The sequence below is a fragment of the Melitaea cinxia genome, chromosome 18, assembly GCF_905220565.1.
Source record: "Melitaea cinxia chromosome 18, ilMelCinx1.1, whole genome shotgun sequence".
NCBI classification, from domain to species: domain Eukaryota; kingdom Metazoa; phylum Arthropoda; class Insecta; order Lepidoptera; family Nymphalidae; genus Melitaea; species Melitaea cinxia.
Window position 1 is genome coordinate 3,653,773 of NC_059411.1, and position 144,179 is coordinate 3,797,951.

General features: G+C 34.6%; 8 protein-coding genes and 3 long non-coding RNA genes across 12 annotated transcripts in view; 5 read left to right on the forward strand and 6 right to left on the reverse strand.

Moving 5' to 3' along the window:
• Positions 1-870: 870 nt before the first annotated feature.
• On the reverse strand, positions 871-5,191 carry LOC123662183. Its single transcript, XM_045597066.1, has 5 exons — positions 5,083-5,191; positions 3,624-3,762; positions 3,192-3,345; positions 1,884-2,070; positions 871-1,072 (listed from the first exon to the last, which is right to left on the reverse strand). Exons 1-5 carry the CDS (start codon positions 5,154-5,156, stop codon positions 916-918), a joined length of 711 nt encoding a protein of 236 aa, XP_045453022.1. The 5' UTR covers positions 5,157-5,191; the 3' UTR covers positions 871-915.
• An 11,764-nt stretch (positions 5,192-16,955) lies between these two features.
• Positions 16,956-19,105, reverse strand: LOC123662340. Its single transcript, XM_045597191.1, has one exon. It carries the CDS (start codon positions 19,103-19,105, stop codon positions 17,039-17,041), a length of 2,067 nt encoding a protein of 688 aa, XP_045453147.1. The 3' UTR covers positions 16,956-17,038.
• A 12,207-nt stretch (positions 19,106-31,312) lies between these two features.
• LOC123662341 lies at positions 31,313-34,532 on the forward strand. Its single transcript, XR_006744486.1, has 3 exons — positions 31,313-31,414; positions 31,572-31,716; positions 34,344-34,532. It is a non-coding gene; the product is annotated as an uncharacterized LOC123662341 (long non-coding RNA).
• Positions 34,533-44,279: 9,747 nt separating this feature from the next.
• Positions 44,280-65,978, reverse strand: LOC123662061 (L-asparaginase). The gene is made up of 13 exons (XM_045596949.1): positions 65,650-65,978; positions 56,162-56,287; positions 55,933-56,045; positions 55,639-55,764; positions 55,120-55,244; positions 49,742-49,971; positions 48,745-48,902; positions 48,150-48,263; positions 47,852-47,908; positions 47,016-47,160; positions 45,847-45,976; positions 45,329-45,554; positions 44,280-44,444 (listed from the first exon to the last, which is right to left on the reverse strand). The coding sequence occupies exons 1-13, from the start codon at positions 65,882-65,884 to the stop codon at positions 44,298-44,300; spliced, it is 1,932 nt and encodes a 643-aa protein (XP_045452905.1). The 5' UTR covers positions 65,885-65,978; the 3' UTR covers positions 44,280-44,297.
• A 942-nt stretch (positions 65,979-66,920) lies between these two features.
• Positions 66,921-73,974, reverse strand: LOC123662193 (N-acetylneuraminate lyase-like). The gene is made up of 7 exons (XM_045597072.1): positions 73,896-73,974; positions 73,500-73,629; positions 73,102-73,247; positions 71,464-71,632; positions 69,871-70,016; positions 69,248-69,419; positions 66,921-67,294 (listed from the first exon to the last, which is right to left on the reverse strand). Exons 1-7 carry the CDS (start codon positions 73,896-73,898, stop codon positions 67,149-67,151), a joined length of 912 nt encoding a protein of 303 aa, XP_045453028.1. The 5' UTR covers positions 73,899-73,974; the 3' UTR covers positions 66,921-67,148.
• Positions 73,975-77,176: 3,202 nt separating this feature from the next.
• Positions 77,177-82,953, forward strand: LOC123662234 (SAGA-associated factor 11 homolog). The gene is made up of 4 exons (XM_045597106.1): positions 77,177-77,752; positions 80,451-80,640; positions 81,559-81,702; positions 82,404-82,953. The coding sequence occupies exons 1-4, from the start codon at positions 77,386-77,388 to the stop codon at positions 82,639-82,641; spliced, it is 939 nt and encodes a 312-aa protein (XP_045453062.1). The 5' UTR covers positions 77,177-77,385; the 3' UTR covers positions 82,642-82,953.
• Positions 82,954-93,340: 10,387 nt separating this feature from the next.
• Positions 93,341-114,740, reverse strand: LOC123662028 (adenylosuccinate synthetase). The gene is made up of 10 exons (XM_045596919.1): positions 114,449-114,740; positions 106,180-106,282; positions 102,354-102,487; positions 99,951-100,096; positions 99,113-99,318; positions 97,765-97,919; positions 96,649-96,773; positions 95,879-96,005; positions 94,750-94,870; positions 93,341-94,182 (listed from the first exon to the last, which is right to left on the reverse strand). The coding sequence occupies exons 1-10, from the start codon at positions 114,632-114,634 to the stop codon at positions 94,130-94,132; spliced, it is 1,356 nt and encodes a 451-aa protein (XP_045452875.1). The 5' UTR covers positions 114,635-114,740; the 3' UTR covers positions 93,341-94,129.
• Positions 114,741-115,120: 380 nt separating this feature from the next.
• LOC123662030 lies at positions 115,121-115,659 on the forward strand. Its single transcript, XR_006744433.1, has 2 exons — positions 115,121-115,396; positions 115,560-115,659. It is a non-coding gene; the product is annotated as an uncharacterized LOC123662030 (long non-coding RNA).
• A 135-nt stretch (positions 115,660-115,794) lies between these two features.
• Positions 115,795-119,332, forward strand: LOC123662031. Of its 2 annotated transcripts, XR_006744435.1 has the most exons (4): positions 115,795-116,124; positions 116,609-116,667; positions 117,855-117,929; positions 118,908-119,332. It is a non-coding gene; the product is annotated as an uncharacterized LOC123662031 (long non-coding RNA). The 2 variants fall into 2 exon arrangements; XR_006744434.1 differs by lacking the exon at positions 115,795-116,124 and having other exon boundaries at positions 116,568-116,667.
• Positions 119,333-123,394: 4,062 nt separating this feature from the next.
• On the forward strand, positions 123,395-138,566 carry LOC123662027 (post-GPI attachment to proteins factor 6). Its single transcript, XM_045596918.1, has 4 exons — positions 123,395-124,079; positions 127,867-128,115; positions 136,511-137,653; positions 137,732-138,566. Exons 1-4 carry the CDS (start codon positions 123,797-123,799, stop codon positions 138,451-138,453), a joined length of 2,397 nt encoding a protein of 798 aa, XP_045452874.1. The 5' UTR covers positions 123,395-123,796; the 3' UTR covers positions 138,454-138,566.
• A 4,846-nt stretch (positions 138,567-143,412) lies between these two features.
• The window catches only part of LOC123662232, a 1,592-nt gene continuing 825 nt past the window's right edge, over positions 143,413-144,179 (reverse strand). Inside the window, exon 2 of the mRNA XM_045597104.1 lies at positions 143,413-144,179. This exon is cut by the window's right edge and continues 42 nt beyond it. Within this exon, the coding sequence (XP_045453060.1) occupies positions 143,832-144,179 (348 nt within the window). The 3' untranslated portion in view covers positions 143,413-143,831.

Consider the following 144,179-nt stretch of genomic DNA (forward strand, 5'->3'; position numbering starts at 1 on the left):
CTCGACTGATTTACCGGGCTTGATGCGTGGTAATATATACTATCTTTTTATTATTTAATATAAAATTTATTAAAAATAATTACATCTTTTAATTATTTTTTTTGTATTCCTTAATGATGTAAGTTTACTTTGATGAAGATAGTTCGTTAAAATTTCTTAGTTTTCTAAGAAAAATATCGCCTTTAAAATTGTACTTATTTGGAAAATATTCGCAACTTTAAATTTTTTTTATCGTTTAATAGAGATACAAATGGAATAAAAATCTATGATAGTGTGCAACAAAATTATATTCCACACATTATGATATTTTTTTAAAATGGTTTCAACGTAGAGGTTATTGAAAAGTAGGACTTCAAAGTATACATTGCGACCGTTTACCTAGGGAGGAGGCTGATGAAAAGGTTAATAATTTTATACACATAATATAAATCAAAATTCTGATCCGACTATGGACTACAACAAAGGTTGCTTTATTATATTTCAAGAATATAAATTACATTATTGCATCCAACACTGAGATTAACGACGTCTTAATATTACAATTTCGCGGATTGTTACCGATTTTTGTGAAATGGCTCTTAAGTAATATAACCTAAGCAGTCAAATTAATTAAATATGCATTATTAGAGATAATTCAAAAAGTACTCGTCAGATTTTGATCAGATTTAAATGGGGCCTCATGAAAACCACCAGCCTTCGATTTAAAAAAAAATCAGTAAAATCAGTTACACCAGTAAGAAGTGACGAAGTAAAAAACATAATATAGTCGAAATAATAACCTTGTCTTTTTGTAGTCGTTAAATAACTGTAAGTTGGGTAAACATAATCCTACCCAAGAGGAAAAATGGTTTTAAAGAGAAAGAAAAATACCACTTTACAAAGTATTTATAATGTTTAAAACATTTATAACATATTTTAAGACGGAAGTAGTTGTGTGACCATCTTCACTACTGTTTTCTTGTCTAACTTGCACTTGGGGTAGAGCTGCTGGCAGTCGGCTTCTAGTGACCGACCCGCTGATATAGCTTCATATATCGACGTGCCTTCGAGCATACGTCTCACGAGTGAATTGCTAATTAAAAAAAATAATATTTGCAGTATTATATCTGTTGTTCTGGAAATGTCTTGTGCAGTTGAATAACAAAAATACTTAAGACTGGAAAATGGGTTTCTTTCAGATTGTCAGGAAAAAAAACGAAAGCCTAAAACATTAATTTCCAATGATATAATCAGTATACTTTCTTTTTGACGACGCGTTGGCGCAGCGGTAATTGCACTGGCTGTTGCGCTGGCGGTCGCGGGTTCGATTCCCGCTCACGACAGACATTTATATCGACCATATAGATGTTAGTCGTGGTCTGGGCGTTATATTTGTTCATTGTGTGTATTTCCGGACCCGTTGTCCGTTGAGTGTGAAGCGTTTATTAATTATTATTATTATTATGAATTCTTATTTTAATATCTGATTATAATGCTTTCTTGTTTTCTAAAAGAGTTTTGCCACTGGACTCAAGTATATTAATTTCTCATCATTACAGCCTATACAGTCCACTGCTGGACATAGGCCTCCACAAGTTTACGCCAAAAATAACGTGAACTCATGTGTTTTGCCCATAGTCACCACGCTGGGCAGGCGGGTTGGTGACCGCAGTACTGGCTTTGTCGCACCGAAGACGCTGCTGCCCGTCTTCGGCCTGTGTATTTCAAAGCCATCATTTGGATGGTTATCCCGCCATCGGTCGGCTTCTTAAGTTCCAAGGTGGTTGTGGAACCTTGTTATCCCTTAGTCGCCTCTTACGACACCCACGGGAAGAGAGGGGGTGGCTAAATTCTTTAGTGCCGTAGCCACACAGCACATTAATTTCTAATAGGCAGAAACTTACCTAGATAAGTTGGTAAGCATCCCATCGAAGTCCGTAGCGTTACCAGTAACCATGTTTTCGTTGGCGATCTGTACGTACGAGCAAGCGAGGCGTTGCATGCACGATGTGGAATCAATATTGTATCTTGTCATCATGTCGTCGATTCGGCTTATTACGTCAGTTACTTGGCTAAAGTCCGAATCTATGCCTGCAGGGTCACGTATGAACAACATTTTTTTTAATATTATTACAGTAAAACTTCTTTACATACGCTTAACTTGAGGAGTAGGCTGGTGAATGCGTTACAAAAGCGTTACAGAAAGTGTGATCGAGCGAGGCGAACGGAAGTTGAGAGGGAGATGTAAGTTAGTGAAGATAGAAAGAGACAGAGTTACGTTTCATAAGTTTTACTCCAGTCGCGTGGTCTATAACACTCAATTTTTTTTGACGTATGACTTCTTTTTTTTTTTTTTTTTGATCGTACAAATTCCAGAATTAAGCAATCATGTTTGTAAGAAATCTTGGAAGATACACCTCGATTGTTAGGGAATGCATAAAAGCTGACGCTGTGACTATCACATCAAGCGGTTCTGCAGTTCTACTGACTGGTAACTTGATAGAAACGGCGCGAACACTAGATGTACGTAGAGCTGATCTGACATTAGTACAATAATTACATAGATATTAAATACCTATACTTTGGATTAAATATTTATAATATAATTAATTCTTTATGCTGCAAAAAACTAAACCTTCCGGTTTTGCGAGCGTTAATTTTATAATATTCGTTATACTTATTTGTTTGCTTCCATATAATGTAGGTAACAGAAATGTTAGGAGTCTTACGTTAATTACGTGAGTCTTAAATGAAGGGGGGTCTTATGATATTTCGTGATGTTTTTTTCCGAACAACGGTAGGGAGCTATATTGATATATCGCGTGTATTTATTTTTCGTTAATCGCGCAGTTTATTAATTTTAAAAAAGAACCAATAAACACCCAAACTTGATGCCTGCCTAGAAATTTCCGTTACGATGCTTAATTTTCCAAAATTTTATCAGGTTATACCTGTATTTAAATATAATATTCAGATATTTTTAATTTACTTTGCATGAAAAATACACGTGATTTTTGGCGAGGTGACTACAACAACATTAGTCACAACCACACCAAGAGGGATAGGGGCTAAAAATTTGCTGAAAAAGATTATAGATAAATAAAAAACTATTAAAATAATTTAGAAAATTACTATTAACTAATATAAAAGCAAATTCTTTCTGGATGTTAAAAAAAAACTATCAGAAATAGAACTCAAATAAATAAACTCACTTCGGCCATAGCCTCCAAGACTGTAAGAAAAGGCATGAATAATCTTCGGTAGGATGATAACTGCTCCGAAACCTAAGATAGAACCAATGAGAACTCCTCCCAAATCAATTTTGACAGGCCCGTAAAGACCTGGTGCTGATCCTCCGTACGGACCCTGGAAACAAAAATTATTATTGTTTATGAATTTTACAATTTATGTAGGTTTTTATGTAAATAAATAAAAGCCTCAGTCTCATCGCCTCCTACTTGCTTAAGTAGTCAGTATTTTTTTTTTTTTTTTTTTGAGGGAATGTAACAAGATTTGACTTATGTCATTTTTATTTTTCTAAAATTTTGTGCATTGTGTGTCAACTATAAGTTGACTTATCTTAGATAGTAGGCATAGCTCTGGGTGAAATACCAGCACAAAGCTCATCACAACCAAAAACTGACCGTTCCCCCGTAGCCAGATATCCCGAATCTTTGCGTTCTGTCCGCCTGATTGTCTCGCTCATCCCTATTCTTCTCTGCACGGGAAGAAGGTTCTGCTAATTGGTCTTCTGTGCGTTCATATCCACTGCTCGGTAAAAATCTTATTAAAATAAAAAGTACATTAGTAGTATTGTCAAAGCACAAATATTAAATCACTTGCAATAGTAAACAAAAATGCGTAATAAATAATGACACATATTTAATATTAAAATTGGATTAAGTCACTTTTAGTTAATTCTTTTTAAAGAAGTAATTAAAAATTTATAAATTATACGCGTAGAAACTATTTACTTTTTAACCGATTTCAAAAGAGTCTACCTCATAACTGGGTCATCCAATTTTGATATTTTTTTTATCGAAAATTGGTACTCCTCATGTCGACCCATTTAAATTTAATCGATATCTGGCAAGTAAATAAATATCTACACAATACACATACGGTCGTCTGTTCCTAAAGTAAGCAACTTAATGCTTGAGATAGGTAACAGCCGACTGATATAATATAGCTACATATATTTTTTTCGATAAACATACTTATAAATAATACATATATAAATACATAAATAAATATTTATATTACACGCAGACTCGGGGTGGGAATCGAACCCAAAACTCTCGGAGTAGAAAGCAGGGTCACTACAAACTGCGCTAACAGGCTAGTCTTAGTACTTTTTACTTTTTGATTTATCTCTAATAATGCGTATTTACTTGATTATTTTTTCGTCGATACAATTGAATTTGTTCTATTTTCGTTTGCAAGCAAACACAATTATACCGGTTGCGGGTTCGATCCCCACACGTGATAAACATTTGTATTGGCCATACAGGTTTGCCATGGTCTGGGTGTTTGTGCAGTCCTTGTGGGTCTCCCCACCGTGCCTCGGAGAGCACGTTAAGCCGTCGGTCCCGGTTGTTATCATGTACACCTGATAGCGATCATTACTCATCATCATTATCATTACAGCCTATACAGTCCACTGCTGGACATAGGCCTCCACAAGTTTACGCCAAAAATAACGTAAACTCACGTGTTTTGCCCATAGTCACCACGCTGGGCAGGCGGGTTGGTGACCGTCATTACTCATAGTAGGGAATATATCCGCCAACCCACATTGGAGCAGCGTGGTGGATTAAGCTCTGATCCTTCTCCTACATGGGGAAAGAGGCCTATGCCCAGTAGTGGGATATTACAGGCTGAAGCGAAAGTCATTTTTCTTAATGCTATGTTATTGTTCGAGTTTTAATAAAATAATGTAGGTATATTAGAAACTTATAATTAACCCAAAAGATTAATAGAGACAAATTGCTTGCGAACACTATATAGCTAATAATATACAAGAACTTTTATAGACATCAATTTTGATAAATCGTATTAATTCTCTTTTATACTTTACAATTTTAATAAAACAATCGATCTCACCCGTCGTTCATGTAATTACCCGTGACGCCCAGACACGCGAGCATCAGCGACAGCACAATTATCTTCAAACCCATCTCCTCAGATCCTCAGCTATCACTGTCGCATTCCGGCTCCACAAGAATACTTTATACAAATCGTTCCAAAGCTTGCCTCGGAACAATCGCATGGGGAAACACCATTGTCATATGTCGGTTACACAATAACTTTTACTATAACGTCACGGTTTAAGATGCTATCGAATAGGGAAGAATTTTTCAGACGACAGCGGAAATTTTAATAATTTCCATACAACATTACAAAGGAATTAGAATTATTAGTTTAAATCTGTAAGCGCTATATTATTGCGACATTTCTAATTATTTGCCCATTTTTCAAACCCCTCCATTATTCCACTTTTTCCCACATTTTTGAGTGTAAGGCCTATATTTATTTTGTAGACAGCTACGTTACGTCGGAGTAGCAGTGCTAAAAAAATTTAAATGAGATAACTCCTCGCCTTATTGTCTCCACTGGTAACAAGAGGGCTGGTGCATTTTTTTCCCAGAGAATCGGCATAGCGATTCAACGGGGAAATGCTGCCAGCATTCTTGGCACAATTTCAAGCGGACATGATTTATACCAAAACTGTCTGTAAATATTTAGTTCTTAGGTTGTGAATTGTAAATATGTATAATGTTTAATAAAATATTGTTATCCAAAAAAAAAAATATATGTTACTTCAATATTGTAAATTCTGTAGTAATGTGGTTTTGAATGTGACAACAATAATGCAAAGAAAACAAAAGAGCCTAATATAAAAATTATAATCTTGCACAACTGAAAAATATGTTAAAGAAACTGCAGAAACGTTGAGTAAGAGTGATGCGTCTAAAACAGTCCAAAATTACAAAATATAATTTTATACAGCTATATAAATATAACTCGACAACGGTTCTGCAGTGCGTGTCTAGTGTTACGAGCCTTAACAATTGCGATCGCGGGCTCTATTCCTGATGTGGATAGATTACTATAATAGTATAAACAATCATGTTTCTTTGTTTCCGATTTTGGTATATTTATTTATTTTATTTATTTATACTTTATTGCACACTTACAAGTACGTTAAAAAGAAACAAAAACAAATACTAAATAAAGTGCAAAGGTCTTATCACTCATAGTGATATCTTACAGACAACCCGTCTATAAAGGAAACTAACAAATAACAGGCACACGGTGCACTTTAATATAGGTATATATCTCTACGGGTCTCCGCACTGTATCTCGGAGAGCATCTAAAGCTGTCGGTTTTGTTATTATTATTTACTAGTAATAGGAAAATTATCCAGCTACTCGAAGTGGAGCAGTGAGAGCAGTGGCATATTTTAAGTTTCAGAGCCCCGGGCCAATAAAGTCTGCCGCCTCCGATTTTTCTCTCACGCGTTTAGGCCGCCCTATCCATAAATTCGATTTTTTTAAATTCCTAGTTTGGTTTGCGCTGCCCCTCGTAACTTATGCGCACCTCGCAGAATACCGCCCTGGGCCATGGCCCTTTTTACAGCAATGGGATGTTTACAGCTTAATTTAGTTCACTCCATTTATGTCATACGTACTAGCTGACCAATATACCAGACCAGGCGGTAGGTAGCACGTTTATACCGCCAGTTTCTTTTTTGTGAATTTATTATTTTTTACTATACAAATATCTTGGCAATAATGAACATGAAAAAAGAGTTATTCAATTTGATCGTGTTCGTATGTTATTACATGCCGATTAATTTTTTGTTTATATAGATAATTTTAAATCATATATGTCCACATTTTCGCTACGTCACATTCCGTGTAACAAATAACAAGTGTTACATTTCGGAAATGTAATCCCACCAAAAATATTTTGCATATATAATTGTGTTTGCTCGCAAACGAAAAAAAAACCGACTTCAATTACATCGACAAGTAATACAACGCAGATCGACGAAAAAATAGTCAAGCAACTACGCGTTATCAAAGATTACTCAAAAAGTAGTTATCAGATCTCGATAAAATTTATATGTGACCACACGATAAACATCAGCTTTCGACTAAATTAAAAATTATCAAAATCGGTACACCCAGTAAAAAGTTATTGCGGATTTTCGAGAGTTTCCCTCGATTTCTCTGGGATCCCATCATCAGATCCTGGTTTCCTTGTCACGGTACCAAACTAGGGATATCCCCTTTCTAACAAAAAAAGAATTATCAAAATCGGTACATCCAGTAGAAAGTTATGTGGTATAATACAACGTAGGTCGACGAAAAAAGCGTCAAGTAAAAACGCATTATTGGATATAGCTCGAAAAGTAGTTGTTAGATCTCAAATAAATTTAAATGGGACCAATTGGCACACACCACCTTTCGATTAAAACAAATTTTGTCGAAATCGGTCTACCCGGTCAAAAGTTCTGATGTAACATACATAAAAAAAAAAATAAAAAAAAAAAAGTACAGTCGAATTGAGAACCTCCTCCTTTTTTGGAAGTCGGTTAAAAATGTCACGAAGACGACGATCTATAGCTCACACAAGGCACTTTCAAAAAATTATCAGACCTCACGCAAAGCCAAGTTTCTAACTCTCCAAGCCCCAACTGCACGAACTCTACACCTTAGCCAAAATGCGTAGCTTAACCGTTTCGCTACCGTGTCATGGTTGCTAGGTTAAAAATTTACCTATTTTTCATTACTTTTGTGTTACACAATAGTTCTTGTAGTAACAAAATTTTTGCTATATTTCCAAGGAATATTACGTCAACTCAATTTTGAAAACATCTTTATAATTCAGAAGCTCCTCTGTCAGTATCTTCCTAAGTATACTGATAGAGAAGAATCGACTGGGCGTAGTACCTCAGTGTTGTATCGATCTAATTAAATTTTGATTGTTTGTTATGATTGCGATTATTATTGGATCTTAGAGGCAGGTGAAATTTTCTAGTCATAAGTCATTTAAAAAATGTACACAATTTACACAAATATAAGCTGTTGATATTAACAGATGATTTCAATAAATATCTAAAATATAGATATTGAGATGAGATAATTGTGTTTGCTCGCAAACTAAAAAAAAAACCGACTTCAATTACATCGACGAGTAATACAACGTAGATCGACGAAAAAATAGTCGCGCGTTATAAAAGATTACTCAAAAAGTAGTTATCAGATCTCAATAAAATTTATATGTGACCACATGACAAACATCAGCTTTCGATTAAATTAAAAATTATTAAAATCGGTACACCCAGTAAAAAGTTATTGCGGATTTTCAAAAGTTTCCCTCGATTTCTCTGGGATCCCATCATCAGATCCTGGTTTCCTTATCATGGTACTAAACTTGGGATATCTCCTTTCCAACAAAAAAAGAATTATCAAAATCGGTACATCCAGTAGAAAGTTATGCGGTATAATACAACGTAGGTCGTCGAAAAAAGCGTCAAGTAAAAACGCATTATTAGATATAACTCGAAAAGTAGTTGTTAGATCTCGAATAAAATTAAATGGGACCAATTGACACACACCACCTTTCGATTAAAAAAAATTGTCGAAATCGGTCCACACGGTCAAAAGTTCTGATGTAGCATACATAAAAAAAAAATACAGTCGAATTGAGAACCTACTAGCTCGAAAAGTAGTTGTTAGATCTCAAATAAATTTAAATGGGACCAATCGGCACAAACCACCTTTCGATTAAAAGAAAATTTGTTGAAATCGCTCCACCCAGTCAAAAGTTCTGATGTAACATACATAAAAAAAAAAATACAGTCGAATTGAGAACCTCCTCCTTTTTTGGAAGTCGCTTAAAAATTAAAGAGAGATTGACTTTTAAGATCCACGAAATAATCAAGTTAACTAAAAATCAAAGTACTAAATGTCACGTAACGTTACTTTGAGTCTGCAGTATGTTTACAATAATAGAATCTGATACGTAACAACTACAAAGTATAACGCTCTTTGCTCTAACATTAAAGCTATTAAAATAATGATTCGAACGTTATATAATGAACTAGCTATTGCCCGTGATTTTCTTTGCGTGGATATTTTCATGTGTAAGAAAGTCAATAATTTAAAAAATATCTTAAAAATCGCGACTAGTCAACTATTATACACTATAGTATAGTATATATATCTCATCATATAGCGTGGCGATGCGTCGCCATGGCCTATATCGCCACGCCAACAGTCAGGTTTACCCTCGTCTACAAATGTTTCACATCAAAAATCATATCATCCAAGCCTTCCATTCACACTCTTCTTATACACTTTTTTCGTCAATCGTTCTTCACTCTTTCTCTCGACATGGCCAAACGAGGCCATCTGAGCATACCTTTCTCAATTTTTGTCACTACATCTTCTTTCAGATCACGACGTTTCCTTATCTCACTATTTCTTATCCTGTCACTCAGTTTAACTCCTATCATACTTCTTAACACATCTCGCATCTCAACTGAATTTATTCTGCTTTCGTGTTTCTTCTGCCATACCCAACTTTCACTTCCGTACATGAGTGTCGGAACCATCACCCCCTCATGTACAGCCGAACGAGCATTGTTAGACATCTTCCGACTGCTCATAAAGGAGTGCAAAGCTCCATTCACCCTGTTTCCTGCATTCATTCTTCTTTCAATATCACTCTCACACTTTCCATCTCTTGTAAACTTTGAACCCAGATACACAAACTCATTCACCTGTTCAATTTGTTCATCTCCAATCACGATATTGCAGTCTGTCACTGCCTCATCTCTTTCAAACACCATCACTTTCGTCTTCTTTACATTCATCTTCATTCCCTTTCTTACAAAAGCTCCACTCACATCAGTTACCATTTCCTGCAACTCATCGGGCGAAGACTCAAGTAATACTTGGTCATCAACATAGAGAAGACATTTGACGAGTAACTCATTCATTCTCAACCCATGTTCATTCTCTTTTAAATCTGTCAAACAATTGTCCATGAACAGATTAAACAGCCACGGTGATGCTACACATCCCTGTCTAACACCTTTTTCGATATTAAACCATTCAGTGTATGCCCCGTTTATCCTCACACAAGCACTAGAATCCCTATAAAGAGATTGCAATGCTCGTATGAGGACACTGCTCACACCATTCACGGACAATGCCGACCACAATTCATTCCTCATTACTATCAAGTATTGTAAGGCCTCTGTAAAAAACAAAAACCAATCGCCATTATGTTATTCCAGTTTTAAGCCTATATCTGTTCTTAACTATACCTATTTTCAACATTTTTAGTGTGAGTGACAAACATCCATCCAATTTATTTGTATTAATAATCGTAGACAGATGTTGTGACTAAAATAAGACATCGTGCGGTTCACCATCCATGAAAACGGTACAAATTATTTACTTAGGACTTTATTTTATGTAGAGTTTATACGTTTTTAGACATGTGCATAAAATATATATTTGATAAATTATTTAGCTTTGATAATTATTACACAATAAATAAATAAATACACAAAAGGAATCGGTGATAGTGTTTTACATATGTATATAATTTTGTACGAATGTTTATTTGTTTGAATTTTAGTGAAGGGGTAAAACAAAAGGGGTAAAACTTGACAAATATCTTTATACAAAATTATTTTCACTAACTATAGAAGATAGAAGAACGTGAGGTAGACAAAAAAAATAGTAATTTTTTCTGATAATGCCCATGATCACATCACAAAATGGGTACTCGACATATGTATGTCACTTATTACAGCAGGGACAGATATAATTTAATAATCAAAAAGCAAGGATTAATATAGTTATATCTAGAGTGTGGTATGCTTGATGGTAAGCGGGTACCGTAGCCAATGGAAGCTTGCAACACCAAAAACATTGCAAGCGCGTTGCCCACTCTAAACCCTTACTTTTTATAATGGTTTTCTGTCACGTTTAGGTACTGCCCCAGTCGGATTACACCAAATATTGAGCAAGATCCCTACAGAAAAAGTCTCATAAACTTAATAAAAAACATGGATAAAATGCAGACCAAATTGTCATACCGAATTAGGAGAGGTTATGACCTATGAGATCTATGATATATACTGATACTTTCTCAATAATATCACATTTATGTAGGTATATAAATATCTCTGCCCATTTTTCACTGCTACCATGTCATGTGTACATGATTTATGCTTAAGTTCTGAAGTATATTTATTTTTTTGTAATAATAACAATGGGCGGAATTCATTACTTTTGTGACTATTGCATAAAATGGCGCCAACTTGTGAACATTAATGCAGTATAGTCAGTCGCTTATTGGCTTTTATAAGTGTTGTCAGTTTGTTAGAAAATTTTTAATTTATGTTTTTATTGAAAATTTTTAATTAATTTTTTTAAATTAATGTTATTTAATTAATATTTATAAACTTATATTAAAATGTTTAAATATAGTTTAATTATAGTAATGATTTGCCTTTTGGTATTTGTATTAAGTAACGATACAGGAAGTCGCAAACGTAAAGCAAAAACAATTTCTTTCAATTCAGATAATGATGATTTCGAAGTAAGTATTAAAAAAATATAATACATAAAATATTATTTTAAAATAGTTTTTAATACAAAAAAAATGATTTAAGGTTGGGTTGGATTTTTCTCTACCACTCATAAAAATACCGCTGAAGAAGACTTTCGATTCTGTAATCGCAAATGGATTTCCTGGCATAGTAAGTATTAGTTTGTGTTTATTTGCTATGGTAGTAAAAATATTATAGCAAAAGAAAAGTGATATTATTTTAATTCGCTTGGTAACGATTTTAGTTGTGATTATTAATGCAGAAGATATAGTCAGTTGTTTATTGGCTTTCATAAATGTCGTCAGATCGTTTGATTTTTTTTGTTGTTTTTGCACAAACTTATAAAATTGTAAAACGTTTCACTTCACTTCAACCTAATACAGTCCACTGCTGGACATAGGTCTCCACAAGTTCGCGCTAAAAATGGAGTGAACTCATGTGTTTTGCCCATAGTCACCACACTGGGCAGGCGGGTTGGTGACCGCAGGGCTGGCTTTGTCGCACCGAAGATGCTGGTGGCCGTCTTCGGCCTGTGCATTTCAACCCCAGCAGTTGGATGGTTATCCCGCCATCGATCGGCTTTTAAGTTCCAAGGTGGTAGTGGAACTGTGCTATCCCTTAGCCGACTCTTACGACACCCACGAGAAGAGAGGGGGGTGGCTATATTCTTTACTACCGTAGCCACACAGATGTATCGATTTCACGCATTTCAGAACTTTGTATTGCCTTCACGAGCTCGCAATACTGCTGTTATGCAATTTGGCATATTATCTACTAGGTTTTTGAGGCGATGCTGCGAATATTCAGCCATTCCTCTATTAGAGGATCTTTCATTTCACATAGCGTGATTGCCGGCCAATCCCGCTGACGTACACGGTGTCCCAGTTCGTCTTTCGTCAGTTTAAGACGGTGCTGCGTTCTAGCCACTCACATGTGTGTGATACCGACTTCTTGAAAATAGGCAAACACTATCTGAGCTGTATGCGGGCGGGCATTGTCTTGCATAAAAACGATAACGATGTTTTCGGGATTCAGGATTTCAAACACAAACACACATATCAGTATATTCCTAAATTAACGTATTAGACGTAACGTATTAACGTATATTAGAGTAAACCTAATATATAAAATTCTCGTTTCACGGTGTTTGTAGTTAAACCCCTCCGAAACGGCTTGACCGATTCTCATGAAATTTTGTGTGCATATTGGGTAGGTCTGAGAATCGAACAAAATCTATTTTTCATCCCCCTTAATGTTAAGGGTAGTCCACCCCTATATATTTTTTTATTTTCAGATTAATTATTTTATTTTTATTTTATTATGATTTGGCGTTGAAAAATAAATCCCTAAATTTTCACCCTTCTACAACCAACCCCTATTTTCAAATAGGGTTTTGCGGCAAGACAACGTTTGTCGAATTAGCTAGTCTCACAATACTCCTCTGAAACGGCTGGACCGATTTTTATGAAATTTTGTGTGCATATCGGGTAGGTGTGAGTATCGACCAACATAATATATTTTTCATGACCCTAAATTATAAGGGAGGGGGGGGGGATCAAGGGCCTTAATAACGTATATGGCAAAACAACGTTTGCGGGGTCAGCTAGTATTTTATAAATTTAACCAACCATTTTAACCGATACGATAACTTACAATATTTGATAAACATCTTATTTTATTACAGAGTTCACCTCATATTAACATAAATCCGACTACGGTTTTTCTTGGAGGGCTGATAATTGGTTTTACAAGTATCTTCGGTCCCTTGGTGTCTCAAGCATTCGACTGGAAACACGACCGTACATCACGAAGTAAATCTTATTTATTTTATTTTATATTTTAATTTTAAAACGTGTACGTTTAAGGACTAGACGACAAATCCGTTAAAACGGTGTTTACTTTTTTGACTGCTGCTCCATCCCTATAATTCTTCACCTATTCAATAAAATAACGCCTTTTTTTTATAAGTCAGTCCTACACATTATTTCGTATTTGAACAAACTAGCTAATCGAACATACACGCTAATATTTTAGATGCGTTTTTTATGCATTTACTCGTAAATACCCCTCTTCTCTTTACTTTAATCTTGGAAATGGTTTAATAATTACCACAAATACGACTTTTATATTAGTTACGCTTCTAAATTCGTAACATTCGTTACCCTAAATACTAGTGAGAAAATGAAAATATAAGATACACGGATTTTGGACATTATAAAGGACTATAACTGTACAGAAGAAAAACTGTAATCATGTTTATCAATTTTATTGACATTTACTTAGTTACAACAGATATTGATTGGTTAACAACATTTACACTCGATGACAATATTTTTTTCAATTTAGCTTAAATAAATATAACATTCATTTGTAATTTAAAAATACCAAAAATTAAGAACAGGGTGGACCACAACAAACTTTGTTCGATATCTTCTTTTTCGGCTTCAAAGATGCACAAGACCTTTTACATTTCATTTTCGGCTGTTCAACAATTCCTGCATCAGCTGGTATATATTGCGTTTCAACGTGGATAAAATTCTTGCGTTTTCTAGGAGCTAAATCAAAGCAACCAAACGGTGGTGTATACTCTATATCCCAAGTTGCATTACTTGATAAGGAACTTAAAGACTCTTCCTGGCACACGCATTCCGGTTCTTTGAACGCTGGACAGCTATCTATAACTCTGTCAATTGCTGTGAGGTCATTGCAATAAACATCCATGTAGGCACACTTACATATATCCTCTACAGCTTCGGCCAAAGCCTTTCGAATTTCAGCGTCACGCTGCTTCTTCAATTTAACCATTTTTCTTGCTTCAACTTTTGCTTGTTCTTCGGGGCTTCTCTTTTTGATAATTTTAAATATAAGTGGATCACAATCGACGTACGGATCTTCATTAGGAGCGATTTCTGTCAAGTCTTTTAATGGATTTACCTGAAAGAATAGAATAATTTCATTGCCTTAGAACTTCTAAGCCTTATTGGATTTAAAATGATCATAGCTCAAGCTAAATAACTCAATAACTGATAAATGTAAATAAAATCTACAACAAATATCAAAAAAGCTCTTGTTGTAAGATTTAAAACCAAAAAAAAGTAAAGAATTTTACAAGCTTAGTATTTGAGTTTGTTACGGTAAAATAAAAGTGATCTAACTTTATTTTATCGCAAGGACCGAGGAGGACAGAAACGTCGGACATCTAAAAAACTAAATAAGCCGTGATAATATCCGAAAAAGTTGTTTCATTATAATGAGTGAAATTCTCGTAAATTAATAATTAGAAAACAAAAAGTGATATAAATAAAAGAAAGTAACAGTTATAAAAACTTTTTAAGAGAATCTAACTTGTATAGTGAACACATCCCCCTTCCTCTGAACTTTAAGTGTTGGTTTTGGTTCCAGAGGTTCATCAGGTTCCGAATCTCCTCCACCTATAGCAGCACCAGCTGTGCGACCTTTCTTCTTCTTCTTCTTATTTTTATCTTTATCTTGACCACCGCGGGGACATTTAAACGTCATCATTTTTGCGACACTTTTTCCAATCACGCCTGGCTGCCAACCTCGTCTTGGCTTGAAAAAAACAACATATATATATATATAAATTAAAACGAACAGATGAACAGGAGAACCTATTGATTAAGTCAGCTAATTATTAAAACATTTTAAAAAAAGATTACGGTAACAAAAACAATTATAATAAAAATACCTTTAGACCTGGTACGTCTGAAGCAGTCCATAACCAACCCATTTCCGCTGGAACTGGATAACCCGGCTTTAAGAATGGGTTGCATGTCTTGTGGCCAATCGAGACACCTAAAATAAAATAAAACTTTATAAAGTAATACAATTTAAAAATATACCTTAAACCAGAGCTCATCAAATACCTGGATGGATATCGCCAAAAGTGTAATTATATTTAGAAGCGCTCTTCTTTTTTCTTTCATTCTTCTTATCATTTTCCTCATCTTCAGCCATTTTTAAATTTTAATCCTTTAACTAAAAGTAAATCACTTTAAGAGATTTGCATTATTAGACAAGAAGAGAAACGTGATTAATTTTAATCTGTCATCTCACGGACACTAAAATTAATCTTCTGACTTTTGAGTTATGTACGATATATGTATATTACTTGCAATGATGTGTAGAAGAGAGACACTCATTTTTCAAATTAAAGGCAATGTTTGGTACAAATTTCCAAGATAATAATGTAACGTAGTGGCACCAATCGTCGACACTTTAAGGAGATAGTGGACTTCTTTATAAAATTAAAGGTCATTTAGTCATCTTTAAACCAAAAGTAACAATTGAGTATGGTAAGGTATATTCTTGATATAAGAATAGGATGTAATATTTTTATTAACTATATCCGGATTAGAAAAAAATCCTAAAAATGGAAAAAGTGTATAAATCTCCAATCATCGACACCGAATCTCCAGTAATCGACAGTTACCAATTACCGACTCCCAGTTATCGACTATTACCTATAATGTGTATCTGCCAAATCGCGGCCTCCTTAGTGGGTCGTTAAAATAAAATTAACAGTTTAATAAGTATTCATCACCAATTTTTTCGGAACCATCTGTAAGAACCAATCATCGACACATTATTTCCCAATAGTCGACACTTGTCGATTACTGGTCTCTCGACTTTGTTTAGTTTACTTCAAATATCTACCAAATACGCAAAGTAAGAAGAACTACATTCGCTTGTCAAACGAAAAATGTTTTCAAAAATTATTATCGACCCGTGTCGATTATTGGTCAAAGTCAGTTTATGAAAACCAGTGATCGACACCAACATTATACTAATATCAAAATAACCTTAAACTTTCGTTAGAACAAAAATCGATCGTATAGTTCTTATAATAACCCGTGAAAAACATAAAATCCAAATATGTTAGACTACATTAGTATAATTAATAAAAAAAATGTACCCACTTCCTTAAGGATTTCACTAAGAAATGTTGTAATTTTCACCGGTACTCCAGGCGCAATCAGTTGTCACACCGTCATTTTCAAAAAAAAAAGACGGATATCGCTCAAAAGTCACTGGGAGCCAATCAAAAGTGTGCTATCTATGGTACAGTTTTGCTATATTAAGAAATCGTTTTCCTACTCTTATTTTATTGAATCAAAATATAAAGTGTCGGTTATTGGGTCTTGTCGGTCATTGGTGCCACTACGGTATAATTTATCACTCTAAAGTGTAAACATTTTCAAATATTTCAAAAATCAGAACATTAATATACTACATACGTTTAGGAATATCCAAAATTTATGTCGCTATATATTTTTTTATTAGTCTATGCACCGTTAAATTACAAATAAAAATACTAAACCAGTTGTATAAGTGTAATTAGATCTTAATATAGTACACTAGTGGGTTACAAAATAAAATATTTATAAAAGTTCTTATGTTTACTACTTTTCCTCTTTAAATTTTTCTTGGATCGCTAATTTGTGTGAGCCACAACATCCCTTACCCATAAGGGATAGTAGTCTCTGTTCTTTGTCGCAGCATCGTCTTTCAGTGTCCACGTTAAATTTATTTACACATCTAAAGTCGTGATCTTTTTCGTAATTCATGTAATCTTTTATAGCCTTCTTTATTCTTTCGTACTCTTTGGAACAACAAACTTTTCCTGCATCGCTGTAACTTGGTGGCTGAGCAGGTAAAGCAGCTGTTTTATACATTCTTGCAAAGCCATCAGGAACACAACAGGGTCTGCCTAATATCGGACAGGGTCCGAGTTTGATCGGAGGTAATCCATACGGCAAGGGTTCAGTTTCATCTTCATCATCTTCAGCTTTCTTCTTGTCTTCGTCTTCTTGCATCATCGTCACTGGACAATTATCTCTGTGTTTGTATAACGGACAGTATGCTCGATGGGCTTTTCTCGCAGCAACGTTCGCAGTTTCAGTGATACACTCGCAATCAAATGTCTTGCATGGTGGGGTTGGTTTGGGTGGATTACATTTACAATCTTTATCTTCAGCAATTTCAACACAATCAAAAACTGCAATTTTTCTTTTTGATTCTTTCGTATCAACGTTATAAACAAAAGGTTGGTGAGAGGATACGTTACTTTCTGGAATAGTCTTCTTCGGTGGACGGTTCGATACTTCGGCTGTATCGAAATTTTCTTCTTGAGTCCATGTACATCCACGTCGACCACAACTACACCCAGCTCTTGTGCTCGAAGGTTCATTTGCAATTGTTTTATAATAGCAACTTTGTTCAAGATTTTCCACGATAAACTGTTTCCCATATACGGATTCATTAAAGTTTGGAATGTTAGTTACGCTATAGACACATGCAACTACGGTTTTACTAGATTTAGGTGTCGCACCAGTACCAAATAATTTCTTTTTTCGATCTTCGCAAGTTTCTCCCACTTGTGTTATACCACCACACCCAGAACATTCAGCTTTACTTTGTTTACCTTCCCTCTCTAGCTTTTCAGGACATTCTTCCCGATGCCAACGATCATCTTTACAGTCACATGTACCACAAATCTTTCTTGTGACATCACCTTTTGTTTCTGTTACTTTACCTTCTGCTTCTCGTTTATACGTTTCTAAGTTTCTGATATATGTCTTTACTTTATGTGCTAATGGACAGTTTGTATTCCCACATGGTCCTGTAATATCACCCATTCTGATCTTATCAATAGGGTATGATTTTTTAGATTCCGCCTCTTCAAAATCATGCTTACAACTAAAGTCAGCGTCTTTCTGGCCAACACCACAACTTTGCAATTCTGTACATATTTCAATTTTTTGTTGAGCATTGCTTGTTAAAGTAGGGTCTTCCAATGTCGTCGTTTCATATAGACTACCCACCATGCAGAAATTAGGATCATCACCTTCTATCCTCTTACACTGAAACATGCTAGGAGCTTTATTTGTTCTAAAAACAAAACTGTCCGGATCTTTCATTAATTGTTGAAATTCTGTAATAATACTTTCACCCAAGGCACTTAATCTGAGTATGAAAGAAATTTCGCCCACTTGCTTACAGCAACATTCGGCAAATAATGGTGTATTTTGTTTTATAGTGAGTGGCTCATGGATCTTACAAGCTTCGGCAGTTTCTTTTAACATATGGAAAAATTCAGTCTCCCAATGCATAGTGCCGATCCCTACAAATATTTCGACTTCATTTTCATCATCGTTCCATATCTCTATTTCCAATGGAAACTTACTGAGTATCATGAGCACTGTGTCTGGGTAAGAAGGGAATAAATACGACTTCCCCACTCTGATTGTTCGAGACCATTTACGTCTCCCATTTTCATCGCATTCAACAATATCGTCTTTAGTATCTTCGTTTAAGGCCAACTGGCCTTCTTTTATTATAAACTCCACTTTGGGACCGAATCTTATTTTGACAATAAGTTTTTTATTTGCTCCGCTCTTTTCATCCTCTTCGGATGTGAAGATCGTTACTTTGTCTATGAATATTTCTACAAGGTACATTTGCTCCATGACCTGTTGAGTTCAATAATTTTTATAAGAACACTGAGTTTTCTTCAGCTGCTGCTACTAATCCAATCAATTTCATTTGTTTTAGAAAAATACGATGTCATTTAATAAAACGGAAACTTCCAAGCAATCGATCGGAACTTATTAATTCAATGGTAAAAACCTTTTAAACTTTCGTTATAACTACAGATTAAGAAGAAAACGGGATATGTGTCAAATTTGTCGGTAATCCTTCGCTCCTACGGTAATTCAACAGTGTGTGTTGCAGTCTTGCAACGACATGAGTACACTGAATTATCGGGAACTCAGAAGAACTATCGACAAACATAGTTAATAAGTTCATTTAAATTCTGTCATTGTTTGTATAAAATAATAAAATAAACTTACGGAAATATTCTCTCTGGCCCTGTTCCTATAAAGTCATTACGATGGACACTAAAAATTTTATTTTGTAACCCGAAAGTTAAATGTATTGCCTGACCTTTATACAACTGACATGTTATTGTTATACAACTACATTTGAAATAAGAATGTCATTAACAATCAATATTTTTATACATTTTAATTTTTAATTTACCAAAAAGGTTTTTTACTATTTATTTATTTTTAAAATATTTTAACTTGTATTATATTTTATTTATGTTTTGTATTTATTAAAACTTATTAAATTTATTACTTATAAAACGTTGAAAAATGGAAATACTATACTGTGACTTCAATCCAGAAAAAAAACTGACACAAGCCAAAAGAATGAACCGCTCACTCTTAAATCGCTCGGGGCGGATATTTGTATTCGTATATTTCTTTCCAGTTTGGATGTCTGTACTTATGGGTCTCCCCACTGTGCCTCAGAGAGCACGTTAAACCATCGGTCCCGGTTGTTATCAGAAATACCTGATTGCGATCGCTATCATAGTAGAGAACGTATCCGCCAATCCACAGTGGATCAGAGTGGTGGATTAAACTCCGATCGTTTTCCTGCAGGAGAAAGAGGCCTATGCCCAGCCTTGGGATGTTACAGGCTGAATGTTTGTTATGTTTTTTCCCTCATACTTTTACGAAATTTAGAACGAGAGCTCTTTTCAACGCCCACCATTAATTACTAAGAAAATCTGTAGCCGAAATCCAAAAACACACTCAGCACAAACAATGACCAATGTCTCAATGATCTATACAAACATTTGTCTTGTGCGGATTTCAAACCCGACTGCTAGCGCAACGACCAATAGTTGACAGTTAGGCGAACACGTATTTTTAACAGACTTCAAAAAAAGGAAAAGGTTTTTAATTCGACTGTATTTTTGACGTGAAACTTCTCTAGGTGCATGAGTGTAAAATTTTTACGGATGAAAAAACGTCAACGTTTTTCGATGGCGCTGGAACGGAAACTTAAAGTTTTAGATTTGTAAAATATAAACGAGACTTAAAAATTAGTTTGCCAAAGAAGTTTTACTTCTGACATGTTTACTTTGTAAGCACGCACTTTTTTAAGCGACTTCAAATAATTGTGTTTGCTCACAAACGAAAAAAAAAACCAACTTCAATTACATCGACGAGTAATACAACGTAGAACGACGAAAAAATAGTCAAGTAACTACGCGTTATCAAAGATTACTCAAAAAATAGTTATCAGATCTCGATAAAATTTATATGTGACCACATGATAAACATCAGCTTTCGATTAAATTAAAAATTATTAAAATCGGTACACCCAGTAAAAAGTTATTGCGGATTTTCGAGAGTTTCCCTCGATTTCTCTGGGATCCCATCATCAGATCCTGGTTTCCTTATCATGGTACCAAACTAGGGATATCCCCTTTCCAGCAAAAAAGAATTATCAAAATCGGTACATCCAGTAGAAAGTTATGCGGTATAATACAACGTAGGTCGACGAAAAAAGCGTCAAGTAAAAACGCCTTATTAGATATAACTCGAAAAGTAGTTGTTAGATCTCAAATAAATTTAAATGGGACTAAATGACACACACCACCTTTCGATTAAAAAAAAATTGTAGAAATCGGTCCACCCGGTCAAAAGTTCTGATGTAACATACATTAAAAAAAAATAAAAAAAATACAGTCGAATTGAGAACCTCCTCCTTTTTTGGAAGTCGGTTAAAAAGGAAGAGGTTACTCAATTCGTTATATATTATGTATGTTCGAACCTAACTTCGCCATTTATTAACCGATTTTGATAATTCTTTTCTTTTTTTTTTTGAAAGGAGATATCTCAAGTGTGGTACCATGATAAGGAAACCGGTATCTGATGATGGGATCCCAGAGAAATCGAGGGAAACCCTCGAAAATCGTAGTAACGACTAGTCCGTGTGTTACTTTTTTTTTTCGTCGTTTTTTTTTTGTCGTCGTCGTTCGTTACGTTGTATTACTTGTCGATGTAATTGAAGTCGGTTTTTTTTCGTTTGCGAGCACACACAATTATTCAAATTATGATGATTTACGAGTATATTCCATTTTTACATCACAAAATAACAGTAAAATGTGTAGCATATATTTTTAATAGCGCCTGGTTTCGTTCCTGCTGATGTATAATAGCACAGTTATGCATTAGCGTTGCTATTTACTTTTTCTAGGCGACTGATTTAATTTTGGAATACCCTCGTATTGTATTACGTCGCGGTTCACCTTAGGGGGTAGTTGTGTCGCGACGCGCGGGGTATGCTAGGGTATATAAGCCTCAGGGCGAGTGTTTGCGGCTCTCTTTACTCTTTGCTCTTTTTCTTTTTTGGGTTGGATTCTCTCGCCGTCTTAAGGTCTGTGTGCAATTTATTGTGGGTGAGTCATTGTAGTTTCTTATGGTTTAAGCTTTGCTTTAGTGTAAGGTGATTTTGTGTTTTGAAAAAAAAAATTAAGATTCTGTAGGATTTTTTTTTACTCTCTCTCTTGTGTCTCGTGTTAGGAGTTGTGGGTGACTCTCTAACCCAGCAAGCAATTTTTTAACACGTAGCACTGGCGCCCAGCGTAAATTCTATAATATTTAAAATTATTTGTTTGTCGGTGAATTATTTTAATTATTTTATTTTGTAGGGTATCGCATTGGCACTCAATTTTTTTTTTCTTTTTCTTATTCCTAGCAAGTGTTTTCTCTGGGTATGGAAAGGGTCTTCTTGTCCTTGTGTCTTTGTGTGTTTTGTGTTTTGTGAATTGTGTTAAATTATTACTTTTCATTTTTATTAATTAAATTTGATTTCTGTTTCGTTTAGGTTGTGTATTTATATTATTAGTATGTTTAAAATTTTAAAGTTAATATTTAAAAGTTTTTATTTGAATTTAAAAGATTTGTACGAACGTAGTCACGGTTTTTGCATTGTTAATCGTTCCTTGCTAAAAATTTTCAGTTACCTACTTTTTGTATTAATTATTTCTTGCTCAATAATTTTTGCCGTAACTAAATTTTTTTTGACTACCCTCTATTCACGAATATTTTTGCTTACTTTGTACTTTTTTATTACATTTTAACATTAATTTAAATCGAACTTTTTTTGTGCTTTTTGTTTCGTTTAAATTTTATTATTGTGCTACGATGACTCACTTAATAAAATTCGTATCCCTGCCTAAGGCTGAGTTAGAATATGAGGTGGTTGTTCGGAATGAGGAGCCAGTTGCCACGGTTTTAGCTTTACGTAAACAAATATTACAATTATCGGAATTGTTACCGTCAGAGGAGATTTTGGTCAGTCCGTTGGATATTATAACCGATTTGGGCGGTATTAGTGACACTTTGATAAAAGTGAAATCAATTATGAATTCTAATCCGAATTTTAATAGTTTATTGAGGGCAGAGAATTTGTTGGCTCATTTGTATCATAGGATTGGCAGATTGGATGAGAATGAGGTTAAGAAGAATAGGGACACTTACGATTTGTGTGTTGATCAATTTAATAATTATTGTGGGGTAGTTGATAAATTAAAATTGTCTAATAAATCTCCATTTCTTACAGTTTCTTCGTTATCATCTAGTAATCCCTTGAATGTAACGGTTCATTGTGATCATAACAGTTTAGGAGATTTAAGTAAAATTAAATTCGACGGTAAATCTTGCGTACGCTCTTTTATACGCCGGGTTACGGAACATTGTACTATTCATCGCATTGCGGATGACAAAGTTTTATCTTTTGCGTTACAGCTGTTTGTTGGCGATGCTTTAAAATGGTATAGGAGTGTGTGTGCTGGGGTTTCAGATTGGAAAGTAGTTTTAGAGTATTTGCGTAGGGACTTCGATAAACCAGATTTTGATTACAAATTATTAAGGGAAATTCAAAATAGAACTCAGGGGGTGAATGAGTCTATTGTAATTTATTTGGCTGTTATGGATGAAATGTTTAACAGATTGACTACTCCTCCTGAGGAAAAATTTAAATTAGAAATTTTATTACACAACGTTAGACCTTGTTACGCAGGGATGTTAGCGTCATCGGATATAACGTCAATTGATCAGCTTAGGAATGTGTGTCGTAATTATGAGAATGTTCAAAGTAGACTTTTAGATTTTCACGAACCACAGAATGTCTCGGATGATTTAGTTGCACCTGATTTAGCTTATAATACTGGAGTTAAAAACGTTTTTAAAAGTTCATTTAAAAAAATTAATTATTCGAATAATTTTAATAATCAGGGGTATTTTAATAAAAATAATCGTTTTAATTCTAATCGTTTTGTTCCTTCAACGCATAAATTCTCTCGTCAATTTTCGTCTCCTACTAACTCGTCTTACAATAATTCTCATACATCATTGCCGTCTCAGCGTAAACATTCTGTGCCGAGTAATAATAGCAATAGTAAAATTCAGCCGAGCATTAATTCCATCGGTGATCGCGCGTCGAATCGTACTGTTTATTGTCAACGTTGTAAATCGTTTTCTCACTCTTATGCCGATTGTTTTAAGGATCGGAATGTTGTGTTTTGTTTTGGTTGCGGTGAGCCTAATGTTAAGCGTCCCGATTGTGTTAAATGTAAATCGAAATATAATAATGGGGTTAAAGATTTAAAAAAACGAGTAAGTTGGAACCGAGTTAAAACTAGTAATAATATTAATTTTTCTAAATCTGATTGGAATTCTTGGCTTAAAACAATTTCAATTTATTTTTTATCGTATAAATTAAACTCGGTTCTGTGTAATGATAAATGTATTGAAAATAGGCCTTATCCTGTTATACATATAGATGACATTAAGTTGTCGGGTCTCTTAGACACTGGTGCGTCTATATCAATTTTGGGGGGTAATTTTTATAAGGATTTCTTACAACGAGGTTATACTCTTTTTAAAGATAATATTATTTCTGCGGTTGTGGCTAACGGGAACAAGTTGTTTTCTCGTGGTTACTTGTGTTTACCGGTTGCGTTCGAAGATCAACTTCATTTTATAAAATTTTTTGTTTTTCCGGAAATTAATTCAGATATCATTTTAGGCATTGACTTTTGGAAAATATTCAAAATTTGTCCGAAATATATTAATTCAGTTAGTTTTAAACAAGAATCTATTTTGTGTAATAATTCGGATGACGTCATTACGGGTTATGAACATTTAAATAGCGATCAGCGTTCAATTGTTGATAGCATTATTAATCAGTTTCGTTCTGTTTCTTTTGAGCGGAAAGGTTTAGGGTTGACTACCGTGGTTACTCATAGAATTGATACTGGGGATGCTGTTCCCATTAAGCAACGATATTATCGGATGTCTCCTGAGAAACAACGAATTCTTTCGGAGGAGGTTGATAAGATGCTTGAGTTGGATGTCATCGAACCCTGTCAGAGTGAGTGGAGTTCTCCGGTACTTTTGGTTCCTAAGGGAAAGGATACGGGTAGCTATCGGTTATGTTTGGATAGTCGGAAACTGAATGCGGTAACCAAAAAGGATGCATATAGTTTGCCTTATATATCAGAAATTTTAGATAATCTTAGGGATGCTCATTATTTGTCAACAATCGATTTTTGTAGTGCCTTTTTTCAAACTCAGATTCAGGAATCGGATAGGGATAAAACGGCTTTTTATATTCCGTCACGTGGTACATTCAGGTTTAAACGTATGGCGTTTGGTTTAACTAACGCACCTGCCACTCAACAGAGATTAGTAGATAAGTTGTTTGGAAACCGTTTCGGGGTTAAAGTTTGTTGTTATGTTGATGATTTAATAATTGCAACCGCGGATTTTAATGAACATGTTTCTATTTTATTACAAATATTGGAAATTTTAAAAGAATGTAATCTTACTATTAATTTTGATAAATGTCGTTTTTTAACCGACTTCCAAAAAAGGAGGAGGTTCTCAATTCGACTGTATTTTTTTTTTTTTTTTTTTTTTATGTATGTTACATCAGAACTTTTGCCCGTGTGGACCGATTTCGACAAATTTTGTTTTAATCGAAAGGTGGTGTGTGCCAATTGGTCCCATTTAAATTTATTTGAGATCTAACAACTACTTTTCGAGTTATATCTAATAATGTGTTTTTACTTGACGCTTTTTTCGTCGACCTACGTTGTATTATACCGCATAACTTTCTACTGGATGTACCGATTTTGATAATTCTTTTTTGTTGGAAAGGGGATATCCCTAGTTTAGTACTGTGATAAGGAAACTAGGATCTGATGATGGGATCCCAGAGGAATCGAGGGAAACTCTCGAAAATCCGTAATAACTTTTTACTGGGTGTACCGATTTTGATAATTTTTAATTTAATCGAAAGCTGATATTTATCATGTGGTCACATAATATAAATTTCATCGAGATCTGATAAGAACTTTTTGAGTAATCTTTAATAACGCGTAGTTGCTTGACTATTTTTTCGTCGATCTACGTTGTATTACTTGTCGATGTAATTGAAGTCGGTTTTTTTTTTCGTTTGCGAGCAAACACAATTATTTAGGAGTCAGTTGAAATATTTGGGGTATGTAATCGATAAACACGGGTTGCGTACGGACCCGGATAAGGTTTCTGCAATAGTTAATTTTCCCACTCCAACCAATGTTAAGGGTTTAAAACGTTTTTTAGGGACAGCGTCGTGGTATCGTCGTTTCATTAAGAATTTCAGTACTTTGGCGGCACCGTTAAATAAATTAACTTCTACTCGTAAGGGTGCACCTCCATTTAAATGGACGGAGGAGGCGGATTGTTCTTTTAGAAAGCTTAAGGAGTGTTTGGTCTCTGCTCCTGTTCTCAGGTGTCCTAATTATAACGAACCTTTTGAAGTTCACACGGATGCGAGTAGTTATGGGATTGGTGCGATGCTCTCTCAGACCTTTGAAGGGAAAGAACATCCTGTCGCATATATGAGTAGGTCATTTACCAAGCCGGAACAAAATTATGGTATTACGGAACGGGAAACATTGGCGGTTTTGGCAGCGGTCGAACATTGGCGTTGTTATCTCGATAATGGTAAAAAGTTTACAGTTTACACGGATCATAGTGCCCTTAAGTGGTTTTTATCATTGTCAAACCCGTCGGGTCGTTTGGCTCGGTGGAGTACTAGGTTATCAGAGTTTAACTTTGAGATTAAACATCGTAAAGGTTGTGATAATGTCATTCCTGACGCGTTGAGTCGTTCGGTTCCCGTGAGTAGTATATTTTCAATTTCAAATTATAAGGGTAATGATAAATGGTTTCTTAATATTTTCAATGCCTGCGCTAATAAGCCAGCATCGTTTCAAAATTATTGTATTAAAAATGATAAATTATTTAGATTGTCTAAAAATAAAAATTATTTAACATCGGAGTTTGATTGGAAGGAGGTGATTCCTATGGAACACCGTTCGGAAATAATTTCAATTAATCATGATGTACCCACTGCAGGTCATTTGGGTATGTTTAAAACTCTTAAAAGATTAAATTTAAAATACTTTTGGCCGAAAATGTACAAAGATGTTTTAAATTATGTCAATAATTGTTCTAAGTGTCTAGAATATAAAGCTCAAAATCATTTGACATTAGGTGTCATGGGTCGTCCTAAGAATTGTGTCCGTCCTTGGCAGGTTATTTCAATTGACATTATGGGTCCATTGCCTATTAGTAGAAAACAAAATAATTATATATTGGTTGTAACTTGTTGTTTTTCAAAATTTTGTTTAATTTTCCCTATGAAGCGCGCAACTTCCAAAGTAATAATTAAGTTAATTGAGGATAATGTTTTCTTAGTTCATGGTATTCCACAGTCGGTAATATTGGATAATGGTACGCAATTCATTAGTAATGAGTGTATCAAATTTTTTAAAAGTTATAATGTTCCTAATGTTCATTTTACTCCACGTTATACTCCACAGGTTAATCCGGTTGAGAGATATAATCGTACTATTTTAACTTGTATTGCATCCTTTGTCGATGAGGATCATAGATCGTGGGATTGGTACTTACCTCAAATTCAATTTGCAATTAACAGCGCGGTGAATGAAACTACGGGTTTCACTCCGTCCTTTTTAGTTTTCGGTAGGGAGATTGTGTCGTGTGGTTCGCATTATTTGGACTCTGATAGTATAGAAAATATGATTTTTACTCCTCGTGACTGTTATGCGGAGAACTTAGGTCAGTTGGCGAGTATTTTCGATAAAGTTCAATTTCGGTTGTATGCCGCTCATTTAAAAAATACTTCAAGTTATAATTTGCGTCGTAGGACTGCGGAATTTAATGTTGGTGATCTTGTTTATAAGAAAACTTACTTCTTGAGTGATAAAGATAAATACTTTTCTAAGAAATTAGCGCCTAAATTTATCAAATGTCGAATTGTTGGTAAAAGATCTCCTCTTGTATACGTATTACAGGATATGAATGGTAAAGATCTTGGGGTTTGGCATATTAAAGATTTGAAGTTAACAGGAAATTCTGGTAGTAAGGGTAATTGATATTGTGTTTTCTTTTTGTTTTAAATCTATATTACGTATTCCATTTTTGAGACGGGTGATGATCTCATTTTTTTTTTTTATTTTGTGCTTATACAAGTACATGACTTATGATAGTTGTGTGTTGGGTACATCTCTAATGTACTTTTGGTGTTTATTTTTGTTGAGTTATTCCACTGAGCAATAACTTAATTTGTGTGTGTTGGGTGCATCTTTAACGTATCTGCTCACTCATATTATTTTGTTTAAAGCCTTCGCCATAAGTTGTTGTTGTTGTTGTGTTACAACTTAACGCTGGAACGGGTGGCGATTCCACATATTATTTTATTCTATCGAATATATATTCGATACTAATTGTGTTATGCACATTCTAAAGCCTACATCGGGAATACGGTATTAAATATGGATTAAAAAGAAAAAAAATTGGTAAATTAAAAATTTTAAGTAGCTGCTGAGTGGTGCTCATTTATAGACCGTCACTCTGAGTGTCAGGGCGTTAATTGTCTAGGTCGGTTAACGCACATTGATAGTTGAATTTCAGGATGTTGTATGTTAGTGACGTATGATTGGGTCGTAAGACAGTGTTGCAGTGAATTCAAAATTATATGTGGTGTTTTTGTAATTCGATTATCTCTCATGATTAATCTATCAAAAAAATTTTTTTTCTCTTAGTATGGAGTTAAATTTTATAATCCCTTCCTGAGCTTACCAGATTCTCTCCTTACATTAGTTTTTTTTTAGAATTTTGCCAGAGATGCAAAATTCTTCTCTGTCGGGGGGGGTATTGTAGCATATATTTTTAATAGCGCCTGGTTTCGTTCCTGCTGATGTATAATAGCACAGTTATGCATTAGCGTTGCTATTTACTTTTTCTAGGCGACTGATTTAATTTTGGAATACCCTCGTATTGTATTACGTCGCGGTTCACCTTAGGGGGTAGTTGTGTCGCGACGCGCGGGGTATGCTAGGGTATATAAGCCTCAGGGCGAGTGTTTGCGGCTCTCTTTACTCTTTGCTCTTTTTCTTTTTTGGGTTGGATTCTCTCGCCGTCTTAAGGTCTGTGTGCAATTTATTGTGGGTGAGTCATTGTAGTTTCTTATGGTTTAAGCTTTGCTTTAGTGTAAGGTGATTTTGTGTTTTGAAAAAAAAATTAAGATTCTGTAGGATTTTTTTTTACTCTCTCTCTTGTGTCTCGTGTTAGGAGTTGTGGGTGACTCTCTAACCCAGCAAGCAATTTTTTAACACGTAGCAAATGATGTAATGTGTTCTCTCAAATAGAACAAATTGCACCATTGCAATTACATTTGTAAAAAAATAATAATAATCGCATTTCGTCTTCTTTATCTGTCTGCGCTGACCGAAAGGTTACATATACGTAAAAAAAAAATTATATCGCAAAAGTATCGTAAGTAATAAAATTGTATCGCATAATTTTGTATGTGAATAAGTAAAGATATATCGCTGAAATGTGTCTAGGTACTCGTATAACATTTTTTATGTTATATGTTGATAGGTATTGCGTAAAAAAATCAGAAAACTCGGTATACTTTCAATAAAAAAAATCGCGGTACAAGTTTTGCAGTTTAGTACATATACTATAATATGAATGTATGAATAGCCTTTGGCGCAATTGAGTGACCCTACATTATGATTCGATTCCCGCTCCGAACCTGGGGTGTAGTAATATTTATTTATTTATATATGAGCTATTTTGACTTTTTACGGCAATAAAGAATATAGCCCTCTCTTCCTATGGGTGTCATAAGAAGCGACTAAGGCATAACACAGTTCCACTCCCACCTTAGAACTTATAAAGCCAAAAATATATTGAAATACACAGGCCGAAGACGAGCAGCAGCGTCTCCGGTGCGACAAAGCCAGCGCTGCGGTCACCAAGCCACCTGCCCTGCGTGGTGACTATGAGCAACACACATGAGTTCATGCTATTTTTGGCGCGAAATTTTGGACGCCTATGTTCAGCAATGGACTGCAATAGAATGAAATGATGACCTATTTTTATGTGCAGATATTTTTCCGATATGTAGAGATGATGTATGTTGTTAAATTCCTATAACGTATTTTATTCAGCCTGTGACTTCAAACTGCGCATGGGACTCTTTCTCTATCAAAGCTGGCCTGTTGGCGTAGGTATATGATATGAATGAGGAACGATATCAGGTATCTATGATGACTTGACGTGCTCTCTAAGGCACGATAGGCAGACATAGAATAGGTAGTTTTTAAAATTTCGCTGTCAAAAATATAGTTTACATATTTAATGATAAAACTCATTATCTCTATCTAATCTAAGATAAGAATTAATCTAAAAAAAAACCAGTCGAACCAACACGAGTACCTAATTGAATGAATATGCTAATGACCATCGGTCACTGCGGTCAAAATATTTCTAAAAAACGTTTAATATTTTAACATGTTATGTTGAATATTGAAATAAAATTTAATACTAATTTACTCTATATAAAAAAGAATGTTTTTCTTTAATATAATATTTACGCTTAAAAATAGTATCATAATTAAAAAATACAATAAAATAATTTAATTCAAACTTTAAACAAATATAACAAAAAAAATACAGAATAAAAAACAAGAGATCAAGAGCTTTCTTTTTTTTCTCTATATCTCAGTTCATTGACTTTACGATAGCTGGCTATACTTTAAACAAATAGCTAAACATATGTTTTTTTTTAATTTAATTTATTCTGACCACGGTGACATCATTTTAAGCAGTGCTGTCAGTATAATTATAGCATTTTACCTTTATTCTTTTTTTATAGAATTGTTTGCAGCTATTATTTCTACTGAGTCATTTACTGGAAAACTCATATAAAAAAAAAACTGTAGGTAAACAAAAAAAAAACTGAACAATATTAAATTATTTGAAGTTTTCGTTTAATAACTTTTAATTACATACCATATTAACTCAGATTGATTTTATTTTAATTAGTAACCTTTTTTATTATTTAAAATTTCGGTAGCGTGCTGCTAATTTAATTATTTATAAAGCCTTAACTTTGGAAAACTGTTCCACTGTATCATTATCTGTCGGTCCATAACACATTTTTGACTGTAATTTAATTAAAACATGACACTCAATGATTATTCCACTTTTTTTTTAACTGGCATAGTCAAAAACATAAAATTTATTGAACTTGTTTCCGTTATCGTATTAATAATACGCTGTCTCGTGTAGGTTTTTTTTTTAATTTTAATTTTTTTTATTAAAACATCACAAGAAATTTAAAACAAGCACAATCAAATAAGGAACGAGAAAAGTTCCCCCCGTTTTAATAGGAAAATTATTTAATATGACATTCCTAAACACGCACACAACATCACGAGTTACAACACTATTATACACATACCTACAGGCTTACAATATGTGTAACTTGCGAGTTACGGGACCATTAAAATAAGAGGCGTTTAAGCAGCAACTCGTTTACCGGCTTATGTTAGTATGTTAATAATAAAAATCGAAATACTTATTACGTTATACTCAAGACATATTAAAACCTTTTTATGTATAACCAATTAACAAATATCATATAAATAGTTTTAAAAATATTATACGGTGATAATAGTGTAAGATAACCTTGTATTCCCGGCAGATAATGACGGTTCGAACCATCAAACGCTCTTTCCGACCGAGCAACTGCTAGTACAGAGTCGAGCGTGTCCTCAAAAATTCGCTTGCTGGACGGGTAGAGGTAATAAGAACACAGAAACTATGCAGACTTGGGAAAAAATCATGAGGTTTGTGTAAATTATTATTATTATTTTTTTTTAATTATGTTATGGGCTTACTCTTGACCTCAGTCTAGCTCTAGAGCACAGACGAGGTCGAAGATGGAGCGAGTTCGCCCAGAAGAAGCCTGTTCACTCGCGCTTTAAACATGTTCGGGTTGTATGAACTCGGAAATACAGACGCCGGCAGGGAAGCGCTTTTTTTTATATAACTAGGTTGGCAAACACGGTACGGCTCACCTGATGGTAAGCGATTACCGTAGCTTATAGACGTCTGCAACACCAAAAGTATCGCAAGCGCGTTGCCGACCCCAATTCTTCCCAAGAGCTCTGGTCACTCACCAACAGGAACACAACACTGCTTGAAAGCAGTATTATTTAGCTATGATCTTCTGTAAGGTCGAGGTACTAATTCAGTCGGGCTACTCCATATATTGAGCCGGAGATTTTTAGCTGTGACCTACCTCAGTTAATTTGTAAATTCTTGTAGCTTATTACGAATATCATATTGATTGGGCCCTGTTTTACCGATCCTTGATAACGTTATTAGACGAATGGTTATGGAAATTCAGACGAAGGTGTCCAACAGATGAAAAGATTTGTTCTTTTTTACTATCGTATTTCACTTTATTTATGAGATATTTCTATTCACTAATATTAATTTTATTGGATGTTCGTTCGTATAGTTTCCGTTTTTTTTTTTTAATGTGGACAAGCTTAAAATATTTTTAGGAATTCGCAATGACTTGCTTTTAATTTAAGGAATTAAATTGATTAGGGTTCGTCCATTAATCATTTGAGGTTCGAAAGGAGGGAGGTGTTCGGGAAAAATCACGAAATAACAAGGAGGGAGAGGGGACGTTGTAACGCTCGAATGAATCCTAATGCACAAAAACAACTAACAAACACCCTGCAATCTAGATATCTGTCATGAAATTGGTGTCACGAAGCTTTTATTTCCAAAATTTAATCAAATTACCTGTATTTAAAGATAATATTTTAAAAAATTTTACTTCGCACGAAAAAATACACGTGATTTATGGGTATGGAGGGGTAGTCTAAAACCTAGAATATAGGGATACCTATATAATATATATTATATATAGGGATACCTATATAACCTAGGATATAGAATATAGGGTTTTAAAAAATTGCTAAAAAATTCATGTAATTAATGAGCGATCCCTTTACTATCCTAAGTGATCAAGCATCTGCTAAATTCAATTTGTTTATAAAGTTTATCTATCTTTACTAGTGTCTACTTTACCACCTGAAACACTAACTATTCATCATTATCATCATCGCATCCGCCTTTCGCAGTCCACTACAGGACATAGGCTTCAACAAGTTCACGCTAAAAATGGCGTGAACTCATGTGTTTTGCACAAAGTCACCACGCTGGACAGGCGGATTGATGACCGCAGTGCTGTGTGGTTACGGCATTAAAGAATATAGCCACCCCCTCTTCACGGGAAGACCCGTGGGTGACGTAAGAGGCGACTAAGGGATAAAACAGTTCCACTACCACCTTGGAACTTAAAAAGCCGACCGATGTCGGGATAACCATCTAACTGCTTGTTTTGAAATACACAGGCCAAAGACGGGTAGCAGCGTCTTCGGTGCGACAAAGCCACTAACTATTACGTCACAGTAATTATTTTAATCACCATAATGTTTAAAAAAGTTATAACTAAACAGCATTCCGCCCGCGGATTCTCCCGTGTGTAGGTACTACACGATTTTGTCTGTTCCGTTTTCTTCTCTTAAAATATAGCCTGTCACTCAGTGATAAAATAACATTCTGCTGTTGAAAGACTTTTCAAAATTTGTGCAGTACTTTTTGACTTTTTCCATTTCAAATGAACACAAAAGAAGTCTTTCTTTCTTTTAATATTAGAATAAATACCTGGTACTTACGACCTTTTAACATCAGTACCGGGGTAACGGAGCTTAGACATTATTCGATCGACTTTATTTATTACATCTTTTAAATATATTATCGTATTAAAATTTGAAATAGAGTCTTAAAAATAAATATAGAGATATATATTTTCCATTCACCAATTAGGGACGGTTAAAACTTAACTGCCTACTATACATGGAATGTCTGACGAAAATGATATGTTGACAATAATACGAGTATATGTATATATCGGTTTCCTTTCTCAGTCAATTATTCACTATTCTGTTTTGTAAAGAAACTTAATATATGCTCAGTTCATTAGCGTATTTGTATATATTTCTAAGAATAAACAAATTACCAACTAATGTTACCATATCTCAATAGAGATATTGCTTAATACCCGGAAAAATATGTTGCCTATTAACAAACTATAATAAAGCAGTTCATTTATTTTAATTTTACTGCCCTGGAGGTAAGCGGTTACCGTAACCTATAGTAATGGCAACATTTAACTCGAACCCTCCCCATGAGCTCTGACTACCTTACTCACCATAGGAACACTACGTTACATGAAGGCAGTATTGTTTGGCTGTGATTGTCTGCGGGGTTAAGATACTTCCCCAGAAGGGCTGCTCCAGATTTTGAGCTCGATATATCTTTCCGTGCCCTTCTTGAATAAAATGCATCATTGCCAAAAATATTAAGTTTAATTAAATTATATAATTTGTTTCAGCAATAAGTTATTTTCAAGAATGCTCAATACAACGGCCCTAAAAGAAGCCACGCTAAGAGGACTGAAAGGTCAAAGCTGTGAAACATACGCCCCATGCCCGATCGAGGAGAGATCATTACCCAGGATACTAAAGAACTTCGCAACTTTAACCAACTATAAATAATAGAAATATAAATTAATTTATAAAAATATCCTTTTATTTTCCTTAATTTTTTTTTTTTCATAATTGTCTCACAAGAGTATATTTTAAGTACAATATTAAGAAATTTACTTTAAACCAGATAAACATGGGAAATCTAACATTTTTTTAGTTATTAATACTTTATTATATACCATTACTAGCTGTGCCCGCGGCTTCGCCCGCGTTCAAATCAGTGAGTCACAAAGTTTTCCCGGCAAACTTGCCACGATGTCCTTAGATGGCGAAGTGGCTTCTTCCGGACCTGGACAGATATAATATCATAAATAACGGTTCGTTATTAAACAGGTTTGTTATTTTTGTTGGCGTCCTGTCGTGTGGCGCATTGGCGCGTTGGCACGTTGGCGCATTGGCGTGTTGGCGCATTGGCGTGTTGGCGTGTTGGCGTGTTGACGCATTGGCGTGTTGGCGTGTTGGCGTATTGGCACATTGGCGTGTTGGCGCATTGGCGTATTGGCGTGTTGACCTGTTGGCTTGTTGGCGTGTTGGCGTATTGGCACATTGGCGTGTTGGCGTGTTGGCGCATTGGTGTATTGGCATGTTGGGGTGTTGGCGTATTGGCGTGTTGGCGTATTGGCGTGTTGGAGTGTTGGCATGTTTGAGTGTTGACGTGTTGGCGTGTTGGCGCATTGGCGTGTTGGCGTGTTGGCGTTTTGACGTGTTGGCGTATTGGCGTGTTGGCGTATTGGCGTGTTGGCACATTGGCGTGTTGGCGTGTTGGCGCATTGGCGTGTTGGCGTATGAGCGTGTTGGCATGTATGCGTGTTAGACTGTTGGCGTGTTGGCGTGTTGGCGCATTGGCGTGTTGGCGTGTTGGCGTATTGGTGTGTTGTCATGTTGGCGTGTTAGACTGTTGGCGTGTTGGCGTATTGGCACATTGGCGTGTTGGCGCATTGACGTATTGGCGTGTTAACCTGTTGGCTTGTTGACGTGCTGGCCTATTGGCACATTGGCGTGTTGGTGTGTTGACGTGTTGGCGTATTGGCGTGTTGGAGTGTTGGCGTGTTGGCGTATTAGCGTGTTGGCATGTTGGCGTGTTGGACTGTTGGCGTGTTGGCGTGTTGGCGTGTTGGGGTTTTGGTATGTTGAGGTGTTGGGGTGTTGGCGTATTGACGTATTGGAGTGTTGGCGTATTGGCGTGTTGACATGTTGGCATGTTGGAGTGTTGGCGTGTTGGCGTGTTGGAGTTTTGGCATGTTGGCGTATTGGCGTGTTTAAGTTAAGCGGACAATAAAAAAAAATGTCGATGTTTCCAAATTTTAGTAATTTTCTAATATGCAATGAAACAAAACTAATGATGTAGCCCGGACGACGACCACTGACTACTGCGCTCAGTCAAGCGTTATACACATTATATAATTTATATGTAGAAAGCCGGTAGAGATAACTCTAAAAAAAGTCTCTTCCAGCTAACCTGCGGTGGTTGTTTTATTTATTTTTTGTTTTTTATTTTATTACTGGACTTTCATTTGGACAAAATATCTGTGTTGTTAAGCCGCCCCCTATCTTCCCGTGGGTGTCGTAAGAGGCGACTAAGAGATAACATAGTTCCACTACCACCTTGGAACTTAAAAAGCCGACCGGTGGCGGGATAAGCATCCAACTGCTGGATTTGAAATACACAGGCTGAAGACGGACAGCAGCGTCTTCGGTGCGACAAAGCCCGCCCTGCGGTCACCAATCCGCCTACCCACCGTGGTGACTATGGCAAACACATATGAGGAGCTTGAACTTGCGGAGGCCTATGTCCAGCAGTAGACTGTATCAAGCTAAAGTGAAGATGATGATGATGATGAACACGGAATCGACTATCTGTTTAAGCGTTATATCAAGTCAGTCAGTCAGCCCACTGCTGGACAAAGGCCTCACTGAGTTCGCGCAAGACATCCCGGTTTTCCGCAATATAACAATATATTTATATATAATTACTAGCTGTGCCCGCGGCTTCGCCCGCGTTTAAATCAGTGAGTCTCAAAGTTTTCCCGGCAAACTTCCAGTGAAACTCTAAATCTCATCAAAATCGGCTTAGTCGTTCCGTAAACCTTCCTCTTGAAGCCCTCTCTCCATTGGTAAAACCGCATGAAAAGCCGTTCAGTCAATTTTGAGGGAATCGATCACATACACTTTTGGAGACTTATTGTTATAATACACTAACTGTTGCCCGCGACTACGTTCGTGTGGTTATGAAGATATGCATTACTATCAAGATGTTTAAGCAAATTATCTTTTTATTTCAGTCACTTGAAATGGTTATCACGCTGAGTAATTTTTTAAAAGGCAAAATTTAGTATAATTTATTAGTTATTTTTATAAAACCTCTCTATACACCACATTTTTAGTTTTATTTTCAGGCTGCAGTATAAATAACCTAGTAGGCGAACTTATAGCTGCTGTATATGTTTCATACAAACTATCAACCCCAATCAAACGCCCTTAGCAGTGGAATATCAAAAAATCCGTTCTTAGCGGACGTTTACTAACTATAATCTACCTCCCTGCTAAATTTCATCTTTGTCCATCCTGGATGGATGGACCATCCAGCGGTTTTTGAGTTCTCGTGATGAGTGAATCAGTAACCTTTCTCTTTTATATATATAGATTACGATGCATTATTTGGACTCCTTTTCACCATCTATGGAGCATACATTTTAAATTTCGTCTCTTATTTTAAAAACATAGGCCTTTCTTACAAACTTCCGACCCCCGTTTTATCTTTTACGTCCTATACAAAACCTACTTGCCAAATTTCAAGTATGTAGGTGTTATAGTTTCGGAGATTTCGAGATAAGTGAGTCAACCTACCATCCCCCGTTTTAACTCAAAAGGGAGTTGGTTTCTAAAGATACATTATTTGGATATCTTCTCACCATCTATAGACCGTACATTTTAAATTTCAAGTATCTTACTTCAAAAACATAGGACTTTCATACAAACTTCCAACCCCTGTTTTATCCCTTTAGGGGTCGAGTTTCGTAAAATCCGTTCTCAGCGGATGTTTACGCCCTATAAGGAACCTACCTGCCAAATTTTAAGTTTGTAGGTGTTATAGTTTTGGAGTTTTCGTGATGAGTGACTTTTCGCTTTTATAATATATATATATAGATTATATTATTAAACACAGTCTTATGATACAAGCAGTTACTGACTGAATGTGTAGAACAATTCGTTACAAATAGTTTTTGCTATGTACCAAATCTATATAAACAACAATGAATGTTGCTAAGCGAATAACTCGAAAATGGCTCGACCAATTTGGCTAATTTATTTTTTTGTATGTTCCTTAAGGCCCACGAAGGTTTTAATACAAAAAATTAAAACGCTTTATTGGATATCCTTGATACGCGAGAAATGCGTTACATTCCAGTTTAGTGATAATATGTTTTATATTTTTATTTTTATATTTTATTTTTTGGTATATCTTGTATTTATTCAGGTGAATTGTAAGTTACTTTACACCATGCGTCATTGAGTCGCGATGAACGTAAACTCGATTGGATGTCATAATTTTTATTAAAAAATTAGTTGTCCGTAAAGTTGGTTTACGGACGATAGTTTAACGTGACAACGTCATAAAAAAACATCTCCTCGGACGCTCGCCAATTAAGTGGAAGAGTAACGGGACAATGAGTCAGCCTTTTTCGTCCATGCAGCCGGCGTTCATCGATTTATTAGACGTTGTCCAATGCAGTGTTGGGCAAATTTTAATTGCAACAACAATTAAAGATTAACAATTGATTAATTGGTAAATTTTACCACAACAATTAACAATTAATCAATTGTAATTGTGGAAAATTACAATTAACAATTATTTAATTGTTAACTGTAGTAGTAAGTATTAACAATTAATTAATTGTTAATTGTGCTTTACTACAATTAATAATTAATTAATTTTCAATTGTTTTGTGAATTTTAATTAAAACTAACAATTAAAAAATACTTTTTTTGGTATCGCAGGGGAACCCATTTACGGGTGATATCCAGGACGCCCGGGTAGGCAATCCTAGACCGTATGTCGGCTTTGGTACTTGGGGGTGCAGTACCGACCAAACCCCTGCGGGAGCCTTCAGCCGCTTTATTTGGAGGGTCCCGGATCTGCAGGCAACAGGATCCCTCCAGCGACCGGCACCGGCTCGCCTCGGCGAAAAGGCCAGACTTCTCCTCCATGGGGCCTATCCGGCTCACCTCTGAATAATCCCGACGACGCTATGTCTAGCAGGACCGGGTTCCCATCCCGGCCCGACACGAGCACAGGGGCGTTACTGGAGGTGCATTAAGTAGCGCCTCCTACGCACCTCCGTTCGTCGCCTGCGGACGGAGGCCTCGTCGGTGGCCTCCTCTCTTATCCACTCGTCGTTCTCCTTCTGGGACATTACTATCTCGCAGAAGGAGACCATCGCCGCCCAGAACTTGTCGTCGCCGAGCATCGCGGTGATGACGCTAGGCAGTGACAAGTCCCCTCCGAGAACTGTCGTCAGATCGCAACGCAGTGCCGCCCATCTCGGGCACACTTCGAGGGTGTGCTGGGCAGAGTCCACCGCCGCGCCACAATCGTGACATCCAGTCGTCGGCTCCTTTTGGGCCGTCCGACACAAGTATTCACCAAAGCAGCCGTGCCCGGTGAGAACTTGCGTCAGACGGAAGGTGAGGGGCTTGCGCTTGTGACGCATCCACCGCTCAAGGACCGGGCGCAAGGCAGTCGTTACGCGTGTGCCATACGGCTTTTCCGCCAGGTCCTCCCTCCACCTCCGCATTAATGCTTCTTGCCCATCCGGCGCACCCGTAGGATCCCGTTCAACGTGGGGTTCTCACCGAGAGCCCTCCTACCCGAGACGTATGAGTAGGTCTCGGCAAAGACCTCCGCCACGAGCTCCCACGGGGGGTCGCCGGCTAGAGCAGTAGCTGCAGCCCACAATACCGTACGGTACCCCCGGATCACCCTCACCGCGATGATCCTCTGCGCCGACCGCAGTGCGGCCTTAATCCTCGCAGTTAGGCGATCCGCCCAAACCGGGGCACCGTACGTCGCACGTACTCCACGTCCGGCGTCTGCCGAATCATCCTGGGGGGCAATTAAAAAAATAAAATACTGCTGTATGCTGCTGTGGCTTCGGGTATTAAAATAATGCCCCCCCCCCCCCAGTAAAATAAAAGACCTATTCAAATAATCATCAATAACTTTAATTAAACATGATTAGACGGACAATGACTATTTTAAATTTCTTGCAAATCTTGGCTTTCCTCGGCAAAAAAATGCAGCATCAAAAGTTCTGCTTTAGTCATTGGTGCATCGGAGGAGCACTCGTTGTTATCTGAGATTGAAATATCTGAGTCTGAGTCGGAGTCAAAATTGAAAAAAAAAATTTCTTGGGTACTTTTTTAGTTGCTACTGTTGCTACTAAATTTTCACTCATTTGTTTGGAAATGCAGGTCTTGAAAAGTTTTAAAAGTTTAGTACGATCCTTGGGCTCAAAACAAGTCAACCATTTATTTTTGAATCTTGGGTAAGATAATGCCGCAATAGCCGCATTTTCTGCTTCAGGAGTGGTGATGTCAAATATTTTTTTCAAATCTCTTCTCAACACTCACTTTGTATGCCTTGATCAACGGGTTGCAAAATGAAAAGTTGTTTTTCTTTTCAATTTTTTGCAATTTTTTCCTTAGCGCAAGTATGCACGGCAAAGCTATCCCATAATATGTGTTCGTCTCACTTTGCAATATATCGAGTGCTTCTGCTACTGGCGAAGTACACATCAAATATTCTTGTAGGTAATTAAATTCATTTTCTTTGATAGTATTTTTTATGTTCAATGATCTATGTAAAAGTAAGCTTTTTTCTTTAATGTTGAAAATTTGCTGGAGGGCATCAAACAAGCTATTCCACCTGGTCTCACTAGGTCGGCTTAACGTGTGTCCTAACACATCCTGTATTATTTCGGCACTCTTTGGCCGTCCTGCAGCCTTCCATAAAACATTACATTTCTTCATTATTGCAGCATGCATTTGCGACAGAGGGGTGTCTTGCTCGGTTAAAAGTTTATTCGCGTCCGTAGTTGCGCAAAGGCTTAAAGTATGCGCAGAGCATCGTAAATGAGCAGGAAGGATATAAATATGCTCAGGATCATCTAAATTCCGTGATTCGCCTTCTTCAACATCTGATTCGGAAGAAGCTTCTGTTGGCTGAGAGTCGGGCATAACTTCATGTTCAATATTTATATTGGTCAATTTAACACCGAACATTTTGAAAGCTTTTACGAAATTACTGCCATCATCCGTCACCGATGCAACAATTTTATTCGTATTGAGGTTGAATTCACGGTTAATTTCTTGAATCATATCGGATAGTCGATCATAGCTGTGGACGCCTCTGAATCGTTGACAAGCTAACGCCACTGAAACTCTGCGTAAATCATTTGTGATCCAGTGCGCTGTAATTCCAATGAAGCTTCTTTTTTTACTGGACCAGATATCTATCGTTGTGCACACATAGGGTACTTCTTCTAGTTCTGACTTAATCTTAGTTACTTGCGTTTCGTAGTGTTTTTCTATACGACGTCCTAGTGTACGTCGACTCATTAAAGTTAGCCCTATTTCAGATATTTTTAAGTCCGCGAATATTTTTGAAAAGTATGGATCTTCCACTGCACGCAATGGGATCATAGAATGTATAAAATATTTCAAAATATTTTCATCGAATTGTTCTTGTGTCATTTTGTTATCACTGGACTTCTTAGTTTTACTAGTTGTGATTTTGACAATAGTATCATCTTTTTTCTGTACCTCACTTTTCTTTTTTTTTACATAGCTTTTGTACTCTTCAATGCAATCTTGCCCATGTTTTCGCATCAGATGACTCAAAAAGTTCGACGTACAATAATGAAATCCTTTAACCTTTGTTAAAACATCTCTTGGACATTTCATACAAAGCGCTGTAATTTTACTACCCATACACTCTTCAGGCAAGTATTTGAAAAATGTTCCATCAAGTAAGAGAAGCCGCGCTTGTGACGACGATGAACTCTCGGCGGTGTCGGTTGGTGATAGAGGCGAAACCGTTTCTAACGAATCATTAATGTCAGAAACCGAAAGAGTCACTGAAATGTTACTGTCTTCGTCCACTTCGTTTATCGACGCCATTTTATATTAAAAATCTAGCCTAAAACAATGTATTTTTAAACTAAAACACAAACATTTACGTGTGCAAAAAGCTTAAACGACACGAGTAAAGAGACTAGTTCACGCGGCGACTGAGCAATGAGCACTGAACGAACGACACTCCGCGCCCGGCGCGCGCGTGAGTTGTGGAGACGAAGATATTGTTACGTGTTAGGGGTAGGATTTGGAAAGAAAGACCTGCTGACTCTTTTGGAGACTTTATTTACTAGCACTAGGTTTCGCTGGTAGCACTCTTGATCACTAGATTTTACTTTGAAGTCGCCTCGAAGATCGCTCAAACTCAACTGAACTCGCTCGCCTCCCTGCGGCTATTTATATCGGCCGAGACGAGGCCCAGACCATTCTGGAAAGTTCGCGCATGTACCCGGTTTTCGAGACTATACTTCTATATAGTTCCACAGTAGTTCCTCTAAGGCCATCTAGTATTGAGTAGAGGGTTTCATGTTGTCTTTTTCTTTGAGTGGTTTTAATGGTTGACGCTAGATGGCGCTAGTTTCTTTGTGTGTTCGTAACAATATATACGTGACGTGTGTGAGAGCGAGAGGCGAGAACAATGTACGTTCGGTCCTACAAAATGAACACGTTACGACATTAAAGATTTTTGTATACACGCTGTAGAAATATTTACTTTATTATTAATTTTATTTATATTTAACTATTACCATATTTTATATAGTATGTTATATATATATAAATTATTATATATATAATTTATATACTATATTTTATTTTTAACTTTATTTATTTATTATTAACTTTGACCACTTTTTTATTCGCCGCGACTTACCGCTTAATTTTCCTAAATCTTTTACTAATTTAGTTTTGATACATAAAGTTAATTGTTAGTTTAAATTGTTTCATAAAACAACTAAAAAAGTTAATTGCAATTATTTTAATTGTGAGTTACAATTGACATACGTTAATCAAATTAATTTAATTGTAAGGTGCAATTAAAAGTTTAATTGCGACTAATTTAATTGTAATTAATTTAATTGTAATTAATTTAATTGCAATTACTTTTTTAGTCAATTAACAAGATAATTGACCATTTAATTGATTAATGCCCAACACTGGTCCAATGTTAGGATTAGCACACTAAAGCATTGTGTAGGTAGACAGAGTGTAAAAAACACTAACAAAAGACGTCACTAGATAGCGACACATGAAATAGAAGTTATTTGTGTCTTTTTATTTTTAACTAAGTACACCAGCGACAGTAGTGCAAGAGAGGTAATTGGCGTCATACTTTATATACTCTTTGGTCACGGGTATAAATCCGGTTGGGCGTTTCAACTTGTCTTTTAAGTTTGTTTACGATTACAAAGAAATGAGATGAAATGAAGATGTTTTTTTTTTGCCATAAGATAAAACTATTCTTCATTTCAAAAATAAATAAATCATGAAGTTGAAAATTGGCATATTGTAGGAGGAAAGGTGCTGTGTGGCTACGGCACTAAAGAATTTAGCCACCCCCTCTCTTCCCGTGGGTGTCGTAAGAGGCGACTAAGGGATAACAAGGTTCCACAACCACCTTGGAACTTAAGAAGCCGACCGATGGCGGGATAACCATCCAACTGCTGGCTTTGAAATACACAGGCCGAAGACGGGCAGCAGCGTCTTAGGTGCGACAAAGCCAGTACTGCGGTCACCAACCCGCCTGCCCAGCGTGGTGACTATGGGCAAAACACATGAGTTCACGTTATTTTTGGCGTAAACTTGTGGAGGCCTATGTCCAGCAGTGGACTGTATAGGCTGTAATGATGATGAGGAGGAAAGGTATACCTATCGATACACAGGAAAACGGCGAGGCGGATAAGGAATAGTAAAATAATGTCCACGTGGTCCAAGAAACCAGGTTCGTTAACACACATGACCATAACACACAAGCACAAACGCCCAGACCACCGAAAATAGTTACATGACTGATAACTAGTCCTATAAAAACGTTTGATATGAGATAAGAGAGAGACGGAGATGCTGTAACCATTACGCCAACACGTCGCCAATAACTAAATATTTATTTCTCATAAAAGACGCAATGCTCACACTCACAATGCACAAATGAGATACATAACATAACTATAATATAAAAATCTAATCTCCGAAACGGCTTGACCGATTCTCATGGGATTTTGTGTTCATATCGGGTAAGTCTAAGAATCGAACAACATCTATTTTTCATCCCCCTAAATGTTAAGGGTAGTCCACCCCTAGTTTTTAATTTTTAGTAAAACTATTAATTTTTTAGTTTATTATGGTTTGTGGCGTTGAAAAATACATACAACCCTAAATTTTTATCCTTCTACCACCAACCCCTATTTTTATATAGCGTTCAGCGGCAAGACAACGTTTGCCGAGTCAGCTAGTAAGGCTATAAAGATTTTAGCTCTGAAACTAGGAATTTGGATCTAGTGAATAATTACAGTTTTATTGCATATATACATTATTTAAATTTCGTATTTTCATTTCAATCTATCATATAGTATTGGAGCTAAAGTGGTGGGGAAAGGGGGTAGAACCTATAAATAATGTTATACTATATTTTAGTCATCCATAAAAATCAATAACAAATAACTTCTCCTTTATTGGTTTAACATAGCAATAATATCTTTATGGTTCAGTTTTTCTGCGCAATCCAAGGGTGTGAAGCCCATCACGTCAGGCACGTCTCTCCTGACTCCATGTGCTAACAAGTAGCTCACGACATCTGGATTATTGCAAAGGACGGCCTGTAAAGTAAGAGCGTATGGTTTCTTGACTATTTTAGATATTATCTATACAAATAAATAAAATTGGAGTGTCTGTTTGTAATATTAAAATAACTGTTTTTTACTAAATGCATATGGATGTATACACAGTACACGGTAAAGCAAATAATACAGATTTGTTTTTCTTGTCGTTCGAAAGTGAATTGTTTGTTGTTAACCAATGTGACATCATTGACGAGTGATCTATCATATACAAACTATACATTGTTATAAATATCTTTAACATATGTAGGTAAACTTATACGTTGTGAGTGAAATGAATGGATGTCATTTTTTTTATGTCACTAGGTCGGCAAACAAGCGTACGGCTCACCTGATGGTAAGCGATTACCGCAGCTTATAGACACCCGCAACACCAGAAGCATCGCAAGCGCGTTGCCGACCCAATCCCCAATCCCCCCCAGGAGCTCTGGTCACCTTACTCACCAACAGGAACACAATACTGCTTGAAAACAGTATTATTTAGCTGTGGTCTTCTGTAAGGTCGAGGTACTACCCCAGTCGGGCTGCTCCATATTTTGAGCAGGAAATTCCTGCTGTGCCCTACCTTAGTTAAATAGTTAAAGTGAATAGATGTTATTTTTTAAATTCCGATATCAGAGAAGACTGTTTGATTTCGATAGTCAATGGGATAATTGATACTTATCAATTCTCGATTTCTATATTTAGTAAACGGATCGTTTTCTTGACGAATCGTTAAGTTTATACAATCAACAGTTTTTGAAAACGTTTTCCAAATGTATCCGGGCCATATAATTAAGTCAACTTTCCTAAATAAACATAATATATTTTACATCTTTGACTAATATATCTACTAAGTCGATGATTTGGGTTGTTCTATCTACCTTATGTAGCGGGGTTTGTTTGATTTCATCGCAAGCATTCAGGTCAGCTCCGGCTATTCTAAGAGACTCGAGTTTACCGACGAGTCCACTCCTCGCCGCGAGGGACAACATCTCCGCGACAGGCTTCGCGTCGACTGAGGACAGGTGGGCGCCGCACTGCTTCAGTAGATTTATTACTGTGTGGTTGTCGTTGTGTATCGCTGTTAGCAGTGGAGTTTCACCGCATCTAAAAAAAGTTTTTGCTTGGCGTTTTATATTCGTTACATTTGAATGAAAATATGATGCGTAGGTATATTTTTTTTATCTTATGCATTTTTCTAAGACAGACCTGTGTGTCTGTATTAGAGGTAACAGCCCACTTATATAGCTAAATATTTTATTTTTGATAAATATACATTTGTACTGTAAATAATACATATATATAAATAAATATATCACAATCAAACTTGTTGTGAACTGCGCCAAGGGGCTCGTCAATTTCTAACTTAATTTAATATATTTAATGTACATCTTATTACCTCGTCTTTAAGTGTACATTCGCTCCGTTTTCTAACAAATACTTTATGATCGGGACATTCCCTTTTAGTATAACTTCGTGAAGTACCGTCCTGCCTTCTGAGTTCTGTGCATTTACATCTGCACCCATGTCTAAAACAATTAAATTGTTTTAGTTATTTAGCATTACTCGACTCGACTAATAAATAAATAAATAAATAAATAAACGCTTCACGCTCAACGGCCCTCAGTAGGATTTTCACAAGAATAAACGCCCAGACCACAACAAACCTATATGGCCAATACAATTATCTGTCGTGAACGGAGATCGAACCCGCGACCGCCAGACTAAGAAGAATCATTAACTATTAAAGGCCATCTAGGAGACAATCTAGGAAATAAAGTTTACTTCATTAATTTCTGATTGAGCAATGGACTGAACACATTAATTAAGCCTAGATCAATAAATAAATAAATTTATCAATTTATTTCTGACCTGGTATAACCAAAGTATCAAGTACTAAATTTGTCATCAAAATTACTCTAATTGATTTCTGTCCTATCTCGTATATATTGGGTAAGAAAAACCTGTATATTTCGAAATAACTGAGATCTGAGGCATTATATACCTAAAAAAGGGTTCCATCTTTTATGGAATATGCGCATATGTATGTGTGTGCACACGGACATGCACACACAGTACACGTACCCAATGTGTGCCTGTGTGTATTTGCTTGCGTATGCACGAATACGCATACTTTTGACCGCGAGTTTATACATTCGAAAGCCAACAGTTAATATTTTTTCTTTTCAGGTAAAAATATAACTTACGCTTCAGCCTGTAACATCCCACTACTGGACATAGGCCTCTTTTCCCATGTTGGGGAAGGATCAGAACTTAATACACCACGCTGCTCCAATGCGGGTTGGCGGATATATTCAATACTATGAGTAACGATCGCTATCAGGTGTGCATGATAACAACCGGGACCGACGGCTATCGTGCTCTCCGAGGCACGGTAGGAAGACCCACAAGGACTGCACAAACACCCAGACCACGGCAAACACCTGTATGGCCAATACAAATGTTTGTCATGTGCGAGGATCGAACCCGCAACCGCCAGCGCAACAGGCCCAATCCATGGCTGTGACCGTTACGCTAACGCGGCGTCTACGCAAAAATATAACTTACCTAACATTTTTTTCACCGCTCTCGAGTCATCGTGCTCGATTGCGTACAGAAGTAGCGAGTTGAACACCTTCTCTGTGACATCTATCAACTTTTTTGGTGACTGAATATTTAGACTTGATGCTAGAGCGTCTATTAATGTGCTATCCTGGAAATATTTTAATATAGAGAGTCTAATGGAATTTATGTTTTAAGGTACTAACTTATATTTTATATCACGACGATAAAAGTTAGGTCATCACACCTTGTAAACTAATGTAATTGAACGAGCTGATGTGGCTTAGCGGAAAATATTTGAACTGTAGCTGGGAAATTTTCCAGTACTAAAGTCTGGGAAAAGTCAGAATATAATATAGCCGAATAAATCATTATAGACCATGGCGGTAAGGTTCAAATTTCTAGCCATACAAAGAAAACTTTTACCGAGCATAGAGTGAATTTTATTAGCGCATTGGTGCAGTTTGTAGTGACCCTGTTTTAATAAAGAAAGAAAATATTTAGCTAAATAAATCGGCCGTTACCTATAACACAAGCATTAATTTGCTTACTTTAGGAATAGACGGTCGTATGTGTGTGCGTGTGCGTGTGTGTGCGTGTGCGTGTGTGTGTGTGTGTGTGTGTGTGTGTGTGTGTGTGTGTGTGTGTGTGTGTGTGTGTATTAAAGATATTTATTTATTTTTTATATATTTATAATTGTTTAGTCAGCATTCACGAGTCTGTACAGTACAATCTAGTACAAATCAATTAGTACTATATATTCTGCATAAACACTACAAAAATTTTATTAGTAACTATATATATTTAAAAATATATATTGAATTTATTATTTACACACATACCTCGATAGCAATGGACGATGTATTTGTTAATTCGCCTCTAATATTAGTCACCATCATCTGAAAAAATTTGACACGAAAAACATATTATTATTATTAGATCAATTTAAAATAAAATGAGCTTAACTATGTTAACATATGTTTTGAAGCATTATAGCTAAAAATACAAAAGATCATAGCACAATTCTCAAAAATAGCGTTTTTATAACTAGGAGTTTCTCAGTGACCTATTTTAGACCATTTTTGCTTGTTACACGTATTGGTGAAACAATCTTTCCAATTAGATGTAAAAGTAGCATACCTCAATCTTTTGTTGATAAGTAAGTTCTGACTTCGATAGGACGTATGATAGTTTAGTTAGAGCTGCCTCAGGCGTCATGTCGTAGCCCGATATTACGCCACATTTTGCTATTAACTAAAAGTATACAAATACAATTATTGTTCCCCATAAAATAGATTGTTCGAAGAAAAAAAATATATATTATTATCACGAATTATCAAGCTCACTGTGGAGTTGGTAGACGGATTAGGCGTAACAGGAATTTAGTGATAACACGAGAATTTGTCTTTCTTAATTTCTTACTTGAGTTATATATTTTAATCTATATCATATTAATTACCCACGTTATATAAAAGGCGGATAATATTAGGCGTTGATTAGTATTAAAGAAAATTGATAATTTTATATGTGATAAGATTCTTAAAGCCTTATAATATGTGATAGATGATATTTTTATATATATTCGGGACATACGATTTACACTATAACATACCACTGCTAGACATAGGGAACTTTTTCCGTGTAGGAGAAGGAATGGAGCTTAATACTTGGGACTTAAAATATATATCTTCATTATGACTACATTAAAGGACTTTTTTATATTCTTAATTCTTACCCTCCCAGTCTCATAAAGCGGTGTTACTACACTGCCTCTAGTGCACTGAGTAATGTTAACAAATATGACACCTCTTTTCACAGCCGCTGCAATCTCATTGAACACATCATCTCTATTTGATGGTATATTACCAGCTCCGTAACTTTCTAATACCACACCTGAAATATTAATAATTTATATATTTATATCTTTAGTATCATTATAGTGCGCGTTTTTATATATTAAGAAATGCAACGTTTTTAGCAGAAAACTAAAAATTACTAATTTATTTTTTCATTGGCCTTAGTCCGTCTATTGCAGACGATTTCGACAGTGTCAGACAGACACTGTGTCGCCAAGGACACTCTTCAGGAAAGCGCAGAGTTGCCTAAGCTCTGCGCTACCCTCTCGACCTCACTGGCTAGGCCCACAGGAAGTTTGGCTGCAGGAGTCTTTCGCATTTTAGAGCTTTTACGACCCCCACAGGAAGAAAGGAGGTGGTGTTATTCTACTCGGCCGACACCATAGCGCACTTTGTTTATTATTATTTTTTTTTATACAACTAGATCACCAAATAAGCGTACGAGCTTGCCTGATGGTAAGCGATTACCGTAGCCTATAGATGCCTGCAACACTACAAGCATCGCAAGTGTGTTACCGACCCTACTACCAATCCCCGCCAGAGCTCTGGTCACCTTATTCACCACAGGAATACAACACTGCTTGGGAACAGTATTATTTAGCTATGATCTTCTGTAAGGTCGAGGTACTTCCCCACTTGGGTTGCTCCAGATTTTGAGCAAAATATTTCCTATTGTGTTAAATTATTAGTTTATAGTTTTCATCATAATTTGAGTAAATTATTACCTTTATTTTATTATTTATCATCCAATTCTTCATATTTAAAATCAAAAGACCTACATCTTTTTGTACTATATTACTGTTATAAACAAATAATATTCTCAAATATCTTATAGATATTAAATTAGGTATACCTCAACCATTATACCCAACTTACCTTCAATAGGCGGTTGGCAGAATGCCTTTATCACAGAGGAACTGAGACTGGGGAATATTCTCAATAGTCCCACATTCTTCGACATTTTCGCGTGCAAGTGACATTTCTCTATAACTGTGGGTTTGAATATGGCTTTCTTGTTTACTTCCAAGTCTATCCCAACTTCGACGAGGGGCACGCAGTTCGGAGAGTCGAAAGCGTAGAGATTGTTTACTGATATTTTACTTGTCCTTAATAAATTAAATTGTGTAGGTTAACTTGGAGACAGAGGTAACTTTTTATAACTTATGGTCAGACTATCCTTATACTTATATCTATTCAATAAATCTGTATTTAATTCTACACTAACAATTGTCCTAAGATACGATTCTGTGTGATCCACAAGTTGATCAGTTACGTAAAATTCGTTTTACTTAAATTTTACACGGTATAAAAAATTCTATTATGCATACGACTAGCAGTTATTTTATTGGTTAAACTAGTATTTAATGAGGTAGGGCAAAGTAGGAAATATCCTGATCAAAATCTGAAGAAACACGACTGGGTAAGTACCTAAACCTTACAAAAGATCACAGCTAAATAATACTACTGTTCAGAAGCGGCTCGTCCTAAAGAGCGCTGCTGCAGTGCACTAACACGAAAATTACATATCTGTATTTCTTTATATTACATATTATCTTTCTATTCTACTTTGCCTGTACAATAGTCTATTACATTGCGTATATTTGGCATTTAGTTGTAACGAGTGGAGCGCCAGTGATTGCGCTCCTATGAAACGAAATTTAGTACGATTCCTAGCACTGTAATCAACGAGTCGAAAGAGACAGGCCGACACGTGAAATAATAGATTTCATATGAGAAGTCAGCCTAGGCAGGCACCGCTCACGCGCAAACTTGCTATACCGTAGATTCATCCATGCGGCGTGCGACGTGTGGGGATAACTTGCCTATGCGCTGTTGCCGTTCTTATGTCTATATGTATCTTATGTATACAAACGTGTCGGCTTCGTCATCTATTTTACAGTTTTTCTTTTAAATAAGTATTAAGAAATAGTTTGTGCCTATGTGTGTATAGTTGCGCCTGCAGTGATGGTGTATTTGCATGGACGGAATGGATTTTCTATAAAAATAAAATAAACGATAAGCTCTAGATTTCGTTTCTTTTTTTTTTTTTGTTAAATTGTCTATCAAACAATGTCACAAGCCGCCTCTGCTACTGCTTTAGGGTTGTGTTGTGTTCCTGTGGTGAGTAAGATATTCAGAATTTCTGGGAGGGGTCGGGGGTAGAATCAGAAACGCGCTTGTGATGCTTCTTGTGATATAGGCGTCTATAAGCGTCTATAAGCTACGTTAACCACTTACCATCAAGTGGACCGTACGCGTATTTGCCAATCTAATCTTATAAATCAGAGTAACGGAAAAAGAGTGGGTAGAAAAAATACGATGAACTCTTTGTTGTCGATAGCCTTATATTGACTACCGCTCTTTTTTACAAGAAAATAAAATTCCAAAGCTCCCCTTCATGTAATAGTTAATTATACCAATTTTATATTTCCATCTATTTTATCTATTAATAAATAAAATCGTGCTACTTGTGGTCATGGCTGAGGGTCGTAATTATTAATTATTTGGAAACACTAAAATATGTTATAATCATCATCATCATTACAGCCTATACCGTCCACTGCTGGACATAGGCCTCCACAAGTTTACGCCAAAAATAACGTGAACTCATGTGTTTTGCCCATAGTCACCACGCTGGGCAGGCGGGTTGGTGACCGCAGTACTGGCTTTGTCGCACCGAAGACGCTGCTGCCCGTCTTCGGCCTGTGTATTTCAAAGCCAGCAGTTGGATGGTTATCCCGCCATCGGTCGGCTTTTTAAGTTCCAAGGTGGTAGCGGAACTGTGTTATCCCTTAGTCGCCTCTTACGACACCCACGGGAAGAAACGGGGTGGCTAAATTCTTTAGTGCCGTAGCCACACAGCACAATTATAATAAAAAACATTTAATGCAGACAAAGAGCATATGTGTTACACACACATATGAACAAATTATAACTTAACCAACAAATGCAAGACAAAACAGAAGCTTGATCACCCCGCGTTGGGGCACTGCATTAAGGCACAATATTTTGGTTGTTGGATATTGCGTTAATCTATATTTCAAATACTCAATGTTGTACTGGCGGCATTTCTTCTTAGTTTCAGACATTTTGGAATTCACAATTTCAACACATTAACTTTTTAACCGATTTATAGAAAGTTATAAAAGTAATGGCTATAATGACGTCTTTACTTAATCAGTAACAGGCGAGTATGGATCACTAGCAAATAACATAAAAACAAGGCATTAGGAACGCTATAATATATTTAATTAACCCTTTATTCATAGTTTATATTTTCTAATCAAAACCAAAATTATGAAAAATGAAGTCTATTTATTCTAAAGACTTTTTTGTTAAAAAAATCTCTGTTGGACAAACTATTGGTCTATTTGTAACTTCAATTATAATTTTCAATTAACTTCAGCGATAATAACAGCCGTAAAGTCAGTCAATTGAACTATGCTATTTTATACGACATTGTGATTCGTACCTAAGTATAATTATTAAATTATCTTTGAATATTAAATAAATAGCTACGTAATCAACGTTTATCTTTGCTTCTTAGTGGATTTTACTAGTTTATTTAAAATAATTTATAGCATACAATAATCATCGAAACATCGTCAGACAATATCGTCAGGTCATTAAACGTCATTATATTTAATATCAAGCTCAATTAGTGAGACATTATCTTAACTAGAATATTTCGTTTTTTTTAATCGATTTAAAAGTAATAAAATTTGAGATTGTATCGTAACGCAAATGACTTTTTAATTTTTATATTAATGTCGTATTGTTCACAATTAAGACCATATCTATTGCGCAACATATTCTTATAACACATGTGACGGTTATTTTCAAGGTATTTCAAAGCATCTCATTTTTTGGCTGATTTTTATTTATTTAATCGATTTACCTACTAAATATATCTTAAATTATTTTTACAATTTAAAAACATTAATAATAACATTTAAAAATATGTATTTAAGTTATAGGTATGCACAACATTAAAAAATGTATAAACTTACAAAATAACAAGATAGAAATAAATTACTATTTTTTTTTAATACCTATAACAGAGAGAGTTGACAAGTATTAATTTATTTAATTAATAGCTGGTTTAGTGTTTTCATTTGTAACTAGCTTTGCCCGCGACTTCTTTTTATATGTTGGATATTATTTTGGTAAGATGAATACCCACACAATGCTACAATGATCCACAAGACTTCGAACCTAGCCAGTATAGAGAGCTTTCAATGTTTTGAATGATTTAAAATCTTAAGTATTTCTAAAAATAAAGGATAGCATTCTTAAGCACTTATTCAGAGTATTTTTCGTGTGGTGTCAGCCGAGTACAATAGCATCACCCCCTTTCTTCCCGTGGGGGTCGTAAAAGGCGATCTCATTGTACTGGTGCCTTTTTAATATCCTTTTTATATCTTCCTAAAGCTAAATTTGCCCTAAGCTATTATTTATAATCTTTGACAGCTTCAGGTCATCTGCATATAATTCAAATTCTTGCGAATACAGTGTTTAATATCATCAATATAGATAATAAAGAGTAATAGACCTAGAAGGGAGCCTTGTGGAACTCCAGAAGCAGGTGTAACATTTACAGAATTAAACTCATTGATAACCGCTTTTTGCATTCTATCAGCCAAATATGAATGAAACCAATTTAATAAAGTTCCAAAAACTCCAAATAATTTGTCTAGCCTTTTTTTATTAAAATCGTGTGATTTACTACATCAAATGCTTTACTAAAGTCATTATATATAGATAGCATCGACTTCGTTTCCCGTGCTCATACTTGCATGTGTTCTATCAACAAATACAACAAGATTAAATGAGGTGGAACGTTTTTTTTTTTTTTGAAATTTTTAATGCTTTTTGTTATTATAAAATACATGTTGTTAATGTTTTTAGATTTCCGTAAAGTCATGTATGGCCTGCTCAATTCCGTACATGAAAGTAATTAGATTTATCATAACCAGAGGTACATATGACAAATGTGTATATATACTTCACACCGACGACCGCTCTGGGTGCAATGGTGCGTGTGCCGGGTGGCGGTACCTAAACAACGACAGTCACGGGTTCGATTCCCACTCGGAGTGGATATTTGTTATTATAAAAATATTTGTTTCCGGTCTGATTGTTATTGCTTGTGGGTCTCCCTACCGTACCTCGGAGAGCACGTTAAGCTGCTGGTACCAATTGTTATCATGTACACCTGATAGCGATCGTTACTCATAGTACGGAATATATCCGCCAAACCGCATTAGAGCAGCGTGGTGGATTAAGCTCTGATCCTTCTCTTACATGGGGAAAGAGGCCTATGTCCAACGGTGGGATATTACAGTCTAAAGGGATACTTTACACATTTTTATAAATTTTTCTAGCCGTATATTAGTAGACGTGTGTATTAAATTTTTTATTCCAATCCAGGATTAGTACATACTACAAAATATTCGTTCAACGCACAAAAAATGTCAAACACTAATAAGCAGACAAGATTTCTTGCAGTACGCAAGGTTTAATCCAAATTAACTGAGTCCATTCTGGTTTGCGTTAGATCTTTAGAGTCAACTTTTATAACAAAGGTCAATATTTATTGAATTGAATTTTTAAGGGCTTATCTGTGCCACTATTAACCTTTTAGAAACGTGTATTTCAAAATTATTTTCCATATCGTTTCTTACAATTACTAGCATAATATAATAACATTAGATATTATATTTGTTTGTTTGTCCAATTACGCAAATCAGATATGTATATAATTATGTAAAATGTTAGCTTCAATTAAAGCATCATGTAAGTCTGATGAACACATTTATTCTAATTACAGATCTAAATATTGGAATAAGACCAGTGACGTGACAAGCCCTTTCTTATACAAACAGTTTAAGTATAAGTAAAAACAATTCATCTGTAACGTTATGTAAATATATTGCATGCTAGTCCAAGGATTTTTTATGATGAAATCTGTTTTACTATAAGTTGGCGTTTGTACGAGTCTCAGAATTTATTTCTATGAAATATTTTAGATGGCTTGGATATCAAAATATACAAATTCAAATCTACGCTGTTAATCCACTGAACTGTTATGGATCAATAAATTTACATTTGTATCTTAAATAAAATAATTAATTACTGCTATTTCAGACATATGTAAACATTTACTATTATTATTAGAGACCTTACACTATTGCAAATTTCAAACGCAGTTTAACTTATAATTGCAACATCAGAAAAAAATACTATTCACATACCTGTTCCCTCTAAACAATTTGCTTCCAAAAAAGACGGTTACTTCAGGAATATTCAGTCCACCAGCAATCAACAAAGATGAGACAAAGTTATCAGTACCATCACTTCTTGGTTCAAATATTGGGATCTATATAAAAATATATTTGGAATTATAAACACTCATTCTAAATAAATAAACTTGTAGATAATTTTCTATTCGAAGCTATAATCACTATTGTCAATAAAAATTTGTTACTAATGACTTTAAGTATCTAAAAAAAATCCGTCGCCATAAAAAGTATTAGTCAAGCTATTTAATCCATAAGGTATCTGCTTTTCAAAATTAAAAAAAAAAACAATGATATTAAAATTATAGATAAAGGATATAAATGGGATGGATAGTTAATATATGAAAAGTCGATAATCTACGCAAAACCTCAGTCACAAAGTACATTGGAAAAACCAATTTTAAAGATAGACGACGTGAAAATGTGAATCGGATACCGGTCTATAGTAATATTTTAATCAAAATCGTAACTTACCTGTGATCCAGTGAATACAATTGCTTTTCCAATATTTTCAAACATAAAAGACAATGCTGAAGCTGTATACGACAACGTGTCTGTACCGTGCAACACAACAAAACCGTCGTACTGTTCGTAGTATTTCTAAAAATTCAATATTAATATATCAATGTAGAAGACAGAAATAATACAGAAAAATAATACATAGAACTAAACTTTCTAAAAGAAGGAAAGTTCTTTCTGAAAAAAGATCTACCTCTTCATCAGGCGAAAGAGAGAAGAAGAAGGAAAGAAACAGAACTCAAGGCTCACCATAATATCTTCAGCAATCTGTATCCATTCGACTTCGGTCATGTTCGAGGAGTCCAAAAGTGTATCGTATTCTATTATCTTATAGCATATTCTCAGATCTATTTCTTTGGCTTCTGCAATGTATTTCAAAGATAATTTTAACCTTAGTTAGATCTAATCTTAGTTGGTAGGCTGATTAGTAAAAACAGCTACTAAGCAAAAAAAGAAACTAAAATACCGTCGAATTTACCTGGCAATACAAGGAACGATGTGTCAAAATCAGCTTCTCTTAGCTTGTGCCTCCAGTACATATTGTCGTGAAGCTGAGGGTATCCTCGGATAAGGTTTTCAAAGGCATTCTTTTGTGGTATAAGAACTAGAACAAGATTTTCGTATTATAAAAAAAAACATGCTAAAAAAAAATATTGTCAGACTTTTTAAGTATAGAGTTCTGTAATGTGCTGAATTTATTGAGGCTTGTTACAATTTGATTACTAGTTGTTCCCGCGACTTCGTCCTCGTGAAATTTAGCAAAAAAAGTTATTGTTCAGTTCGCAGAGTTATAAAATAAATAAATTTGTAAAATAAAAGCAGTTACACCTCATTACATCAGCTATCTGCACGTGAAAGTCCCGTCAAAATCGATCCAGCCATTTCAGAGATTAGGCGGAACAAACAGACAGACAGACAGACAAAAATTATAAAAAATATTATTTTGGTATATGTACCGTGTATCATATATACGAGTATGCATACAATAAAAAGTAGTTATTTTAATATTACAAACAGACACTCCATTTTATTTATTTGTGTAGGTGTACATTAATATCTACTAAGTAGGTATTAGGAAAGTAAAATAAAAATGTGAATAAGTTGTTAATATAATTAATGTATCATTCTTCCCTATATAATAGAAAACGGTATATAAGGGTAGTGTTTATAATTTGGAGTCTACAGCGCCTTGTACAAAACTAGGTTTAATTTTGTATCTGAGTAATATGACAACAGTGATAGAAGAACATCTTTATTTGTCGAAATTCTACTTAGATTATACGCAACAAATTTCTAGAGATAAATCTATTGAAACCAATACATCGGATCTCGATATAATAATAATATTTACTTGCTATTTACTACGTATAGTGACTGATGTAAACAAAAACAATTTTTGTACGTCTCACTCCATTCGTGATAAAACTGATATCCACAAACTATTGACCTCGTGTTAATAATTACTACTTATTGCATATTGTAAGATCATGTGTATTAGAGACTTTCTTAGCGAGAAAATCAGAAGATATATTTATAAAATAATTTTTAACAAAAACAAAAACCGACTTCAAAAAGGAAACTAAAAAGTGAAAAATATATTTACTTAGTACAAAGTAATTCGTATTTTGATTTAGTTAATCAGAAATGATTAAATAAATATTTTATAATTTTGAAGTCGGTGCCAAGTAAAACAATAACTACTCTAGTATCTACTCGTAAGTTGTATTCAGTTTTCTTTCATAATTTGTTTCATTGACTATTAGGTTGAATACTGTGATTATTCTGTTATTGTTTTGACATATCTAATAATATTTTTTGTACTTGTTTGTTGTGTGTGTGTTGTTTGTATCTGTTATTGTAGCCAGGTTGTTGTAGTATTTACTTGGCACCAACTTCAAAATTATAAAATATTTATTTAATCATTTCTGATTAACTAAATCAAAATACGAATTACTTTGTACTAAGTAAATTTATTTTTCACTTTTTAGTTTCCTTTTTGAAGTCGGTTTTTGTTTTTGTTAAAAATTATTTTATTTTACAATTTTTAGTGATCTGTAGACCTAACAAGGATGCTTTTTCTCTTATATCGGGGGTTCGGAAACATACACAATACACAAGCACAAACACCCAGATCATGACAAACATCTATATGGCCAATACAAATGTCTGTCGTGCGCGGGGATTGAACCCACTAACGCCAGCGCAACAGCCGGTGCTGTGACCGCTGCGCTAACGCGTCGACATACTATGAGTAAAGTTCGCTATCAGGTGTACGTAATAAAACCGGGACTGACAGCCTAGCGTGTAGCGAGGCTAGGTTGGGAGAACCACAAGGATTAAGAACTAGACTGAAAATAAATATTTGTATAAACATAAATATCCACTCCGAGCGGGAATAGAACCCGCGACCGTCGGTGTCGGTGGACCGGAGGCGCCGCCGACACGGCACATGCACCATTATATCAAAGCGGTCGTCAAACAGCAAAAGGTAACTGCTATAAATTGTTGAGAAATTCCCTCGAGTGTTTATGGGCTCCATCATCAAACCTGGTCCTGCGACACAGATGATCACACAGCAGGTAATTGCTATAAATCGTTGAAAAGTTCCCTCGACTATCTTTCGTCTCCGTCATCAGACTTTAATGGCACTTGTAACTCATATAGGTGCAAAGTTCTCATCAATAGAAACGAATTAAGTTCAAACAGCAGGTAATTGCTATAAATCGTTCAAAAGTTCCCTCGAATATCTTTCGTCTCCATCATCAGTCTGTAATGGCACTTGTAACTCATATAGGTGCAAAGTTCTAATCAATAGAAACAAATTGAGTTCAAACAGCAGGTAATTGCTATAAATCGTTGAAAAGTACCCTCGACTATCTTTCGTCTCCATCATCAGACTTTAATGGCACTTGTAACTCATATAGGTGCAAAGTTCTAATCAGTAGAAACGAATTAATATCTAAGATTTTATTTTTGTGTTACCCACATTAGGAATTCTAAACATTTTGAATATCATATCAAAAATTGACCGCTCCAGCGGGGTTCGAACCCGCGTCTCCGACGTACCGTGTCGGCGCTCTAGCCAATTAAGCTATGGAACGATACACCCGCCCGAGCGAAACTTTCGATATGATACTTTTTAATTTCGGTTTAAGCGAACCGTGGCGCCGTCTATAGTGAGCTCTTTACAGAAACCCGTAACTATTCAAAGTTTCATATTACAATGAAAATCTTTGACAGGAGACGACACCGTGCTATTTTTAATATCTAAGATTTTATTTTTGTGTTACCCACATTAGGAATTCTAAACATTTTGAATATCATATCAAAAATTGACCGCTCCAGCGGGGTTCGAACCCGCGTCTCCGACGTACCGTGTCGGCGCTCTAGCCAATTAAGCTATGGAACGATACACCCGCCCGAGCGAAACTTTCGATATGATACTTTTTAATTTCGGTTTAAGCGAACCGTGGCGCCGTCTATAGTGAGCTCTTTACAGAAACCCGTAACTATTCAAAGTTTCATATTACAATGAAAATCTTTGACAGGAGACGACACCGTGCTATTTTTAATATCTAAGATTTTATTTTTGTGTTACCCACATTAGGAATTCTAAACATTTTGAATATCATATCAAAAATTGACCGCTCCAGCGGGGTTCGAACCCGCGTCTCCGACGTACCGTGTCGGCGCTCTAGCCAATTAAGCTATGGAACGATACACCCGCCCGAGCGAAACTTTCGATATGATACTTTTTAATTTCGGTTTAAGCGAACCGTGGCGCCGTCTATAGTGAGCTCTTTACAGAAACCCGTAACTATTCAAAGTTTCATATTACAATGAAAATCTTTGACAGGAGACGACACCGTGCTATTTTTAATATCTAAGATTTTATTTTTGTGTTACCCACATTAGGAATTCTAAACATTTTGAATATCATATCAAAAATTGACCGCTCCAGCGGGGTTCGAACCCGCGTCTCCGACGTACCGTGTCGGCGCTCTAGCCAATTAAGCTATGGAACGATACACCCGCCCGAGCGAAACTTTCGATATGATACTTTTTAATTTCGGTTTAAGCGAACCGTGGCGCCGTCTATAGTGAGCTCTTTACACGGGGCTTTACTTTTTACGGGGTTCGAACCCCGCTGGAGCGGTCAATTTTTGATATGATATTCAAAATGTTTAGAAACGAATTAAGTTCAAACAGCAGGTAATTTCTATAAGTCGTTGAAGAGTACCCTCGACTATCTTTCGTCTCCATCATCAGACTGAAATGGCACTTACAACTCATATATATGCAAAGTTCTCATCAATAGAAACGAATTAAGTTCAAACAGCAGGTAATTGCTATAAATCGTTAAAGAGTTCCCTCGACTAATTTTTGTCTCCATCATCAGACTGTAATGGCACTTATAACTCTTACGGGTGCAAAGTTCTCATCAATAGAAACGAATTAAGTTCAAAAAGAAGGTAATTGCTATAAATTGTTGAAGAGTTCCCTCGACTATCTTTCTTCTCCATCATCAGATCGACTCCAGACCTTTATTAAATAGTAGTGCTTTATAGTGCTTAATGAAAACATGATTAAATTTACTAGTCATCCTTACAATTTTTGAAAGTTTCCCTCGATTTCTCTGGGATCCCATCATCAGATCCTAGTTTCCTTATCATGGTACCAAACTATGAATATCTCCTTTTGAACAAAAAAATAATTATCAAAATCGGTTCATAAACGAAGAAGTTATCTCCGAACATACATAAAAAAAAAAAAAAAAATATATATATATATATATATATATATATATATATATATATATATATATATATATATATATACGGTCGAATTGAGTAACCTCCTCCTTTTTTTTGAAGTCGGTTAAAAATAGGCAAACATTTAAATATCGATTCCTCCCTTCCTTATTAAATACTTTAATGGAAGCCTTTTACAGGCTCTTTTTAAACGACTTCAAATAACTATTTTTGTTCGCAAACGAATAATTGTGTTTGCTCGCAAACGAAAAAAAAAACCGACTTCAATTACATCGACGAGTAATACAACGTAGATCGACGAAAAAATAGTCAAGTAACAACGCATTATCAAAGATTACTCAAAAAGTAGTTATCAGATCTCGATGAAATTTAAATGTGACCACATGATAAACTTCGGCTTTCGATTAAATTAAAAATCATTAAAATCGGTAAACCTAATAAAAAGTTATTGCGGATTTTCAAGAAGTTCCCTCGGTTTCTCTGGGATCCTATCATCAGATCCTGGTTTCCCTATCATGGTACTAAACTAGGGATATATCCTTTCCAACAAAAAAAGAATTATCAAAATCCGTACATCCAGTAGAAAGTTATGCGGTATAATACAACGTAGGTCGACGAAAAAAGCGTCAAGTAAAAACGCATTATTAGATATAGCTCGAAAAGTAGTTGTTAGATCTCAAATAAATTTAAATGGGACCAATGGGCACACACCACCTTTCGATCAAAAGAAAATTTGTCGAAATCGCTCCACCGAGTCAAAAGTTCTGATGTAACTAACATACATAAAAAAAAAAAAAAAAAAAAAAAAACAAAATACAGTCGAATTGAGAACCTCCTCCTTTTTTGGAAGTCGGTTAAAAAAACCGACTTCATTTACATAGACCAGTAATATAACGTGGGTACAAGAAAAAATAGTCAAGTAAATACGTGTTATTAAAGATTACTCAAAAAGTAGTCATCAGATCTAGATCAAATTTAAACGGGACTACGTGACAAGCACCAGCTTTCGATTAAAATAAGAATTATCAAAATCGGTAGACCCAGTAGAAAGTTATGCAGTAATAATAAAACGTAGGTCGACGAAAAAAATAGTCAAGTAAAAACGTATTATTAGATAAGTCTAAAAGTACTTGTCAAATCGAAATCGGTCTCTCAGTCGAAAATTCTGAGGTAACATACGTAAAATAATACAGTCGAATCGAACTTCTTCCTTTTTGGAAATCGGTTCAAAAAGGTGCAGGTTCTCAAATCGACTGAACTTTTTTACGTGTGTCACCTTATAACTTTTTACGGTGTGTGCTAATTTTGATGATCCTTTTTTAATCAAAAGCAAGTGCTTATCGTGAGGTCCCATATAAATTTTGATCATCGTTTTTTGAATTGTACCTAATAATGCATATTTAATACACTATTTTTGACGTTGTCTTACTTGTCGATGTAAATTGATTAAGCTTGAGAAATACAGCGTAAAAGTGAAGCTTCAAGAAAAAAGGAGTGTGTTTTAAACTACACCAGTCAGTCAGTCAGTCAGCTCAGCCTATTGCAGTCCACTGCTGGACATAGGCCTCCCCAATTTCGCACCAAACATCCCGGTTTTCCGCAATCCTCTTGCTATAAACTACATGACTGAAGTAAATCTTCTGCACAATAGGCCTGCACTGTTTTTTAGATATACGAAACGTAACAGGCAATGAGAGAAAGACTTGCTCTGCTCCGCTCTTGCTCCGTTTGCCGCACCTGGTAACACTTTTTATAACGCTCTCGTCACGCATTCACCAGCTTACTTCAAAAACCTTAAGACCTTGTTACTCCAATATGTTGTAGTGTTGTATGTATTTAAAAAAATAAATAAACAAAAAACACATTTTCAAACGTCAGCAAAGTCATCAGCAAACCATGGGATTCTAAATTAAATATCTGTCTGTATTTTTTTCTGCAAGGGATGAAAAAATACTATTGTTTTTCTCCTTGCGACTGCAGTTTATGAAGGATAATCTAGAATATCATCATCAATGCAGATTTAGACATGGTTTTCACAAATTAATAAATTGTGGTCAGCTATACTTAACATTTGTGTTTGTTTCATGTCAATCGATCCATAAATAAAAAATCTGTGCCAATTTAAAGAATCACTTTGAACATGTTAATACCCAAACGACGGTGGTAATTATAAAAATCCAAATGATATATCCAAAAAATGCTGTCCAAAGTCAATATTCTACACGGAAGAAGTCGCGGGCACAGCTAGTTTAGTATATATTAAATATTTTGGGGCTTTATACAAAAGTTAAACTAAACCAAGTAGCGATAACTTCATATTGCGATTGTTCATCTCCATTATCACAAAAGTAAATAACGTTAAGTCGTGTGTATGTATATTAGTAGACTACAGCATATGGCAGCTAGCATAACCGAGAGCATCGTAAGCGCATTGCCGACCTGAAACCAACCTCTCCCTCTGGCTAACTAACTCACCACAGGAACGCAACACTTCATAATAGCAGCGTTACGTAGCTGTGAGCAAGTTATTTCAGTCTATGTCCTACCTCAACAAAACGTTTGCAATTTTCGTTAAATCGAATTATTTGTTGTAGAAATACATTTTTTTATATTACTGTGATTCAATTGTAAATATGTAGGTATATCTAAAAATATTCCTATGAGTGACTAGCGTTTAATATCACTAGCAGTACTACTCCATAGATTATCAGAAAATTTATAAGCAAGAATCGAAATTAATTCCTAAGAAAAGCATGGTATCAAAAACCAAAATACTTTTTAACCGACTTCAAATAAAGGAGGAGGTTACTCAATTCGACCGTATATATATTTTTTTTATGTATGTTCGGAGATAATATCTTCATTTATGAACCGATTTTGATAATTCTTTTTTTGTTGGAAAGGAGATATCCATAGTTTGGTACCATGATAAGGAAACCAGGATCTGATGATGGGATCCCAGAGAAATCGAAGGAAACTTTCAAAAATCGTAAGGGTGACTAGTAAATTTAATCATGTTTTCATTAAGTACTATAAACCACTACTATTAAATAAAGGTCTGGAGTCGATCTGATGATGGAGACAAAAGATAGTCGAGGGAACTCTTTAACGATTTATTGCAATTACCAGCTGTTTGAACTTGATTCGTTTCTATTGATGAGAACTTTGCATATGTATGAGTTATAAGTGCCATTTCAGTCTGATGATGGAGACGAAAGATAGTCGAGGGAACTCTTCAACGACTTATAGCAATTACCTGCTGTTTGAACTTAATTCGTTTCTATTGATGAGAACTTTGCACCTATATGAGTTACAAGTGCCATTAAGTCTGATGATGGAGACGAAAGATAGTCGAGGGAACTTTTCAACGATTTATAGCAATTACCTGCTGTGTGATCATCTGTGTCGCAGGACCAGGTTTGATGATGGAGCCCATAAACACTCGAGGGAATTTCTCAACAATTTTCAGCAGTTATACCTTTTGCTGTTTGACGACCGCTTTGATATAACGGTGCATGTGCCGTGTCGGCGGCGCCTAAACACCGACGGTCGCGGGTTCTATTCCCGCTCGGAGTGGATATTTATGTTTATACAAATATTTATTTTCGGTCTAGTTGTTAATCCTTGTGGTTCTCCCAACCTAGCCTCAGAGAACACGCTAGGCCGTCAGTCCCGGTTGTTATTATGTACACCTGATAGCGAACTTTACTCATAGTATGTCGATGCGTTAGCGCAGCGGTCATAGCACCGGCTGTTGCGCTGGCGTTTGTGGGTTCAATCTCCGCGCACGACAGACATTTATATTGGCCATATAGATGTTTGTCATTGTCTGGGTGTTTGTGCTTGTGTATTGTATATGTTTCCGGACCCCCGACACAAGAAAAAAAGCATCCTTGTTAGGTCTACCCATCACTAAAAATTGTAAAATAAAATAATTTTTAACAAAAAAACCGACTTCAAACAGGAAACTAAAAAGTGAAAAATAAATTTACTTAGTACAAAGTAATTCGTATTTTGATTTAGTTAATCAGAAATGATTAAATAAATATTTTATAATTTTGAAGTTGGTGCCAAGTAAATACTACAACAACCTGGCTACAATAACAAATACAAACAACACACACACAACAAACAAGTACAAAAAATATTATTAGATATGTCAAAACAATAACAGAATAATAACAGTATTCGACCTAATAGTCAATGAAACAAATTATGAAAGAAAACTGAATACAACTTACGAGTAGATACCAGAGTAGTTGTTTTACTTGGCACCGACTTCAAAATTATAAAATATTTATTTAATCATTTCTGATTAACTAAATCAAAATACGAATTACTTTGTACTAAGTAAATTTATTTTTCACTTTTTAGTTTCCTGTTTGAAGTCGGTTTTTTTGTTAAAAATTATTTTTGTATTTACTTCTGTGCTCTTTACAAATTATAAGGAAATAGTCATTTTAGTAACAGATGCAAACACGACAGTGTATTTAAAATAAATGCGTCCAATGAACTAAACCATTTCGACAATAAAAAGGTAATAAATTTAAAATTATATTCAATACCTATAATATTTTAAAACTACAAATATGTACCTATTTCTTACGTATTATATTAGACGACGCGTTGGCGCAACGGTTACAGCACTGGTTTGTGGCTGTTGCGGGTTCGATCCCCGCACATGGCAGACGTTTCTATTTGGCATACAGATGATTGCCGTGGTCTGGGCGTTTGTGATTGTGTATTGTGTGTTTCCGTACCCTCGACACAGAAGATAGAACTGGTTGCCGTTAAGTGTGAGGCGTTTATTTATTATTATATCTTAAGATGTTAAATAAAAAAGTATGTAATAATTAAAAAAGTAGAATAAAACTATTATCTTTTATTACTTAAGTAATCTTAAGAATAGAATGGAAATACGCTTAAGATAAGTGAGATAAAAATACTAGAAGAGATGATAACGATACGCTACAATAAACATTATTTTATTAATTAAAAATGCCTTTTGACCGAAAAAGTCCTATTTTAAGCCTCACAAAACTATTACAAAACTATTTCGAAATTTTAAAAACATACAAAAATTGTATTAAATGTTTTTCATTTTATTATTATAATAATTTAAGTGATCAAATAAATGGTAAGTACAATTAATTTTCAATAAAAATACAATAACTTTTTAAAAGTCAAATCTTACCGCCATCCCTATTTTTAACCATTCCAATCGTTCCACCGGTATACAAAACCAACACACGCCTTTCATTCTTACCAACTGTCTTTACGGAATTCGAAGTATTTAATAAAGTTAACTCAACAAAACTACGCGCCTTTTTCACTTTCGCCTCAATTTTCGTGCTAGTATTATTCGAACCATTTGTTATAGAATCGTGTTTTGATTGGCCATTGGACATGAAATTATTTACGTTCGACATATTTAGAACGATCTATTTTTAAAATTCGTGAGCAGACGCCACGTACAGCTCTGAAGGGAAACTAAGTCGTACAGACCGTAATATCAAACCAGATTACCAGAGTGAATATAGAGTATACAAATCAAAGTACTTATACTTACGTAATTACTTTTGTAAGCAAGCGCGTTTTAATAACGTCAAAACTGATCAAAACCACAGATTAGTATAATATGTATATAGCTAGCTAGTCAAAATGCACGTGTCCGTGAATTCGTAAGGACGTTGAGTATTATGTTTATTTTTTTATAATTTCCTTGGAGTTATATATAACTTCTAAAAATTTATACCATTTTTTTATAATCTAACATCACAATTGCGGGCTCATATTATCATACTCAGTCTTATTAGTACATTTTTAAGAGATTTTTTTTTTATTATAGAAGTCGGGCTACTCCAGATTTTAAGCAGGATATAAACTACTAACGAACGCAACGCGCAACGGTTGGCGCAACGGTCACATCACTGATTTGTAGCTGTTGCTAGCGGTTGCGGGTTCGATCACCGCACATGACAAACATTTGTATTGTCCATACAGATGTTTGCCGTGGTCTGGGTGTTTGTGCAGCCTTTATTGGTTGTTATCATGTACACCTGATAGCGATCGTTACTTATAGTAGGGAATATATCCGCCTACCCACATTGGAGCAGCGTGGTGGATTAAGCTCTGATCCTTCTCCTACATGGGGAAAGGCCTATGCCCGGCAGTGGGACATTACAGTCTGACGCGTATAACCTGCTGTGCCCTACCTCAGTTTTTAGTAGTAAGAGTGTGGAAAATATTTAGATATCTTCGTTATTAAGAGTTCATATTAGTATTTTTGCATGAATTAACGTCTCAATTTTTTAAATGTGCTCAATATTATACGTGTCATTGTACCCGAATCTCTTGAACGAGTTTCATCTAATTTATTAAAATTTATACATATTTCGACCAGACCAATTAAAATAATTGATTGATGGAATTTTTTACTTTGTAAAAATAATTTAAAACAACTTGTCAATAATACTTAAAAAAAATTATTTACGTACTAGACACATTTCTTTCGATTCGTTTGAATTCTAGAACATTACAAGCAGAAGTATTATTTAACTTTTGACAAACAAAAACATTAGCCTTTTTATTACTGTATTTAATGAAGAATATTTTAACAAAACGTCAATAAAAACAAATTGAAAAGCAGTCTGTAGAACATTTAGTTAGTTATCTGTAGAACATTTAATACATTTATTTTAATACTTTCAATGCTCTGAGTCTGGTCTCAATTCTTGCCTTCGCCTCTTCAGATATTGGTTTTTGAGGCAATACAGGAGGTCCAACTTTTATTCCAGTTACAATCTCCATGCCAGCCTTCATTATTGGTACCCATGCACCTGAAAGAAAATAAGATTTTGTGTAATGGTAGCGTTGAAAAGATCCCGAATCTTTTTTCTTGAAGTAAATGCTTGTTTCTTTTCTAATAAGAAAAAATGAATAGTTCTAGTTATATGTATGATATCATCGAAACGATAGTTATCCCTCCTTTTTAAGCCACTTCCAAAAAAAAGGAGGAGATTCTCAATTCGATTGTATTTTTTTATGCATGATACCTTAAAACTTTTATTGATTGAGAGGTGGTGTTTTTCATATGGAGCCATTTAAATTTAATTGAAATCTGACAAGTACTTTTCTTATTATTCTTGGGCTTAATAGCTTTTGACGCCGCGTTGGCGCAACGGTCACAGCCATGGATTGTACCTGTTGCGCTGGCGGTTGCAGGTTCGATCCCCGCACATGACAAACATTTGTATTGGCCATACAGGTGTTTGCCATGGTCTAGGTATTTGTGCAGTCCTTGTGGGCCTCCCCACCGTGCCTCGGAGAGCAGGTTAAGCCGTCGGTCCCGGTTGTTATCATGTACACCTGATAACGATCGTTACTCATAGTAGGGGAATATATCCGCCAACCCGCATTGGAGCAGCGTGGTGGATTAAGCTCTGATCCTTCTCCTACATGGGGAAAGAGGCCTATGCCCAGTAGTGGGATATTACAGGCTGAAGCGTAATGGCTTTCGGTTGTGCCAGGGGGCACTGTCGATTTCGTCAATTTCACGTGGGATAGAAAAGACACGAAGGAGGATGAATATGTATTGACTTGACTATTTATTTATTTTTTGACCTACGTTGTATTATACCTGACAAACTTCTTAATGAGTGTACCGATTTTAATAACTCTCATTTTAATTAAAAGCTGATGTTTGTCTTGTCTGACCATTTAAATTTGATCGAAATCTGATAACTACTTTTTCAGTAATATTTAATAGCGCGCGTTTATTTGACTATTTTTACCCTTTTACCCTACACTGTAAAAATTTTCTCTAGTAATTTTGCCAAAAATATGTAGAAGGTTTTAACGCAAAACAATTTAGTAAATTTACTACACAGAATGCTTAGGTACTAACTTACTAATACTTTTTCAGCTTGAGAAAATTACAAAACATGTTTTGAAGTTTACCAAGCGGTTGCAGAAAATTCGATTAGTAATAAATTTTACTATACCTCTTTGCAAATTTATTCAATAATTTATCATAGAAATGCTTTGTAAATTTACTTATACAGTGTTGTAATTATAGTTCAGTTCAACTGAGATTAGAAAGTTATAACAATCTCGTTTGATTGAGTTGCGCTCCACGGAACTATTTATTAAATAAACTACAGAAACTATCTCTGGTTCGCAATTGAAATCTAGTCAGTGCGATGCAGGATTTTAACATTTATAATGAACGACATATAGTAACGATATTTAGGAACTTATTAACATTACATATTAGGCAAAATTATCAACCATTTTAGTAAGATTACACGTAGATAAAGGGAAATAATATTTTTTTAATAATTTTACAATGCATTGTTTAGTTTTACAACAAGAACTGCACAAATAACAGGAGGGTATTTAAAATTTCCAACGCTTTGATTGTAATTGATTGATTAATTGATTGATTGATTGAACTTACAATAAAATTAGTAATTCAAAACACAAATAACGTTTGTCGGAATGTTGATTCTTCTGAGAAGAAGCGAAGGCAAGGCTTTTGAAAATAATATATAAGCTGTGCTTTAGTACAAAATTATTAATATCTTGCATGAAATACTGCATCACTAAATCCTCAAATCTTTATCAGCTATGTAAACCTGAACCAAATACCTAAAAGATATTACAAATTTACTCTATCGCTTCTAAACAGTAATATGGCAGCAATAACGCAATTCTTGCTATCGCTTGGTTGTTGCAAATCGTCTAAAGGTTCAGCAGAAATGCAAAGAGAAATTATTATGCAATATATAAACCTTCTGGAGTGTGCGCTTCTACTGCAAGGCTCAGTTTCTCTTGGAGTGCTTTAGCTTGTACCACGTCGGCTTTCTCTACCGCGTCCAATATATCTTGAGCCAAAGTTGGGAATAAATTAAACGTTGTGCCTATAGCGGATTTTATACCCAACAGCGCAGCTGGAGCTAATAACTGGAAAGTAGCAGAAATTTTATTATTATACTTAATTACTTTGCAACATTACTTTACGTAAATAGTTAATTCTACAATTATTTCAATATACATGTGTAGGACTTTCTTAACTAAGAGCGAACGATCATTGATGGTGTTTCGGTACTTAATTAAGAAAAAATGTTAACAATGAATATAAATTATACAATAAGTGCCGTAAGTCAATATGCTTGATTGAAATATTTTCTTTAAAATTAGACTAAAATATCTACTTTTATACACACACATGTAGTTATTATTTCGGTCGTATCAACAACTTTTAATAATCATTAACTAGACATTCAGCAATGTTTTATCTGCGTTAACGCTTTTGGTTATAAGTAAAAGAGGGGCATTATATCATACTAAACAAGACTTACATCAATAATACAAACAAACAAATGAACTTTATTTTATTTTTAATCTAACTTACAGTGTCCGCTCCAAGGAATATTTCCTGGTCATCCTTTAAAACTCTCAGCACTTGAGCAGCTTCACTTAAATCGTTTGAGGTGAACTTTATACCTTTAAAGTTCGATATTTTATTTGAAGCCTCCTTAACAAATACTGGCATGTTCACTGAAAACATATTTTAAGACATACCAATGACTAAAATTTCTGGTAAAATAAAAAAAAGTCCATAATTATAATAATAATAATAAATACTCTTTATTGTACACCACAAAGAAACATTACAAAAAAGTGATACATGAAAAGAAAGATGTACAAAGGCGGTCTTATCGCTAAGAGCGATTTCTTCCAGACAACCTTTGGGCATAGGACATAGCGAAGAAAAAGAGAAGCGGGAGGGAAGTGTACAAACAGTTGATAAAGAATTGGCGTATAGTTAACAAGCAGTATGATATTAACAGAAGTAAATATACATATACACATACATATACACACAATATACATACACATACATATATACAAATAAATATGTACATAATATATACTACATAAACAAATACTACATAATATATATATTTATGAAGCTGATAATGATATTTATGAGGTATTTAGTGACAAAAAATGCGCCTTTAGATATTTTTTAAAACAAGCAAGAGATTGAGCTTTTCTTATAGAGAGAGGAAAAGAGTTCCAAAGTTGTACAGCTTTAACAGAAAAGGAGTTTGAATAAAAGGAAGTAGTATGAGAAGGAGTTTTGAGTGTTAAGGTTGAAGATGACCTGAGGGAACGTTCATGAGTGTCACAGAGAAACTCAAAGCGATTTTTTAGATAAAGCGGTGTATCTGGATGGAAAAGTACACAATATAGTAAAGAAAGGATGTGAGTTTTCCTGCGAAAGCGGATAGGGAGCCACTTGAGTTGATTGCGAAAATCGGAGACATGGTCATATTTGCGAAGACCAAATATGAACCGTATGCAGAGATTCTGGAGGCGCTCAAGCTTATGTAACTGCTCCTCTTTAAGATCTAGGTAACAAATATCAGCATAGTCAAGAATCGGTAGTAGGAGTGTATCTTCTTTATTAATAAAAATTTATCATGTACGCAACCGCTAGCTCACATGCACGTTGCTGATCTCAGCTCTCCTGTCAACTCAATAATCATCATCTTCACTTCAGCCCATCGCAATCCACTGATACACATAGGCCCCCACAAGTTCGCGCCAAAAATGGCGTGAACTCATATGTGTTGCCCATAGTCACCACACTGGGCAGGCAGGTTGGTGACCGCAGGGCTGGCTTTGTCGCACCGAAGACGCTGCTGCCCGTCTTCGGCCTGTGTATTTCAAAGTCAGCAGTTGGATGATTATCCCGCCATCGGTCGGCTTTTTAAGTTCCAAGGTGGTAGTGGAACTGTGTTATCCCATAGTCGCCTCTTATGACACCCACGGGAAGAAAGCGGGTGGCTGTACTCTTTACTGCCGTAACCACACAGCATACAGTCAACTCAATACATTCCCAGAACGCTGAGCTGAGAACTCTAGCTAGCTAGCTAGCTAGTATTTAGCTGTGTTTTACTTTGCTTAACTAAGTTACTAATAAAAGTTTTGCCCTTACCTTCAACTTTGCTCATACTGGGTATGTGGTAGTACAAGACGGGTAGGTTCGATGCGGCCTTAGCTACTAGCTCCACATAAGATACCAACTCTAAGACCGATTGTGGCTTGAAGTATAATTCAGGCAACGTTAACAATGAGTCTACACCAGCCTTTGAACAGTACTTCGCCTGTAAATAAAAATGAGTGCTGCTTGGTATTTTAACTAATTTAAGCAACAAAATTCTTACATATGTCAGCTTGTTATCTGACCCCGCAAATGTTTTTTTCGCCATATATGTTATTAACCCCCTAAATCCCTTCCCCTTATAGCTTAGGGCTATGAAAAATAGATGTTGACCGATTCTCAGACTTACCCGAAAGCATAAAAAATTTCATAAGAATTGGTCCGGCCGTTTCCGAGGAGTATTGTAACTAACATTGTGACACAAGAATGTCGCTTTCTCTGTCCCTATGTCCCTATTTATGCTTAAATCTTTAAAACTACGCAACGGATTTTGATGCGGTTTTTTTAATAGATAGAGTAATTGAAGAGGAAGGTTTATATGTATAATAACATCCATTAAATAGTGGAGAAATACTCTTATTTTTGAGGTTTCTAATGTGATGTCGTAAATAATTACATTTTTTCCGCTTACTTTGCAAACGCAGCCTGAACCTTACGAGGTTTATCAAAATAATGTACTAAGTATTGTACACATTGAAAAGGTCTACAGAAAACTCCGCTATGGTATATGTCTATCTCTTATAGATATCCCACAATAACATTTTTTTGTCATTTACTTTTTACGACAAATAATGGCTAATTTTCAAAGCAATTTTAACCAATACAGCATTAATCCTTGTCTAATTAAATACCTTAAATACGTTGTTGATTTAATATAGATCTATATGGCCCTTTACAGCATATGATTTAAATGAATATTTTCGAAGATATTACAGATTTAAAAATTGCGGTACGTAGCGTTTGCGACGGTTCCGGCCGGCTTTTACTCTAAAGTTAACGCGTGCGGGCCACGGGCAGTAATGAATAAATCAAAACTACTGGATCGATTTTATTAATTTTTTTCAGTGAATGACATAGGCTATAATTATATTTTATACCCGTGCGAAGCCGGAGCGGGTCGTTAGTATAAGATAAATGTCTGTCTTATGCTGAAATAAAACCCGCGACCGCCGATGCTCAGGCGATCTCTTGTACCATTACACCAAAAATATTGCAAAACTTCTCAATTCATTTAAGATTTAATTTTGTTCAAGCACATAAAGGACATCAAGACTTGCATCATTGTGATATGGGTATACTTTTCTCAGAATTCCTAATGCGATATATAAAGTAAGCGAATCTTTAAAAATCTTACATCATCAAATGATAACAAATACTAAATAAAACAATTTAATCGTTTTATCTTAAAATAGTGTAGATAAGGTGATGGTTAAAGGTGAAGGTGAGTGAGCGAAGAAAATAACATTTATATGTGGGTATATTCATAAAAATGTACAGACGTAACTTTCGAACGAAAGTGGATAATTCCTGTTGTTATTTGCGTTAATTATCAAGACTAAATTTATATGTATATAAACGAAATTTAAATAAAAATCAAATAGCAGACTGGGCGACAAAAATAAAGGTACTTACTAAATCTAAAACATCAGCTAGCGGGGCCCCGCCGACTTGCACCATTATGTGGAGGCCGTGGGTTTTACCGTCCTCAACCCATTTATCTATCAACTTCTTTCTCTCAGAGACATTGAGACTCATGTGTTCTCCTGTCGTCCCTCCAACTAAAATTTATTTATATAAAACATCATTAAACTTAAATAAAAGATAAATTGCTTCCATGCCTCCTATACATATTGAGATGGAACTGCAACCAACCCGCCTGCCCAGCGTGACTATGGGCAAAACACATGAGTTCGCCCAATTTTGGCGCTTACTTGTGGAGGAATATGTCCAGCAGTGAACTGTATTAGGCTGAAGTGATGGTGATGATGATGATGATTAAATTTATTTTGTAAAAAAGTTAAGAGCTTTACCGAGTACCGACTTGATCCCATTCTGAGCTAAAAATTTAGCGTAAGGTGGTATAGCTGCATAGTTGACTGTGAGGTCATCGTTTAAAGGTGTGAAAACAGGGGGCATTAATCCGCGGGCATTGAACTTGACCTTAAAAATATTTATTAAAAATATAAGTCACAATATAAATTATTTTTATTACTATTATTATTATGTCATTTTTACTTAAATTTAAATATGTTTTAATGTGAAATAATGGTTTTTTAAATTTGTATTGTACTTAAATTATAATATAATAATAACATAAAGATAACGCAATCGAAACTTTTTACGCCTCTGTAATTATATTTTTAGCTGTGCAAATTATTATATGCATATTATCTAATTAAAATATACATAAATAAATAGGAACATACCATTTTGTTTGTCCAAAGAAAGCAACGTCTTATGTTTTGTTAACTAAGAGTGTGAATGACAAATTACTGAACACTTAACAAAACTAATTTCATTATTTTATCGAGTTTATCAGCAAAGTCGTGTAATAAAAACAAAGCTTATGTAATGATCAAGTTTAAATGAAAAATAACTTTACTTCATCAATAATTGAGTCGATTATGTATCGTTAATACTTAGTAGTAGTACCTACTTGATAAAAATGTGTACTAAAACACAGTTTATACATTCCGAAACGGTGGTAGCTTCACTTTTAAAAATAATAATCACCTTAAAAATTTGATTTGTAAATGATGTGAGTAAAATAGGCTTTAAAGTGCCTTTGAAGCCTATTTGAATAAAGTTATTTTTGTTTGAATTGATCTTTTTTTTTATATACAACTAGGTCAGCAAACAAATGTGTGCTCACCTGTTGGTAAGCGATTACCGTACCCTATAGACGCCTGCAACACTACAAACATAGCAAGTGCGTCGCCGACCCTACCCCCAATCCAGGAGCTCTGGTCACTTTACTCACCACAGGATCACAACACTGCTTGAAAGCAGTATTATTTAGCTATGATTTTTTATAAGGTCGAAGTACTTAGTCGGGCTGCTCCATATTTAGAGCAGGACATTTCTCGCTGTCCCTAACTCAGTTAAATATATTTGTATAAACAAAGTTTGTTGTAAAATTAACTCAAAAAAATAAAATAAAATAGTTTCATGGTTTATAATTTTAATTTAGTGAAACACTATCGTTTTCGACTACCTATACTGTCTAGTGATACAATTTCTACATATCCTTTCTACTGTACACTGACTCAACACCAAGCGCAAACGCATGTAAGTAATCCCTGCCTCGTAAGACTCGCGGTGTGTAATGAAGGGCTCTGGTAATTCATCCTGTTCTGCGTACATAGTGTATAGCGGCTACCGAAATAAATAGGACCGCTAATATAACGGAGCATGTACATGTACTATATAGGCCCTGTTTCACTGAGTTTAGTACGACAGTGTCATAACATTTCGTTCGCGTCAACGCCGCTGTACATCGCTGCTATCGATTTGTGCGGTCACGTGGTGCGGTTCGCAGTGCACACGCCGGTTGAATGACGTTTTATTGTGAGTGGTTATATTTTAAAACATAAGAGTGACGTTTCATTGCAATTGGTTATATTTTAAAACATAAATACAGGCAATGTGACAGAAAAAGAGAGACAGATTTCTATTCTGTCTTCATTGCACAGCACACCTATCTATCGTCACGCCTTTGGCGGCCGTAAATTGAAAAGAAAAACGCAAACATTAAGCCGACGTACCCCCCACTACCTTATTTGAAATACACAGACCGAAGACGGGCAGCAGCGTCTTCGGTGCGACAAAGCCAGCCCTGCGGTCATCAACCCACCTGCCCAGCGTGGTGACTATGGGCAAAACACATGCATTCGCGCTATTTTTGGCGTGAACTTGTGGAGGCCTGTGTCCAGCAGTAGACTGAAATAATGATGATGATGATGACCCCTACTACTCACTACTGTTGTTGCACGACCTGTGTATGAGACCGTGATTTTATAATAGTTTGAGTTAATAAAAGTCTATTTTATATTAAGGTTTTACAGTTGATCCTGCATATAGTTAACCCGAGTTCAACCGTGTCAATAAAGTTTCACCCCTTTACCTTTATTTCAATTCAGTTCAGTCATTAGCACAGAGTACCTACTTTGTATATATAGGAAAGTCATCAGTCTAAGTACAGTAATACAGTTACTGTGATCTCAAACGTACGTTAATTATCGTACATGTACGATAATTCAAGCCTACGTATGATATACGACCCTAGGATCATACGCGATTTGTACGATAATTCTGTCTGTCCTACCGAAATACTGAAACGCAACGATTTCTCCACAAAGTATGAATTTGGACCAACGACCTTTTTTGGCCAACTGAAATTTTATTTTACGATAATTTGAAGCAACGATGATCGTTTTTTGGCCGACGGAGATTCGAAAACAGTTGTTCAGATTTTTTTTAGCTGATGACCTTTTTTTAACCGACTGACCTTTGAGAACAGTCATTCAATCTAATTTAAGTTTAAAAACTTGAATTTTAATTGTTTTTTTAGGTGTACGATAATTGTTCTGAAAGTACGATAATTTTACGGCACTTTGTCGATCAGACGGGCAAAAACTTCTGGTAACACTGTCAGTCTCCGTTATCGTTCCGTTCAGCATCCGGTTACAGCGTGATCAGATTTAGTAGATTTCTACTTTTTTGGTAGATTTCGAGGTACCGGTAACCTTTTTTACTCTGTGCCGGTAACAGTTTCTAGTACGTAAAAATTATTTAGTATATTTTGGTAGAATTCACGCTTTTCAACTATTCCGGTACTTTTTTCCTTCATATTGCAAACCTCTCGAAAAATGCGAAGTATTCTCCTTTTCATCGAATGGATTGAAACTATCTCTTTCTTATATTAGTTATTCGAGTGGGAAAGCTGTTGGAGGAATCCCACATGTATTGAAAAAAATTGATTAGGTAGGTTTATCTTTAATTTTTATTCGTTTCGTCACCATTTGTGCCGTGAGCCAGTGATTAAAAGTTACCGATTTATCGGTGAAGCTCCCGTTTTTGGTGAATAAATAAAATGATTTTAGGGTATAATCTTCCGATTTACTCTATTTTAGCACATGAAAGTTGAATTAAACGAGTTTTGAGGTTTGTAACACTGTTGATACCTAAATTTGCACATAAATATTAACTAAATTCCCGGAGGCATTTTATATAGGCCTCTTATTAAACAAGCTAATCTAAACTGTATTTTGTAGGTACTAAGAATTGAATATTATTGTCTTTGGAATGTAGGGGCGTCCCACAGTTATCAATTCCGAGTTAAACACAAAATTTCAATAAAAAGTAAATTAAGTTAAAGATGCTAAGAAATAGAGCTTAAAACAGCTTTATAACAATTTTACCCAACATAAAGAAGAAGAACCATAACTCGATCACAATTTACCTATATTTCTGTAGATTTTAATTTTAGGTAATAAACATTGATTTATCTAATTTACGGTGTTTCCTTTGTTCATCTGATTGCTTTATTGTTATAATCAAGAGAACAATATTATGCTTCTTCGTTATAACACAACAGCGAAAAAATGTAATAGAATTTAGTATTTTCTCGTTCTCTTTTGGTAGAATTTAGTAGTTTTTAACCTCCACAAGCAGTAGATTCGTTAAATTAAATCTGGCCACACTGTTCGGTTACCTTTTGCTTCATATAGGTAGGTACTCTTTGCATTTGGTCACTTCCGCCAGCTGAGTACCTTGTATACTCTTTGCAGCTGAGCGACAGCGATGAGTTAATTCTTAAGATTCTTATGTGTGAAAGCGATGCTATTATGATTTATTAGTGCATCTGTCATACAAAAATATCCTTTTGATTCCATACTTAATCCAAGTGACAAAAAAATGAATAGGAACAGTATAAATATATTGAGTGAATTAAGTATGAACGATTTAAATAACAAATTTTTCGAAATTATGCAAAATGAAACAAATGCAGAGGATGCAGCAAATTTTATATTTGAGAGTGTTTGTGAAGATGTTACTTTAGGTGTGCTTTTTGAATTTCATCACGGATTAAAAACTGGACTCACGGAGCTGATAGAGGGTGAAAAGGAAGAAGAAGAAGGATATAAAATTGTAAATTCTCCGGAGTGCGATGTTTTCGGTTTTTCGATATTGAAAAAAACCCCTGATTCGAACTGTTCGTGTCCTAACTGCGAGAGGCCTGTTTCAGCGACGAGGTTCGCTCCTCATCTTGAAAAATGCATGGGTAAGTACATATTAGTACAAAAAAAAATCATATTGCATTATAAACAGCTGATTACGGTACTTTATAATCCTTCTCCTACGTAGAGAAAGAGGCGTAGCTGTGGGATATTACAGGCTGAATGCTGCTGGTTCATAATTACGCAATTTTCGACCTTCTCGCTTCTGTACAAGAGAGCTTTTAATACTTTATACGTCCAAAGTTAAACTATTTTTAGAATAGTATTATTGATTATTTATAATATGCATATTCAAAGTTTTAATTTTTATAGAACTAGATCGGTAAACAAGCGTACAGTTCACCTGATTGTAAGCGATTACCATACCCTGTAAATGCCTGCAACACCAGAACCATCGCAAGCGCATTGCCGACCCTATCCCTAATTCACCCCAAGAGCTCTGGTCATCTTACTCACCAGCAGGAACACAACACTGCTTGAAAGATTATTTTGCTGTGACCTTCCTGCTGTACCCTTCCTTCATTCACCTTCAGTTCGTAAATTATTTATATTGAATCTTGTAGTTTTGTACTAAAACTATCGTTTGGCTTATTTACTTCTTAAATATAAGAATATATATAAAAATTACAAACACTTTTTTAAACTATATCGCTATAAAATTAATTTTACCAAATATATATGTAGATAAATTTTAAAATAAAAAATGAAACCAATAGTAGTCATTTCTACAAATAAAGTATTCTACGAAACGCTTTGTTGAATTTGTGCTGTCTATAAAAGAACAATTTTTAGAAAATGGATACCTGATACAAAACTAATACTTCGAGCTACCATTGAGGTATTTTACACACTATGATTGACTCGCTCAATTAGGCGCAGAAAGCACCTTAGCCAGATGGAGTCACTCTTCCTTTAAAGACTAAATACAAAAAAACGGCCCTTAGCACTAATTCATATTACAAAATAAAAATAAAAAAAAATAGTTAACTATATATATGCATTTGTCTAGTATGGATAATGACAATGACCAAAAACTTTCCAAAATATATTCACAATAACATTAATATCATTTAAGGGAATAACGCCATAAACCTGCCATAAAAGCTTTGTTAAAAGTTGTCTGAAAGGTAAAAGGTTGTCTAAAGGACCACCTTTGTTTATCTTTTTATGTGCAAAAGTTAATTTAATTATTAACTGTCAAAATTATTCCCCATCTTTGGAAAGGACTGTGCCTTTATGTGCTTTTGTTATTGTACTTTCTTTATCTATTCTGTTTTTTTTTGTAAGTAAACAATGAAGCATATTCTTTTTAGTTGCCTCCATTATAATAATTGTATTGTATTTGCTTTTAAATGAAAAAACCGACTACAATTACATCGACAAGTAATATAACGTAAGTAGATGAAAAAAACCAGCCAAGTGCGAGTCGGACTTGCGCATAAAGGGTTCCATACCATTAACTAAGTAAAATATTTAGACAATTTTTTTTCGTCCAAATATTTTATTTTGTTTTTTTTTTTTTTTGTTTGTGCGAGAGGTTACACAATACACACACAATTAAGTTCAGTACGTTAAGCTCCTTCATTTACTGAGCATCTTTCTGTATTCGTTCGTGTTGATTTCGTATTATCCATATTTGGCTTTGTTTATTGGACTTGATTGCTTGTGACCTGTTTAGTTTCTCTTTAAGACGATCTTTGCTTTCCCATGGACTCAGTGCCAACATGTCTGCATACGCGACACAAGAATATGCTAACATGCACCTCATTTATGGAGAATGCAGATGTAATGCTAGTGCTGCAGCTAGACTTTATCGTAAGAGGTACCCGAATGCTGCTCGTCATCCGGATTATCGAGTTTTTTTAAATGTGCACCATTTACTCTCCTCAGAGGGCCGACTCCCAAACCAAGCACATGGTGAGGCTTCCCTCGCTTCATCATTGGCCTTAGTCCGTATTGCAGACGATTTAAACAGTGTCAGGAAGACACTGTGTTGCCTAGGACAAATCTTCAGTAAAACGCAGAGTTGCCTAAGCTCTACGCCACCCTCTCGAACTCACTGGCTAGGCCCACATTAACGACGAGTCGATACGTGTGGAGCCAGTTCGGCTGCAGGAGTCTTTCGCATTTTAAGCTTTGCCACAAATGCTTGACGGAGACCCCATTCCGGGTTTCAAATGAAGACGTATAAACCACTAGTTACATAAATACATAAGTATTGACTATATATAAAAATACAGTGTATCCTCCTTAAATTCTATATAATAAATAAATCTATAACATTAGCTTTACAGTCGTCTGTTCCTAAAATAAGCAACTTAATGCTTGTTATATAGGTAACAGCCGGCTGTTATAGCTATATAGGTATGTATATGTTTTTTATACATAATACTAGCTGATCCGGCAAACGTTGTCTTGCTGCTAAACGCTATTAAAAAAAGGGGGTTTGGTGTGAAAATTTAGGGTTGTATGTATTTTTCAATGCCAAATCAAAATCATAATAAAATAAAAATATAAAACTTAGTAAAAAAAAAAAAATATTTAGGGGTGGGTCCACCAATCATTTAGGGGTATAAAAAATAGATGTTGTTCGATTCTCAGACCTACTCAATATGCACACAAAATTTCATAAAAATCGGTCCACAGCTGGAGCGGAGGAGTTTGGCAACAAACACCGCGGCACAAGAATTTTATATATTATTAGATTAAGATAGTAATAAATGTATATTTTAAATTTTATAGGCATGGGACGCAACAGTTCACGTATAGCGTCTCGTCGTATCGCGTCCAACAGTCGAGAGCCAACCTCATACGCAGGGCTGCTTAGTGATGATGAAGACGACGCAGATTGGTCTGGTGGCTCGATACAAAGTGATCGCAGGAAACGCAGAATGAAGAATAATCACAATAAGAGATCGAATAAAATACACAAGTGAGTAATTTATTGATATTCACCAATTTATTGAGGTAAGGCAGAGCAGGATATCAATCATTACAGCCTATACAGTCCACTGCTGGACATAGGCCTCCACAAGTTTACGCCAAAAATAACGTGAACTCATGTGTTTTGCCCATAGTCACCACGCTGGACAGGCGGGTTGGTGACCGTAGGGCTGGCTTTATCGCACCGAAGACGCTGCTGCCCGTCTTCGGCCTGTGTGCCAAAGCCAGCAGTTGGATGGTTATCTCGCCACCGGTCGGCTTTTTAAGTTCCAAGGTGGTAGCGGAACCGTGTTATCCCTTAGTCGCCTCTTACGACACCCACGGGAAGAGAGGGCGTAGCTATATTCTTACTGCCGTAACCACACAGTACACAGTACAGCAGGATATATCGTGCTCGAAACTAAAAGCAGTCCATCTGGGGTAGTACGTCAACCTTACAGAAGATCACAGCTAAATAATATTGCTCTCAGTGTTGTATTCCTGTTGTGAGTAAGGTGGTCAGAACTCGTGGCGAGGGTCGGTGGTAGTGCCGACAATGTGCTTGTGATGCTTCTGGTGTCGCAGGCGTCTATAAGCTACGGTAACAGTTTACCATCAGGGCAGCTGTACGCTTGTTTGCCGATCTAGTTGTAAAAAAAATTTGCCACTCCGAACATGTTTTTTTCTTCGAAAGGGAAGATGATAACTACCCTTTTTGAGTTATTTAGTAATATTTATATGACTATGTATGTCCAAATGAAAATAAAGGCATGTGTGACACGTTGACATGTTTCTTTTCATAAGATAACCATTGTTAAGCTAACTCGTTGAAAATTTGGCACACATTTGGTATAGTTTCTATTACTTAAGCCTGTATATGTGATCCAAATAAATAATTAATATTTATTGCTTTAATGTCAATTTTCAGAGGCCATAGAAATAATAATGGCAATCACAATTCAGACTCCAATGAAGGTGCCACTTATGAGACGATGTCAGCTAATGAAAAGAAGAACCTTCTCCTACAAATTTGTGGGGTTGTGTCTGAACACACTAAGAAATTGTGTACAAGGTTTGTAATAGTTCTATTTTTATACAAAGCTGGTACAATAAATAATTATCATAATGACAAGAGATTAACATACACATTTACAGCAAAATTTCACACATATAAACCACACATAATGTATTACTGTCTAAACAAGTAGAAGGAACATACATATAGGGAAAATAAAGTAATGTAATTTTGGTCAGTTACTATTTTCAATTTCTTAGTGTCTGTCGTAAAATGCTTTGTATATGTCCTATGTTAAAACCCACTGTACTTTGAAGGGTACCCTGTGGAAAAACTTCGATATAAAATGTTGAGTTCCATTGGGGATCCTGATAGATCTATCTGGATCGAAAAATTTCCAGATAAAAATTATATTTTAATGTATCAAATTTGAATAAAGTATCCTGAATCCCTGTTTCAAACACAATAGTTTACAATAACTTCCCATCAATCATCGTTTTTTATTTGGATCTATTTGAAACTTTCAGCAGGGTATGTCCTGGGTCAATCCGTTTTTGTCTATGAATTGTCTGAGTTTGTATAACACTCTGACAACTCAACTGGAGTTGTAATGAGGGCTATTGGCTCGGAGAGTAGAAAATCAAATTATTATCATTATAAATCAAAACTCGAATGTTTATGTAGCCTCTTACTGATCTTTGTAATTAATATTTTATGTACCTTAATAAAGAAATCAAAATATAAATTTCAATTTCCAGGTCAACTCGTTGTCCCCAACACACAGAGGAACAGCGTCGTGCACTAAGGAACAGTGTTCTAGAACCTTCCACCCCCGAGTCCCAGACCATCGGTTTAGCAGACGAGGCTGGATCACCACCGGACTCCAGCCCTTCATCATCATGCTCATCATCAAGTAGGAAACGAGATAGACATCGAGCTGCACCCAAAACAAAGAACAAGAGGGATAGGAATATGTCACCTAACGGTAGGGATTAGATTTTTTTTATTATTCTTCTAGAAGACAGATATTGAAATTAATTTCTTGATTGAGAAAGTTTGCTAAAAAGTCTCCTTCTAAAGATTCTTTTATTTTTTAATTTAATTAAAATTGTTTAGTTTTGAAGTCAAATAAAAAAATATGGAAATAATACCAAAAGCTGATTATAGTTAAAGATAAATATTAAATTAGAAGAACTAAAATTATCTAATTTGGTGATGGTTCGTGATATATTGATAATGTTTTTGAAATTTAATGTACTAACTTTTTTACCAATTGTCAACTGGAATGAATAAAGAAAATGAAGAGAAGAAAAAGATTATTCTTCAATGTTTTCCTGTTAAAAGAAATTCGTGAAAAACAAAATGTTTAAAGAAAAATTTACTGGGGTTTGCATTTAAAGCATGTTTATTTTTTCTCCTAAGAGCAGTTTAGATCTCAATCCAACTTTAAATGTTTCTAATATAAGTATATAAATCACATAATATTTAATAAATCGATAGTTATTGACTTTATAGTTATAAATTTACTTTATGATTTTAATTATGAATTGAATATAATTCTGTGTATCTTTCTATGTGTAAATAAGTACTTTAAATTGTTTGAAATAATAATTTGGAATAAATGACTGGTATGATTATATATAATTAATGTAATTTTTTTTTTATTGTTACACTTAAAAATTACTGTTAATTTCTTATAATTAATTTCTAGTGATGTCTGTAAACACTAAGCCTATCGATTGTTAAAAAATAGAGTAAGTATTGACAATTTGACAGTACAGTTGATGCCAAACAAATGTCAACAATGTCATCAAAGTCTATAATAATAGATAAGATGAAATAATCGGCAAAAACTTTAAGATTTTCACAAGTTAATGAATTACGAAATAACGTCTAATTTTCATTAATTATTCAGTTAACATTCAACGTAATATGTTATTACGCATTTTTCAATATAAAGAAGCTGTTAGTCTATACCCTTACTTAACACTTCTTAACTTATTGTCAATGTCAATTGTAAATAATTTGGGATTTTATAAGCTTGCTTTAAAAATCTTATCTTACTATGTTAATATAGCATATTTGGGCAATTTTTTATTTTGTTGTCCATGTTGCAAAAAGGTTTCATTTCAAATAAAGTACGTATTTGTGAGGATAAAATAACTAAGTTTGCTGTGTTCACTACGAAAGTACAGAAAAAGGCAACACAATCTATACATTAATCAATACTTTATGAAATAATTGAATTTTCGGTTATGAACCAACGAATTATGGGGTTTTGGGCGGTGGAGGGGGAGCTACACCAGGTAACACTGCCATCATTCGGTAACCAATGGTTATGGAGATATTATAGAGATATCAATGGTTAAAGTTTTGAGATTAGAATATATCATCTATCAGGAAGGATTCGATGTTGAAAGCATGTGTTTTTGCATCAAAACAATTACACAAACCCCTATTGTGCCACAAAAACAAGATAAATTCCAGTACTGGATGAGGCCTGGTGAACAAGATGAGAGTTGGTGCCAATAATCGTTTTGAGGTTTTGTGGCACAAGTTTTTGTACATTTTCAATGTTGTTATCGGGTATGTAAATGATCTTTACCAAATTCATACATTTTGAAAGATGCTCGTATTCTTGTGAAACGTTCTCAACGTCCCTGCCAAATGCGACTTGACGATCCAACGCTCTTTTAACAGAGCCTCCGATTCCATCAGCTACTCCCTTTACAAATAATTAGCGCTTCGTGTCCTTCGTGTCGTCGTGTTCTTTACTTCGAAGATTCCGCAATGCTTGAAGACAAAAGTTTTCGAGCAATGCGTCCTGCCTGTGTTAACATATGGAGCCGAGACGTGGACACTGACAAAGGGACTGGTCCACAAGCTTAAAGTCGCTTAACGTGCAATGGAACGGGCTAGGCTTGGGGTCTCTCTCAAAGATAGGATTAGAAATGAGACTATCCGCGAGAGAACGAAAGTAACTGACGTAGCCCACAGAATTAGCAAGTTGAAGTGGCAGTGGGCTGGTCATCTGTGTCGCAGGACCGATGGCCGTTGGAGTAGACGGGTCCTAGAGTGGAGACCGCGTCTTGGCAAACGCAGTGTGGGACGTCCTCCGGCCCGTTGGACCGACGATCTACGTAAGATTGCCGGTGTAGGCTGGATGAGGATTACGGAAGACCGGGTTGTCTGGCGCGAACTTGGGGAGGCCTATGTCCAGCAGTGGACTGCGATGGGCTGAAGTGTGTGTGTGTGTGTGTCGTTGAAGGTTCTTTTGGTGCTGTTTTTGCTGCTAAATCCAGTTAAAATAATGCATTTTAAATGTCTTTAGATTTTTTTAGAAACAAGACCCCCAGGATCAATATTGCTTCCTACTTTTTGCAATTTTAGGGTTTTTTTTTTTTTTGTTGTTAATTCTTTTTTGCCCTTATTTTCCGTTTTCGTGTTTTTATGATCAATTACTTCCCATTGACTCCACTCAACCTGATCTTTATTTTCTTCCAAAGACTCGTAGCATAATGTCTTGTCTTTACTTTCTTTACATTCTTTATACATGCATTTCTTCGAATTTATGTTGTAGCATAGATTTTTTGAAACATCCAAAACAGTGTCGAAATGTTTTAGTATTCTGTTTCTTCAAAGCATAAAACATTAACTCCATATTGTTGTGCTTGATGCACAGGCACGTTTCTCAAACGTTTGTCAAAGCCATTTTTGTATAACTTTATTGTCTAAAACAAAAAGTCATAGTAATACTTAATGACACCTCAGTAAAAAATATTGTAGTGCTAGTTTTACGTACATGTATCGCGCCTTTACCCTTATATTGAGTTATAGTTTGTTCCACTGAGTTACGAAATTTCTCAATGGAATGTACTGGTTTGCGTGAGTATACAAAACTACTTGAGTATTCAATGTAACAATTGCAATTAAACTTGTTTACGAATAATTTCGGAATAAACATAATAAGAAACCTATTGCTTTCGAGCAAGTACAAAAATCGTACAATTGTAAAACAATCCATCAAATCAGACTGTTTGAGAGTGTTTCCATTTGAAAAAAAAAAAGATTTCATTTGGTAGTTTTTGAAGAGAGGTAAGAAAATAACGTTACTCAAAAGGAATTTCCACCTAGTTAGATTTTATGCTCTAGAAATTAATCGTAATTAATTTTGTTTAATATTAAAATAAAGGAAACGTGTTATTAAAATCATTTTAAAATAAACACTCCTTTCTTTGGAGATATAACACTACACCACATGCTTTTTAAAAAACATTCTTTAAGGTGAAACATTATGGTCAATGTGTGGACATAGGTTTAATAACGATTTTGTAATCATAAATAAAGTAATTTATTTAAAAAAGGTACAGTAACACTAATAATTAGTATAAATTCTGAAAGCCAGTAAAATCTACTACAAAGAGAAAAACAAACTTTTGAATAAAACACATTAAATGTTTAAGAAATACCTTATGAACTGGGTAGGAAATGCATAAAAACCATACTGACAATGAAATAAAAAATTGCCCATTTTTGTTTCGTAATGACAACACTATTGCAATGTTATATATTCTCTCTTTCTCTCTCTCTATTTTGGGCTGTCAGAAGATTTAGCGACTGTTTAACATCACTACAAAAATATTTTGTTGAATAGTTTGCCATTTCCTTAATTACAAGAGTAATTTAAAAAATTGTTTGAGTAACAAAAAATACTCCATTTGATGTTGTAATAATTAAATGTATCAATGTTTTAATAATAATCAAAATATTGTTGATGTTTCAAAAAAGAGTTAAAAAATAATTGATACATAGAATTATGTGTAGAATATTAAATACCTACTTCTATTATAGAAATTGAATGTTAATAATATTATTGTGAAATCTTTTGAAATTAATGTCTAAATGTTTTATATGTGGTCCGTTCATACTGCTTGTAGTAAATGACTCTTCAAGTTAATTAGGTTTTGGAGTAGAACTTTTTGCTCTTAACACACAAATAATGCATTTATTTGTTATTATTTTAATTAAGTATAACCTTTTTTGTAAGTAAAAATAAATAAAAATGTGTGTAATACTAGCGTAGCGTGAATAAAGATTTCTAACTTATTCGAGTTTGTACTGAAAAAATTAAAGTCAAACATTATAAAACAAATTTAAACAAAATATTTAGCTTTTGCAAACAAAGTTAGTTTTGGGGGATTTTGTTTTACTGTCAAATTCGACCAACCAAATTATTACTAGAAGCTACTCTATTAACACTAATACAGACTGTGTTATAATTAAAATGTCCTATGTTAATACGAGAAACGTGAACCATAAAACTTGTGTGTGGAAAACGTTATAGTTTAATTTTTTTTTATTGCAAATCCATATTCGCCGCGTTCAAGTTATTGACATTTAATCTTTCTTATATTTTTTAATCTGCATATTTTTTACTTCCCCATACATTTAAAGACGCAATGTTCCTTTAATGCAGACGCTTCGCTTATTCCAATCTGACAGGGTCTAGTTTTAGTAAAAAAAAATCTTAAATGATTCGATATGTTAACAATAATAATTAATAATGTTACTATTTAGTATTCCAACTTTGACTTTTTGATATTGAGACATTTCCCCAGGATTTGCATATTGTATTTCTTTATATTACATTAATTATAAAAGTTAGGTAGGATATCGGTTTGTATATTATGACCAATATAAAATTTTGAATTAAAAAAAAGCCACTACTTTGTGTATTATAATTATATGGCTATAAAACAAAAAAATAATAATAAGTAACTGCTTGTTAATAGATATGATTTTCTATTCCCTTGACAAGATGAAGATTTGTTAAGTTTATTGAATTAAACTAAAACTGTTTTCTAAAAACTACTCTTACAAAATAACAAATATTAACTATAGAGACTTCCTCTTTTTACGTAGATAATTGATAATAACAACTATGTATTTGATAGCAATGTATTACAACCTTTTTTTCTTGAATTAAAATACAAGTAATACTTGTATTTATTTCTATTATTTAAATTGATTTGTTTGTAATTATTCAAATAATGTCTCGAAAAGATCGATCAAGGGTCGATCGCTTATGTAATTAACTTAAAAAATGTAACGTCAATGCATAGTATATATCAAATTCCCCAAATTAAATATAAACTCTACAATTATTATAATGGTAATTGAAGTCAGGTATGAAATGTACATTGAATTTAATTATTAATAATAACATTATTATATTTTTTATTTTTCTTTTATGTCAAAAAATTTAGTAGTTAAAGAAATTATTAAATCAATTTAAATTGTTAATTATTAGTCTTCAGGGAATTTAGAAGATATTTTCTTATATCTTTCGGATAGAATTGTGATTATAAATGTACATATTCACAACTATCGTTCTTTATTCTTTCCATTAATTATGTCGTTGAATTTTCCACCGAATTATTCAATTAAGATATTCTTTGTATGTTTTATTTTATTGATATGTCTATATATCGCAAAAAAAAAGTACCATACACGTGCTTCACTTTAACGCTGTCTATAAATGTAAATTGAACATTAGATATGTAAAAATATGATAATTGTATATGATTAGACTGTCAAAATGTAAAATAAATTAGTAACTGTATATGAATTTTAATTATTTCATTTCCTTTAAAAGTTTTGGGATTATTTGAAAAATAAATGGAAAATATAGTTTTTACTACAATAAATATATTTATTACCAGAGCTGGGCATTAACTCGTTAATCCGTTAACAGTTAATTAACGAAGTTAACACTTCGAGTAACGGATTAACTTTTAAGCTAACTTATAAAATAGTTAACGGACCCGTTAACAGTTAACCCAATGGAAGTACGCACCGCGCGCGGCGGGAAAAACAGGTTTCGACAAGTTTGGTCGAGCGTGCCGGCACTTGCAGCGCGGAGCGCGTGCCGCGGTGTGAGTGAAACAAATATAGCTTAGGTGTGGCGCGTGCGAGCGGGAAAACTGCACTGTATGTAGGTTTACCAGATGGGTAGACTAAAATATCTGGACAAATTTTCAAAAAGTCGGGATTTTGGGATTAGGGTCGGGACCAACGGGAAAAATAAATATTAAGAATTATAAAAATCACTTTTTATTATAAAAATTTAAATCACAAAAACAATTAACAAAATTACTTTTTATTATAAAAATAAAAATCACAAAAACAATAAACAAAAAAAAACATTTTTTGGCAGATTCTGAGATCATTAACTATCACAATCACTTATTCTTATAAGTATTATAATTATTAGTAATTTGAACTCTTTTTTTGATAAATTACTGCCACATGTACTTCGCATTACATTTACTATCGCGATAGTTTTAGATTTTTGTTTTGCTGTTGTTTGTCGGGACATTTAGTATTTTTTCGGGACTCTGGACATCATACGAAATGTCGGGATAATCCCGACGAATCCCGACCATCTGGCAACCCTAACTGTATGATATGAATGGTATTAAATAATCAGCAATTAATATAATGCTTTTTTAGTCATATGTTAACGATTAACGATTAACTTTAACTTGCGTTAAATCTTCTAAAATGTAGCGTTTTAACGTTTAACGAAACTAATTTTTGTATTAGCGGAATAGCGATTAACGAAGTTAACCATTTGATTAACGGTGCCCAGCTCTGTTTATTACCAATCTCTTCAGTTTTCATAAAAGTTCATTTAGATCTTGAAAGTAAAATCTATACAAATAAATAAAATAGGAATGTCTGTTTGTAACATTAAAATAACCGCTTTTTACTAAATGCATATGGATGTATAATAATATACACGATACATACACCAAAATAACATTTTTGACAATTTTTGTCTGTCTGTCTGTTTGTCCCGGCTAATCTCTGAAACGGCTGGACCGATTTTGACGGGACTTTCACTGGCAGATAGCTGATATAGTAAGGAGTAACTTAGGCTTTAAAAACTTTAGGCTTTTATTTTATAACTCTGCGAACTAATAATAATAATAATGTTAAATTTCACGCGGACGAAATCGCGGACACAGCTAGTTATGAATATAAATCGCACATTAAAAACTGATGTTTCCATTGGTTATATGCGTTAACTACTAATTCCTAATTTAGTAACTCATAGTTCCATTCTTGAGGATATCAATAGACTTTAACGAAACACAAGCGTAAAAAGTATGAAAATAAAATTTTTTAATGTCACTAGGTCGGCAAACAAGCGTACGGCTCACCTGATGGTAAGCGATTACCGTAGCTTATAGACGCCTGCAACACCAGAAGCATCGCAAGCGCGTTGCCGACCCAATCCCCCCCACGAGCTCTGGTCACCTTACTTACCAACAGGAACACAATACTGCTTGAAAACAGTATTATTTAGCTGTGGTCTTCTGTAAGGTCGAGGTACTACCCCAGTCGGGCTGCTCCATATTCTGACCAGGAAATTCCTGCTGTGCCCTACCTCAATTAAAAACGAGACCGACCAGTAGCCTTACAGACACAATGTTTCTGATTTTTTTTTATAAATTTAATAATTCCAGAAATAAAATACATGTATAAAAGAATAAACCATTATTTATTGGCATAATAGTAACCATTGATGTTTTTACATTACAATTACAGATATCACAAAAAAGTTAAAACACAAGTCAATTATATTACAAGTGACATTGTTTTATTCGAATACAGTAAGTAAGTACGTAAGATTTTCTTTTTAAAAATATCTTTGGAATGGGAAAATATATATAATCAATAGTTCAAAAATGTCTTATTCAATACCGTCGTAAAATATAAAGAATTATAATATTAATTATTCTAAAACATGATTTTTTTTATTCGAAACAAGTAAAAGTACAATTATAACAAATATTAATTGTTAAATAAATTGATGATAACAAACACAAACAATGAATGATTTCACTCAAATTAGGACGTTCATATTTGTAAAGAACTAGACAAGAATACTCAAAATATTTATTTAAGTTGCTTTAACTTTTTGTATGTTATATTTTATTACTCATTGTCTAATAAATAATTTGTAAGAATAGATTATATCCGAGTATAAGATATATTACCTGTACACATCCCACTACTGCGCCACTTTTATCTAAAACCTTCCCTAGTTGAGGCTTAATCCACCAAATTGTTTGACTGCAGGCTGGCAGACATACTTACAAATATGAAAAAAGAAAAAACTAACAAGATATATTTATAAATATTTAAAATTATATACAATGTCCTACGTTAAAATTTCAATTTTCATTTTTTTTAAAGTCTAGTACTTTAATTATATGAACGGTATTATTAGTAACATTGTTAAGCACAAACTACATTTAAAAAATTAATTTAATCATTACGTTCTCCTTCCCGTATGTTTGTGCACGATTATTGCTAAGTATGTTATAGTAAGCATTTTATAATGTAAAATTCATTTATCTCCGACTAGACTTATTTAAAATACTTTATAAGCCGAATCGAGGCAAACTTAAAACAGAATTCCGTATTTTCTCAGCCCAATTATATTACAAAATTTAGCCAATAGTCAAATATTTATAACATGAAAATTAAGAACCATGCCCGCCGTATATATTATAAAATAAAATAAAATTGAACTTGTTAAGGCGTAATAATATTACCATAGCTTTTTATCAAATATTATAATATGAAGCACCTGTTCTTTATAAGAATGTACTTAAATATTTACTATATAATACATTTTATTGGAATAAACGGTGTTCCAAGTTTATAAACGTATTGGCTGAACATACAGGAAACTACAATTACCGCAACCCATATCAATACAATACCGACAAGAACTTTGATAGTGTATATATGGAGCGTTAAATCGGGTTAATTTTTGTTTAAATTACTGCCTAAGCCTTTTAATAGTCTTAAAAAGTGATCTGAAACATAATTATTTAACAAAATTATTATTTAATGTTACAATGATCTTTAATGACTTACACAGCTCAGAAATGTATGTACATCATGTATGTAACCGATGAGAATAGCTCGATTGAGTAACAAAGACTTATCAGTTCGGCTAAAGCATATAGTATTAAAAATTTTGGAAGAACTATTTTTAGTTTGAAGGTAAGCTGACATACGATATTGTCATTACAATTATACGTAGTCAATGCAGAAGAACTTTTTAAGTACATACGATTTTTCATGAAAACTGGACAAGGCCCTTAGAAATGAAATATGAATAGAATTTGTATAAATTATTTACAAATATAGTTTGATTTTATTCTTTAAAATATAAATATTTGGGTTGTTAATCTGTATCTTGAGTGCGTGTTTTAATATACATTATAACATTTTCTTAAGCGCAACTACGTTTAAGAATAGACAAGAATATAAAACTAAGAATAGGAATAACAAAATAGAGTAATAAAGAAAATAACGCGGCGCTAATATCTCTGCATTTTTTTATACTAAAAAATATTAGTAGGTGTATGTATGCATGTCAATACGTATTCGAGTACATATCGACTCCCCCGGGGAATAAAGTCGTAAAGTGTAGTCGTAAGTGTTTTTGCATTCTGATTTTATCACAATTATAACCCATAATAATATCGTACTCATATGATATGGAATGAACACCTGTCTCAATCAGCTGGCAAGCCGCTACACTATTTTATTCACGTAAAAAAATGGATAGCTAATTTCCGTAACACACGTTACCGCAGTGTTCGGTGTTAGTCGGTATACGTACATTACGGCTTTATTATTAGCTTAATTTTTGATACAATTTCACGTAAACATGATTTACAAATGTCATTACGAATTTTAACTAATGTATTCGTGTGATACTGTTTTTTTATATTGTTAATGCATACAAATAGTCATTACATCACAACTTCACGGGAATAAAATGGTAATGTGCCGTTACTTAGTATACACTTAATATAAAAATCAGTATTACATGTTTGCCAATGACTTTTTAAGTACACGTGATATTTAATTTATTTTTATAGATGTTACATAAAAATGCTGAAAATAATGATGTATAATACAATATTATAGCCCATTTAGGACACGCATTATAACAGAAAAACTGTTTATTGCTCGTCCTGTAAATATTACTTTTCTGTTTTACGACTTTATTTTTTATTTTATTTTTATGACACTAGGTCGGCAAACAAGCGTACGGCTCACCTGATGGTAAGCGATTACCGTAGCTTATAGACGCCTGCAACACCAGAAGCATCGCAAGCGCGTTGCCGACCCAATCCCCAATCCCCCCAGGAGTTTTATTCCCCAAGTTCGTCAATATTACGACAAAATGAAAGTGATAAGCACTTGCATAAATTTGTACTTTATAAAATTACTATAAAATATTAAATTTAAAATTAATATTCTTGTTATGTTATAAATAAATGCAGATTTGTAATACGTAAGCTGAATTGCTATATATTTTTTAAAACATGCACAAAGGATACATAGACGTACACAGTTAAGAGGAAAGGATACCGGCTCTTTCTTAATACAAACGTAGTCGTGTTTTCTCCCTGGATAATGAATAAAAATAATAACACTAAAGTCTGTTCAACGAGAAGAGATACCAAAAGTAAACAAACCAAATGCAAAGTCATTCAAATGTTAATGTAATTAATTAAATACAATTATTTATATAAGATTTGATACTTCTTAAATAATAATTATCAAAATATAAAAATCTATCTAAATCTAAATTTTGATACATAGAAACAAAAATAAACAATTTGGCATGTTTTGGGGAGGAAGTAGTCGACTACGAAATGCTATTTTGGTAAATAATTCCTTTCTTGTCTCGGGGCGCGGCGGCAGCATACAGCGAGACAGGAACATTTTATTCAAATACCTATTTTTCAAAAGTCTCTCAGATACCCTTTCCTCTTAATGTTAATTTGTACAATTTCCATTAAAATCGATTGTATATATTATATGCAATATATTTAAGATATCCTAACCAATTGCTCTCGCGTAGCGTGATCAAATATAAAATACTGCTTCTAAATGATCGGCATCTATTTTTATTTTTTACTAAAACCGCATTTTATTCCCGAATTAATCGAGAAATTGACAATTTAATACGATTTAGAGTGCGTTTGACTATTCATACTTTTATTTTAAAATATTCGATATCAAATAACGTAATAACGTTACAATAATTTATGGAAGTACGTTGGTATTAAGTAGTAAGGTGGTTTTTTTTTTACCATATATTTATTTACTAATTACGAAAGGAATATTACAAATTATTTAACAATAAAATGTGGATTTTCTACTTCCGTACGTGTTCCGTATTACGTGTCTAAATTGAAGAGATTTATTTATGGGTGTAATTAGTAATTATAATTAGTAATTATACAGACTTTATTAAGATTCGGAATAAATTCGGGTATAAGAACTAGTATGAAATAATCAAACGCTCTTGTATCTAGAGATTTAAAGACAAAATGTGCTACGTAACATTAAAATTTTCTAAAGCAGACGAGTAGTCCAGCTGTTAGTCGACGTTGATGATCGACTCGCGGCCTTGTCCCACTCCGATGTATTTCACTGAAAATTTAATAAATTATTATATTTTTTATTGCACTTAAAAATATATTCACAGATTTTGATTACAAAAACGGTTGGCAAGGGCGAGCTTATCCCTAAAAGAGATCTCTTGCTTTTAAATCCTTTCCTTTAAGAAAATATTAAATATTACTCGTTAGTTATGACGAAAATTATTGCATTTTATCAAATTATTATTAAAATTGCTTAATAATAATAATATTGTGTAACAAAACTATTGATTGACTAGCCGTTTAGTTGTTTCACTCGCTTAATCTCCGATTTCATGCGAACGTTAGAATAAAAATTAGCCTACGTGTTATACTAGATTTCCAGCTTTCTATGTACCAAATATAAATAAATTCAGTTCAGTAGTTTTTGTTTGAATGAGGATCAAACATACACTCATCTAAATTAGCAGTATGTTTTGTTTATAAAATTGAAAATAGTTTTTTTATTTTATTTCTAGACATTTTTGTCTTATTGCAAAGGCACTTAATTCACCAAAATTTTCTGAGATAAGCATCCACATGTTGAGAAGAACAAAAAAATATTATATCTTTTTCTCACCTGGTACTTCAAGGAATTCCTCGATAATCCTGACGTAGTTCCTCGCTGCCTCTGGTAATTTGGACATCTCTCTGATATTCTCAGTACTGCAATCCCAGCCCGGTAACGTCAAGTATTCCACCTAAATACATATATGTTATAATATAATGCCATTTTTAACGGTATAATTAGCAGACACTTAGCTAGTTCTTAACACTTCCCAATGTCAAAATTTATTAGAACCCTTTTTTTAAAGGTTGGGTATATCTTAAATAGTCACACCCGCACTACTCAGATTCACACATTCAGCCTGTAACATCCCACTGTTGGGAATAGGCCTCTTTCTCCATGTAGGAAATGGATTGGAGGTTAATCCACCTCGCTGCACCACTGCAGGACGATATATTCCCTACTATGAGTAACGATCGCTATCAGGTATTTATAATAACAACCAAGACCGACGGCTTAACATGCTCTTCTGGGCAAGGTGGAGAGACCCACAAGAACCGACATCCAAATCGGAAAGAAATATTTGTACAAATACAAATATGGACCCCGTGCGAGAATCGAACCCGCAAACCTTCGTGTTGTAGACGATTACTCGCACTACTACACCAGACCAGTTGTTGACCACACACCCGTACTACTGTTATCAATTTACTACGTCCTAGTAAAAATTATTGTCGAACTACCGATGTTATATACTTCTATACATAAAAGACAGATAAAATATCAGAAACAGGTATCTGATATAAATACTTAAAACATTATTATACCATAAATTATAAAAAACGAGTGTGCTTTAGACCACACGACTGAAATAAAACTTCTTTAGTAACAAGCCTGCACGATAGGCCTGCACTGTGTCTTAGATATACGAAACGTAACTGGATATGAGAGAGACTCTGTCTTTTGCTCCGTTCGCCTCACCCGACCACACTTTTCGTAACGTTCTCGTCACGCATTCACTCCCCGCAGCTTACTCCCCGAGTCAAGCATTCATAAAGAAGTTTTACTTCAAAAAAATTCGTCTTAAGTGGCTTAGTAGGCTGATGTCAAAAAACCCATAGCTTATTTGGATCTTACTTTTATAAGTGTAATAAAAAAATCTGGTTAGAACTTAGCACTACGTCGCCGGGAAATTATTTACCTCAACATTGCTGAGTTCGGTCATTGACGATGGGAAGTAGTCAATTTTCTTTCCATTTACTTTGTAAGCCACACCCACTTTGATTTCTTTCAATGTATCAAGTATATCCAGTTTCGTTAAGCATAATCTGAAACAACATAAATTATTTTTAATTATATAATCAGTCTTAAAAAGTCTTGTAGAAGTTCTTATCTGACGTCATTTTAATACTGGAGCTAATTGCCACTAAATTTTAAAAATAGATGTATTAATTAAAATATCAATAACGATTATAAATTTTTCGATCCATTTTTTCATATAATAATGTAATTAAACAGAATAATAATGTAATTAATCATATGAAGGTAGTTCAGATCTTACAATTAAACTAAATAGTCAGGTAGTGTTTGTTGGCAACAACATAAAAATTAAAATTAATACTGACAATACCTCGAGCTGTCTGTCTAGTTCCTTTTTACTTCCGTTTTCGATTTAACGTATACTACTATGTGTTAGATTTTGTACCAATTTTTCCTTATAATTAAAACTCAGTGAAATAGTGTGTTAAAATTTCTTTTATTCTTTTCTTCCCGCCTATCAATACAGAAATACAGTCCACTCAATTGCTCTCCCATCACGTTTTTTATGGTTACACCAGTGTTAGTGGTCGGGTAGTGTTAGTGGTCAGGTGATGCAGTGATCCGGTAATGTAGTGACCAGGCAATGCAGTGATCAGGTACAGTAGTGGTCACATAATGTAGTGGTCGGTCGATAGGAACCGATCTACTCACGCGGTGTAGCCGTTGACAGTGGCGGTGTAGCGCACGATGACGAGGTCGAGCCAGCCGCAGCGCCGCACGCGCCGCGTCGTCACGCCCACCTCGTGGCCCCGCGCCTGCAGCAGTTCGCCCGTCTCCTACACACAAAAACACACAGCTATTAAACCGACCGCCTTCAGTTAGAGCTCCTGGGGGGTTGGGGATTGGGTCGGCAACGCGCTTGCGATGCTTCTGGTGTTGCAGGCGTCTATAAGCTACGGTAATCGCTTACCATCAGGTGAGCCGTACACTTATTTGCCGACCTAGTGACATAAAAAAAAATAATAATAATAAAGTTATACTTGGGCGGACTTTAAGAGTCGTGCTGTCAATTTCTAGGAAGCGCTTCTGAATAATGCGTGCTATCAGTGCTGACGCATTATCGTCATCGATGACAGTTTAGGGACCGTCTGCGTCCAACAGTTTGACATGTTTAATTATACTGTTTCATATTTTAATTATGCTGTAGTTACGGCAGTAAAGAATATAGCCACCCCCTCTCTTCCCGTGGGTGTCGTAAGAGGCGACTATGGGATATGACAGTTTCACTACCACCTTTGAACTTAAAAAGCCGACCGATGGCGGGATAACCATCCAAATACTGGCTTCGAAATACACAGGCCGAAGACGGGCAGCAGCGTCTTCAGTACGACAAAGCCAGCCCTGCGGTCACCGACTCGCCAGCCCAGCGTGGTGACTATGGGCAACACATGTGAGTACACGTCATTTTTGGCGCGAACTTGTGTAATAATAATTTAAGCTTTATTAAAATCGATTTAGTAATTGCTTAAATTTACGCATTGATCCACCAACCCGCATTGGAGCAGCGTGGTGGATTAAGCTCTGATACTTCTCCTACATGGGAAAAGAGGCCTATGCCCAGTAGTGGGATATTACAGGCTGAAGCGTACGCATTGATACAAGCCAACGAAGAAAATAAAAGATTTCCTCTATTCTCTATTCTCAGTACTGCACAAAAATTATTGTGTCAATGTACACAATCAACCTAACAAGCTTACTACAATTTTACTATATGTCTAGATATGGCAAACTAACCTAACATAGGGTTCAACAAAATTATATACTAACATCATGTAGCTCTGTGGGAAAAGGTCCGTCTCCGACACGTGTCGTGTATGCTTTGACCACTCCAAGTACGTCCCCTATTAGATTGGGGGGGATGCCTAATCCCGTACAAACGCCGCCGATACTGCAGTTTGATGACGTTACATATGGATAGGTGCCTGAAATGGTAGGATGATGATATTTGTTATTCTTACAACATTGTAGAAAAAAGCACGGCTTCTATCTGGGATGGTTATTTTTTATTATTTTTGATATCTGATAGTTTCGGTTACGGTTGCCGAGCTCCTTTACACACATAGTTTTTACCCGACTACGATAAAGGCAAAAGGAGGGTTATAATTCTAGCAGTCTATGTATGTATGTATATGGGCGCGTTCCACCTAAGGCCCACAACGCCATTAATCACGACTGCTGAAATTGCTGTTCCACTAAAGTAAAAAACGCCGCGGGTGTTGTACTTGTAGGCGAATTTTATAAGTCATGCAGCGGTGGGTTATGAGTGAATATTTGCGAGGATTGGAGTAAAACTTAATTCAACATGGATCCCGAGATTTAATCGTTGCGTTTTTGCAGAATCGAATGAGAGATAACATTCACAATTTGACATTTACACTTCTTTTTTTTAAATTCCCGCCACGTGTTGATGAAAGCCAACTTTGACCCACCTATATTTTTTGGGCGATGGGGTCGCCACAAGTGACGTCATCTATGACGTCGAGCAATCGCTCGCGACGACCATGGGTCTTAGGTGGAACGATAGAATGGGATTTGTGAGAGTTGAGGACGCTTAGTGGAACGAGGCCAAAGTATCTGTTCCCTCATATCTCTCAAAATACTTGTCATATTAGACCAATGAGGTATGATTAGAAGCGTCTTAATTATCAGCTGGTAATAGGCTATATAGTGTCACATTATATTCAATGTGGCGCCCTCTAAAGGACTTAAGTACTACTAAATTTTTGGTTGTAGTCAGGTTTTAATTTTTAGCTTTCTTTTTATCTTGTTATATCCAAATAGCTATTCGTGAGCTTAACAACCCGTTTTTTTTTCTCAATAATATCAAAAATAGTTAAGCTACTACTTAGACCGAACCCCTTTATTTTGCAATATCAACTAACAAATAAGATGGGAGGTTTCTTACTTATATGATAAAGTAAAAACAAATAATGAGTTTGCTAAGACTATTAACAAAATATTTTACACAATCTGTAGCTGTGTTTCGTCATTTTACTATTGTAAATCCTGATCTCTTGGCGATAGAAATAAGCATATTACATTACTTAATAATGTATTATAATGCCATTTATTCCCATAAAACAATTGTCAAATTATTGTTTTGTTTCACACTCACCAAAATCAATATCCAACATAGCAGCATTGGCACCCTCAACTAAAACTTTCTTGCCATTCTTAATCTCCTTATGTAGGTATGATACTGTATCCTTGACCATCGGCCTAATCTTATCTGCATACTCCTTGTACCTGACAAGTTCACTCTCTATGTCCAGCTCCAGGGACGGAAACATCCTCTTGTAGTTCGCTGCTAGAGTACGGAATCTGAAATCATTACGGTTTAATTTAACATCAAAATTAAAAATAACTTTATTCAAGTAGGCTTCAAAAGGGCTTTTGAATGGTCATTTTTCTAATTAAATTTTAAAATTACATTAGTTTTTATTAATTAATAATTATAGTTAAAGTGGAGCTACCCCAATTCGGAATGCGGATTCTGTAGGGAAGAATCTGTAAGAAAGTTAACAATTACTCTTTAAAAAAAATGTGTTTTAATATAAAGTTTAAATTTTTTTCTTTTTTTTTTTACAATTAGGGTAGCAAACGAGCGGACGGAACCACCTGATGTTAAGTGACTACCGTCGCCTTAACATCTGCAAAATTAGAGAAGTCGTGGGTGCATTGCCGACCTTAAGGGAAAAAGACGTTTGGACACTCAGTGCTTGAACATGGGTTACGTTATTAATACAATCATTATGAACAGAAATAGCCCAATCAAATTAATACGTGTTATTAATACAATCATTATGAACAGAAATAGCCCAATCAAATTAATACGTATAATAAATTAAGTTTTGGGTTCAAATTAACACATCCAAGGAATTCAAAGCCGATTTGATTTATCGTAGGTATTACTTATTATTTTATTTTATTTTTTACATTTAATATAAACTTACTTTTCCTCAAAAATAGTGAAGTCACCAAGGAGGTCGCCTATCCTGATACCGTTACGGGTCGCTTTGGACGAATAGGTGGGGCCGATGCCCTTCTTAGTTGTGCCAAGGGAATTCTTGCCCTTTTCCGCTTCTTGGAGACCATCAACCTGTAATTACATAATTTTAAGCTGTTAATCATAATCTATGCTTGTAGATAATAAATATATTAGATACACATTTAGGCGAGGTGTTTAGTTCCTAAATTTTAAACTTGAGGTGCATAAGTAAATGTTGCAAAAAAAAACCCATAGCTGTAAATAATTATCTTAATTATTAACTTACGTAAATATATACGTATATATAGGTATATATATATCTCTCACGTTCAGTTTTGGACTCACCATCGAACTAGAGAAAATAAGCTTTAGTTCGTTATTTGAAGCATGAATGTTGAAAATAATACGCCTCAACGCTTGAAAATTAAAATGTAAATAAAAAAGGCATGGGCACTCAAGAGCCTATGGATGTTAAAATAAAAAAATAAAAAAAAGTAAATGTTGCAAACAACTTGCAGTAGTAAATAACTGCAATAAATAAAAATAGTAGGTACTATTTTTATTCTCTTCAAAAAAAAATCGATTTCTTTACGGAAAATAAATATTCGATACGAAATTTTCTGGCCCGACCAGATACCTAGTTGTTTAATAAGAAATTCGATTTATCTAACAAGGCTCTTTTTTTAAGATAACTATGATTATGATACTTTGGAATTTAGACTGAAAAAAACATGACCATACAATAAAATCATTTCCATGTATCAATTCACGTGAACACATACAAACACATACGCAAAAGTTTATAATAACATTGACATCTTTATTATATGCTGAAATGACTATGACATAGCGTGACGTTATTTATGCAATGACTATTATGAATGCCATTACTTAAGTACGATCGACATAGCCCTTATTCTTCTAAAAATAAAGTTCATATTTCGTTGATATTGTATATTTTAAATTTGTTTTTATTTCCCACGGACCTTTGTTTAGATAATTTGCAATAAAACATTTTATGGAACCATTAAAATAGCTAAGCATTCATCAAAACATTTGGACGTGGGCACCTTTGATACGGTGTTACAAATAGCGCTGAAATATTGGGAACTTAAAATGACCAGTAATAAACGTTGTATAGATTCAATTTTAAATATAAGTCGTTATAACATATAATTCGGTTCTGGTTTTTAAATAATAATAAATAAATAATAGAGACTTCGAACAGAACGCAATATTTTATTTAAATGAATTTCTTTTTCTTTTGTTAAAATTTTAGTCTACCTACTTAATGGTGATATTGTTAAGAGGTCCTATTTACTCCATGTATATTGAATCATATAAGATATATTGCTATGCAATACATTTAAATATTGAAATGGAAAACTAAAGCAAAAAATAAATTTACTTGCAAAGCCCGTAAGTGTTTATCAGTTACATACTCTCATTTTATCATATTGCAAAATGATGTTCCAAATAGATAACAAAAGTATAAATACAGCATTACACGTAAAAATCATATTGGGATATAGATTATCTTTTGATTCTACGGGGCATTTTGAAACTGAATATTTTGAGTCATCCGTGACCGTGTCAAGAAATATCGGTATTTTCCAAACGGTACGTCCCCTAGAATTAAAAGCGTTCATAGTGACCTTGAATGTTTATAATACTTATATAGAACACACATTGCAGTGGGAAGTATCTATGATACAGAAGATCACAGCTAAATCATACTGCTTTCAAGCAGTGTTGTGTTGAGTAAGGTGACCAGAACTACTACTACAAAGTAGGGTCCGCAACGCACTTGCGATGATTCTGGTGTTGCAAGCGTCTATAGGCTACGGTAATCGCTTACAATCAGGTGAGCCGTATGCTTATTTGTCGACCTTTTTACATATATATCTATACATATAATAAAATGTGATCTACAATCGATACCAAAGCCAAAAATATGGTTTTTAGAATTTTTGTCTGTTTGTCTTTTTGTCTGTATGTATGTCCGGGATAAACTCAAAAAGTACTGCATGGATTTACTTCAAATTTGGCACGAATATTATTAAGAAGTCGGGTCAACATATTATCACGCTATCACCTACGGGGAACGAGCAGTGAACCTTTATTTCTTCAACGCATTCTGTAACAACGCGTAATCTAACGAATTTGAATATTGTTGTTATTATGTTAATAATAAGCTAGTTTCACACTATAAATAAAGACATTCTGTAGATATTTAGTATCAGCATTGAACCCGTGCGAAGCCGGGGCGGGTCGCTAGTCTATATATAAAAACTGAACGCAGTTAGGAGTCGAACAACCTATATATTTATTACATTCACGAAAAAATAGGATATATATAATACATTACCTGCTGATGAAAATCGAATACTATGTGCGCTCGGTCCGATATGATGAGGCGTTGCTGCCAGCCGTGCATGCCTTTCAGCTCGTTCTTCTTCAGCTCCTCGAACAGACCCGGCAGGTGGATGACCACACCGTTGCCTGATGAAATCGTATCATATTTAATAACGTTTAACATAAACACACGGTTATCTGTTCTTAGAGTAGGCTACGAATATTGTAGGTGACAGCCGGCTAATGTAAGTAGTAGCGATATGCCTATTTTCTTGTAATAAATGTACATAAAAATAATACATTTAAGCTGTTTTTTTTTTTTTGTAATGAATAAAATCAAAAACTACGACACGGATTTTATTTTATTTTATTTATTTTTTTACCAGGACCATACTATTACTGAACGACACAGGCTAGGCGACATAGGCATTGTACTCGTGTTATCCACGAGGGCGAAGCCGCGAATAGAAAGCTGCTAAGTGACTATTTATCAGAATCACATTATAAAATAGCGCAAAAATAATGATAAATAAAGTTCATTAGGTTAACACGGATAAAAGCTCTTTATCTCTCTCACACTCTCTCTTTCTATCTACCTCTATCTATCTATCTACCTCCACCTATCTATCTACCTCTATCTATCTATCTACCTCTATCTATCTATCTACCTCTGTTTATCTATCTATGTATTTATGTCATTTTATCTTTTTGTATTCGAACGGAAACTTTATGTTATTACTGACTAAGGTATTTATTATTATTAACAACCGCTATGTTGTAGTGGTGCGAATAGTCCGCCTTAAAATACTGCGTCTTGCGGGTTTGTTTCCCGCTCGAGATGGATATTTGTATTTTTAAAAATATTTCTTTCCAGTTTGAATGTCCGTCTTTGTGGGACTTCCCATCATGCCACGCAGAACACGTTAAACCGTCGGTCCCGGTTGTTATCATAAAAACCTGATAGCGATCGTTACTCATAGCAAAAACATAAACATTTTAAATACCCAAATAAACACGTAACACTATTGTCACCATCATAAATATGATAAATAAATATGATTAACATATTACACACGGTCGTTTGTTTTTCAAGGGCTTTAGGGATATTTTTGTTATACGTAAGTAAGAAAATACAACTTTTGAATAAACAAATACTTCATGGATAAAGTGGTTAGATGGTAAAAAAGAAAAAAAGAGTGATGTCTAGATCGATATTAACATCTCTATATATTCGTATATTCGTATTTTCTTAATACTATATGCTACATACTTGAAAAGTATTAACTAGCAAAAATAGCAGCATAAATAACTTCGCAGTTTTTCAGTATTCACATGAATAGTCCCTAACGATCTCCTATTTACTATGATTGGCAAATTATCCAAAAAACGTTTTTCACATTTGAATCGTAATCATGACTAACGATAATATTTTTGTTGTTTGCGTGGCATTATTAACTTAAAAATACCATGAAGAATTGTCATGAATATCATTTTTGAACTTATTACTTTTCGAAATGAAAACGAAACAATAAATCGGAGTAAGCTTGCGATTAATTTCGATGTAACGGTTAAGAACAAAGGGTATTAGAGACCGTGCTTGCCGTGTCTTGGTACAGCGACGGTAAATATTTTAAAAATTATCCCAAATTGCGCTGTTTTTATTTTACCAAGTTGGGTCTTTATGTACAAATGATCACGAAATTGTTTGTATAAAAATAAACTATAAAAAAAGTTTCGTATAATTAGTACTAAATTTTTTGTTCTCCGATTGCTTAGCAACAGCAGCTATTGCTTGGCTATCGTTGAGCAGCGGTTCGACGGCGGTGATTAAGCATAGCCCTGATGTTAAAATTTTAGTTGGAGGTCACGAAACGTGAATATGTATAAGAATTTCAATGAGTATTTTACATATTGAAACGCGTTACGTACGTACGCATTGAAAAAAATGTATCACATTATTAATATCATCTTAGACAATTTCATTTTCGCACCGACTAATTATTTAAATAAATACCTCGCTCTTTTGCTTTTTTGCTTATTTTTTATTTTTTTCATTGGCAATGTCTACGTGACCACAGGAAGTCATCTAAATATAAAAATACTGAAAGCACACTTGACACGTTGTTGACATTACAGTTAGCCACGCAAACAAATTCTCTTTTCGTAAAGTAATTGTATCGGTGACAAATTTATTGTGAGTATAATTTCGTGCTCTTTATTACAATGACACAAATCCATTCTCAACACGGAGGATCAATTTTTTTTTTTAAATAATTGTATGTTAATTTTGGGACTTAAGTTTATACTTGTTTTTTTTTTTATCTTATAACATACACATACGATCATCTGTTCCTATGTTAAGTAACTTAATGCTTGTGTTACAAGTAACAGTCGACTGTTATAACTAATTTAATTTTTTTAATTTTTAATAAATATACATAGAAATAATAAATATATAAATTTAAAAATACAAGTTTGTGTCATGACCTGGCGAATTTGGTGCCTTACTTTTTTTCTTAAATATAATTACTGCATATATCAAAATAAAACACAGCCTATCTTTCAAGTCAGATCAAGCTGTACACGGTGTGCCAATTTGATTAAAATCGGTTAGTAGTACTTTAGGAGTCCATGGCGGAAAAACAACGTAACGAGTAATTTATAATTAAGATTATGGAGTCAAGCGTAGGTTTCGCCTGATGTCGGCATCATGCGTACGGCTCACCTGATGGTAAGCGATTACCGTAGCTTATAGACACCTGCAACACCAGAAGCATCGCAAGCGCGTTGCCGACCCAATCCCCAATCCCCAGGAGCTCTGGTCACCTTACTCACCAACAGGAACACAATACTGCTTGAAAACAGTATTATTTAGCTGTGATCTTCTGTAAGGTCGAGGTACTACCCCAGCCGGGCTGCTCCATATTTTGAGCAGGAAATTCCTGCTGTGCCCTACCTCAGTTGAGATGTTAAGCGGTTATATTAGCCAGGAGCATCACATGCGTTGAAGACCTTACTTCCGAGTACCGTTCCTCCTAGGAGCTCTCTAGCAACCATACTAACTAAATAAACACGACTCTAATACAGAGCAGCAAATTATGCTGGAAATTTGTATTTTTTGTTGAAGTAAAACAAGTGTCTGTTTTACATCATGCTGATAAAGGCTATCAGTAATTTATGTGCGAGATAAACATTACCAGCAATAGCAACCGATGATACAGAGCATAATTACTTCTTTTCCATTAAATTTTTTGTAGTATTGAGTACGAAGTTTTTTTTGTGTTCGTAAATCATTCGTTTTTTCTTAATAAAAAACGAGTGTGCTTTAGACCACACGACTGAAGTAAAACTTCTTTAGCAATAGGCCTGCACTGTGTCTTAGATATACGAAGCGTAACTGGATATGAGAGAAACTCTGTCTTTTGCTCCGTTCGCCTCACCCGATCACACTCTTCGTAACGCTCTCGTCACGCATTCACCAGCTTACTCCCCGAGTCAAGCGTGCGTAAAGTAGTTTTACTTCAGAACAATAATTCAGAACTCCATGGGTATCACAATGTGTCTTCTGGTGACAAATAATTAGCTAGCCCTTTGATAGAGCTGTAAGCAACTCTTCTTTTCACTTCAGGAACTTGATTCCTGCCTTAAGTCTGGATCTAATGTGTATTATGTATATATATTTAATAAAAGATATAGAAGTTGCCTGTTCCCTATATCACAAACAATAACACCTACTTTACGAAAACACGACCATATGCGTGCATATGTATGTTAATTTGTTAAACACGTCTACTTACGGTGCTCGTGAGGTGTTTATATTGGATCATAAAATCTCTTACCTATAACTGAAGTACATTTCGTGTTGATAATGCCGCTCGGGAGGAGATGGAAGTCGAACTCCTTGCCGTCCACCACAACTGTGTGTCCAGCGTTATTGCCTCCCTGCAGAAAAAAAATATGAATATTGAGCAAAAAATACTATAGGTATTTTTTCATTTGCTAAGTTTCTACGTTGTTTGCTTCATTTACATAGTTGCGTCATAATATTAATTAATTTTCTGACAGGGGCATTTAAGAGATCACTATTAGTGATAAGACTGTCTGGAGTCTGGAGTTTAGTTAGAATATAGTCATAAATATACAATACAAAAAAAAAGTTAACTATTTATTGTAAATAATCGTAAGTTAATAGATTAGCGCCGACGCTTGCGTACTCGATTCCCGCTTGAAACAGATTTTTAACTACACTTGGATTCACAAAATGCAAATAGTTAAAAAATCTAATACTTAAAGTAAAAAGTATACTATAAACTTTGTTAATTTACAGCTTCTTCTGAGAAAAACCTGCAAGAAACTTAACAGATACATCTACTCCTTTTAAAAACCGAGAGATTAAATAACAGGTAATTTGGTAATTATCTTTTGGATTCCATTTTCCGTCAGATAGTATTATCAGCAACCGGGGACACAGAACCTTGAGTATGTTATTATGTATATCATATAATTTACGGTAATAGAAAACAGTACACAAATACGTACATTGTATTTCACAATGATTTCATCAGAAACATTATATCGGTAGGTATAATTGTCCGCCGTATTGAAAAAATAGCACATACAATCGTTAAATTTTCCTTATACTTTTTCATGTTTACTTTCGAAATACATGTACAATAAAACATCATATAGGTACATCTACATGCTTTTGCGCGTAATCATTACAGCCTATACAGTCTGCCTATATACTGCTGGACATAGGCCTCCACAAGTTTACGCCAAAAATAACGTGAACTCATGTGTTTTGCCCATAGTCACCACGCTGGGCAGGCGGGTTGGTGGACGCTGCTGCCCGTCTTCGGCCTGTGTATTTCAAAGCCAGCAGTTGGATGGTTATCCCGCCATCGGTCGGCTTCTTAAGTTCCAAGGTAGTTGTGGAACCTTGTTATCCCTTAGTCGCCTATTACGACACCCACGGGAAGAGAGGGTGTAGCTAAATTCTTTAGTGCCGTAGCCACACAGCACGTTTTGCGCGTAAACTTTTTATTAAATATAGAAATATTTATTTTTTATTGTTTACTTTTGTATGGGAATTTTTCAAAGAACATTTGCATCAGAAGCAGCCAAGATGTTTTAAAAAGCAGTTTTAAATTTAAAGTCGTAGTTAAAAAATTTAAATAAGACGAAGTAATCGTCACTCTGTTAATTTTCGTTAGCGAATGATGAGACTGACATTTTCATCTATACTGTTGGTAAAGACCCAAAAAAAAAAAAACAGAACTTAAAAAGTATTTACGAATTTCATCGAACTTTACAACAAAATCGTAACCTACTTCCGGTATATAAGTAAAAAGTGTGTGAGTGTGTATGTGTGTAATTCATACACGGCAGGAGGGCCATGCAAAACGCGTCGTTTACGCGTCTTGAGCAGTAATACCTATATTCATTCTATCTCATACATTTGTGTTTTTTCTTTACCGCAACGCATTTTTCATTTCATCTAGATTCAAATCACTTCAAAAAATTGGTCGTTCTAATTTCTACTATTGTCAAGTTTCTATTAGGTAATTGCAGTTAGTTTCGATTAGAGTGAAATTGCGCCAACAATGCAGTAACAGACCTTGTAATAAGACATTTGCGATTTCACCGTCTCGATAAGCGAGGCTGCAAAATGCACAATACAACATTATATAATTCAATATTTTTGATATACGTTTCAAATTTACGTCTTGTAGAATTACTTTTTTTTTAGAAAAAATCTTTTTAAAAGCGACATTCGCAGGTCAAAGCCGGATTATCTTATCTTATCTCATATATATATGTATATAAATCAATTGCTGTTCGTTAGTCTCGCTAAAACTCGAGAACGGCTGAACGGATTTATCTTATCTTGGTCTTGAAATGTTCGTGAAGGTCTAGGGAAGGTTTAAAAGGTAAGAAAAATTCGAATAATTGCCGGGAAAACCCTAAAAACAGCCCTTTTCTTTTCCCCATATAAACGTTTTCTAAATAAAATGTAGAGTCAATTTGATCTTTATTGCTATTCAATAAAGTTCATGTTAAATAACATGTTAGGGCGCATTTTACGTAAGTTATTAATGATTAAATTGATCTTATTCGTAGACCGCATTTTAATTTAATTTACATACAGTAAAAATGGTATTAACTAGCTATTTCACATTACCCATTATATTGTTGCGGGGGCGTTAACAATGGAAAATTCCCGTTTTTAAACTATCGACTCCAAATTTGATACGAATCTCCTATATTAGTTAGTCGCAATTATGGCAAGAGACCTGATGGATTGACGTTGGTTCCCTTGGAAAGGGGACGGGCGCTATTGTGGGACGCAACCTGCACAAACTTGCTCCATCTCATGTCAGGGAAACAGCCTTAAAAGCGGGAGCCACAGCGGAAAAAGCTGAAACGACTAAACGGCACCAATATTCGTGACTAATTCCAAATTACATCTTTGTGCCGTTTGCAGTCGAAACACTTGGACCTTGGAGTAGCAGTGCTAAAAAAAATTTTAAATGAGATAACTCCTCGCCTTATTGTCTCCACTGGTGACAAAAGGGCTGGTGCATTTTTTGCCCAGAGAATCGGCATGGCGATTCAACGGGGAAATGCTGCCAGCATTCTTGGCACAATTCCACGCAGACATGATTTATACCAAAACTATCTGTAAATATTTAGTTCTTAAGTTGTGATTGTAAAAAAAAAATCTCCTATATGTGATGTAGAAATGATCGATAAGCGGATTTTAGGATAACTCAGGCCCAATAAGGATTACGGGGGTGGGCGTTAACAATGAAAATTTTAAATGTATGTAACTCTAAAACTACTGAACCAATTTTTATCATTTTTTAAGCATTTGTAATTTGGTCCAACTTGGAAGATAGGGTAATTTTTATCTCAATCGGACCTGGTAGGTGGCGCTGCTATCGATATGTAAGCTATCAAATTTGGTAGCTGTTTTCCAGGCAAGACAACGTCTGCCGGGTCCCCTAGTTTGTTAATAATCTTATATATAAAATTCTCGTGTCACTATGTTAGATAGCATACTCCTCCTAAACGGGTAGACCGATTTTTATGAAAATGTGCATATCGGGTTGGTCTGAGAATCGGCCAACATCTATTTTTCATACCGATACCGGGAGGGGGGGGGGGGATTGAGGAGGGTTTAATACAATAAATAGGAAATAATAAATAGGAATAATAAATAAGAAAACAACTAGTAGTCGTCAGCTAGTATATTAAAAAATTTCTTTAGTATCGATTACTGCTAAAATGTATTATTGTTATTTATCAAATTTGCAACAACTGCAAGTGGTTTATTTAATTTTAAGTCTAGGACCTGTCGCTTTCTACTCGTAACATTTGAAAACGATAAAATTTTACGGGCGTATGCTGATACAAGAAAAATACATCAAGTTTACACGTAATAGTCTATAAATGCTCCTATCTTTGCTTATCAACTAAATATACCTATTTACTAATAATATGATCTTAATTATTGTAGTATAACTACAAAGGTAAAGAATCTACTGAACGTGTGGTCCTTCAGGACTAAGAAATAAAAAAAAAAAAGAAATTAGGACTTGCAAACTTTTAAGCTTCATTTTGAACATGTATCCATAATCTATCCACCCCTTTTTCAACTCAAACATCAAAACATATATTACAATTGAAATCTGAAAATCCATTGAAATCTGAAAATCCATTGAAATCTGAAAATCCTTTCATCTCTGTTTAATACAATAAAATTAAAATTGCCTAAATGCATTTATTATTTATGCACCAACTTCAAAGACTTATGTCCATTAACAATACAGTTCATACCAATCAATCATAAAGACTGATTTAACTTTATGCTTTTAATTATGATACAAATTCATCAATCTCTGTATCAAACACATATCTAATCATTTAATACTACAGATTTAAAGTTTCAATGTATAATTATGACCTACATACTTTTATCTTTTTAGATATACTTACTCAAATACGTAATCTCAATAGATTAAGCTATTAGGTTATTTAAAACGCATAAATGAATTTTAAATATCGTTTTCTAAATATAATAATAATGTTTACGCGAATTTCACTCATTAGAGGACCTCAATTAATTACGTGAGCTCAGTGTTGGGAGTGGGTCCAATCAAAAATCTCACCAAATCTCATTTAAACTGAGGGAGGATAATCGAAAATCTAACATCAACTTCAAAAAATATTAAGTATTATAGATATTACAAAAAAAAAAAATATTGAGTTAATATCATTTAGTTTTTTCGTTGAATTTTAGTTCATTTAAATAAATTTACTATACATAGTATACTTGAACAGTTTATTATTTCCCGTCAATCTTTATTATATTCACGTCAATCTCACGTACGGGGACAGGGGGGTTCAGGCAAATCTCACTAAATCTCACCTAAAGGGAGAGGGATCTAAACTGATCGAAAAATAGCTCACGTAATTAATGGATGTCCTCTTATAATAAAACAAATTTTTCGGATTTTATAGCGGTTAATTGATGATCCTCCCGTGAGGTTGCTGTAAAGTATCCGAAACGTGGGGCATCTAAAAAACTTAATAAACCGCGATAAAATATGAAAAATTATTTCATTATAATGAATCTTAAATATATAAAAACGAATCGCCGCTTACTTATGTACATAAGCGTAACTTCTGAACGATGTACCAAACTGGATAGTTCTTTTTTTATGCACTCATTACTGTTAGGTTTTTTTTTAAAGAAATTTCAAGGAAAAACAAAAAAAAAAGGTACGAGGTTCGCAGAGCTTAACACCGGGACCGTTTAACCTCTTTTTAAGAAAGGCAGCTTAATACCTATCTATCTAATACCTTTAAACTAGTACTTTTGTATAAATAATAAATATATAATCTGAATCTCGGAAACAGCTACAACGATTTTCATGTAATTTGGTTGGTATGCAGGGGGTTTCAGAAGAGATAAATCGATTTAGCTACAATTCATTTTCAGAAAATGTCGTTTTATCGGTGTTTTGAGGCACTGAAAAACTGCTACAATATCATTAGCATACGAAGGTCGGGTGAATCGGGTGGAAAATCGGGCAGTCCCGAAACTAGCAGACCCCGGTTCGAGTACAGATGACTCCAGTCCGATTAATTTTTCCCGTTTTTTTTTTTTCAAGTTCCTTCGTTTCTGAGAAAAACTATTATTGGAAGCCCTTTATCAACGCAACTAATTCGTAGTGTAATATATGTATTTATTTAGCAACAGCGTCATCGGTGCGACAAAGCCAGCCCTGCGGTCACCGACCCGCCTGCCCAGCGTGGTGACTATGGGCAAATCACATGAGTTCGCGACATTTTTGACGCGTACTTAGGGAGGTCATGTCCAGCAGTGGACTGTGATAGGCTAAAAATGTTGAAAAAAAAAAACGTAGACAAAAATGTTGTAAAGCCTAATCTATGACATGATGGTTTATGTTATAACATGCGGGAAAGTGGTATATAGACACCATAACTCAGGTACTTATGTATTACGTGATCAGTCCTTGCGTCATGTTTACCTAGTGTTTTTAATCTTTGAGAATGGTATACACAAAAAATTTAAATACATACTGCTGTACTAGAAATATGTCTATGTATAAGAAAATCCATAGATTTTTCTTTGCATGTGTCTTTTTCAATTAAAAATTAATTAGTATATATTAATTTGCCTAATGTATTTAGCAATCAGTAGTATAAATTACTGGCAGTTATCCTTTATTAGTAAATTGGTTACAAATTAACACAAAAAACAAGAATGGCACTTTAAAGTAAATAATAATTCTTGTTTTGATTAGATATGGAGTCATTTGACCATTTTAATTATGCCTTGAAAGTTTATCACAAGTTTAAGTGAGTCATGGTATGAATAAGTTCCGTAATCATCTTTCCAATACAAAGTATGTGCAGTTAAATTTGTAACTTACATATATATGAAATAAACAGACATTACGACCATTAATATATATGTAACTAACGACCCACCTCGACCTCGCACGGGTGCAATATTGATACTAAATATAAAAAATAAAATAAATATTTGCAATGTAAGCGCAAAACATGTGTTTATTTACGACATCACATTAGAAACCTTTAAAACTATCAGTGTTCCTCTACTATATTATGCATGTATTATACATATAAACCTTCCTCTGGAACCACTCTATTTACTAAAGAAAACTGCATAAAAATCCGTTACATAGTTTTAAAGATCTAAGGATAGAGACCACGGCAAGTAGCTTTGTTTTATACTATGTATTGATATATATTTTATAATTTTGGGTAGTTTTGTCTTTAATGAGGCTATTGAAAAGAACTATAAAATCCCATGCAAAAATCCTTTTCAAGAAAAAGACTCATCTATTCCTGGAATAACTGTTAAAAGAATTAGGTCAATAATTTATAAAACTATTTCCTAGTATATAGCACCCTGAAATTATTAAACTTTTACTATGCCAAACTAAATTTTTATTCAAAATGTAACAGCACTCTGGCCACAGAATGGCACATCAAATTATTACTAAAAGTGCACAACGTAAATAGACAAAAAAAAAATTAACAAATGCACTAGTCGTCACTACGATTTTCGAAGGTTCCCCTCGATTTATCTGGGGTGTCATCATCAGATAGATGATGAGAGAGATCCTGGTTTCCTTATCATGGTACCACCCTTGGGATATCTCCTTTTCAACAAAAAACGACAAAGTTATCCGCAAACTTACATAATATATATATATATATATATGGTCGAGTTGAAAAACCTTATCCTTTTTTAAAGTCGGATAATAATTATATTTAATTAACAATAACACCATGTGCTTATTAAGCAAAGATGTATTCTAGTTTAAAATTTCATCAGAATCTTCAGTAACATATGAATATTAGTAAATTTATTATCAATAAAAAAGGAAGTAAAAACATAAAATAATATAACCATGTAGTTTTTATTTAAATTAGTTTATGATCATAACTTGTTCTAACTGGTCTGTGGCCATCCATATATTTCTCTAATTATTACACATCAAGTCTAGCATACTTACGACTCAGATGAAACAAGATGTTATAATAATATTCACTAGTTTAAAGTGGTTATATCAGCAATAAGTTACATAAATCAAGAAGTCTATATTACATTTAATAAATAATAATTGTTGTTCACAATTATCTTATTAGATAGAAATTATCTGTGCCCCATGGTTCCACCTGTGTTAATTTGAGGAAAAATATACTAAAAAATTACATATCCTATAGCCTCCATCGTTAAATGGACTATTCAACATAAATATAATTTTACAATTCAAACCAGCATTTCCTGAGATTAGCATGCTTAAAAAACAAACCCTAAAATATATTAGTATAGATTGTAAAAACAATGTTTAGGTTTTATATAATGATTTATATAATATTGAAAAGCTATATCATATTACATTTCATCTATGTCCCAACTACCCTCAATAGATAGTACTAAAATAAAATATTGAATTAAGAAAACAATTTTGTAACATTAAAGTTAATATATGAAAGCGGGGGCATAACAATAAATGCCCCAGACCTTGGCATTAATCCACAAATTGTCTTCACTATTTACGATATCTATTTGCGTTTCTGAACGTAATACTAACATAAATCTTGGTCACATGATAGAAAAAATGCAACATACACACGCGGGAAAAGCGCACGATCATTACGTAATTATCATATACCTTGCTTTGCTGCTTCACGCGAGTTAGAATAACATTCTATATTTTTTATAAAAACAAGCAAGCCGAATTTTCAAACAATTTGGCGAAACGCCAATTTATCAGCTTCTAAGAGAAAAGTGAACTTGAAACTATAAACGAGACATCTGTAATAATAGGCGTAAAGAATCTCGATTGTTGTTCAACAAATCACAAATCAAAAACATTAAAATTAATAATTTTATAACCTCAAAGAATGTTTGCGATAAATAGTAATCTCTGTTTCTGAATAAACATACATAAAATTATATATTAAATTCATAAAAATTTACTAGTATTTTATTTTTAGTTTAATTACGATTATGATTATTGTAATTAATTAAAAATATATAACCTGACAGCGGCACACGATGTCCGAGTTCAAAGAAAGGAGATCCACCGCTTTTCCTTTTCCTTCATCACCCCACTGGGCACCCAAGACAACAGTCACTTTATTATTGTTTGCCATTTTAAATTGCTTGTTCGAACACGGACATTCACCGTTAACTTCTGCGGGTTTCGAATTTGTAATCGAAGCCATTCTTCTACGAATCGTAGACTTCGAAAATTTATATGATTGCGAGGGAACGAGACATGCGCGCGCAGAAACCGTTCGACAAAAACGTTGTTTTACTTGTAGTGTTGCGAGTTATATTCAGCAAGTTACTTTACTCTTTGGTTATATTTCTTAGATCACTGACATTTTATTAAGTATTACCACAATCGTATAAGATATAAATATATGCAAAAGCCAAAAATTAAGAACACGGATTATATATCATGTTTATATATATATATATATATATATATACTGTATGGCTACGGCATTAAAGAATATAGCCATCCCCTCTCTTCCCGTGGGTGTCATAAGAGGCGACTGAGGGATAACACGGTTTCACTACCACCATGGAACTTATAAAGCCAACCAATGGCGGGATAACCATCCAACTGATAGTAATGAAATACACAGGCCGTAGACGGGCAGCAGCGTCTTCGGTGCGACAAAGCCAGCCCTGCAGTCCAGTAGGGCGACACTTTTTTTGCTATACTTTGTATACCAAACTTGAATTTTTATATAAATTGGCAAAATTGTACGTCAAAATGAAAAAATTTAAACGTCGGAAACGTCGTAATTGTCAAATTTTGACTCGAACAATTATTTCCTAACCGCCATATTATATTGCAACCACCGAGTAACCACGCCCGGAATTTCGGATTTTTAGTTTTTTCTGCATATATATTTTCTGAGCCCTAATACTTTATTGTGAGAATATTATTCGTCGCTTCTAGGGATTTACTATGGGTTTGTATTTAAACCTGAATCATTGGTCTTTTTGGTCGAACGAAGTAATTTTGCTTTTGAAAATAAGTTCTTAATATCTATATCAACAGAAAATAATAGTATTTTATAGTTATACCTATATTTTTATTACTTATACTATATTTTTCTGTTTTCATTCCTTTAGAAAATACAGTGAAACGTAATGTGAGATATCAAAAATGTACTATTTGTGGTCTAAAGAGGACCCCTGGACTGGAGCCAATGTATTTTTGAAGAAGTTTCCACTTGATCGGTTAGTGTAAATATTTCTATGCTCTGTGGTGTTAACAATAGAACAATACAATATTTAAATAAATTCTACTTAAAATCTTTATAACAGTAAATAGCTAACTGTAGTAATAAAGTAACATTAAAGTATTATACATACTTATGTATACTAGAAAACTAGTTGTAGACTATGTAAAATTTAAACTTTTAATTTAAATTGACGATTAAAATTCTACTCTCAGGTGTCGTTCTTGGGTCAAAGCAGTTGGGAATGAAGACTGCTTACATACCCGTTAAAAAATTGCATGAAATTAAATATTTGTGTGGATATCACTTTGAAAAAAAGTATTTTAATACAAAGGGCAATAGATTAATTAAAAATGCTATTCCAACATTAAATTTGCCACAACCATTGGATGACAGTCTTTTGGTAGATTTTCCTTTATATGGTGAAGAAAAAGAAAAATCTCAAGTCTTGAAAGGTGCAAATTTTTTTTATATGTTTATGATAATTATAAATTACATTACAATTATTTTTTCTCGATGTTTTTGTTTAGCTGTTTGTCTAGCCTTATTTCTGGTTCATAATATGCTGTGTGGCTACGGCACTAAAGAATTTAGCCACCCCCTCTCTTCCCGTGGGTGTCGTAAGAGGCTACTAAGGGATAACAAGGTTCCACTACCACCTTGGAACTTAAGAAGCCGACCGATGGCGGGATAACCATCCAACTGCTGGCTTTTTAAATTCACAGACCGAGGACGGGCAGCAGCGTCTTCGGTGCGACAAAGTCAGCCCTGCGGTCACCAACCCGCCTGCCCAGCGTGGTGACTATGGGCAAAACACATGAGTTCACGTTATTTTTGGCGTAAACTTGTGGAGGCCTATGTCCAGCAGTGGACTGTATAGGCTGTAATGATGATAATATGCTAATTGATGTTTATGATAAATTCTTTTTTATTTTCTAGTTTTCAAGATATAACAAATTCAGAGAATGTGCAATGAAATGAAAATATTTTATCTAAAAGTGAGTAAACTACTTTATTATATTATATTTATTTATGTTATGTTGTTAGAAGTAACAAGTGTTTTTAAGAGGTACAGCATCTTGTTAGTTCATGTTTGGTTATGTAATATATTTTTAATGATGGATAAAATTAAGATTTTTATTGTTAATTAAATGAACTTACTTATAATTTTAATAACTTGCTGTTGCAAGTCTTATACATTTTTAATAAGTGACAAAAAGTTTTCTTGGAAACAATGTCTTGTTGTTTCAAAAACTCTGTCTTACTAAGTATGTACTGGAAATTTAAAAAAAAATAAAGATGAGATTATATAAAAGTCATACAAATGTTCACAATTGTACTGTATAGAAAAAGATAATTTTTAAATATATTTTGTACTGATAATGGCAGTACAATCTCAGTTGTAATAAATATCATATAATAGATTATTGTTAGTCAATGTTCTAAAAAATCATCTGACATATATTTAATTTATTATTTATACATTTACCTAGATAATATTGGCCCTTAGATATCAGATATCTAAGGCTGATTGATATACATATCGCTGATAAAATGAGAGATATATGTAAAACACTTTCTGAGAATCTTTAATATCTTTTAACACATATATGCAACGATTCACAACATATGATACAAATGATCCAATGCAGTATAAGATTTTTAGTTTTATAAAATGATTATAATAATAATTTTCTATAAAATGATTATGAATAACCTTCGGAAACTAATCATTTTCATTTTCTATATAACAAGATAAGTAATCATTAACTTTAATTTTAAAATAAAAATAATTTCATATCAAATCTATACTATTACTATAAAGCTGAAGAGTTTGTTTTCTTGAACGCGCTAATCTCTGGACTTACTGGACCAATTTGAATTTTTTTTCAGTATTTGATAGCCCATTTATCAAGGAAGGCTAGGGCTATAGGCTATATATTATCACGCAAAGACCAATAAGAGTGGACCACCAATGAAGAATGTTTCAAAATCGGATTTTTTCCTTCTGAGACCTTCCCCAGCTAGCCCAAAGGAACTATTCTACGTGGACAAAGTTGCGGGTAGAAGCTAGTAGAAAATAAAATTCAGATAATTTAAGTGTGAGTAAATAATGGAAAATGTAAAAAAAATTAACAAGTAATAGATACTAGATATATTTAGATATTGTACTACTATTTTTCAGATGCTGAATACAGCTTTCTCCCTTTGCCCTCTACTTCGCAGGCACCACAAGGACTTACTTTTGAAAAAACACTAGGTAAGAATAACAAATGAAAATTTCACATTTTTGATTACATAAAACATTAACCAGTAACATGTCTACTATAAGCATATAGCTAATTAGCATTTAATTTTATGACACAAGTTCACTTTATTATATAAAATGTTTCTCTAACTGTATATGTTACTACATAGATAATTATAAGCAACTAAAACATTTTTATGTATTAATTTTTTGGTCTCCATTGGCTGCAATACCCTTAAAAGTTGAGGCCAGTTATTAATAGAAGCACACACTCTTTCTATGGGAAAATTATTTATTTCATTATACCTATGAATAGCCCGGTACACATTTGACTAATATCAAGCATATGAGAGTCAAATAAATTTTTAATTATACTGCTTGAATAATTTACATTTTATAAATCAAAAGTTTGCTTAGTTTTGTTAAATATGCATTAACATTAATGTTTAACATAGTTTCATTTATCTATATTTTATACATTTATATATATATTTCGATATTATACTATTAAAGTATAGTATAGTTTAAAAAATAGAATGACAAAATAATTTATTTAGATATAGCTCTTTCCTTAGTAATAATCAAATACGTATATTTTATTGTTATAATATTTCAAGTAAATTGAAGAAAAAGGGAAAAAATAATAATTACATTCAATGATTCCAATTGTATCATGCAATGGGCATTCCTTTGTCGTATACTTGTGTTATTATTTAAACCAAAATTAAATACATATTAAACTGTAACGATCACTAATAAAATATATCAATATTAGCATTGTTTAATATTGAAATAAAAATAATAAATGTATCTTAATATAATAAAAGCAATAAATTATTTTATAATATTATATTTAAGTAAAAATTTATGAAATTAAAGGAATAAATCACATTATACATAATATTGTATACTTTCAACGTATGTATGTACGTAATACGTACATACACAAAAAATGTATATATAATAACAGGATTTTTTTTTAAATTTCAGATTCTACATTAACTGAACGTGAGAAGATCCTGCTGAGTCATTTGACTCAAACTAAATTAAGCTTAAAGCCTTTGGCAGTCGAAATGCGAACTGTGAGGAAGACACTAATAAATTGTTTGTAGCTTATAACAATATTAGCGGGGTCCGCACTGACATGCCTAATAGAAATAATAATGATGACATTCAAGTTGTTGATGAGATAGTTTATCCTGTTTTGTCTCTGCCCAATGAAATTGATTTCTTTTTATATGAAAATGATTTATGTAACTTTTTGGAGCAGCCAGTAGTATATGTTAGTGTTTATTTAGCTGCAAAATTATTAGATAGAACGAAATGTCAGTAATGTAAAGATTCGTTAAAAGTTGATAAACCAGTAGACGACTTAAACAATTATATTAGTTTTAAAGAATGGTGGAAAGATTCGAGCTCATTGTGCTTTCCTTCTACACCTTTATGTCATTTCATAAACAAGAGCCAAATTCATTTCAAAGCTATTATATCTCAGGACTTACAAATTAAAAATATAAAGCAGTAGACTAGTTTGCAATTAAGTAATGAGCATTTTATAGAAAAAAACAAATCAATTAATTCATAATCTTTGTTTATTATTCATTAGAAAATCATGTAAAGACAAAAATATACAATTAGAATAATGTGATCAAGACAAAGCTTAGATAACAACTTTTAAGATTCTTGTTGAATATTTATATTGTCAGTACTATAAAACAATGTTTGTAGAAAACATCCATATTGGCAGTTCTTCTTGACATCTAATGTCTTTGCAATGTTTTTTGTTTTTCAAGTTTTTAAATGTGTATATTTTAGCTTAGAACCAAAAAAAAATAATTCCGCTGTGGCTTCGCCCACATAGATTACGCGATTTTCGCTATTTCGTTTTCTCCCATAATCCGCTGTTCGTTTATCCACATACCATTAAATGGCGTACATGGAATTGTAGCATCCCGTGAAAGAATTTTTAAAATCGGTAGTACTTTATGGAATTACCTACTACAAACATTTAATAATACAAAAATAAGAATTTAGAAGATTACTCTAAATATGTTCTTATTATGTTTGTAAATCGTTATGTTTTTTATCTGTATGCCTAGGATCATTATATAATGCTTTTCAGAATTGTTTTTACTTAGATAATATCTGTAAATATGTTTGTTATGTTTGTTTGTTATTTACTGTATATTAAAAATTTTAGATTTTTGTGAATATGTTATGGGTCAAATTCATCGTCTTGGTTGTTATTGATTGATAATTACTGTTTTGCGAGATCATTTCATTTGTATCACTTTTTAAGAGTTGATTTTTTTGTGACTATGCTACGTTAAGTGTTAAATCATGTTGTTTGTTAATTTTGGATAATTACTATTTGTTACTATTTAATTTGTTTTGTTAATATTTTTTTTATGCTTTAAAATCATCTTTTTTGTTATTGGCTGACAATTACTATTAGAAACTATTTAATTTGTTTTGTAAATGTTTGTTATGCTTTTAAATCATCTTTTTTGTTATTGTTACTTACTGTTCCACGGGTTGCAGGTTCGATTCCCGCCTGAGATTGAATGTACTACGTGTATTTATATATTTATATATATATATTATTTCTGTTTATTTATTTCAAAAAATGTACAGTCAGTTGTTACCTGTAACACAAGCATTAAGTTGCTTAACATAGGAATATATGACTGTGTGTATGTTATAAGATAATAATAATAATAATAATACACTTTATTGTACACCAAAAACAGAAATAATACGTTATACTAATACGAATAATATTATAATAATACGAATAATGTTATAAGATATTATATTATATTTATTTATTTTAATTTGTTTTGTAAATAAGTTTATGTTATGTTTGTAAATCATCTATGTTATAATTAAATATTAATTAATATCTTAATAATTAAGAATTTGTTTTGTTAACATGTTTTTATGTTTTAAATAATTTTGTTTGTTATTGTTTGATAATTAATAGTTGTTATTATTTAATTTGTTTTGTAAAAGTGTTTGTTATTGTTTGATAATTACTATTTAATTTGTTTTGTAATGGTGGATTAAGCTCCGATCCTTCTCCTACTTGAAGAAAGAGGCCTAGAATGTGCTGAGAGCTGTGGGATGTATCGCAGTATGCTTGCGAAAATATAAAATTTGTTTGTTAGCTGTTGTGATCGACATGCCTTCAATAATGTAACTTTTTTGTATAACAACTTTAAATTTGAAAAGACTGCCGAGAGTTTTGTCCGGCTTTTTTTCCTCTCTGCTTACACTAGGAACATTAGGTTAAATAATTTGTTGTAATATTTATTTTATAAAGCCGATGACATAATAGATAGGTGATGTCTACCGAGACACTAGTGATCAGGGCAAAATAATATGTTTGTAATGTTTAATTGTAACAATTACCTTCATTTTTGTTTAAAATGTAGATTTTTTTTCGCTGGTTAAGTGTAGTAGTACCAAGAAATTTAGTAGTAGTGTAGTATATACCAAGAAGTTTTAAATATACATTATATATATACAAAAAACCTTTTATTTTAAATAAAATTTATAAAATTAAGAACCCTGTACTCAAAAAGTATCGATAATTTTATCGACTAATTTATCGACCTTTTCCACACTATTATCGATTTCCGGTAGGATAACAGTAACAACACTATGCTTCATTATTACCAATTTAACGAAAAAAATAGAGCTCAACCACAAAGTTGGTACTTGAAGTATAGCAAAACCTTGAACCCGGAGCTCGACCGTGTCTATGGAGTGACACCTCTTTACTTATATACTCTTTGCTGCAACCTACCCCACCCCAGCCTGCAAAATAATGATATTTGTAATAAAAAAAAAACTAATTGATAGATTTTGAATAGCTCAATTCAACTACGTTGTCCTTTTAAATTGCTCACCTCAAATTATATAATTAAAAATCAATTTTTTTTTTAAAAATCAAATTTTTCAAACTCCTATATCTTTCGATGTATACAATATTCTAAATTGCTCAAAGTGTTAAAAAACTGCTCAAGTTGCATTTATAATTGCTCAAGTATAGTTTGGAACAGATCCACTTCCCTTAATTTTTAAATAAATATAAATAGTTTGAACAAATAAAATAATGATATTTGTAAAAAAAAATACTAATCGATAGATTTTCAATAGTTCAATTCAACTACGTTGTTCTTTTAAACTGCTCACCTTAAACTGTTCAATTAAAAATAAATAAAGTCGTTGAAAAAAATTCATATATCAATATTTTCAAACTCCTATATCTTTTGATGTATACAATATTTTAAATTGCTCAAAGTGTCAAAAAACTGCTCAAGTTGCATTCTACTTTTTCGTTTGCAACAACTGATCGGGACGCAGACGTCTTACCCGTCGACGAAGATCCGGGCGTAGGGAAATCACCGTATTCCCGGAAATTATTCAAATTTTTCTCACCTTTTAAACCTTCCCTACACCTCCACGAACATAAACCAAGATAAGATAAATCCGTTCAGCCGCTCTCGAGTTTTAGCGAGACTAAAGAACAGCAATGGATTCTTATATATATAGATAATAGATAATAAGATTAAGGAAAGTGGAGCTGTTCAAAACTGTACTTGAGCAATTATAAATGCAACTTGAGCAGTTCTTTAACACGTGGAGCAATTTAAAATATTGTATACATCAAAAGATATAGGAGTTTGAAAATATTGATAAAAGAATTATTTCAACGACTTTTTTGATTTTTAATTAAATAATTTGAGGTGAGCAATTTAAAAGGACAACGTAGTTGAATTGAGCTATTGAAAATCTATCGATTAGCATTTTTTTTTACAAATATCATTATTTTATTTGTTCAAACTATTTATATTTATTTAAAAATTAAGGGAAGTGGATCTGTTCCAAACTATACTTGAGCAATTATAAATGCAACTTGAGCAGTTTTTTAACACTTTGAGCAATTTAGAATATTGTATACATCGAAAGATATAGGAGTTTGAAAAATTTGATTTTTTTAAAAAAAATTGATTTTTAATTATATAATTTGAGGTGAGCAATTTAAAAGGACAACGTAGTTGAATTGAGCTATTCAAAATCTATCAATTAGTATTTTTTTTATTACAAATATCATTATTTTGCAGGCTGGGGTGGGGTAGGTTTTGCTGCAGTCACCAAACCGTCTGCCCAGCATGGTGACTACGGGTAACACACATGAGTTCACGCCATTTTTGGCAATTAATATATATATTAATTTTCTTATCTTAAGAAATAATAATAAAGTCAAAAAAAATTTGTTTTTATTTTTTTAAGAACTAAATCGTTTTAGTTAATAATATTAATTTACTTATACTCTTTATTGTACAACATAATTTTATATGTTTTATTTATACATATTAAATAATCGCTAATATATTTACGCTTTTATTCAGTACCTAAATATACATATTGGTCTAAATTTGCTGTTAGATAGCAAGCTTTTTGGCATTGTACTGTAGCTACAATGTGTGTGATTTGATTTTATGATTTTTATTTTTATTATTTTCATCTCTTTATGTGTGGGACTTTATAATTTTTTTATCTTAAATGTCAAAATTGACGATATCAGAATTCATATACAAAATCAATACAAAATTACAACGTAGATTTATTATAATTGATTTATCATTGATATAAAGTCTGTGCAGAATTCTACACAATGTCATTGTCATAACTGTCATATCTTCATGGACCAAAAACAGTGATGGTCTATCGATCAGTACCGTCCGTTTTCGAAAAAAAAAAAAATAGTAAAATAAATTTGCCAATCCACTAAATTAAAAATTAAACCTTAGTTTAAATGATTAAAACACGTAATTAAAAATCTACGGCAACGCAGTCGAACTTAGTGAAAAATGAGAAGCGTTTATTTAGTATTATTTTTGTTTTCCTATGTGATCAGCAATAATGATAAAGAAGCAGAAATTGAGTTCAAAAAGAAAAGAATAATTGAGCAATTGTCTAGGACTCGACCGGTGATCATAGAAGGGTATCAATTGGTAACTAGGCATGTTGGAATAGACGTGTACATGTACAGGAGTTATCGCACTGTTTCGGTTGTTTTTTATCCTGTTGCGAACGATATCAGTGATGCACAATTCACGTTTCAGTCGGAGGAACTGCACTTGAACAATATAGGTTTGTATTAAATTTAAATTAATTATTTAGTGTAGTATTCATATTATTATTTTTATTTATTACTTCCATATTAAAAAAGTTTGCTAGCTAGTCGAATAGCTTTTTGGGTAGTCAGATTAATTAAGAATATATTTATTCATAAAGTAAAAAATTAATTACTAATACACTTTAACTTATATAATTTTGAGTTTGTTATCTTTTGTTGTTTGATAAGTTATCTAGAAAATATGTTATAAAGATAATATATCAATAGCCTTTATTGTTGTTTTTTTTTCTCACTTATCTTAAAGTAATTAGTTGTGCTAATGTTAGTAAATGTCAAATATATATTATATTTTATCATATTTTAAACTTTAATATTTGATAGCTTTTTTTTAAATATTTTAACATTACTCATAAAAAGATGCTAGTTCTTAGTAACACTGCTTGTTTTACGTTTTCTGGGTATTTCTGCAAATTTATAGAAATTTTCCGCTACATGGAGAAAGTTATGCCCCGCAGTGAAGTGTTAAAAGCTGAATCATGATTATAAAGAATCAGAAAATAAAGAAGGGTCGGGGATTTTGGACTGTACAATACTACGAATTCACTTATCTTTCAAGTTGCTTTTTAGCATAGGAGAGCTTAAATTCATAGATAAAAGAGTTATTTATTTGATTATGTTTACTCTTATCTATATTTGTACTCAAAAAAAATAAAAAATAACACATACAGTTATTTATAGAACTTAGTGTCTTTCTGTGGAGAGCACACTTTTCTAAATAATTTGCAACAGATGGACTAAGGCCAATGATATCTATCTTTGTACACAAAAAAGGGAAACATACAGTCACTTATAGAAAAAAAAAAAAATTATGGAGTCAAAGATAAAATTCTAGCCAGTATATGCATAGAATCAATGTTATAATTTTTTTTTATGACTTTCAGTTAGCAATATAAACACAGTAATCTTATACTCGATATTTCAATCATAAGCTAGTTTCTCGTAGTTTTGTTGTGGTTGTGTGCGAGCATTAGGATAAAAAGATATAATATCTTTTTTTTTTATACAACTAGGTCGACCAATAAGCCAACAGCTCACCTGATGGTAAGTGATTACTGTAGCTTCAGAAAAATAGCAAGTGCGTTACCGACATTACTCCAAATCCCCGAACACCTCTGGTCACCTTACTCACCAGAAACACAACACTGCTTGAAAGCAGTATTATTTTAATCTGTTCTTTGTTTCATGCAGTATTATTTTGTCGGGCTGCTCCACATTTGGAGCAGAATATTTCCTCATCTGCCCTATCTCAGTAAAGTGTCAGTGTCATACCTTATTAGATATATCTGAGTATTAAGTTTCTTTTTAATCATCTATCAATGATCTATCAAAAATGACGCAGTTATACTTAATATTAGTTCAGTATTGTAAGTAATATTGTTATTACTATTAAGAATGATACACAGTTAATAAAAAAATTAGAATCCTCTTCTAGCAAGTTCGTAAATATTTAAAGTAATTTTAGAGGCCTTGTAAAGCTCAAACTGTAATACTTGTGATGGTTAATACGGATGATACGAGCAAGTAGACTATAGCTGTCAATTTTGGTATGTGTGTGGTACAAAAAAGGATAAAGAAAAGTTAATTTTCACACTTCTCACTCTCTTTCATCATATCATCACCATCATCACTTCAGCCTATCACAGTCCACTGCTGGACATAGGCCTCCAGAAGTTCGTGCCAAAAATGGCGTGAAATCACGTGTTTTGCCCATAATCACCATGCTGAGCAGGCGGTTTGGTGACCGCAGGGTTGGCTTTGTTGCACCGATGACGCTGCCGCCCTTCGGCATATGTATTTCAAAACCAGCAGTTGGGTGGTTATCCCGCCATCGGTCGGCTTTTTAAGTTCCAAGGTGGTAGTGGAACTGTATTATCCCTTAGTCGCCTCTTACGACACCCACGGGAAGAGAGGGGGTGGCTATATTTTTTAATGCCGTAGCCACAGAACAGTTTTTAACTCTGATAAAATTATAATTTAAAAAGCTGGCAGTGGCAGATTTGTCGAGTAGGCTGGAGCCTTGGGTGGCAAATTTAGCCTAAATTTTATTTTTGAAATGCGATCGTAGAAATCCAGAAAATGTATATATAAATTTTGTTTCATTTTCATGTATATATAATAATTAAGTTTCTGTTGCATGAAAACATTTAGATATAGTTTATACGAAACCGGTCATTAATTTAGCTTTCATTTAAAAATGTAACATTGCGCTATTTAATTTACAAACTACGCTACATAATTATAACAAATTATTTGTTACACGTCGCGTAGTTTAACTATCTGTTCATTAATTAACTGATAGGCGTGGGTTAGTTTATTTTAGTCATTGCTAACATAGCTTTATTAAAGAACTAGATTTAGGTTAGACCTCCAGCATCCAAGGCTGTAGCTATAATTTTCTTAAATAAAAGGAAAATTAATAGTCGGTATGAGTGTAGCAAAAACGTTTATTAATAAAAAATACTGCCCAACCTAAAATCTATACATGTAAATGTATCGAGAAACGAATTAGACGCAGTGCGACTTGCTTTGTTAATAAACATTGTTATAAATTTCCCTTTGCTTCGTGCACTTTGGGAGGGGAAGGGCAATTGCTACCTCTCGTCCACCCGTACATTTCTTCACCTATACTAAACGTTAAACCGTAAAAACCCAATTCCTCTTTTATACAGTACACTGCGCGTTGAAACAAACATACAGATAGATGGTTTCATAGAGAAACTAAAATTCTTAAAACGGCTATGTTGGCTTTTGTTCGGTTTTTCCTCAATATATTTTGTGTATCGTCATTGGCTGGTTTCGTCTTGTTGGTTGCACAGAAATACAGCGAAAAATAGTAAAAGATTTTTACCTCATTGACCTCAGTCATTATTGTCAAGATGATAAGTGGCAGGAAACATTCATAATTCTTGTAAAATGATCTCATACTCAGAACTTGAACTAATCAAATCTTCTCTGGATAGACTTGAACTTAACAATCATTTATTAAGAGTTTGCTGTAACTATTTCAACGTCAGGAACATCCACAGAAATCAATAGAAAATATTTTAAATCGAAGTAGTCCATATTGATAGTCTGAAAATAATCGAATTTTTATCTGTAATTTTAACATACTAATCAAACTAATACAAATGCTGTGTGGCTACGACATTAAAGCCCTTCTCTTCCCGTGGGTGTCGTAAAACTAAGGGATAACACAGTTCTATTACCACCTTGGAACTTAAAATGCCGACCGATGGCGGTATAACCATCCTACCGCCGGTTTTGAAAGACACAGGCTGAAGACGGGCAGCAGCGTCTTAGGTGCGACAAAGCCATCCCTGCGGTCACCAACCCGCCTGCCCAGCGTGGTGACAGTGGGCAAAACACATGAGTTCACGCTATTTTCGGCGTGAACTTTTGGAGGCCTGTGTCCAGCAGTGGACTGTGATAGACTGAAATGATGATGATGATGATGATGATGAATCAAACAATGATTAGAACACAAAAAGCACACAAAAGAGCAACTGAAACTTCTCTTTTAATTTAAGCTAGGCTACAACTTTTATTTTGTTTACTTAAACTTTTTTACACAACTGAATATAATATTATGTTGTGCAAGAGACGGATAGAAAGCAATATAGCCCTATTGTCCAAAATCTCATATATTTGTATTTTATTCGACAACATCATACTTTACAATAATTCAATTTAACTACATATGTAAACATGTCTTTGAATTAATTAATATCATTTGTATTTCAGGTTCATGTAGTCCGCGTGAAGTGATAATACACCTAAAATATGGATCCTACCCAGTCGTAAATCCGGACGGATATCCGTTTCCGAAAGATTTCATTAATGCGGATAGCAGAGAAAGTATGTACACGATAGAGATACTCTCTGACGGTAAAAATATATCGTTTTCAATACAAAATCCGAAACCTGGCATTTGGTATGCCCTGGCTTACATTAAGTGGGAGGATCCGAGAACGCAAAAAGTTGAACAAGAAGGTAAGTTAATAATATTTTAAACTAACCGTAGGTAGTCTTTGGTTTTACCAACTACTCTACTACTACTACTAGTTTACTCCAGTAACATTGGGAATTTAAATCGTTCAGAACTTTTTGAGTGGAAGAGATTATAAAGTCTCTCATTAATAATTGTGATAATAAAATTGGTATCAATTTGTCTAGTCATCCTATTTATTTATTAAGGTAAGGGGGCACAGTTGGAATTATGTTTATATAGACCGTAGTAGGTTTGCAATACCCGGTTATCATTTTAACCGTATATGGTAGGTAGTACCCTTATAAAGTTCTGTTTATATTTTTAGCTATAAGTTTATGTTTACCAGCCCACTACGACATTTTACCCGCGTAGGTAAATCAATAAAAGTAGCTTATGTGCTATCACTTATCGGGTCTTATACAAGATAATAGAAAATAAAAATAATATGATCTATCTACTTTACAACTTTTAGTGTAAACAATTCATTATTTTTAGTATGATATAAGTCATAAATAAACCATTAATCTAATATATAAAATTCTTGTGTCGCGGTGTTTGTAGTTAAACTCCTCCGAAACGGCTTGACCGATTCTCATGAAATTTTGTGTGCATATTGGGTAGGTCTGAGAATCGAATATCATCTATTTTTCATACCCCTCAATTACAAGGGAGGGGGGGATTGAGGGGGCTATTTGTATTTGTATTTGTGTTGGGCTCGATTTTCCGCATTTAGACGCAAAGGTGGTCCATTATGCGTGAAAAGTGGGCTGACTAGTTCAGCCAGCCCAGCTCCTTCCAGAAGCTCAGAAGCCTCCTGGGGCGTTCACAGGCTTCTCGGAGCGTCCTTATATCCTTAAGGATGGTAGCCCGGTGTGCGGCCACTCCCTCGCATTCCAGGATTACGTGGGCGGCTGTTTCTTCAGCAGCCAGACAGCCCCTGCAAAGAGGACTGTCTGTTGCATTCATGATGAATAGTTGGTGGTTGAGTGCCATGTGGCCGGTAATCGTGCCAACAACTATTCTGATGTCCAGGCGGTTGAGACTGAGCAGTCGGCACGCTAGGTGCGGTGATACTTCCGTGAGTATCAATTTGGACTGTCTACAGCCGGTTTGGTTTGCCCAAAGGGCATTGTGATTTGCACGTGTACGTTGCCTTACCCACGAGCGCAGTTGTCCAAAAGGTAGCGGCAATAGGATGGTTGGGCCGGCAACCTTTGTACTGGACCCCTGTCTTGCAAGCTCGTCGGCAGCATCGTTTCCGTGCGATCCACTATGTCCTTTTATCCACTGGAGGATTACCTCATTGTGTGAGGCTAATACTTCCAGGGTTTGATGACATTCGTATATAAGACTAGAGTTAGTCGAACTGCTCTCTAGCGCTTTAAGTACGGCCATGCTGTCCGACAGAATACGGATATTGCAATCCCTAATGCCTTTTGACAGGACGGCGGTGGCTGCATGGGTTATCGCAACACACTCACATTGAAAGATGGAGCTGTGTTGGCCCAGCGTTAGTGATAAGTTGATATTGAGGTCTTGTGAGTACACTCCGGCACCGGTGCCAGACCCCATTTTGGAGCCATCCGTGTAGATGCGGACCTCGCGTATGCCGGATTGGTCTCTTTCAGCCTCAAACGGTTGTATATGGTACTTTCTTTCGAAAATATGTTGTTTGGGAATCCTATCACAAGGAGCAGCAAGTAGTGGCTCATAGCTCACAAGGTTGCTCCAAAGTCTATTGTGTGGACCCTCCTGGTTGCACCACAAGCCCAAGTGTTTCAGCCTGATAGCTGACATAGCCGCCTCCTGTTGTATGAACAAGTCAAGCGGTGCCAGGTCAAGCATAACCTCAAGAGCTGCTGTGGGGGCGGTACGCATACAGCCAGTGATTGCAGAGCATGCTATTCTCTGAAACCGCTGGAGTTTGTTTCTAACGGTTGTAAGTTCTGTTCTCTGCCACCAGATTACCGCACCGTAGGTGATTATAGGCCTGACAATTGTTTTGTAAAGCCATAGAGTAATTTTAGGTGATATGCCCCAGCTTTTGCCGAGGAGCCTTTTGCATTGGCAGAGGATTATGCTGGCTTTGTTGATTTTTGAGTCTAAATGCCTGTTCCAAAGAAGCTTACTATCTAGGATTACTCCAAGATATTTGACCTCCTTGGTTAGGGCAAGACTGGTGCCAAATAATTTAGGGAGTTTAAGGTTTCCTAAATTCCGTTTATTTGTGAACATCACAAGTTCCGTCTTTGCGGGGTTCACTGTTAGTTCGTGGTCCGTACACCACTGTTCAACGACTTTTAGTGCGGCCCTCATTTGGTCGCAGACTGTCCTCTCAGATGGTCCACTGATGAGTACAGTTAAGTCGTCTGCATAGCCCACTGTTAGAAATCTGCGGTCGTTGAGCAAGGTGATCAGTTCGTCGATCACTATGTTCCACAGAAGTGGGGAAAGGACCCCCCCCTGCGGACACCCCCTCGCTACAACGCCTCTAGTTATTTCATTCACAGTGAATTGGATAGCCCTGTACTTCAGCATGCTGTCAATCCACCCGGCAATCGTGTTATTGACTCCATGCTTGGTCAGGGCACGGCTTATGCTGGTGAACTTAGTTTTATCAAAGGCCCCTTCAATATCAATAAAGGCGCCTAAGGTTGATATTTTGTGATGGAGATTGCCCTCTATATAGGATATAACCTTGTGTAGGGCAGAGTCCGTTGATTTGCCCATTGAGTAGGCATGTTGGTTGGGATTCAGGGGTTGCTCAACCAGAGTTGTGCTCCTCAGCTCCCGATCTATTAGCCTTTCCAAAACTTTCAATAGAAAGGAGGTAAGGCTAATAGGTCTGAATGATTTTGGTTGTGAGTAGTCTCCTTTGCCGGGTTTAGGTATGAAGACTACCTTAACTTCCCTCCATAACTTTGGAGTGTAGCAATAAGCTAAGCAACTCCTATATATGGAGACAAGGTGGTCGATAAGTTTCCTATCACTCCATCTTAGCAGACCTGGAAACACCTTATCCAGTCCTGCCGACTTGTATGGTAAGAAACTGTTGATGGCCCATTTTACTTTGTCATGTGTGACAATTTTCTTGGCGGTGATCCAGTCCACCATTACAGGTGTCTTCTTTGGCTCTTCCTCCCATGCCGCAATTCTTTCGATTTGGCATCCTGGGAAGTGTGTAGTTATTAACAGTTCTGAAGTTTCCAGATCCGTTTTGGTGTATGTTCCATCCGGTTTTTTCAGGTTACCCAGGTTGTGCACCGGTTCGCTGCACAATATATTCTTAACTCTGTTCGCCTGATTGTTCGTTTCTATGTTGGTACAAAAGCGCCTCCAGCACTCCTTCTTCCTTATTCTGATGCGCCTTTTGTAGTGATATTGGGCCTGCTTGTAGGCATCCCAGTGGTGTTCTAGACGAGTATTCTTTGCTCTGTTGAACAACTTCCTCACCCTGCGTCGTAGCTTTTCGAGCTCCGGTCCCCACCAGTGCCCTTTGCAGAACTGTCGCGCTCTAGGTGATGAAAGTGGGCATGTTTGTTCAAAGCTGGTGATTAGGCAGTCAGTTATCTGGTTGATATGATTATCAATGTCCTCCGTGCCTTCATGGTTATCGGGTAATTCGACGCCTTTGAGTTTCTCCGCTGTCAGAAGCTCATACCTGCCGCGGTCCATCCTCCGAGGGTTACGGCGGGGTGCAGGTGACGTCAGCGTGACTTCTAGGTTGTATTTGATCCACCGGTGATCAGAGCACGACACGTCGTCAGACACATGCCAATCTGAAATATATTCGGACACATGCTCTGTCGCCAGAGTTAGATCAATGATGGTTTGGGATCTCGAAGTTACAAAAGTTGGTTCCGATCCTTTATTAATTACATTAAGCTTAGTTGCGAGTAGAAAAGAAACAAAATCCTCACCTCGCTGGTTGTTGTCCTTGCTGCCCCATAGCGCATGGTGCGCATTGGAGTCAGCGGATATGATGAGCTCCAGACCCTGGCGCTCGCAGTACTCAGCAAGCGCGGCCAGCTCCGGAGTGGGGATGTCAGCATCGCCCGGCAAGTAGGCGGATGCCATCACCACATCAGGCAGGCCCGAAGAGGGTTCCTTTTGGAGCCTAACGGTTGTAAGATCTCTGCTGCAGAACTCGGTTATTAAGGTGATGTTCACGTCCCTGTGTGCATAGATACAAGTGCGTGGGTGGTATACGTTATTATTTAGAAGTAACTTACCTCCAATGTTGTTTAGACCGCAGATTCTCCCGTTCCTGATCCACGGCTCCTGGATCAGGGCCACGGTCTTCGTTTTTCCCTCCAGCAATCTGCGTAGGTTAGCCGTCGCAGTCTGGCTATGCTGGAGGTTGATTTGGGTGATTTTTAATTGGTTTCTAGGTGGAGCTGGCAGCGCCATCATCGCTGGATAGGATGGCGTCGTCAAGATCACCTGGCTCATCCTTGGAAAGATCACCCAGATCAAACTGGGGACTCAACTCAGACGAGCCGGTGTCGACGACAGGCTCCTTACTGGAGCCCGGCTGTCCCTCCACCATGTTGTTATTTGCACTGCCTAGGTCACTAGGGACCTTCTCGTCCGCACCGAGATTCGGCAGTGCAGTAGTGCGGTCATCGTGGAAACGAGCGTAGATATTGCCAAACTTGTAGTAAATTCTACGCTCGCTTTCCCTCAGCTTTTCCGCGTCATCCTCCGGGATGCCAAGGAGGAGATACATCGTCGCCTTCTCCTCCGTTGGCACCGCATTGTAAAGCGCCCAGTTGGAGACGCGGAACTGCGGGTTCTGGCACATGATCCGCAGGCGGATTTTATCCAGAGTATCCTCCGGTTCCACCTGCGGGATCAACAGCCCTACTTTGACGCGCCGCGGGATCTCAGACTGCTTTCTTACAACCAGTCTGGTTCCCGCGCGTGGTGACGAAATCCTCCCTATGGAGCGGCGAAGCCATTGGAGGGCAAAATCGTCCCTGCACCACATCTTAAGGGTGCCCTCACTATGGAAGGCTTTCCCCCTAAACTGTGGTGCAGCGACGGGTGTTGTGGAGGTGGTGGGCGAGAATATTTCCTCGTCCATCACCCCCTGCAACTGCCTCTCAATTGCCTCAGCCTGCTCTTTGGAGAGGTCGTGGTAGGGTTCCATCATAATCGCGACGCAGTAGTCGTTAGACTTTAACGCGTCAGCGTATTTGATAGAACCGATAGTGTGGGTAGGCTTGCGACGCTTGCCACTACCCTGGGGGGTGAAGGAGTCATCCGGTCGGTCCCGCTTCGCGGGTTTCGACCGACTTGGATGCTCCCCGTGGCTCGCCTTTGTCGCATTCTTGTTTCGGCGTCTGGCTCGTTTGGTTGTGGAGGCGCAGGCAGCAGCAGTTGCCACAACCTCCGAGGGTGCCCCCACAGGTGCAGCCGGCCCGGCTTCGCCAGGGACCGGCGCAACACTGACAGGGGCAGCGTGGGTCCTTTCGTTCCCTTCGGCAGCTTCTAGCGGCCTACTCCCGTCGTCAGTCGGGCGTCGCGTTCGCCGCGCCTCCGCACGGACTACAGCCCGCTTCCCCTTGCGAGCCGACACCTGGTCACGTTTTTTGACCTCTCTTCTCTTAACAGTCACCAGGTTCCAGCAAGACTCGTCCTGCCAGGGTTGGGTGGCTGTCGGCATTGCTGCCTTCAGAGAAGTGAAGTCAATAGGTACTTGTACTTGCCTCACTCAGGTGCTGCACCTGAGGTGCAGCCAGTAGCTGGGTTGGCGCAGCACTCAGGTTGTGAGCCTGAGGTGCAGCCGGTTCGATTGTTGGCGCAACACTCAGGTTATGAGCCTGAGGTGCAGCCGGTTGGTTGGTGGTAGGCGCTCCAGCAGGGTTGTTCGCCCCCGGTGCGGCCTTGGTATTAGGTTTTTTGTTTTTGTTTTTATTAGCCATGAGTGTTAGTATAAAGTTCATCCTGAGAGTGCTTCCACCCTCCTTGGAGCCCTCAAGTGGGGACGCTGTTAGCGCCAGAAGTCACCTCAGGATATAGAGCCCCACCCCGCTAGGAAGCAGGCCGAGCTGGGCGAGATGATTTACACCGTCCCACCCGTCGTCCACCCCCGACGGGACAGAGCTCTCGCCTGACGGCCCTCTGACGGGACGTCGCAGCCGATTGACCGAAGGTGGCTAGCCTCCGGCCTCCCGTGTCAGGAGAAATCCAGACCAAAGTGGAGTGTTGCCTTGGAGACGTACAACAGCCGACGCTCTTTCGGCTCAGCCACCAGGATTCCTTCATCCCCCCTTACGGGTCCCCGCGCACGGCACAAACACGCGGGTGGTCAATTGGGGCCAACCCTCGCTCATTGTTGCGACGGAAGGTCCGCAGGAACTTGACCACACCATCCCTGCAGAAGTGTTATGTTTAAACCTTGTTGTGAGTGTCTATTGTGTGTAGAAGGTGTATAGGTGCATGTTTAGTATGTACGCACTTGCGCGTATGGGGGCCTGTGAGAGTGTATCTGTGTAGTGTAAATGTGGTGTTCTAGGTGAGTATATTATGTGTGTGTGAGTGTGTTACGGGAGTGCTCGCGCCGGCACTGCCCAGGGTTGCTTGCGCAGGCACTCTCGGCTTGTTATTCATTTAGCACCACCCAGGGGGCACGTGTAGGGGCAAGTGGTTAGGTAGTACCTACGGACGCGAATAACTTTACCCCCCGATTGAGGGGGCTAATAAAATATTATGAAATTTTGTGTGCATATCGGGTAAGACTGAGAATCGGCCAACATCTATTTTTTCATATCCCTAAGTTTTAAGGGGGGGGGGGGATCAAAAGGATAATAACATATATGGTAAAACAACGTTTGCGGGGTCAGCTAGTCCATTTATAATTTTGCGATGAGAATATTCATAAAAATATGTATAAATTAATAGGATAAATGTACTTCTAAATAAACTTTGTTACAAAGATATAATGCAACAATAAATCACGCATCATTACGGTTGATTGCTTTCAATTAAAAATCAGTTGACCTATTAGATTTTCTTGTTATATGCTTACGATATTCATGAAGTTGCAATGATATTTGATTTTTGATAAAATAGCCTTTTCGCCGGTTTTTAATAGCTTTAGAAATTGTATATTAACGGGTTGTGTTGATACATGATAGAGTTTTTTAAATTAGTTTCCTATGAAAACGTTACCCTACCTTATTAGAAGGTTAGATTTCAAAACTAACAATACTCAATTCCTAAAGTGGCCTCGTTGAATAGATCATCATGATTGTTGCAACATCCGTGCCACTTCCACGAGTGTTGTACCTATATTTTATTCTGTTACATCTGTACATTAAACTAGGGCTGTCATTTGTCCCGATTTTCCGGGTTTGTTATACTTACTCTAAAAACCCGTATTTTTTACGTCAGATAAAATAAGTAATATATAAGTGATACATTAAATGAATTCTAATCAGAAACAATTTTTATCCGATGGATACTCAGATCTTATTCAAATATTCGGGGATTTATAGGTTTATCCACTTCGATACTTTATGCGATGGCAACCCTACAATAGTTCATTGTGTGATATAGTTATAACAAAGTGATATCACTACTTCCGTTGCAAGGTTTAGATACTTTGAACTAAGCAATTGTTTGTTCTCAAACCGACAAAAAAAAACGACTACAATTTATATCGACAAGAAATAAAATAAAAACATCGTCAACGTAGTCGAACTTTATTAAATACTGAAAAACTTTTTAACTGAGGTAGGGCACAGCAGGAATTTCCTGCTCAAAATACGGAGCAGCCCGACTGGGGTAGTACCTTAACTGAGGTAGGGCACAGTAGGAATTTCCTGCTCAAAATACGGAGCAGCCCGACTGGGGTAGTACCTTAACTGAGGTAGGGCACAGTAGGAATTTCCTGCTCAAAATACGGAGCAGCCCGACTGGGGTAGTACCTTAACTGAGGTAGGGCACAGCAGGAATTTCCTGCTCAAAATACGGAGCAGCCCGACTGGGGTAGTACCTCGACCTTACAGAAGATCACAGCAAAATAATACTGTTTTCAAGCAGTATTGTGTTCCTGTTGGTGAGTAAGCAGAGCTCCTGGGGGGATTGGGGATTGGGTCGGCAACGCGCTTGCGATGCTTCTGGTGTTGCAGGTGTTTATAAGCTACGGTAATCGCTTACCATCAGGTGAGCCGTAAGCTTGTTTGCCGACCTAGTGAAATAAAAAAAAATATTATTAGGAATAATTAATATAATATATGTCTGAATTAAATTATTATTATTATTAATAATAATAATAAAAAAAAGGGAAACACAGTTCCACTACCACCTTGGAACTTAAAAACCGACCGATGATGATGATGATGATGATAAAAAAATTGTAAACTGATTTTGTCTATTTAAATTTTCCAGGTTTGGTTGCAGACTGTCATACAATTTTGTACACCGATCTACAAGTGAAAGCAGACGACACTTCCCAATACATCAATTGTTATAAACCGCTGACAATAGATTACGAATCTTTACCAAAAATTTTCAAATGTAAATCTGAAGATAATTTGGAACCACTTAAGCTTGATTTAAATATTAATATGACTACAGTTCCAAATAAAAATATCACAGTGCGAGTGCAATCTGAATCATCTCCGACCGAGGATAACTTTATACTGTACTGTGTTTTCAATCCCAGTGTAAATAAAAACCAGATCGTAACATTCCACTCTTACCCAAATGCGGTACACTTTATCAACGTGGATCTATTAGATGGAAACGCGTCTAAAATAGCTGATTGTGATTCATACGCCAAAGATTTTGATGATGTGGATAATCAAACCCTAGCAACTCTTATGCGTGATGATAAAGACAGGTTTTTCGCGTTCGACTATGGACTGCCAACGACTGATTTGCAAGATGTCACTAGTTTAGTAAATTTGACCTCCAATGAGATTAAATCATTCAGATTTGATATCAACCAATTTATAGATATAGGTGGAAGTTTGACCATCGAAGCAAGCGTTCTAATGAGCTTGAAATATTATATGGGATATAAACGAGAACTCAAGAAAGGAACGTTATTAGGATTTACAGAAGACAATCAATTCTTTAAAGTTGTGGTGTGTTTGGACGTGAGTCATTCAAGTATACCGTTACAATCGGGGCATTGCAAGTTCAACGACCGTGTAAAACCAGCGCTGTTTGTCTTGAATAGTACGGATTCTGAATCTATATATGACAAAATTATTATTCCGTTTCCGGAAGGCGCGACATGGTATCTCACTTTCCGATTGTTCTGCGATAATGTTGTTTGTCCTTGTCGCACCTCGCACAATGGCACGAAGTATTACGTCGACACAACTGAGAATTCCGAGGAAATTGACAGTACCATGTTTTCCAATATAACTAGGGAAGGTGAGACAGAATGTAATACGACTATTGTATTGTCTGTCTCATCGAATTCATGTGTTAACGGCAGGTGCAGTAACCATGGAAACTGCGGAATTAATACGTTTAGTGGACTTGTGATGTCATTTTGTTCCTGTTTATCTGGCTATGGTGGTAAGTTTTTTAAGATATATTATTTAATTCATTTATTGTCCATTGCTTTATGTTTATCTTATTTCCTTTTATTTTCAGGTTGGGATTGCTCAGACGATACAAGGGTCGATAGTCACTTCCACATGTTACTCGCAGTTCTTCTCCTAACGCTAAGTAATCTTCTCTTCATTTTGTCAATTTACGTAGCGACTATCCGGATGTACTTCGTGGAAGCAGTAATGTATGCCTTTACGATGCTTTTCTCGACTTTTTACCACGCCTGTGATGCCCCCGCCCAAATCGCCTACTGCATCATGAGAGGTAGTTTGTTACAATTCGGTGATTTCTATTGCGGTCTTATGTCCTTTTGGGTAACTCTTCTAGCGATGAGCATAATCAATCTAAAACTACGTTCATTCCTGCAGATAATCGGTGCCATAGTAGTAGCTTTATTGACAACGTGGAATATGCATTCGATCGTGGCATTCCTGTTACCCGTCGCATTTGGTGCATTTATATGTTTAGTTAGTTGGTATACTGATTATAGAAAGACGAAAAGAGCCCAGTTTCCCAGATCCTATTATACGACGTACATGCCATTAGGTCTCGCTTTAGTATCGGCAGGTCTCGTTTGCTACGCGTTTCTGCAAACAGAACAGAATTATAAAATAGTTCACTCATTGTGGCATATGATAATAGCTCTTAGCGTTGTGTTTCTACTGCCTGATATTAAAAGACGTAACGTAAATCCATTTCTACCGGATAGGCAATTATATCCGTCGCCATTTTGGAGAACTTTAAATAGGCGGGAAGAACCGTAGAGGCAAATTTAACGATGGAAAGATACTAAAATTAAAATATAGAATTTTCCAAGGTATCCATAATAATTATGAGATATTTCCGCGAAATTATTAAAATATTAAATTAAAACATCTTTACTGACTTTTATTAATTGGTAGGATTATTTAGCCAATTTTTGGCAATGTAGGTGCAATATTTTTACTAGTTCTTAAGAATAAAGTTTTAATATAACATGCAACTCTAGCATGCTAGTCCACTTAAATGAACAAAAAATATATATTTTTCTGTGTTTACACTAATCGTTTTAGGAATAAAATTTCACATGACAATATACTCATAGATTATTGTACTATATTATAAAAACAAATTCTTCTATGAAAAAAGTCGGATATTGTTCCTTTGCTTTTTTAGTGTTGCTAGTAAAAAATATTTAAACTATAATTGTTCAATTAGTATTTTACAAAGGAGTCATAATTATGTTGCTACAAAAATATTCTTTACCATATACAGAAAATTAATTAGTCGTTTTTTACTACCATTCAAAATACATCAGATTTACATGTGTGTGAGATAGACATATGCTGCATATATTTGTTATAACATACCTGTTGTTTTCCTACACTGTTGTCTTTATCATATATTGTATATTGTTATAAAACTAAACATTCCAATGTGTGCTATTATTTCTAATGTATAATATATACGTTATACATAATTTTTGCCGTTCAATATTTTAGTCTGAAGACATAGTAATGACACCATTAAAACAAATTTTTTCAAAAAAAAAAATCTCATATCATATGTAATGTAAGCCATTGAAAAGTTTTAAACGTAAATTTTTATATATTTCTTCTTAATTTTGTTTTAAGTAGGTACTACATACATATACATGTTTTCGATTTTTTAAACCAAGTTAACTCGCATTTACTTTAAATAATAAGTTATTCAAAGCCATTTTAAATCTTAAAAGGTTTTCGATTCTTGTTATCGAATTACTGATTGTTATCGAAATTTCATGTTCATCATCAATTTGGAATTCATGCGTCATTTAGCCGTAGGTATCAATATTTTTGTCAAAAACTTCGAGGCTCATTTTTTTGGAGTTATCCAAAAATTGAAAGTAATTATTGAATTATAGAAACTTTTAAATTTTAATCATAATTATAAACATAGACATTAGTGTTTATGTGTGTGTTATTATAAAACGCAAAAAAATTTCATATTGGTATAAACCTGTAGTTGCTACAGTATTTTTTTTTAGTCGTGAAAGCCCTTTGAAATTTATTTTGAAGTAGTACCTACGACAATATATGTACCATTTAACGCCTATCGATTGAGATTACAATTTGTAACTGTTTATATTTCACGATTTTAAATTAGTTATTAAACTCTAATTAAAGTGTACAATGCGTCCTGAACGTGAGTAATTTAAAAAAAGAAAGCATTCTAGAATTGTCATTTAAAAGTTCCATGTTAATTATATTATTAGCTCAAAATATAGTCCAATTATTTTCAGAATTAATGCTAAGTAAGTACATTTACTTAGCATTAATACTATTACCATTGTATTTGATTCTTCATTATCAAAATATAGTCCAATTATTTTCAGAATTAATGCTAAGTACATTTACTTAGCATTAATACCATTACCATTGTATTTGATTCTTCATTATTATATATCTTGTTCTTGTAATAATAATATTATATAATTGTTACACAGATAAAAAATATATTAGACATATGTTACTGGATCGATTATTTAAATGGTAGGTAGTTGGTACCTTTTACCAATAGAAAAATAAATAGATATTGGTTCAAATCAATTATATATCTTACCTATAAATACACTTGTACTATGACTCAGTATTTCTATATAAAATGTGAATGTTTAATAAAACTTAATGCATTTATTTATATGATTGTATTTTTATAAATATCTGGTGATCCGGTTTTTATGAAAGTCAAAAATTTCTCATACTCTTGGTGCCTTATAGCGTCCCTTATCGCCTGTTTAATATAATAATAATATAAATGAAAATTTAGCATTTATTTTAATGTATGCTGCAATACTACGGACTTACGCTCTAGATGAGACCCAACTGTAGTCGCATGAGTAAAATATGCGTTAGCCGAGGTGCAGCATAGAAAGAGTTGATTTTTAAAATAAGCCATGTCCATCTTCACACAATATCACCAACAACATTTAAAAGAACTCGTTTGAAATAGGTTATTTTTTAATAGAAATAAAATTAAAAACATATATATTGTACTAGACTTAGTTTAAATAGAATTAAATAGTTCAGATGTTAAATAGAAGCCTTTGAAACATTTTGTTAAAAAAAAAGATTTTAGATCACTTGAAAATTACCATCTAATGTATCTCCTTGACTAATATTACGAATTGATTTACTGTTTTATAAACAATTTGTAATGTAGTGTAAATGAATATGGATGTATCACATTATTTAATAAGTCTCATAGCAACAAAAGCCGTATACATAAAAAACTAAGGATTTGAAAATCGCGTAAGTCGTAGTATAACGATTTTTTATTTGCTTTGTTTAGTTATCTAATATTTTATGTAAAATATTTTAAAATATTGTATAAAATATTTGTTACAAAAGTTTTTACACAATGCGATAAGTACCTTCCTATTCTAGCTAAATTGTCATATGATAAAGTTTTTTTAATACTCTCATATTTTATAATGTAGTTATCTTTTGCTGTTAATGTGAATTATTTTTGTCTACGGTCATATATACTCAGATAATATAATAATTTGTGGTATATTGTAGCTGACTTTAAAAATTCCCATTGCAAATGAAACTAACAATAAATTTAATAAATGGAGCAAGACGATTAGGAACAAAGTCTAAAATGTATAGTGGGATACCTAACTAGCATTGAGAGAATGATTTTTTTTAGAAAGGTTGATGTGCCTAGTGTTATATTTATATTTGCCCTCATTCCACTCTCTGCTTAGGGATATCAGCTTTACATTCTGGAAATTTATTGTGATAAATTCCAATTCTGTTTTTTGCTCAGTATTTTACGTTTCAATGATCTCTCGAAAAAGAAATTAATTTAATTGGCTTCAATTTATTTAATGTATATGTACAAAATATACGTACGTAATTTAAAATATAACATTAGTAAGCTTCACAATGCTCAGGTAATTTTTCGACATATCGTCAAAATCGCGCGTTTCTGCGAGAGTTGAACGAACCTAATGATTTTTGTTCTTATGTAGGTATCAAATCTTATGAACAAAATAATGTGTTTTAATTATATTATTTTAATGTCAATTTAAAATTAGTACTAGTATAGTAAATAAAATTATTTTATAAGAACGTAGTGCCATATAAACTTAGCTTTTTTGATACTTTTGCACATTTGTGCACAAAATTGGTGTGTATTGCCCCAAATAATTTTTAAGTGTTATGAATACTTCATTAGATTTATTGGGACCAGAAAATGGTTATTTATTGTTTTTTTTTTTTTTGTTTTTTAATATATGCACAAAACAATGTTGTTGTATGTTATATGATTCTATGCTTACCAATTTATTTTTAAATTTAATGATTGTCTGTTATTATGTTTGTGGTTAAATATATGCAAACATTATATAACTATTATATTAAATTATAGTATATTTGAGAATCGCTTGTTGTGTCAATAAAGACTTGTTTTTCAAATTTTGTGGTTCATAAGTAATTTAAAATATTATTTCAACAGCAAATATTTAAAGGTTGTCGTAATTATGGCTTTTTGCATTAAAAATAGTTTATATATTTTATTGTTATTCACATAAAAATAAAGTTTTGATCTAAGTGCTAATTTATTTAAAAATATGTTGCCATATGTGATAATTTGTATGTTTCAATTGCATCATGTTGGAGAATAAAATTGAGATCCTAGAATACAAACTCATTTGCTTTTTATATTTCTATCCCTTATTCGTTTATTTAATAAAAATAAGATATAATTTATTTTGAATTTTTTAGCAGGATCACAATTATAAATGTATGGGATGGACACTATGGGATGGATGGACGTTGGTTACTTTATGAAGCCAGGATTTGATCCTTATAGAATTGACACGGACATAGATTAGCTCTGTGGAAAAACTCCGATATAAAATGTTAAGTTCCATTGAGGATCCTGATAGATCTATCTGGATCGAAAAATGCCCAGATTAAATTTGAATAAAGTATTTGGAATACGTTTCAAACACTCAATAGTTTACAATAACTTCCCATCAATCATCGTTTTTTATTTGGATCTATCTGGAGCATTCAGCAGGGAGTGTATAAGCACACAAGGCTATTTTATTTTAGAAAAATGTATGGGTCCTGTAGAATAGATTTCCATATGGATAAAGTTGCGGAACGGTTAGTATGTAATCAAATATTAAAAAACATTTTTATAAAATTTATTAATAGTAAAATACATAATTATTGCTTAGGTATATTTACAAATATAATATTAAAAATATCGTATTATCATGAAATAAATAAGTTAATTTTATATATTTATGATTTTTTCAATTTGTTTAATTTCAATTTGTATGATCATACTTCAATAATTTATACTAATAATAATAATCACAATATTTTTTTTTCGTTTTTAATTTAAGGACTCTATCAACAATCAGTTTAAAATGTCAGTCCCACATACTATAATTATTTGTATGTTATTTTGTATTTAACAGAAATATCTTTTTTAATATAAAAATGTTTATTTCATTAGGAAAAGAAGTCAAAATTTTAGTCATTGAATAACAAAGAGCTAAAAATTTATTTTATCTAATTTTTCAGTTTATAAATACTAATCTAATGCATTACTTGAAGTCATGTTGTAAATTCTTTTATAAAAGACACTAGTTTTTAATTAAACTACATAATTATCACATTATCTTTATTAAATATAATTGCAAGGAACTATGTTTAAATTGAAAATTTTCAATTTCACAGTGCTTTTATTTTTTACTTATTTGTTAAAATATATAAAATTGTTTAAATCACATTACTTAATAAAATAATGTATTTACATACATGTTGGGTATGTTCCACTAAACATCTGCAATGTGTGGGGACAGCTGCATGTTCTTATCATGCCATCATATTGGGAACACACAGCGTTTAAATATGCGTACTACCTATAAAATTCGCCTACAACGCCTGTGGCGTTTTTACGTAAGTAGAATGGCAATTTCAGCAGTCGTGGTTGATGACTGGGAGTAAAGTAGAACAAAGCAGTTATATTATGAATTATAAATCACAACTTGGTAGCCACAGAACAAGCTTGCCAAGTGTACACTAATGATATAACCAAATAATATAACATTCTTAATATCAATGATTTTTTTTTCATTATTACAAATTTAGCAATTAAAATTTCAGAATATTTTCATACCACCGACACCATAAATCATTTGTCTCTGTAATTCTTCTGCATTTAAAGTTCCGTCTATACTAGTACAGTTCTGATTAAATACACTGTAAGCTGATACTTCACCTTTCTTTTTAGGTCTTGTCCTAGTATTTAAGCAAATGCCTATTAATACAGATATAACAAAAAATACAGCACCGAATTGTATTGATAAGAAGTATATATACAAGGTTATCCAGATTAGAGCATAAATTGACCATTTGGTTATGAAATATCTCCAGGATTCTTGATTTTCTTCTATGACAGATTCGATTTCACTAGTTTCTGAGGTAGCATCAATAGACTCATCCATTAT

Coding starts and splice junctions, on each gene's coding strand:
- LOC123662193 (XM_045597072.1), bottom strand. Junction 73,248..73,499: donor TGGGATCAAGTCGGTACTCG/GTAAAGCTCTTA, acceptor AATAAATTTTAG/TTGGAGGGACGACAGGAGAA. Junction 67,295..69,247: donor AGAAGCGCACACTCCAGAAG/GTTTATATATTG, acceptor ATTTTCTTTCAG/GTGCATGGGTACCAATAATG.
- LOC123662340 (XM_045597191.1), bottom strand. CDS start 19,105: ATGGAGCAAATGTACCTTGTAGAAATATTCATAGACAAAGTAACGATC.
- LOC123662027 (XM_045596918.1), top strand. CDS start 123,797: ATGAGAAGCGTTTATTTAGTATTATTTTTGTTTTCCTATGTGATCAGC. Junction 124,080..127,866: donor ACTGCACTTGAACAATATAG/GTTTGTATTAAA, acceptor TTTGTATTTCAG/GTTCATGTAGTCCGCGTGAA. Junction 128,116..136,510: donor GCAAAAAGTTGAACAAGAAG/GTAAGTTAATAA, acceptor TAAATTTTCCAG/GTTTGGTTGCAGACTGTCAT.
- LOC123662234 (XM_045597106.1), top strand. CDS start 77,386: ATGAATAGGAACAGTATAAATATATTGAGTGAATTAAGTATGAACGAT. Junction 77,753..80,450: donor TCATCTTGAAAAATGCATGG/GTAAGTACATAT, acceptor TAAATTTTATAG/GCATGGGACGCAACAGTTCA. Junction 80,641..81,558: donor AGATCGAATAAAATACACAA/GTGAGTAATTTA, acceptor GTCAATTTTCAG/AGGCCATAGAAATAATAATG.
- LOC123662183 (XM_045597066.1), bottom strand. CDS start 5,156: ATGGGTTTGAAGATAATTGTGCTGTCGCTGATGCTCGCGTGTCTGGGC. Junction 2,071..3,191: donor TCTTGGAGGCTATGGCCGAA/GTGAGTTTATTT, acceptor GTGACCCTGCAG/GCATAGATTCGGACTTTAGC. Junction 1,073..1,883: donor ATGCTTACCAACTTATCTAG/GTAAGTTTCTGC, acceptor TTTTTTAATTAG/CAATTCACTCGTGAGACGTA.
- LOC123662061 (XM_045596949.1), bottom strand. CDS start 65,884: ATGTCGAACGTAAATAATTTCATGTCCAATGGCCAATCAAAACACGAT. Junction 49,972..55,119: donor AAATTGTTTAGAGGGAACAG/GTATGTGAATAG, acceptor TAATTTATTAAG/GACAAGTAAAATATCAGTAA. Junction 44,445..45,328: donor AACAAACCCCGCTACATAAG/GTAGATAGAACA, acceptor CTTACTTTACAG/GCCGTCCTTTGCAATAATCC.
- LOC123662028 (XM_045596919.1), bottom strand. CDS start 114,634: ATGGCTTCGATTACAAATTCGAAACCCGCAGAAGTTAACGGTGAATGT. Junction 106,283..114,448: donor ACATCGTGTGCCGCTGTCAG/GTTATATATTTT, acceptor TTTTTTCTGCAG/GGAGGCAATAACGCTGGACA. Junction 94,871..95,878: donor CCGAACTCAGCAATGTTGAG/GTAAATAATTTC, acceptor ATATGTATTTAG/GTGGAATACTTGACGTTACC.